The 117,089-nt window shown below is 44.2% G+C and overlaps 3 protein-coding genes across 13 annotated transcripts; 2 read left to right on the plus strand and 1 right to left on the minus strand.

Moving 5' to 3' along the window:
* Window positions 1–12,803: 12,803 nt before the first annotated feature.
* Window positions 12,804–30,493, plus strand: GSS (glutathione synthetase). 5 transcript variants are annotated; one of them, XM_036417489.2, is made up of 13 exons: window positions 12,804–12,925; window positions 14,451–14,585; window positions 18,304–18,449; window positions 20,486–20,561; window positions 20,850–20,989; window positions 21,654–21,770; window positions 22,481–22,561; window positions 22,663–22,740; window positions 24,526–24,592; window positions 26,836–27,030; window positions 27,471–27,552; window positions 28,795–28,984; window positions 29,960–30,493. In XM_036417489.2, exons 2-13 carry the CDS (start codon window positions 14,457–14,459, stop codon window positions 30,081–30,083), a joined length of 1,425 nt encoding a protein of 474 aa, XP_036273382.1. In that variant the 5' UTR covers window positions 12,804–12,925; window positions 14,451–14,456; the 3' UTR covers window positions 30,084–30,493. The 5 variants fall into 5 exon arrangements, with proteins under 5 accessions (XP_036273382.1, XP_045430677.1, XP_045430675.1 ...); XM_045574721.1 differs by having other exon boundaries at window positions 12,812–12,929; XM_045574719.1 differs by lacking the exon at window positions 12,804–12,925 and adding an exon at window positions 13,033–13,147.
* On the minus strand, window positions 18,325–82,749 carry ACSS2 (acyl-CoA synthetase short chain family member 2). 4 transcript variants are annotated; one of them, XM_036417480.2, is made up of 19 exons: window positions 82,490–82,748; window positions 72,562–72,757; window positions 44,796–44,887; window positions 44,484–44,587; window positions 44,055–44,127; window positions 43,069–43,144; window positions 42,794–42,908; window positions 42,271–42,309; window positions 37,566–37,703; window positions 36,193–36,363; window positions 35,770–35,903; window positions 35,433–35,565; window positions 35,294–35,350; window positions 35,024–35,104; window positions 34,161–34,269; window positions 33,037–33,105; window positions 32,528–32,704; window positions 31,893–31,967; window positions 30,946–31,749 (listed from the first exon to the last, which is right to left on the minus strand). In XM_036417480.2, exons 1-19 carry the CDS (start codon window positions 82,665–82,667, stop codon window positions 31,622–31,624), a joined length of 2,145 nt encoding a protein of 714 aa, XP_036273373.1. In that variant the 5' UTR covers window positions 82,668–82,748; the 3' UTR covers window positions 30,946–31,621. The 4 variants fall into 4 exon arrangements, with proteins under 4 accessions (XP_036273376.1, XP_036273373.1, XP_036273375.1 ...); XM_036417482.2 differs by lacking the exon at window positions 32,528–32,704 and having other exon boundaries at window positions 82,490–82,749; XM_036417481.2 differs by lacking the exon at window positions 42,271–42,309 and having other exon boundaries at window positions 82,490–82,746.
* A 3,358-nt stretch (window positions 82,750–86,107) lies between these two features.
* GGT7 (gamma-glutamyltransferase 7) lies at window positions 86,108–110,861 on the plus strand. Of its 4 annotated transcripts, none has more exons than XM_036418899.2 (15): window positions 86,108–86,335; window positions 94,414–94,649; window positions 94,969–95,120; window positions 96,287–96,404; window positions 97,281–97,348; window positions 97,572–97,645; window positions 97,910–98,106; window positions 99,886–99,973; window positions 101,693–101,820; window positions 101,995–102,083; window positions 103,897–104,046; window positions 104,154–104,271; window positions 104,968–105,105; window positions 106,226–106,318; window positions 110,112–110,861. In XM_036418899.2, exons 1-15 carry the CDS (start codon window positions 86,167–86,169, stop codon window positions 110,172–110,174), a joined length of 1,881 nt encoding a protein of 626 aa, XP_036274792.1. In that variant the 5' UTR covers window positions 86,108–86,166; the 3' UTR covers window positions 110,175–110,861. The 4 variants fall into 4 exon arrangements, with proteins under 4 accessions (XP_036274792.1, XP_045430425.1, XP_036274790.1 ...); XM_036418897.2 differs by having other exon boundaries at window positions 86,109–86,335; window positions 106,226–106,325; XM_036418898.2 differs by lacking the exon at window positions 86,108–86,335 and adding an exon at window positions 94,105–94,256 and having other exon boundaries at window positions 106,226–106,325.
* Window positions 110,862–117,089: the final 6,228 nt, after the last annotated feature.

Below are 117,089 nucleotides of genomic sequence, written 5' to 3' on the forward strand. Positions count from 1 at the left end.
GATTAGGATTTGGTGCTTTATCCTGCAGGAGTTGGGGAGCCATCAAAGGCATTTTTATGTTTTTCATCAAAGAGTTCTGAGCAAGGGCATCTGACCATGTGGTCAGATTTATGTGTTCACAAGATCCCTGTGGCAGCTGGTGTGGAGGATGGACTGAAGGGGCGAGACCGGTGGCAGGAAGACTGACTTAGGAGGCGGCTGCCATAACGGTCCACCTGTGAGGTGGGGAGGCCCAACGAGGGGCCCTCTACCCTTGCACCCTGGGGGTGGTGGGGGCCCTGCTTGTTCAAGGCTTGTCCCCCTCCTGAGGCCCTGGGCAGCTGCAGAGGGCCTGAGTGGGCCTCAGCTCTGATACTTCAAGCAGAAATAGGATGAGGGCAGCCAAAAGGCATCAGGACTGTTTATCCGGAGGAGCGATGCCTCAGCATGGATTTATGGCTGAAAGGTTACTAGAGGGAGGGGGTGGGGAACCAGCTGTCCCCCATCCTCACGAAGGGCAAATAAAGGAGGGGACTGTGGACTCAGCTGCAGCAAGAGGGAGGGAGGTTAGACACAGGAGGGGAAATATCAGGGCAAGCATCAGAGGATGAAAGGGCCTTTCAGTGATCACGCAAACCAATTCTCTCGTTAAATAGTTGGGGAAACTGAGCACAGGGGAAGAGACAGGTCCTTGCCTAAGATCACAGAGAACTAAAGCTATGACTAGACCCAGCAGCACCTCTCCCTTTCAAAGACTCAGGGCCTCCCAGAACACTCCCAAGAATACCTCCTAAGACTGCCCAGAAGAAACCGGGATCTGACTGCCGCACAGAGAAATGCCCACATGCAGCCCTCCTGGAGATGGAGGAGTGAGCGAAAGACCTTTGCTGGATTGAACTGTTCTGGGCCTCTGATTTGCTGAATCTGAGTTCATCCTTAGTCTTAGGCTATCACTGTCTCCATAGCTGTGTAGACTAACCCCAACCAATCTCAGCATTTTGTGTATTTGGTGGGAGTATCTTTTATCTCTTAACCTGTTAACCGGGGAGTTCCCTTTTTAATTACGCAAAGTACAATGGGCGCATACTCTTTCACTAGGACGTGTCAGTACATCATGCCCAGCGGACATAATTTTATATTATTTTTTTTATTTATACTTAATTAAAATAAATGAAATATATTTTTTCATTTATTTATATATAAAGCACAAAGAAAAATACAAAATTACAAACAAATAGAAAAGAATACAAAAAAAAATGGAAACATTGAATTAAAAAATTATAGCCGAAACTGGTTTGGCTCAGTGGATAGAGCATCGGCCTATGGACTGAAAGGTCCCAGTCAGAGGCATGTACCTTGGTTGCAGGCGCATCCCCAGTAGGGGGTGTGCAAGAGGCAGCTGATCGATGATTCTCTCTCATCGATGTTTCTAACTCTCTATCCCTCTCTCTTCCTCTCTGTAAAATATCAATAAAATATAGAAAATTATAAATTTTACAAACAATTATAAAGATTACAAAAAATATATACCGTCCCTCGCAGGGCGCAACATATATTTCAAGGACGTATTCATATGTCCTACCCGATCATGATAGTGTTTATGTTTGACGTATTTATAGGTCCCTCTCGGTTAACAGGTTAAGGGTGTTGATTTTTCTCTGTCCACCCAATCTCTCTGCCCTGTGAGATCTATATTTATTTGTCTTGGCCTCTGACTCAGTCTCTCTAGAGCTGAGCTGGGCCAACCTCCCACCCCTAGTGGGCCCTCACTGGTAGAGCGCCCCCATGTAGACAATGCTCAGGCCCAGTGCCCACGCTAGAACAGGTGACAGCAGCTGTGGATCTATCTATAGCTCTGTTGCCCTTCAATTGTTCCTAACTTCAAACAATGATTGGGTCCTGGATTAGAAACACCCCCCACTGGGCCCGCTGAAATGGATCCCAGGGGGCAGGGGTGAGGTTCATGAGGCCCACACCATGATCTCTTGTGTCTACCTCTGTCTGGACCTCCATGTTCCCACCTATAGCGGTGGGATCAAAGGCTGTCAACTCAGGGGCTGTGTGAGGAAAGGACCAGTGGACAAAGGAACAGGGTGTGTGCGAACAGCAGACCTGTATATGCACATGTGAGTATGGGATGTGTGGGTTTCCCTCCTGCCTTGGTTGACAGGTAGTCGTGGGCAGTAGGATGCTAATTCCATGAGGGCGGAGATCTAGTCCTTCGTATTCTCTGCTGAACCCCAGCCTGAGCCTGGCCCTGGCAAGTATTCAATATACATTTACCTTGACCTTAAGAAGAGTAAGAGGGTGCTTTGTAATAACAGGAATCACCTATGAGTAGCAGTATTGAGTAGTGACAAAGAACACCTTATCTAAAGTCAGACTGCCTGTGACTGAATCCAGGCTCTGTCAATTACCAGCTGTGAAATCAAAGAAAATTACCTTCTCAACAATGGATATTCATAAAGAGCAACTAACACATAGGATTCTGATGACATTATAAGAGTCAAAACATCTGAAGTGCTTAGAATAGTGCCTGGTACATAATGGACATTCAATAAGTTACTATTGCTATTTCCAAGATATTTCATTAAGTAGAAAAGGTGAGATATATAAAAATATATGTGTGGAATATATTAAATATCAAAGAATAGTTGTTTATTTATGTGCTTACCTATGAAGGGACCATCTTTGGAAGATAGTAACAAAAAGTTGGTGAAGTCCTAGCTGGTTTGGCTCAATGGATAGAGCGTTGGCCTGCTGACTGAAAGGTCCCGGGTTCAATTCCTGTCAAGGGCATGTGCCAGGATTAAGGGTTCAAACCCCAGTAGGGGGCATGCAGGAAGCAGCCATTTCTCTCTCTCTATCCCTCTCTGAAATCAATAAACATATATATTTTTTAAAAAGTTGGTGAGAGTGATTGTCTCTGCAGAAGGGAATAGATGGCTGGGGGTTAGGAACAGGAGACTGATTTTTTCCTTTGCATACGCTTTTATACCTTTGAATTTTGAATCATGTATGTATTACCTATTTCTTAAGTATTTGCTAAATGAATAAGGGTCACTTCCAACATGATGCTTGAAAAAGCAAGGCCACACTTCGTGTCAGTGGGGTGAGCCTGGTAAGGGCCGGTCCTCAAGTTGTGGGCTCATTGCCCTCAGCCCTGGATCCGAGTCCCCAGGAAACCTTCTTTCTCCCAGCCCAATAGCTGACAAGATGTGTCCATGAAAACCATCCAAATGGTAAGCCACATGGAGACTTCCTAGTTTCTAGGCCAACCAGCAAGAATGGAGAGGGCGGTTAAAATAGGTTCCTGCCCTCTTCCCTGGCCCCAGCCCCCAACTCTTCAGTCCAAGCTATTCTTAGAGCCCAGATAATGCCAGCAGTTGCTACTGCTCATATCAGCTTCCAGAGCCACCCATCCCTGAGAGGCCCAGATCTCCCCCACCCTCTGGCGTGCTGGCCTCCCTGCCAGATATGGGCATCCTGCTGGCTAGCTCTTCCTCTGCACTGCACGGGACACACACATTCTGTCCACAGCAGGTAGGTCGGGGGACTGGGTGGTCAACCCCTCCAAGACTCCCCTTGCCAGGCAGTTGGCTGGAAGGGCTGAAGGACATCCTAGAGTATGAGGTGTCCCCCTAGGGGCCACCATCCAGATATTCTGTCCCAACCCCAGGCTCCAAACTATGCTCAGAATATGAATGAAAGGGGTGGGGGCCATGGGCATGGAAGAAGCCAGGAGAGAGCTGTGGCTCCCTCCGCCCCTACCGCCCCTCACCCCGGAAGCTGAAAAGGGCCATCAGTCGCCTGCCAGTAGGGAGGGGGCTGGGCAGGCCAGTGTATGGAGGAGGGAGGAAGCCAAAAATAGGAAGTCTGGGGAAGAGATGGCAGAAGAGGGTCTGATAGCACTGGCTCCAGAGTCAGACTGTCTAGTTTTGTCCCTGGCTTGCTCTGTATTTCTCTTGAAGCTTTAATTTCCATCATAAAATGGGCATAACCATGTTTCATGTGGAGTCAATGTATATATACGCTCGTGTGTGTGTGTGTGTGTGTGTGTGTGTAGGTTCCACAATTTTATCACCTGTGTAGGTTTGTGGAGCCACCACCACAGTCAAGATACTGAATAGTTCCAATGACATCCCATCCTTTACATTTGGCAACCTCTAATCTGTCCTCCACTTCTAAACTTGTCTATCAAAAAATGTTATATAGCCGAAACCAGTTTGGCTCAGTGGATAGAGCGTCAGCCTGTGGACTGAAGGGTCCCAGGTTCGATTCCAGTCAAGGGCATGTAACTTGGTTGTGGGCACATCCCCAGTGGGGGGTATGCAGGAGGCAGCTGATCGATGACTCTCTCATCGATGTTTCTTTTTTTTTTAATTTTTTGAATTAAATTATTATCTTTGTACATATACCATTTCATCGATGTTTCTAACTCTCTGCCTCCCTCTCTGTGAAAATCAATAAAATATATATATTTTTAAATGTTATATAAATGAAATCATACAGTAGGTGATCTTCTGAGATTGGCTTTTCTTACTCAGCATAACTCCCTGGAGATTGGTCCAAGTGTTTTGCTTGTATCTATAGCTTGTTCCATTTGTAGTTCTCCAAATTATGGCTGTACCATAGTTTGTTTAACCCTTTACCTACTGAAGGACACAATTGAGGTGTGTCTTGGGAGTGCCCATACCTTCCTAATTCTTATTCTACCTGTCTAGAGACAAATGCCAAGAACTGTTCCCACCCACTCTGAACCTTAGACACTGGATAAGGTTCACTTCTTTCTCAGACCTGGTATTAGGATTCAGTCACTCCCAAGTATGCCAACACCCAATCCTTAGGCATAAGACTCTAGAGCTTAAACTTGTAAACTATAGATCCATCTGTTGATCCTGCCCTAAAGGCCCTGCCAACTCCCCAGCCTCATCTCAGGCAGCTCCACCCTTTCATTTATTCTACTCCAGACATACCAGCCTTCTGTGAGTTTATAAACGGCACCAAACTCTTTTCTGCCTTAGGGACTTTGCCTCTACTGTTCCCACCACCCACAATATTCCTTCCCTAAGCTAGGGCATGCTGCCTCCTTCTTGTCCTTCACATCTCAGCCCAAATGTCACTTCCTCAAAGAGGCCTCTTTGACTACACTAGCTAAATTAGGTCCCTTCCATAAATGTTCTCTCTTCCCCCATTGGTATCACATATTCCTAGTTTTAAATTTATTACCTTTATTGGTGGGTCTGCTTATTTATCATCTGTATTCCACTACCCCCAAGAATAGGTCTTTCTTGACACCCAAGAACAGACAGATCCCACTCTGCGTTCCCAGCAGCTAGAGAACTTGGCACAGAAGAGGTCCCCCTGGATGCCTGCTGAATGGGGATATCCACTGGGGTTGGGACACCTGCCTCTCAAAAACCATCTTTCCCAGGGGCCTCTCACTCCGCTCCCAGCTGCCCAGTGGGTATTGTGTTGTCCACTCACCCAAGCCTGGAAAAACCTCTCCTTTCTTTGCATCCCTGGGTTTAGCTGAGCCAGCCTAACAATACAGTACAGTGCTTAATAGTTCTGGGGTCAGTGGATAGAGCGTCGGCCTGTGAACTGAAAGGTCCTGGGTTCAATTCCGGTTGAGGGCATGTACCTTGGTTGCAGGCACATCCCCAGTAGGGGGTGTGCAAGAGGCAGCTGATCGATGATTCTCTCTCATTGATGTTTCTAACTCTCTATCCCTCTCTCTTCCTCTCTGTGAAAAATCAATAAAATATATTTAAAAAAAAAAGAGTTCTGGGGTCAGACTGCTTGAGTGCAGTCCCTCGGTTACTCTATTCCACATCTCTAAAGCATGATTAATAAAGCACCTACTCCAGGGACTTACATGAGATAATATGTAGAAAAAGAAAAAACACAATGCCTCGCACATAAGTGCTCAATACATGATCATTACTGTTCTTTGGCTTATTAGCATTTTCACCCCAAACTCAGTAGAATAAACAAGGGAAATACCAACAATACAGAGTCCATGATAAACCCTTCCCCCCACCCAAAAGGGTCCTTCCTAAGACGATGGGACCCTATTTTCATCCTTACACAATTCCCTCCTGGCTTCTCTCTCTCTGGTCCCCTCCCTTCGTGGTGAAAGTATGAGGATATGGAAGGGCAGGAGGACTATAGCTTTTCCCCGGGGAAAGGTTCCCATCACTAGTTTCCAGGGGACAACTTTCTTCTCCCACATATAGAGTTCTCAGTCTTGCCCAACACTTCCCAGCTCCAGGGTCTCCCTACACACAGCAACACTGTAGACCCAGAGCTCTGCCTTCCTCTAGCCACAGGCGGAGTACAGAGTCATCTCATCAAAGAGCTGCATCCATTCTGGTTTTATGCATGCATCCACCCATCCATGCATATATTTACTGGAAAGTAAACTTTGCTATTAATGTGGAAAATCCCAGTGGGATATCATGTCACACCCACCAGACTGGCAAAAACAAACAAGCCTGACAATACTGAGTCTTGGTGAGGATGCAGAACAGGGAAATTCTAATACACTGCTGGGAGGAGTGCAAATCTGCAAAACCACTGAGGAGAGACATTTTGTGTCTTCTGGTAAATCTGAATATGTTCATGACCTTCTACACACTGCACGAGAAGGCACATAGATTGTTTATCATTGGCAACAGCAAAGTACTAAAGAAAACCCAAAGGACCTTCACAGAGGGAAAGATAAATGAAATGTGGTATTTTTATGCAATGAAAGCTATGGCACAATGGAAACAAATGAACTAGTTACTCTTATCAACATGGGTGACTTTTCAACATAAGATTGAATGAGAAAAGCAAGCTGTTCAAGAATACATACATTACCATTTAAAGATCAAAACAACAGGAAAAATAGTATCATATATTGTTTAAAAACACATACCTAGTAAAAGGGTTAAAAATGCATAGGACCTACCTCATACCATACGGAAATATTAACTAAAAATTAATAAGAAACTAAATGTAAAAGCGAAGACTATAAAACTCTTAGAAAACACAAGTGTAAATCTTCAGGATCTTGGATTTGGCAATGGTTTCTTAGATATGACACTCAAAGCACAAGCAATCAAAGGAAAAAAATAGATGAATTGGACTTCATCAAAACATCTGTGCTGCCCTAGCCAGTTTGGCTCAGTGGATAGAGCATCAGCTTGTGGACTGAAGGGTTCCAGGTTTAATTCCAGTCAAGGGCACATGCCCGGTTGCAGCTCAATCCCTAGTAGAGGGTGTGCAGAAGGCAGCCAATCAATGATTCTCTCTCATCATTGATGTTTCTATCTCTCTCTCCTGCCTTCCTCTCTGAAATCAATAACAATATATATTTTTAAAAATCTCTGCTTCAAAGGACACTATCAAGAAACCAGGAAGATGATCCATAAAATGGGAGAAACAATTTGTAAATCCTATATCTGATAAGAGTCTGGTATCCAGAATATACAAAAAATTCTGATAACTCAACAATAAAAAGACAATTAGTCCATTTTTTTAAAACTGAATAAACATTCCTCCAAAGGTGAAAATAAATGGCCAAAAAGCACATGAAAAGATACTCAACATCACTAGTCATTAGGAAAATGCAAATTGAAATAGAATGAGGATACCACCACTAGGAATGCCATAATCAGACAATAACAAGTGTTAGTGAGAATGTAAAACTTGGAACTCTCATAAATTGTTGGTGGGGATGTAAAATAGTATTGCCACTTTGGAATACAGTCTGGCAGTTCCTCAAAAACTTAAACAGTTACCATATGACCCAGCAACTCCACTGATAGGTATATACCCAAGAGAATCCAAAACATATATCCACACAAAAACTTGTATATTAATGTTCACAGTAGCATTACTTATAATAGCCCCAAGCGGAAACAACTCAATTGTCCATCAACTTCTGGATGGAGAACAAACTGGAAAACTATTCAGGCATAAAAAGGAATGAAATAATGGTAAGTGCTACAAGATGGGTGAGCCCTGAAAACACTATGGTAAGTGGCAGAAACCAGACACAAAAGGCCACAAATGGGATTCCATTTATACTAAATATCCAGATAGGCAAGTTCTTAGATATAAAAAGCAGTTAAGTAGTGATTGTCAGGGGCTGGAGAGAGGGAGGAATGGGGGATTACTAATGGGTATGTGATTTCTTTTGGGGTGATGAAAATGTTCTGGAATTAGATAGTGGTGATGGTTGCACAATCTTGTGAATGTAGTAAAATCTGATTTGTAAATGTTAAATTTAAAATGTTAAATTTTATGGTATATTAATATCTCAGTAAAAAGTTGCACAGGAATAGTCAACAGCATATTCAGGAGTCTTTACCTGGGGGGTATACTTCAGAGGACCTTCAGCTTAATTGGCAATGTTTCATTTCACAAGCTGGATGGTGAGTATAAGGGTGATTGTTACACTAATCTTCATACCTTTCTCGATGTTTTCATAATAAATAATATTTAAAGGTAGTGCCCTGTCCGGTGGCTCAGTTGGAGCATCATCCCATACACCCAAAAGGTTGCAGGTTTGATCCTTAGTCAGGGCGTGTATGGGTGGCAACCAATCAATGTTTCTCTCTCCCCCTGCCTCTCTCTTTAAATTCAATAAAAAGATATTTTTGGGTGAAGATTTTTAAAAAAAATTTTTTTTAAGTATTTACTGAGTGCTGACCTAAACCAGGCACTGGGCTACCTGCCTGGTATGATGGTGATAAAAGCAGATCCCATCCTGCCCATAAGAGGGTAAAAATAAACAAAAGAGGCTGTAAGTCCTCTATCCTTTCTGGGCTCGTTTCCTCACGGATAAAATGAGAGCTGGAGAAGAAGCCTGTTAGTAGAAAGTCTCTGAGGACCTTGGGGTTTGAGAAATGTCTCTCTGTTAACAGCCACGGCTTTAAGAGTGCGTGCACGACGGGAGTACAGGCCCTGGAGTCAGTCCAGGTGCCATCAATCATTGCAAGCTGGCCTAAGGCGAAGCCCAACTGAGTCTCTGTTTCTTCTCAGTAACACGGGGACAGTACCTTCTCCCTCCCAGGATTACTCTGGGGGTGTAAATGAGATAACACATATAAAGTATCTGGGACAGGCCTGGCACACAGTAAATCCTCAACACATGGGAACGGCCTCACTTTGATTCCACAGGCATTCCGGAGCAGCACCGCAGGCCTGCGCTAAGGGCTGGAAGACAGAGGAATTCCACTCTGCATGGCCAAGCAGTGGACCTCAGCCAAAGGGGGAAACAGCCTCATAAACAACATACCAAGCGGTGTGATGTCATTGCTAAAGAGAGACAGCAGCCACGTGCACCTTGCAGACCGCGTACAAAGCAGACCCTGGGGTGGCAGAGATGCCCCACTCAAGAGGTCCAGGCTTGAAAAGAAGCAAAGTCTTGAGACTAGAGAGACCTCGGGCAAGTTCTCTAATTCTGGGTCCCTTGACTTGGAATCCCTGAGTGGGCCTGGGACATACGGTCAGCAAACCGCAGCTCGCGAGCCCCTTGAGTGTGGCTCTTCCACAAAATTCTACATGTGAGCACGCATATACAGTGCGATTGAAACTTTGTGGCCCATGCGCAGAAGTCAGTTTTTGGCTTGGGCAAGTCTATTTTGAAGAAGGGGCGTTAGAACACTCAAGGGGCCAAAGAGCCGTGTGTGGCTCCTGAGCCACGGTTTGCTGACCACTCGCCTAGGAGGTCTGTGAATACCTCTTCTTGGTGCGCAAAAAGTTTGTCTAATGGAGATTCTTAAAAATGTCTATGGCCACAAAACTAATAAACCACTGAGTTGACCTAACTTAGCATACCTTCTTATCCACCCTATGGAGATACAGTATAATAAGTCCTCACTTAATGTCGTTGATAAGATTGTGCTACTCTAAGCAGAACAATGGATAACAAAACCAATTTTATCATAGGCTAATTGGTATAAACAGGAGTTAAGTTCCTACAATTCTAAAGAAACAATGTTGAACAAAATGAAGTTGAGGACCTTCTGTACCTATCTTGAAAGACTGTGATATTAAATGAGGTAGTTTATGAGAAGCACCTGAAGCATCCTCAGCTTTCATGCAATGTTGGTTTCCTTCCCTTTCTCCCTCCCCAGCTGATTTCCATCATTCAGGAAGTACTGAGCATCTACTCTGTGGCAGGCACCATTACAGGTGTTGGGTGTACTAGTCAAGTGGTGTACAAGACAGGTATTGTCCCCAATTTCATGGAGCTCACATTTTAATGCAGGGAAAGACCAGATACATAAAATTAATAATTTCAGACACTAATAGGGGCTATTAAGAAAAAACATAGGATAATGTGCTACAGACAGATGGGATGAAGAGGAAACATCTGAATAACAAGTAGAAGCCAGTCATAGCAAGATTTGGGAGCAAAGCATCTGGGCAGATGGAGCAGGAAGGGCAAAATCTCGCTGGGTAGACCCTTGGCCAAGAGCCCCTCACTCCCAGTTCTACCACAAACTGGGTGCCGGTGGGTGAATAAGTCACATAACTTCTGAGGCTAAGTGGCCACATATATAAAATGGGAATAAAAGCACCATACAATGTGAGGAGACTCAACCAAAAGGCTTTTAAGGTCTGGCATCCTCCCCAAATCTCACCAATAGACACCTAATATATCATTTGGCACCCATCTTGGAGGAGGGGGACCTGCATAGAAAATCCTGGGTCATGATTTTTATTTTTATGCTGAACTAGAAATAGCTTTCTTTGTTCCTGGTTAACACAGCAGGCTTGTCCTGCCACCTGGGGCCTAGTATAGTAACTGCTGCTTCATACTCTTCCTCAGGTGTGAAAGGAGATCAAGGAAAGACCCCGTGGAAACACTGCTGAAACAGCCAGACTGCTATCCCTTCCCTCCCCCAGCACGATGGCAGGGCTCAGTCTGTAGACAGAGAATGTAAATACTTTAAGAAGTCAAATAACTTCTTAAATAAAGCATCCTGGCCCCTTGGTGGGACCACTGATTTATAATCAGTCATAGTACTCTCTCCTCGTATCTCTAATCTGTCCCCTTCTCTCCATCCCTCAGCCACTGCTTCGTCATCTCACAGCTTCGTGGGAGCTCGCTCTCTCTGGCCTTAGCTAAGACTTCCAAACCATTTGCCACACTGTAACCAACATCAAACACATAAAAGACCACATTTCTCCCTTGCTTAAAAGTCTTAAGACTGCTCCCCACTGCTCAATGGATAAATACCAAACTCCTTAACCTGGCATCCAAGGCTCCCCCTCCAAGGCTGAGTTCCTTCTTACTAAGGTGACCAGTCGTCCCGCTTTTGGCGGGACAGTCCCAATTTTTAAAAATCGGGACTTGAAAAATTTTTTTAAAATGCCACGGGGACGCAGGACAAATTGTTAAAAATCGGGAATGTCCCGCCAAAAGTGGGACATCTGCCGAAACCGGTTTGGCTCAGTGGATAGAGCATCGGCCTGCAGACTGAGAGGTCCAGGGTTCGATTCCAGTCAAGGGTATGTACCTTGGTTACAGTCACATCCCTGGTGGGGGGTGTGCAGGAGGCAGCTGATCAATGTTTCTCTCTCATCGATGTTTCTAGCTCTCTCTCTCCCTTCTTCTCTGTAAAAAATCAATTAAAAATATATATATATATTTGAAAAAAAAAAAAAAGCGGGACGTCTGGTCACCTTACTTCTAACAGCCTGTTCCAACTCCCAGACCCTTCTCAGTATCCACATCACACTCCCAATTGTCTCTAAATCAGACTTAGCCACTTAGAATGACTTGCCTTTGCTGTTTCTGCTCATGCTGCTTGGCACACTGTCCCCATGCCTGCCTCTCACTGCCATCCCTACTTTCTGAACTGCCTACCCATTTGTACCCATCCAATACCCTTATCGCCTTCCCTGACTCCCCCAAAAAGCACAGTTTACAAGTCTACCTTCCTAATCAGATGTGAAAGCAGAGGCTGTGTCTTATTCATGGCTAATTCCCCAGAGCCTGGACTGAAATTCGGTTTTAACTAAAATTCCTCTCAGGTGCTTCGCATTGAGAAGAATCCTATCACAAACCAGAAAGAAGGAAAGCCATCGAGGAGTGAGGTGGGGGTAGGTAAGAAGAATCTGCATTAAAACAAACAAAAAAGCCAAAACCGGTTTGGCTCAGTGGATAGAGTCAGCCTGAGGTCTGAAAGGTTCCGGATTCGATTCCAGTAGGGAGTGTGCAAGAGGCAGCTCATTGATGTTTCTCTCTCATGATGTTTCTAGCTCGCTCTCTATCTCTCTCCCTTCCTCTCTGTAAAATATCAATAAAATATATTAAAAACAAAAACAAAAAAAAACTGCTCCAGACCCTGACGGCAGTGAGACTGGGCATTTTGAGAAACACCGGTCACCATCACCAGCTCCTAACTTTAACATCACTGGGAAGGTGTGAAAGCGCCGTCCTCTCGCCTCTCTCGGACTTTTCCTGCGGCTGTCCCGGGACTAGAGAAACCAGGTGGGCCTTTCTGGGACTGAGTGGGAAACCGCCCTCTGGGCCTCCGTCACCACACCGTGCCCGCCAGCTGCGAGTCCCTAGGTAGCTACGGCGGCCCCATTCTGGGTGGGTGTCCCCGTTGTACATTGGACGTCACCAGCTCGGACGCCCTACGAGCGGTGCAAACCCGCAGCGCGACTCCTCCTTCCTTCCCAGAGTCCGGTCCGCCTGGATCAGGCCGGCGCACCCCTATGACCAAGGATGCCTCACACGGCCGGCCCTTCCCGGGCGCCGTCCGTCTCTCAAGCACCGCCTCCTCCCCGCCTCGCTCCTCGGCCCGGCCTCGCTCCTCAGGCCCCGCCTCAGGGGCGGTCCGCGCAGGCGCTCTGGAGCCCACGGAGGCCCCGCCCCCAGGACCGCGGGTAACGGCGCGAGAGACCTGAGTACGCTGCGCGGCGGGATCACACACAAGTAGGTTGGGGACGAGGCAACGGCGGCCGGCGAGGGTCAGGTTTCCTCCGGAGGCATGACGCAAGGGAGGGCACCGGCCCACGTTTGGAACCCTGGAGGCCAGTGATCTTGCAGATCCAAGTCATTGCCTGGAACCAGGAAACGTATCCAGTGAGGGGGTTGGGCTCAGATTTCCCAGGTCTCTTGACTTCAGATGCGGGCGCGGTCGGGAACATGGTGCGGGTGAGACTAGAGCCCGCGTGGTCTTTTTTTCTTAAAGTGGGAGCGAGTAGGACCAAACTTTGTCCAGCCTGAGAGCGATCAAGCCTATAAAGGGAGGCTTGCCTGGGCCGGAGACCGTGTGGTTGCCCCGGGCTCCGCACAGGCACTGGCCCCGCCCTCGGGATGAAGTCCAACCGGGTTTCCTGTGGGCGTTTTGAGGCTTCGGGTCATTCATTCATTTTACATTCCTTGACTACCATGGTAGGCGCTGGAGGTGATCTAGACGGACACGGTGCAGGGAGATGTAATGGCTGTAGAAACCCTGGGTGGAGGAGAACAGGAGTGGCTTCTAAAACGAAGTCATGGACCTGGTTGGGAGTGGTGGGAAGTGTTCCAAACTACCCCACGTGCCCGGACCTGGAAGGAGAAGAGCTGATGTATTCTGGTCATTGAAGATCTCTCACCCTGATCCCTGGGTCTTGGGTTTAATGCTAGGCTCCTGACAGTGGAGATGGAGGGAAATCAAGGAATTCCAAGGACTGTATCTTTAGACAGACTGCACAGGATTTGGGGAGAATATGGTATACCAGAAGTATACACAAGGTGTGGGTGCCTGGGCAGGTTAATCAGAGGAGATTTGTGTGGAGACAACAAATTCTACTCTGGTTCTGTGAAGACTCCAAGTAAGCAGTTGGATATTCTGGTTTGAAGGTCAGCAAAGCACTCCCATGTAATTTATTTGAGATCTAGGTTTTAGGGGTTAGGAGGAAAATTATTATCTTTTGCAGTGGTCCCATCCCAGGAAAACTTGTTTAAAAAATACAGTTTCAGTCCCTCCCTTCCCCCAGACTTCTTGAATCAGAATTCCTGAATGGGGTTTAGGAATCTGTATTACCTCTCAAACCCTACCCCCACCCCCAAACTATTCATCCAGTTTTAGAGACCATTGGTCTCCCCCACCCTCCTTTGTTTCACACAGGCAGAGAGTCTGCAGCTTGGGATTGGAAGGAACTTGCTCCAATAACATAAGGCAATAGTGCCTCTTTCTACAACGAAAAGCATTGAGCCGAGAGTCCAGAGACATGGGTTCAAGTCCATGTCTACCAGTTCATTACCTTGAGGAAAGTAGTTTCACCCTTCAGAACCTCTGCTTCCTTACTATGAGAATAATAATCATTCTAGGAATCAAAAGAGAGCGTGGCAGTGGAATTGCTTGTCAAGCTTTCTGTTTTGTGCTCATGAAGCTGCCCTGTATCATACCACCCGTTTCAGTGGTTGCTGGCCCCTGGCTATCTGTCACCAAGCCCCTCTTCTTCTGTTGCAGGTTGGAATGGCCAGTAGCTGGGGGAGTTTCTTGCAGGGTGAGCAGCAGCTGGAGGAGCTGGCCCGGCAGGCGGTGGACCGGGCCTTGGCTGAGGGAGTGTTGCTGAGGACCACAAAGGAGCAGTCCAGCTCAGATGTAAGCCCTGGCTCCTCCACATGGCACTGATTATACGTCCTGTTCTGTGGCCTTCTGCCCATCATCTGGCCCCTGTCAGGCCCGAGGCAACTCCTTTGGGTCAGAGATCACATTTTTGCTTTTTTTTTCTTTAAGAACTAACATTGACCTTTAGAATTATGTAAAGTGAAAAGCACCATGCCAGAATAATCAAATTTAAGTCTGGGATTTGAAGTGTGACTTAGGCAAGTTACTTAACTCTCTCAGCTGCAAGTTCTTCAAATATTAAAAAAAGGATAATAATGGGGCCTACCTCATCAAATTGGTAAGAGAGAAGATAATTCATGGGAAGCACTTTGCCCAGTTAGCTATTATTTTTTAGGACCCCCTAATCACACTTCCTTCTCTGTAGTTGGTTTGTAGCACATCCTTCCAGGTCTTTCTCTGTGCACTTATACACATGTATATGTTTATAAAGAAATATATAGGGTTGTGTTTTTTTAAGACAGTTTTTTTTTTTATTGTTGATGCTATTGCAGATGTCCTCCATTTCCCACCCCTGCCCCCTTTGCCCACCTCCACCCAGGCCCCGCCCCCCCCCCGTATAATTTGTTTTTTTAAGACTTTTTATTGATCTTTAGAGGGAAAGAAAGAGAAACATCTATGTGAGAAGGAAACATCAATCAGCTGCCTCTTGCATGCTCTCTACCCGGGATCGAGCCCTGGCCAGGAATCAAACTGTCACCCTCTCAGTGCATGAGCCACATGGGCCAAACCTGTATAATGTTGGTTTGGTTTGTTTTTTTTGTGGTTTTTTTTTTTTACAAATAAGATGGATTATACACATTGCTCTGTTTTTGTTTTTCATTTAGCAATCTGTTTTGGAACTCTTTCCAACTTCCTCCATTAGGATCAGCTTCATTCTAATGTACAGTATTAGGTGTGGATGAATCACAGTTTAACTTTTTTCTACTGGTGACTATTTAGGTGATCTCCAATGTTTTATGACTACAAATAGCAGTACTGGGACCATCCCCATAGATGCCTGTTTGGGCACCTGTATGAGTGTTTCTCTATGGTTGATATATAAGAGTAGAATTGCTGAGTCCAAATCACATCTTTTTAAAAAATCTCATCCTTAAAAAATAAAAAACCTTTTCATTTTGTGTCCAGGTAAGATATTTTCATGCTTCAAAATATAAAGGAGTTCTGGCTGGTGTGGCTCAGTTGTGTTGGGAGTTGCTGGTTCAATTCCTGGTCAGGGCACATTGGGCTTAATCCCCCGTAGTGGGTGTGCAAGGAGGTAGCTAATTGATGGTTCTCCTTCATCAATATTTTTCTCTCTGCCTCTTCCTCTTTCTTTAAAATCAATTAAAAAAACTCCATATATTTTAAAAAATAAATTAAAAAAGCTTTTAAGACTATAAGAGTTTACAGTTTAACTCTTCCTTCCATATTCCCTAACTGCCCAATTCTCCTGCCCTAATGGTAACCTATGTTTTATAAACAAAACATTTATTCTTGTTTATTTTTTTCAGATAGCTTATTCATAAAGAGATAAATGTATATATTCCTTTTCCCAACTTTTTGTACAAAGCATACTAGACAAGCTCTTGTGTACTTTACTTTTTTACTTAACGGTATACTTATGACTATTCAGATTAGTAACTGAAGAGCTGCCATCATCATTTTTACCAAGACACTCTTGTCTGTCTGTGTCCGGAACCTAGATAGAGGGCTGGTGGGAGTTCAAACTCAATAAGTGTTTGCTGTTTGGGCACCTATCTGAGTGTTTCTCTATGGTTGATGTAGAAAAGACCCGAGCCAGTTAGAATGGCTGTCAGTAAAGGTAGGCTGATACTGTGGAGGTGTGCCTCTGGCTTTAAGAATATCATTGCTTGGTTTGTGAATCTGAGATTTTGTGAACTATTTGAATCCAGAATGTAGTACTTCTCTTCCAAGATTTTATTTCTTCTGTTAATCAACAAGTATTGTGTGAAAGTCCAACACTTGGTCTTTCTGGAAGTTAATGGAACCTAGAAAAGGCACAGTCCTCAATTTCCCAATCCAGAGAAAAAGATAGGAAGTATCTTTTTCACTTTGGAATCATTGATTCATTTAATCCTCACCACAACTGAGATGAGGAATCCAAGGCCCACCGAGGTTAAGTAACTTGCTCCAAGTCATTAAATGGTGGTGTAATTGACAGAGCCAGAATCAAACCCCAGAGTTTGCCTCCTGAGCCCATGCTCTGAACTTGCATGCTTTACTGCCTCTCCTAGGATACTGTAGAGGCCACCTGTAGGAGGGAGCAATTCATTAGTGGCACTTGAACTAGATCCTAAAAGACAAATGGAAGACGACACTTCCAGGGATCATTTCTATAGTTTGTTAAAAGACAAATATGGGAATGGAACAGCATAGCAGAGGCCCCAATGCAGGGAAAGGCAAAAAATAAATAAATAAAAAAGTTTCAGTGAATGCAGGGCACGTAAGTGGATAGAATGGGAAAGAAGGCAGGCCAAAGTCAGCTAGCCAAGGGGCTTTGCATACTGAGTGGAAGAAGTCGGGACTTTGTAGATCAGAGTCACAAACCAGTTGTGTGCAGATTGAATAGTTGGCTCCTGTAGTGTTTAGGGAGTTAATTAATTTTTAAAAAGTACACTTGAACAGGGTACAAAGTCCAAAAGGATATTTAGTATAGAATGTTTTCTCTAGCTACTGTTTCACTGCCCAGGGGCAAGCATTATTTAGTGTGTGTGTGTGTGTGTGTGTGTGTTTTTACCAGAGTGTCTTTGAAAAGTTAGAGCCAACATTTTTTTAAATCATGAAGTTTTTTTAAAAATCTAGATACCCAGCTTGTCTTGAAAAATCAGATCAGCTGTTAACCCTGGCCCACTTTCCTACATAACAACAATTGATTAGAGTTCTGACAGCCCCTTTATTTTTTATCATGTTTTTTTTATTGATTTCAGAGAGGAAGAGAGAGATAGAAATATCAATGATGAGAGAGAATCATTGATCGGCTACTTCTTGCATGCCCCACACCTGAATCAAACCCAGGACCCCTCGGTCTGCAGGCCAATGCTCTATCTGCTGAGCCAAACCAGCTAGGGCCCGACAGCTCCGTCAGAGAGGGGACTTCTTACTTCTTCCCATCATTCTCTGTTGTTTCCCTCACTGTGAAGCAGAGTGTTTCCTGTATGTGCTATAGCTTTTCTAATAGTAGAAAAATATTACTCTATGTCTGGGGTTCTATCAAAAGAATAAAGACTGTGTCCTGGCTGGTGTGGCTCATTTGGTTGGGTGTGTCCCTGGCACCCAAAGATTGCTGGTTCAGTTTCTGGTCAGGGCATATGCCCGAGTTTCTGGCTTGATGTCTGGTGGGCGGCTTGCAGAAGGCAGCCAATTGATGTTCTACTCTCACATTGATGTTTCTCTCGCTTTCTCTCCCTCTGTCTTCCTCTATCTCTAAAAATCAATTTAAAAATTGGGAAAAAAATGTATGAAGATAGTGTTTCAGCTGTTAGCCTATGGACAACGAAGAATAGCTATATACCATTGATTTCAAATTCAAGTGGGCATGAGACCTGGGGACAGAGGCAGAGGGAAGTCTCAGCAGAAAAACTTTTGGGGAGTTTTTCAGGCCAAGTGGGATTTGTTGGGAGAGGCAGAATTCTACGTATCAATGTCAAGGAAATACCCTCATAGTCATCACACATGCACTCTCCTCCATCAGGTGGTGAGCTATGCCCCGTTCACGCTCTTCCCCTCACCAGTCCCCAGTGCTCTGCTGGAGCAGGCCTATGCTGTGCAGATGGACTTCAACCAGCTGGTGGATGCCGTCAGCCAGAACGCTGCCTTTCTGGAGAAAACTCTTTCTAGGTACTAGGTGGTGGGACACTGGGGGACCAGGGACTGCTAGAGGGGACTGGGAGACTGGAAAGCCATGAGGTGTTGCTGGCATCTGACTTGGTAACTTGGTAGAGTGGGATGCAAGCACCCCCCAGGAGAAACAGAATGTAGTAGCAGTCAGGAGATCTGGCTTCTAATCCTGGCTCTCCATTTATTTAAAAACATGGCCTCAAGCAAGTCCCTTTGTTTCTCCATCTGTAGAATGAGGAGGTTGGTCCTTTCAACCCTGACATTCTGTGATTCTCTGATCTGTGATCCCCTTCTTGGAAGAGACTGAAATTTAGAAAAAACAGAGGGCAAGTGAGGATATTGGGCTCAAAGTCAGATCTACTTCTCCTGAGTGACCCTCATTGCGTCCTGGCCTCTCTGGGTGGATGAGGCACAGACTGGGCAACAAAGCTACAGAACACCTGAAATGACTTACTCCATCCACCCCTTTCTGTCTCTTTCCTTTTGATTTATTTTCCTCCAGGACCTTGGGCAAGGGAAATTACTTTAGAATTACATTCTTTATTTTAGAATTAAGTATATATAAATGTGTGTGTGTGCGCATAGAGAGAGAAGACATATGTAGTGGCATGTCTGATTAAATTTTCAAAAATGTATACATTGGTGTGAGGGTGAATCTGACAAAGGATCATAGTGGTAAAAGAAGCTTGGAAACCATTGACTTGGAGCTAAAAACACAATGAATCATGAATGTGTAAACCCTACCACCTCTGATTCTGATTGTGGGAAATGTGACTGGTCTGATTTATGATCTTTACCCTAAAGATGCTATTATGTGGGAGACCTTCTCTGCAGCCTGTCTCTGAAGTCTCAGTTCCCTTCTCCTCTGAAATACACACAAACCCTAGCTTGTAAGAAAGAGGAGCCCCAGGAACATGTGAGCTAGCTGCTTAGGGTCTAAGTTTGAAGGGAAGCACCTCCTTGGAAGAAGGAAAATGTGTCTCAACTTTCCAGGAGGCTGAGGCCCAGCTGGGAAACCCTGTGAGAGAGCTGGCTGGGGAGCAGAGGAACCTCGGGGCGGGCCTGAGCTGCTAGGCTCAGCGGGTCGCTGTAACAAGGTGAGCCTGCGAATCAGGGTTGAGCAGGCATGCAGAGACCACCCTGAATCTTGAGGGACAACAGGTGTGGCGTTAGTTAGTTACCTGTGGATTGCGTCCCCCCTGACACTCCAGAAAACCATACTGGATGGGCTCCCACCATGTGTCACATGGCATGCTGGGCCATGATCATGAGCCAGCAGACACAGTCTCTATCCTTATGTGGTTTATAGGCAAATAGGAAAAACATCGCTAATCATCACACAGATAAAGTGGAAATTTGCAGCTGCAATCAGTGCTATACAGGAGAGGTCCACAGAACTATGAAAGCACCTAGGAGGGGGAGCTGACCGCGACAGGGAAGGAATCACAGCCCAGGAGGACAGGTCCAAGAGAAAAACAGGATACGTGGCTTGCATCAGAAAACTCCTATTGGGGCATGCGGCATAACTGCTGTCTTCCAGGCTCTGAGGACTGCATGGAAGAGGAATAGAAGACTTGTCTGGGAGGTCCCAAGGTGTAGGGGAAACTACAGAGAGTGAATGTGAAGTTAGCGTATAGTCATCAGAGCCACTTAAGTACAGAATGGTTATATCATATGCCATTTTCTGGTTCTTGGGACCAGATTCTGTGTTTAGTTCTATACATGTAATATCTTCTCTACGTTTCACCACAACTGTGACGTAAATATAATTGTTTTCCTCTTCATTTTACAGTTAAGCAAACAGTCACAGAGAGGTAAAATGATTCTCTAAGGTTGTGCACTAGTAAGTGATAGAGCTGGGATTTGAACCCAGGTCATCTGGCTCTGGAGCTGGGTTCTAAACCACTATATTCTGGTTGGTGTTCAGGTTTGGGCCAATACAACCCAGAGAGGATTCAAGAGTCAATGGACGGGGTGGAACTCCTTGACCTTTAAGATACAGTGTAAGCTAGAAAATGTTTTGTTTCCTCCTCCAGCACCATCAAAAGGGACACCTTTACTGCTCGTCTCTTTGATATCTACAAGCAAGTCCTGAAAGAGGGCATTGCCCAGGTATACATTCTCTACTCCACCCCAGGCTGGGACCTGACCCTCTTTATTTTAACCAAAGAAATTGTTCCAGGCCCTAAACTCATGGAAATCTGCCTCTCTTTGTCCCCACTGGATGTGTACATCACTGGCCAACCCTGGGATGACCAGAACAATGACTCCGCTGTGTTTGGGAGTGTTAGCCAGTGCCTCTAATCTCTGTGTAGTGCTGGTGGTACCTATCGGCTCCGTGGCTGGGCCCTCAGAGTCAGCCCCTGGGCAACTGTCCTCAGCCTTCAGTTTTCCCCACAGACTGTGTTCCTGGGCCTGAATCGCTCAGACTACATGTTCCAGCGCAACGCAGATGGCTCCCCAGCCCTGAAACAGATTGAAATCAACACCATCTCTGCCAGTTTTGGAGGCCTGGCCTCCCGGACCCCAGCTGTGCACCGGTGGGTCCCGTGGCAGCCCTGGGCACACCAGTAGGTGACAGCCTGATGAGCCTACAGTCACAGGCAAGGACAGGGATTTCCACTTCTCCAACTCTGACTATGCCTTCCTGGGCCCTGGGTCATGTGTCATCCCTCCCCACAGGCACAGTTTCCATTGTAATTAAGTCTTGGCATTTCAGGTAAAGAAGGGACCTCTCAGTTCATCTAGTCCTACCCTCTTATTGTACAAGTTAGTGTTTGAGGCAGGGAGAACAGGATCTTCCTGTTCGGAGGCCTGAAAGGAAGCCAGAACCCAAGGCAGAGACAGACACAGAGGTTTCCCACCTGAGGGCTGGCATCTAATTCTAGCCAGCAGTGATGCTCCAGGTTGCTGTACTTCCAGAGGGTCTACAGCAGGGATCCAGACAGTTCCTGGGGCTCAGGGAAAGGGGTTCCAGCTCATTGGGAACTCACAGGGTTTCAGGGCTTCTCTGTGCATATGCACCAGGAGCTAGGGTTAAGGTAGCCCGCATATTCTAGCCTAGGTGGATCCTACAGGAATGTGATGGTAAGGTGCTCTTTAATGCTCAGCTGATTCTCAAAGTGATGTTCCTTTAAGTGTATCTCAGGCAGAGGCGTCTTTCAAATCCATTCAATTACTAAACAGACATCTCTCCTCCAACAGACACGTTCTCAATGTCCTGAATAAGACCAAAGATGCGGCCAGGATCCTCTCCAATAATCCCAGCCAGGGGCTGGCCCTGGGGATCGCCAAAGCCTGGGAGCTCTACGGCTCAGACAGGTAAGGGGGAGGAAAAGTGGCAGAAGAATCCCGCTTTAGATTCAGCGTTCATGGGTACAGCAACCTCTTTGCCTGACGTCATTAGGGAATGAGTAAATTGTCCTAGGAATAGAAAAGCTTAACACTTGAAAAGCCAAAATAATTTTGGGCATTCTTCCCAAATAAAAGATGCTAACTATAATTTAATCTTTCCGTGTAGGCTCGAGGTCATCATTATGATTGTCAGTGAGGTGCTGCCGAGAGTTATAAAGGCTGTGAGGCTGTTTGCCTGCACTAATGGCCCAACACTTAGGCTCTAAGCTCTCCTTCTTTTCCTTCATAGTTTTTCTGTCTGTCTCAGCCCCAGCATTGTTCTGTATAAAACATTCTTTACTACTCTTACCTGTTTATTCTTCAGAAAGATTTTAGGATTACGTAACGTTTTAAGAAAAAGTTCTCTTGGGTTTTTAAATGTGAATTTTAATTTGCACAAAAATTGCACATCATTGTAATATTTCACCTGCCTATTAGAGAAGGGGCATAGACATCTTTACTTTTTCAAGTTTCCTATTTTCAGGAAATAATATGTTGTAGCCTCGGGTGTCTATGCGGGAGGTAGTCCTGAGTGGAGAGAACATCTGGTTCAGGGAAGCTGTGCTCTCCTTCCCGCTCCTGAAGGGGGTGGTGTGGAGGGAGGACAAGCAGATGGGCCACCTGTGCTCTCTCTCCAGAGCTCTGGTGCTACTGGTTGCTCAGGAGAAGGAAAGGAACGTTTTTGACCAGCGTGCCATAGAGAATGAGCTACTGGCCAGGTAAGGGAAGGCGGGGAAGACCTCCAAATACAGCCCCGAGATTGGGGTGAGCACTCAGACCAGAGCATCTACTCCCCATGACCCTTGCCCATCTCTCCCAGGAACATCCATGTCATCCGGCGAAGATTTGAAGATGTCGCTGAAAAGGGATCTTTGGACCAAGACCGAAAGCTGTTTTTGTAAGTGTTCAGGGTGCATTCCCCAAGGATCCAGTAGAGAACTGGTTATGGAAACTCGTCCTTTCACCCGCTTCTCCCAAATGATCCTCTCTTCTGGGAGAACTGATAGCTTACTTCCTTCCTTCTAAATTTCAGGGGTGAACTCTGAAATATCCCATCGTTCCAGGAAATTTTGGAGAAGGCTAGCCAAATTCTGCTTCTAAAGGGGTACATTAGAGCTGCTGACATTCTAGATAAGGGCCTTCTTAAAATAACCTTGGTTTTCATATACCCTTAGGCTCCCAATTTTTTTCTTTATTTTTTTTAAATTAATTTCAGAGAGGAAGGGAGAAGGAGAAAGAGAAATATCAATTATGAAAGAAAATCATTGAGTGGCTGCCTCCTGCACGCCCCCTATGGGGAGTGAGCCTGCACCTGGCATGTGCAACTTACCAGAATCCAGCTTGGGACCCTTTAAATCTGCAGGCCGACGCTCTATCCACCTAGCAAAACTGGCTAGGGCATCCCAAAATTTTCTTGTCCCTCTTGGTGGCTAGTTAAGTCAGGCCTCCGCAGTTGGGCTGGACAATCAGGGAGGAAGATGAGAAGCTGTCTTATTCTGTGATTGGTCTGGGACCTGCTCATAGCACAGGAAGACCTCAAGGGGCTGGGTCTGTACTCTAAGCCACCGCCCGATGACTTTAGTAGCACATTTTTGTTCAGTAATGCTTATAGCACACATATTTAGATCTGGGACTTTGTAATTCTTAAAATTTAAGAACCTTCATGGAATTTCACAATACCATTTACTACTTTCAAAATGTACTTTTGTCATAACAAGATGAAGTCATTAATTTACTTTCCAGATAAATCAGAAATTAACAAAAATTTTATTGATTGATTGATTTTTATTTAAAAAAATATAATTTATTGATTTTTTACAGAGAGGAAGGGAGAGGGAGAGAGAGTTAGAAACATCGATGAGAGAGAAACATCAGTCGGCTGCCTCCTGCACACCCCTACTGGGGATGTGCCTGCAACTAAGATTCATGCCCTTGATTGGTATTGAACCTGGGACCCTTGAGTCCACAGGCCGACGCTCTATCCACTGAGGCAAACTGGTTAGGGCTATTGATTGATTTTTAGACAGAGGGGAAGAGAGAATAAATAGTAATTCCACTTATTTATGCATTCATTGGTTGACTGTTGTATGTGTCCTAACTGGGGATCAAACCAGCAACCTTGGTATATTACAAAGCTGCTCCAAACAGCTGAGCTACCCGGCCAGGGCATAACCAGAAAATACTAATAAACCAAAGAAAGGTTCAAAAGACAGTCTGTGTCTTAACTAGATCCATAATATTGCATCTCTCTACCATCACTCCCACTATTTAAAAAAAAATCTCATCCTGTTTTCAACTTCTTTACACAGTAAATACAAGTGCATTACTGCTGTTCAGTAATTTTAAGCCCAATTTCTAAAAATTTACCTAATTTGATTCTAGTTTCCTTCTGGCCTTCCTAGAATGATTCGAGATGTGGAATATTCTAATGCATTATTTTCTGGACACCTTCACGTTTGTGTGTGCTTGTTTGGTTTTAACCCCTCCGTGTTTTTAGTTTTTAGAAGCAATGGAGGTGTGGGTATTTACTCTCACCGGTTCCAATGAACCCCTGTCTAGGCTGCCCCTGTGGGCTTTCAAAGTAGCCAAACTCATTTTGATGTGCCCTGAAATAGATCAAACTACTGTACTGAAAACTTCAGTTACAATTTAACCCAACAGCTTTCTCCACCCTGTGTTCTAGGGATGGCCAGGAAATTGCTGTGGTTTACTTCCGGGATGGCTACATGCCGAGTCAGTACAATCAACAGGTTGGTATTTTCTGTTCAACTATTCTTCGCCTCTGGGACCTACGGTCGCTCCTCAGAGACCCAACTCAGGTGTCACCACAAACCGGGTTTTCACTGAGCGCTGGACTCAGTACTTCCTCAGGGAACTTGCTGCTGGAATCTCCAATCCTATAAGCTTTTTGCTATCTCTCACTCTCTATAAACACTGAATTCTAGAATCTGAGTGCTCAGGAATCCACAGAGCTTTAGCCATTCACACTGTTTCTGGGGATATGCTGGTAGTGTTTAACAATCATCTTTCTGAAGGGAAAGTCCCAATTTGTAGCATTTGCTGATTTGTATTGTGTAAATTTTCCCCATCATGGCCAATTTCAAGCTACCCAATTTAACATCTCTAAACACAGGAAGACATGGGTAAGTCAGCTCTTACAAGCTGATGCAAACCAGTTTTACCACACCACTGACCATTTCCTTCCTGCCAACTCTTCCCACTCTTTTATCTGCCTCAGATAGTTTTTATCACCTCCCCATTCATGTTAATGATAGTTAATAAGGTTAATAATATCACCTTATCTTGTTATCCCTACCATGTAGTTTCAAAATTACTTTCCACATCCATTATTTCAGTGAATCCTCACATCCACCTGTGAGGTATATAAGTATTCCCATTATACAAAAGGAGAAACCAAGGTTTGGGGAGATGCAAGGCTTGCCAAAGGTCCCTCTGGGGATTCCCAGGCTTTGTGACTCTCAGTCCAGTGGCATTCCCAGTATATCATTCCCCCGCCCCTAATCTTCAGCACAGAAAAGCTTGAGCATGGGACTAGAGTGGGCATGACCGTCTGCTGTTTCCCTGCCTCTCACACCCTAAACTTCTGGCACACTGGACTTTTCGTCCTGTGATTTCCCACCTATAGGCCTTTGCTCATATTATTCTGTTAATCTGAGTACAGCAGGTCCTTGAATAATGTTGTCTCATTATAATGTTAATGAGAGGGGACAGAAATGATCCGGGCTGGGGCCACTATCTCTGGAGTTTGCATGTTCTCCCCATGCCTGCATGCTACTCCGGTTTCCTCCCACATCCCAAAGATGTGCACATTATGTGAACTGGCATGTCTAAATTGTCCCAGTCTAAGTGTGTGTGTGGGGGGGGCGGGGGGGAGGAAATTGTATCATGTTCAGGCGTGGTTCCTGCCTGGCACCCAGAGCTGCTGGAATAGGCTTCTCTACCCGCAACCCTGGGTTGGACTAAGTGGTTAGAAAGTCATTATTTTGTTTTTATTAATCTTTCTTAAATGTATGTATAGTTCACTTTTATTTTGGTTTTTAATAATAGAAGAGTTTGGGTCTTTATTTAGAATTTTGGTGATGTTTTTGTGACCAGAAATATGCCATAGGAACTTAACTCTTTTTTATATCAATTAGCTTGTGGTAAAATTGTTTTGCTTAGTTGCAGTTTCTAAGAATCTATCAACAGTGTTGAGGACTTACTGTACTTCTTCTCTATTAAGTCTCACCTGTCTAATTCTACCTGTCACTCAGATTTCATCTTATTAAACAACAATAACAAATACGTATTGAGAACCTACAAAGTGCCAGGCAGGAAACTGTGTTAAACACTGAGGATACGGCAGGAAACAGAGACAAAAAGGGATCAGTCATCATGGAGCTCACAATCTGGTCAGGCAGATGGACACCAGAAAGTAAACAAAAACAGAAAAAAATGTTTTTCTTCTAATTGGGGGATATTCTTTTAATTAAACAAGAGGGTGAAAAAGTAGAGAATTATGGGGAAATACACATTAAATAGGGCGATTTGCGAAGATGACTTTAAGGCCAGGTTTAAGAATAAGAAGGATTCAATCATCCTTTGGAAAAGAATTCCAGGGAGAGAGTCCTGGCTGGTGTTGCTCAATGCGCACCAAAGGGTCTCGGGTTTGACTCCTGGTCAAGGGCACGTACCTTGGTTGCTGGTTTGATCCCCGGGCCCAGTCAGGCATGTGCAAGAGGCAGCCAATTGAAGTGATCAATATGTCTCTCTCACATTAATGTTTTCCGTTTTCATCATAGTCATGTATCATTGAGCTAGACTGGGAGCTTCCTGAGGGCAAGAATTCTGCAGATTGGGAGGGGACACACCTGCCTCACAAGGATGTTGCAGTGACCCTGGGGATAATGAATGAGAATAGAAAGTACCATACCTGGCACTTGATGGACAGCTGATGTGAAATAAGGTATAATTCCTCTTGTTTTCTCTGCAGAACTGGGAAGCACGCCTGCTGATGGAGAGGTCATGTGCGGTCAAGTGCCCAGATATTGCCACCCAGCTGGCTGGGACTAAGAAGGTGCAGCAGGAGCTGAGCAGAGTGGGCGTGCTGGAGATGTTGCTCCCTGACCAGCCTGAGGCTGTGGCCCGCCTCCGTGCCACCTTTGCTGGCCAGTACTCACTAGATCTGGTGTGTAAACAGCCCATTTCTCCCACCGCTGGCCTCTTAGGTGGCAGGGACCCATAGCCCAATGTGTCAGGGAGGATAGAGCTGACACTGGACTAGGCTTGGGTCAGTGATGCTCTGTTGTAGGGAGGGGAGCAAGAATCCACTGTAAACTCTCAGCAAAGGTGGAGATGGGGATGGCAACCAGAGGAAAGGCGGAGGCAGACAGCAAGGGTGAGGGAATACCTATACCCAGTTTCCAGGTCTTCTGCTGCAGACCCTGAATTATTGCCAGAGAACTTATTCTCCTGTACTTGCTGCTGCAGGAGTCTTCTTAAGGGGTCACATGCATCCAGTCTAAAGAGGCTTACCGCTCTCCCTGATGCTCTGCCTAACCAGCAGGACCTCACCTCCTGCCCCTTTGGCCTAAGACTGCCAGTGACTGCTTTCTTACCTCCTACCAGGGTGAAGAAGGGGACCAGGCCCTTGCTGAGGCCCTTGCTGCTCCTAGCCGGTTTGTGTTAAAGCCCCAGAGAGAAGGTGGAGGTATGTGGGTCCCCCTTTGCTGGGCTGCTCAGGGGAAAGGGGCTAGCAGACTGTCACCAGTGCTGCCCAGCACTTGCTGTGAACACAGGCTTTCACCGTGGACAGTGTGCCAGGAGACACTGTGACAAGTGCTGTGAGCACAGGGGAATCTGATTCACCAGCATTGAGGGTTTGGACAGTTTAGTCTGAGGTGCCTGTGGGTGGATTGTGGGAAGTGGGACGGGGACATAGCAGGACTTTAGATGTTTTCCTGCCTAGTGTGAACTTCTTGAAGGCAGGGATCATTTCTGCCTTACAGAACGAGAGGAAATGGTTTTTTATCTTAATTTTAGGAGATAGGTAGGAGTTTACCAGGTGGAAAATGGGGAAGAGGATACCATACAGAAGGAGCAACTTTAAGCAAAAGCACTGGTCCACCAGTGTTTGGAGAGTAATAAGTTATGGTGAGGCTGGAGTACAGCATGGGAAATAAAAGGAGGCAGTGTTTTGAGCTGGTAAAGATGGTTCGGGACATAATTATAAAGGACATTGACTATATTCAGGAAATTGGATTTTATTCTAAGGGTAGTGGGACATCATAAGAGTTTTAAGATCAGAGAGGAGGCTGGCATAGGTGTCCAGAAGAGCAATGTAGAGGTTTGGGCTAGCACTGTGACATTGTGGGGTGCAGACTGAAGAGACATGTCTTAATGGAGAGGAAGGAGTTAAATATGACTCAGGAATATCTTTTGCCTGATGGGGAGTAGGAAGGTCCAAGATGGGCAGGTTTCGGCAGAAGTAATGTATTCTGTTTAGACATGTTGAGTTTGTTTTCGGGACCCAGTGGATATTCATGTGATGTCTAGAGCAGGGATCTTGAGTTAACAAGTTGTAGAATATAGATGGAGTTTTGGAAGAAATCTCCCTTTTTAAAAAAAAAGTGTGTACATGGAGGAGAGAATAATTCCTTGGAAATCCCAACATTTAATGGGGGCAGGAGCCAGTCAGATAGGCTGAAAAGTAAAAGCCATAGACAGGTAGGAGGAGAACCAGGGCAGGATGGTGTGGGGAGGGTGTGTTCATTGTATGAGTCAAGACTCTTGTTAAGGTGCCCTTTCCTTCTTGGGAGCCAGGCCTGTTCTGGCTTCAGTGAGCTAGTGTCAGGAACTGAGGCTGCCAACTGCCCAGATGGCCCCAGAAGTGGGGAAATGGGGTGGAAAAGGTGGACACAGGGTCCATGGTGACTGGCCAGTGGAATTGCAGGTAACAACCTTTATGGGGAGGAGATGGTGCAGGCCCTGAGGCAGCTGAAAGACAGCGAGGAGAGAGCCTCCTACATTCTCATGGAGAAGATTGAGCCTGAGCCTTTTGGAAATTGCCTACTACGGCCTGGATGCCCTGTCCGAGTGGTCCCGTGTATCTCAGAGCTGGGCATCTTCGGAGTCTATGTCAGGTGAGCCAGTCCGGAGGGGCTTTCTTGCCAGAGGCCCAAACAAGAAAACCGGGAGGGAAGCACTGGACAGGTCACAGCTGTACCCATCCTTAGCTACATTTCCTTATTTAATAAATAAAACCAAGGGACCTGCCCACCTAACAGGGCTCTAACAGGGCTATCAAATGAAGCCCAGATAAGAAGTATTTTGTAACTATAAAGGAAATTTCAAGTAGTAGCCATATGGATGAGAAAATAACCCTGGACTAGGAGGAGACCAAGGAAGAAGAGTTTAGGTCCAGTCCCAGTCTTCTGGGGTCGGGAAAGGTGGGATGGGCCAGCTAGAGGATTCTCAGTGGCTTTGAAAATCTGAGCTGCCTCTGGATTTGTATTTGAGCACTAAAGAATCAAGAATAGAGAAAGACTTGGTATTTATAAGAAACAGATCCTGGTCCCTCATACTGCTTCCTACAAAATACTCCAAGGTCAGGGCAAGGTAGGAATACCAGATCCTGCCATGCTCCTACCAGAGCCTGCCCTCTCTATAATCATCCCCTCTAACACTTACAGCATCTCTGCCTGCCACTCCCAACCCCTCCCCACCACCTCACACCTTCCCCATCACCATAGCCATCTTGAGAGGGAGGTAGGGAAGGGGATTTATAATTATAGAACATGCAATGTGAGACTAGCATCATGTTATGTGCTTTTCCTGCTTTATTTAATCCTCATGACTGTCTTTCAAAGTGAGAGGTATTATCCCCACTTAGAATTGAAAAAATTGATATTAAGAAAGGCTCAGTGATTTGCTCAAAGACACAGAGCTAGTATTTTCCAAGCTAGGATGCAAACCCAAATCTGTTTCTAAAAATCCTAGCACTTTCTTGGGTGTAGTCAGTGACCCATGTACTGCTCAGCTGGAACCAAGGAAGGTCATGTGTTTGAAGACTGAGTTTAGGTGACAGAGTTGTGTGGCTCCTGTTCCCATTTCTATAGGCAGGGAAAGACACTTGTGATGAACAAGCACGTGGGACACCTGCTTCGAACCAAAGCCAACGAACATGCAGATGGTGGTGTGGTAGCAGGAGTGGCAGTTCTGGACAACCCATTCCCTGTGTGAAGGCACAACCGGGCCAGCCCAGACTTCGCTCAAGAGACCTTCTATCCCTCATACTTGTCATCCCTCTCCTAATCCTCTTGAGAGGTGCTTTTCTCCTCCTATCTTTGGAGGGCTAGTCTCTTCTAGAGAAGGGTGAATTCTGAGTTTGTCCCATTTGAAGACCAGAAAAGCTGTGTTTCCCTTAGGTGAGATCTAGAAGCCCCTAAATCCTGGGGGTATGGGTACAACTGAAAGGAAGCTGATCAGAGGTAAGAGTCCAATACCCTGCACCTTCCTGTCAGCCCCTCAGCCTTTTTAGCAGGTCCCAGTGTCTGACTTGGGATAGAACTTAGGGGTAGGAGGCGGGGGATGGAAGGGCATAGCCTTTCCCTACCTCTGCCTTAAATAAAACTACATTTCTGATTCTGTGACTCATTAGTTTGTGCAATTAGGGGAAGTAGGAGCTTTAATCTGGGTCAACTCATTTAAGGTGGATTAGAGCAGGGGAAGTGACTTGGCTCTAATCAGTCACCCTAGCTCCAGACCCTTTGAATAGGGCCCTGAAGTTCCAGTCTTTAGTCACTCACTAGTGCTCCCAAGGGGTCATAGGGAGAGGAGAGGGGCCCTAGCAGGAGCTGGAGGGAAGGCAGCTATGATGGGACATCACAGTTATGAACTGGCTTCATTTGTTTTCCCGTTTAGCTCAGTAATTTGTCAAAGGGCCTATGAGTGTAGACCTGCCTAGTTTGCCCAAACCAAAAGTTTTAGAAGGATATTGGGGTATTCCTGGGAAAAGCTACTCCTCTTAACATTCTCATGCAGATAAGAGCAGCTAGCAAGTATACAGACTATAAGATAGCTAAGAAAACAAGTCACCACCTTCTTGAGGTCACAGACTTTATTCCAACAACCACAGGGCTTGAGCAGAACCAAGGCAAGAAAAGAGTTTCATTTGAGAGTGACTGTCATGGGCACAACTGTGTTCAGATGAGGGTGGGAACAGAGGACAAGGAAGACAAGTTCCTCTGGCCCTAGGAACAAAACACATTTACTCTTGCAAACCATCTGGAAACAGCCTGCTTGCACAGCCCCTGGAGCAAATGGGCAGGCAAGCACGGCCTTCTGGCACAAAGACCAAGAGCAGAAGAAGCAAAGTGTTTTTAAAAGTAATAATTATTCTAGGTCTCATAACCGGGTGTTTATAAGGGTAAGTGCATGCCCAAGGTAAGAACTGGTGCTTCCTGAGAGTTGACAGGATTATAGAGCTGCCTACCTGCTTCTTCAGTCTAGGCCTCACTTGCACTCATTTTGGTTTGGGGACATGACCTCCATGTCCCTATTCTGGGCTCCAAGAGCACTTTGCAAGCACTGCAGCCTGATACTGACCTGGGTCCTGTCTTGTTTTCCTGGCAATACAGAAAGTTGCCTCCACCCAGGGGTAAAGCTGGTCCTCTGTGTGGGTCAGCCCTGGCCCTTAGCACTCCTGGATGGGGACAGGGATTGTGGGCAAAATTTTGGAAAGCCAAGCAGGGGGAGTCCATGATAAAAGGCAGTCTTGTTCACTGGACGGTCAAGCAGCGGTGGCTGAAGAGCTGGCTGATGACTGATGGGTCAGCCACAGTAGATGTGTCTCCCAGGTCATGGTCATTCTGAGCGATCTTCCGAAGCACCCGCCTCATGATTTTCCCTGGGGGACCACAGGCTTCAGGTTATTTGGTGACTATAATGACCCATTCCAACACTGCCACAGGCTTCCATCCACACATTCCACCACTATTGGGCCTCAATCAGCCTCAATCTCAATCCAATCCCTCCAGCCTCTGAACATACCTGAGCGGGTTTTAGGCAAGCTGGGTGCATTCTGGATGTAATCCGGTGTGGCAATAGGACCAATCTTTTCTCTAACTGTAACAACAAATCATTAGGCATTTCTTCAGTACCATTAGCCAGGCTTCCCAAAACCAAAGTAAAGATAGCTTTGTTCCCCACTTAGTTCCTCGTCAAGCCCTGCGCACAGTCATTCTCATGCTCGCTGCCTGCCTGTCTCTTTTTAGCACACTGTCTCTACTATCTCATTTATCTTAATCCACCGCCAGGCTCTAGAATCAGCTTGCTAGAGTTGAAATCCCACTTTTCTAGCAGTGTGGCCCTGGGCAAGTGATCTAACTTCTCTGAGCCTCCATTTCTTCATCTTTATTCGGAGGGTAACAATTGGATCAATTTTGGGGGTGATTATATGCATTTAAAGCACTTAGCACAGTGATGGTACAGAGAAAAAATTCTGTAAATGCTGGCCATTATCTTAGTGGAGAGATTAGTGAAGACTGAATGGAAAGAGGGCAGTCAGCCCCCTGGAGCCTGTTTGTGGTTTGGGGAGCAGCTTACTCCAGCCTTCTTCAACAACCTACTGTGATAACCGGGACATCAGGACAAACCCACAGTGTCTGCCCAGGAAGGCTCCTTACTCTGCTTCTTGAGCTCCTCGGTGAGAGTGGAGCTGAAGGTATAGCCATCACACAGGGTGACAAAGCAGTAGAGGCATTCGCCCTTCACAGGGTGAGGGTGGCTGACCACGGCTGCTTCTGCAATAGCCTTATGTTCCACAAGTGCTGACTCCACCTCTGCCGTGCTCAGCAGGTGTCCTTGTCAAGAGAAAGGAAATGCATGAGAGAGATCCCGGCCACTGCCTCTACCGCTGTTCCATCTATGCTAATGGGACAGACCTGGTCTGGTCAGATGGGAAAAGCCCTTCATTCTTTCCTCACATGGCATGCTTCAGTTGCCCTATTACTCCAGTTTCCTCCTCTAGGCACATTCCAGTGTTTCACTCTTCCTCCAAAACCTGGGCCCAGAACTGAATGCTTCACCCCAAACACAATTTGGCCAAAGGACATCCTGGTTCTCAAAAGGCTTTAGCTGGGACTTGCTGAGAGATCAGGGCTAATGAGAAAGGAAAGTGGTCCCTGGCCCTCACCAGATACATTCAGCATGTCATCAATCCTGCCAGTGATCCAATAATAGCCATCCTGGTCTCGCCGACAACCTGGGAAGAGAAGAAATGCACAATGTATTGTAATAAATACCCACAGGAGGGTATATGATCCACATTACCGACCCACCACACCCGCTGCACTAGCTTCATAGAAGTCTTCCTGCTTCAGTCTCCTGTGGCAGCCAGGCTCCACAGTGATCACCCTGATCTCCACCTCCTGGCATTCATACCCCTGTGCAGTCCTTTCTCACTGCACTGGGGTTGGTCTGTGTGGTCAATATAATTCGGCAGAAGTGATGAGATGTCATTTCTGCAATTAGATTATAGAAGACACTGTGGCTTCTATCTTGGTTGTGTTCTCTCAGATTATTTGCTCTGGGGGAAGCCAGCTGCCATGTCATGAGTGGCTTATAGAGAGGCCAGTGGCAAGGAGCTGAGGGTTCACACCAACAGCCACACAGGTGAGCTTGGAAGTGGGTCCTCCAGACCTTCAGAACAACAGCTTGACTGTAACCCATGAGACTGAACAAGAACCGCCAGCTAAGCCACTCTGTGTTGCTGATCCTCTGAAATTTTAAGAGATAATATAGTATTTGTTTAGGTTTTATTTGTTTTTTTTTCTCACCTGGGGGTATTCTCTCCACCAATTCTTCAGAAAGGGGGACGGGAGACAAAAACATTTATGTGAAAACTGGGAATGGAACCTTCAACCCAGGCACATGCCCTTGACTGAGAATCAAACCCAAGACCTTTGGTGTGCAGGCCAACACTTATCCATTGAAATAAACCAGTCAGGGCTATTTGTTGTCTTAAGCTGCCAAGTTTGGGGTAATTTGCTCCACAACAAGAGATAACTAGTATACCCGTCCAAAGTTTATTCTCCAATTGTCTAAATCCTTCCTCATACATCAAATCTCAGATGGCACCATGCTGAGACCATCCTGCAGTACTCTTACAGGCTCTGTAGCTCTGCCTCAATATTAGACACTGACACATAGGACACATTTCTCTCCCTCTGTTTCTTCACCCTTTGCCAATTCTTCTTGAAAATGAAAGGGAAAAGTACATGTCTTGATAGGAAGAGGTAGGGAAAAGCCAAGGCTCACCATCTCCTGTCACGTAGTACCCAGGGAACTTCTTAAAGTAGGTGGTTTCAAAGCGTTCATGATTCCCATAGACGGTGCGCATGATCCCTGGCCAGGGCTGCTTGAACACCTGGGGAGAGAGGAAGGCACAGCGATCACATCTGTTACACTGTCTCACTGAAAAACAATCAAAACTTTGCCAAATCTAAGGAGAAATGGCCTGAATGCCATTCCAGACATGTAGTACAAAGTACAGGCTTTAGAGATATAGATAATTCAGGCTTGGAATCCCAACTATGCCACCTACTAGCTGTGTGACCTTGGGTAAGTAATTTTACCTATCTGAGCTTCAGGATCCTCATCTGTAAATCAGAGAAAATAATCTAAAGATTAAGTTGATATCAGGTAGTATATGCTTAGCACAATGTTCCATTTATAATAAGCACTTAATAAATTTGATGTCCTTTTGGGTAATCCCTCAGGAAAAACAGGTTCAGCTTGACGCTAATGAAAACAGCTGTATAAAAATGTGGGACCCACATATGAGTAAATAGTTGCCCCAATCAATAACATCCTGTGGCAGCAGATGGATGAGATGATGGCTAAAAGGCAAAAAGCTGGGATTCGAGTGCTGCCCAAAAGGGCACCATTAGGATCTGAACAGAGCCCTTAGAGTCTCATGGGCCAAAAGGCAGAGAGGCAGGCAAAGCATCCAGAATGACTCCCTGCAGGGTCTCTACAAGGATAAACCTTCAAGTATGGAACTTTAATTACAGCAGCTGCCAGGAGAGATTAGGTTCTAAATCTGAAGCAAAGTAAAATACCCCTTGGTGGACCCTTTCCCCCCACTCCTCCTCAGAGACCACAAAGGGCCAGGGCCTCACCAGATAGCCTTCTGCTTCACCTTCCAACTCTTCCCCAGACTCATTCAGGATTGCAGGAGCTACGCCAAAAAATGGGAAGGACTGGAAGCAAACAGGAGACAGCACCCAAGGAAAGAAATGAAGCAACTGTGACTCAACTCTACCTCCTGGGGAGAGGCAGAGTCCCAAATTCATCACACATCTCAGTCCAATCCTCCACCCTCTACCTAGGCCAAATGCCCCAAAATTCTACCCCTGTCTAGCCCAGGACAGCAAAGGAGCCTCACTCACAGCAGAACCAGGCTTCATGGGTGTTGCACCAGGGAGGGGGGTCAGCATATGGCCACCCTGTAGAAGTCAAGAGATCAGGGGTTTGAGTAAGTCTTCCCATATTATCCCTGGGCCCCAACCTTCTGGACCCTTTACTCACTGTCTCTGTCTGCCAGAAGGTGTCCACAATAGGGCAGCGTTGGGCGCCTACTACCTGGTAGTACCACAACCAGGCCTCAGGGTTAATGGGTTCTCCTACTGTGCCTAATACCTGTAAGGATGCCCGGCTATGCCTTGGGCAGGGAAGTGGGGAGAGAGTTAGGCTCTAAGTACCACTGGGAATCAGGAAGACATGCCCATGTTCTTCTGTCCTCCCCCCACCCAACCCCCATTCCAGATCAGAGAGCTGGAACAGTGGCAAGGAAAAGACTATGTACAAAGGCCAGTACCCAACTCTGAGGGACAGCCATGGGGCAGCAGCTGGGGAGGGGTCTCACTTGGTGACAGGCTTGTCTCCAAACTTCATGAGCAGGCGGATAGCTGTAGGTGCTGTGTAAAACTTGGTCACCTTGTACTTGTCCACAATACTCCACATGCGGCTCACGTCCGGGTACGTGGGGATCCCCTCAAACTAACCCCAGTGAAGACTGGTCATTCCTGGTCCTTCCCAATAGTCCCCCACCCAAGTACCATACCTCAGACTCAGTAGTTTGCCCTTTCTGACAAACATGTACCTTCACTCTTTTATCAGATAAGCCAAGAGAACTTCCCACTTATGATTCATAATCCCCACAGAACTGAGTAAGAGCTCTGTAAGTCCTCTTCCTCTAGACCAAGTATCCATTGGAGGCAGTTACCCAGGATCATCTTGTCCACCCCCAAGTAGGCCAAGTAGCCATGGGTCCCAGCTCCCCTCTCACCAAAACACTGGTGGCACCGTTGGCCATTGGTCCGTAGGTGACATAGGAATGGCCAGTGATCCAGCCAATGTCTGCTGTGCACCAGAACACATCCTCTGCATGGAAGTCAAACACGTACTTGAAGGTTGTGGCCACATAGAGCATGTAGCCTCCAACTGTGTGTACCACACCCTGAGGGGAGAATAGGGCCTCAGGACGGGGCGTGGGTTCACCCCCACTGATCACCAAATATAGGCTGGGCAGAGCTAGAGGAATATCCTCCTCAAAGATTTTGGCTCTGCCAGCACCCCTTTCACAACATCCATCTCTTCCATCCTCTTTTCTCCATGTTCCCATATCACACCTCACCTACATGTACAGTCAGTCCATCATTCACACCCACACCCTAAGATGGTATTTCTGAACTACCCACATCACTCAGACACATGAACACTTTGGGTACACAATAGTGTCTCTGTTATGCATTTGTACACACACACTCAATTTACCCATTGACAAAATCTAAGTGGGGAGGGTGGGGAAGAAACAATATTATTTTCTCAATCAATATCCCATCCCTAGGAAAGAGAGGCCAAAACTGTGTTTCTAAAGGCCCATTAAGGGATATTCCAAAGAATATGGAGAAAAGAATTTAGGGATGGGATAGGTGGAAGGCAGAGTAATATATCTTTCAAGTCAATGGAACAGAGTTTTAAGTATTTTTTTGCTCTTACTGTGCTCTAGGAGGAACTAGATGTTAAAGAGTGGTATGTTGAAGAAACTGAACTCTAAGAGCTGTAGTCTAGGAGCCCAAGAGGGATCCCTGTACCCACCTGTGACCTTGAGTAGAAGAGGTATCTCTCCTTCAACAAAACCATGTAGGCATGGGCAAGAAACAACAATATAAATCACATGGACTGACCCTTTTCTCCTCTTCTTGGCATTATGAAAGCCCCCACTCGAATTATCTCACCCTAGGCCTCACAATTTAGTGTCTTAATTTGATTTAGAAAAGGTAATGTGAGCCCGGCCGGCGTGGCTCAGTGCTTGAGCATCGACCTATGAATAAGGAGGTCACAGTTCGATTCTTGGTCAGGGTACATGCCCAGGTTGTAGGCATAATCCCCAGTATGGGGCATGCAGGAGGCAGCCAATCAATGATTCTCTCTCACCATTGCTGTATGTGTGTGTGTGTGTGTGTGTGTGTGTGTGTGTGTGTGTGTATGTATATATATATATATATATATATATATATATATATCCCTTCCTCTCTGAAATCAATAAAAATATATTCTTAAAAAAAGATAATGTGACATTTCTGAAATTTGGGGTTGTAGAGTAAAATTCATGTCATTACATCACACACACACACACACACACACACACACACTTGCCTTGGGTTTGCCTGTGGAGCCACTGGTGTACAGGATGAAGAGCGGGTCCTCGGCATCACACCACTCAGGCTCACACACATCCTCTGCCTCGTGTATGAGTTCATGCCACCACAAGTCAACCCCCTCATTCCAGGAGATCTGTAGAAGGTAGACACGAAAGAACCAGAAAGAACTGTGAACAGCGTCAAATGGGGACAGGAGATAAATGCACCTGAAAAAGCCAGAGTGGGACTGGCAGGTGGGGTGCTGGGAAGGAAGAAGGGCCCTTGAGGGTGGAATGGAGCAGAGACAGGCTTTTCCTGAACAGTATCTGATAGATTTCCACTTCCATCATCACCCCCTGCCAGTATTCTTTATCACAGAACCATATTTCTTTCCCACACAGCACATATTTCTAGTTATTTTATTTAGTTGTTTGCTTGATTACAGTAGTGACCTCTATGAATGCAGTGACATGTCTCCTTTTTTTTTTTCCCCATGTCCCCAACACCTAGCAAAATGCCTGGTTCTCAAAAGGCACTCAATAAATTTTTGTTGGATGAATATGCACACACAGACCTGCATACACACATATGTATTTATGGGAATAGTATTTCATCGGCAGGGATGCGAACACCACACAATTTAGAAATGCAAAATTAGTGAGAGCCTACAGATGAGGCAGGCATCTGGTTCTGTTAGTAGTGAAAGAGGTCAATAGATCTTGGTCCAAGTATCTTTTCCTGCATGTCCAGACTTCGTTCTCCACCTGGAGAACTTTGCTCTGCCCCTGCCTTTATATCACTGCTTTATATCAAAACCAACAAGTTTTCCATAAAGTCATTTGTTTGAGGTTCCATTCATCAAGAAGCCTTGCTTTAAGTTGGAGGAGAAGGACCAAGGTGGACTTCTATTATAGTAGAGGGATGTCCTCCTATACTGGAGTGCCTTTGAGAACTATTTCTGGATCTGTCATCCTTAAATTTTTCTAAACTCCGCTTGAAACTGCTTTACTTTCCTGATTATATCACTTATTTGAACAACTAGTTTTCTGAGTCTGTTCTTTGCTGAGAGAAGTTGGATTCCCTGAATTTGTCCAATAATTGCATTGGATTTCAATTCCAGTTCTGCCACTTCTAGCTATATATGACCTTAGACAAGTCACTTTACCTTGTCACTCCTTTATAAAGTGAAGATAGTTGCCCTCGCCGATTTGGTTCAATAGATAGAGCTCAGACTGAATGTCCTGGGTTCAATTCCAATCAAGGGTACGTACCTCGGTTGCAAGCTCAATCCCAGGCCCTAGGGTGCATGCAGGAGGTGACCAATTGATCTATTTCTCTCACATTGATATTTCTTTGTCTCTCCCCCTCCCTTCTACTCTCTAAAAGTCAATGGAAAATATCCTTGGGTGAGAATAAATAAAAATAAAAATAAAATGAAGATAGTCATTCTTGCCCCAATGGTCTCTCATGATGTGGGGAACGTCAAGAGAGAAAGGTATTATCTAGTAAACATCAACCCTTGGTTTATCCTAGGGGGTGGGGAAGACTGATTAATGTCAGGAAAAAGAGAAGTTAGTTCAGTTCCACTGACCTCCTCTGGAAGATGAATTTAAGGGTATGATGATGGGAACTGTTTAGGGTTTGCTTTAGTTGTCACAAAGCCTTTTCATATTCATTAGCCTCTAGTATGTTCAATGGCCCTGGCTGGCAGGTAGACATAATACTGTAAGAGAAACACCTTACTCCAGTTTTATGTTTATATGATAATATGTGGTGTGCATATCCTATATAATAAAGAGCTAATATGTTAATTAGACCTAACAGCAGAACGACCATCTGGACAAAGCCAGGGCTGCAAGGGGCTGTGAGGTCCAAGCCCCTTGCACGAATTTTGCGCATCAAGCCTCTAGTTCTGTTTAAAAAACCCCAAAGTGTTAGACATACTTCGATGAATTATAAAATGAATCTCCAATCACTCCCTTACTATGCCCCTTAGTTTACAGAAATTGAAGTTTCTGGCACATAAGTATCATAAGAATGACAAGTTCAGGCCAAATGAGGCACCATTAAAATTTTAAGAAGAAAAAGAGGAGAGAAAAGCTACCAATGAGCTAAAAAACACACCCTATTTTTTAATTTTTGTTAATCCTCATCTGAGGATAGTTTTCCATTGATTTTTAGGGAGGGTTGGAAGAGAGAGAGAAAGACAGAGAGATACATCAATGTGAGAGAGACACATCGACTGGCTGCCTCCTGCACAATCCCTGTCCAGGGCCCAGGCTAGGGAGGACCCTGCAACCAAGGTACATACCCTTGACCAGAACTGAACCCAGGACCTTTTGGCCTGCAGGCCAACGCTCTATCCACTGAGTCAAACTGGTAAGGCAATAGCCTTACCCAGAAGTTTTGGCTTCAGGTTAAAGACATTAGTATATTATTAAAATGTTTTTTAAGTGTTTTTCCCTAAGGCAGTAGTCAGCAAACTCATTAGTCAACAGAGTGGCAAATCACATGTGGATTGTGAGCCGCATTTGCCGACCACTGGGCTAGGGCAACATACTCTATGTTTTAGTGGAATAGCAATATGGGCCTACACATACCTTGTCACATGAACATTTTTTTTTCAAACAATCTACTTTAGATGAGGTCATTAATGTATTTAAGCAGAAGTGTGTCAATAGTGCTTTGGCAAATGGTACTGATCTACAACACTGGTGTGAATTGTCAGAAAAAAGGCACTAGGTACATGTAAGGGAATGTTACACTGTGGCAATGAGAGGACTTATAATCTTATAAAACTATTTCCTTTGTGAATATGTGAGTAAGAAGGTGAGGGAGGCATGCTTCAAATGTGGAGCTGATAATCTGCACCAGGATGTAGGGTGAGTTCAATTAGTGCTGCAGACATTGAAGATAGTTGCCATAGGCACACACCTAAAACACAGGCTCTGTTTTAGGTGTGTGCCTAGAAGGGGCCCAGAGCTTTGAACCAGGAAAAAGTTTGAATTTTCTGCAATACAAATTGAGGAGTTAGTTGGCCTTTGAACTTGGGCCAGGGTAGTTTCAGGGAGGGAAGCTGCCAGGTGTGAGAGAAACATGAGGAAGCTTGAAGGTGACACAGTTGAGGAGGGCACATACAAATTGTGCAGGCCCTCCCTTGAAGGGGGTTGAAGCTCTGCCAAGAATTCTGCAGTTTTGCAGTTCTCAGGCCAACAAACCTGGACTTTGTAAGCCCATTTTTATGGTGTGTGGTAACTGGTTGTCTTCACCTCCAAGAAACAAAAATCTGTGGCCTGAAGGTCTCTGGTATTAAAAATTATAAGAGTTTATATCTTTTCTGGTTTCCCTTTTAGAAATGCCACTGTATTTACTTTCAAAGCAATAAAAGCTAACATTTACAAAGTAGTTACTATGTCCTGAATACCTTTACTGATGGGGAAACTGAGGCAAGAGAGCTTATATAACTTGCCCAAGCTCCCATAACAGGTGATAGAACCAAGATTTGAACCCAAGTAGTCTGTCTCCAAAGCCTATACTCTAATCACCAAGTATGTTATCTTCTTCAAGAGAAAAAGTCTTACAGTAGGTCTCTGCCTGAGTGTTATTTTTTTTTGTGTGTGTGGTGTTTGTTTGTTTGTTTTAATTTATTTCAGAAAGGAAGGGAGAGGGAGACAGAAACATCAATGATGAGAGAGAATTATTGATGGGCTGCCTCCTACATGACCCCTACTAGGTGCCCAGGCATGTGATGTATCCTGAACAGAAAGTGAACCAGGATCTCCTGGTTCAAAGGAAGATGTTCAACCTCTGAGCCACACTGGCAGAGCTCTGCCTGATGGGTCTCCACCATGCTAAGAATAGAGAAAAGGGGGATTATCTTTACCATTAGCCTAAGAAGTTATAATCATAGCAGATTTAGAGTAAGATACCCTATGAGGATGGTAAAACTCAGAAGAATTGTGGGTTTTCTCCTTTGTTTTATTAAGGTAAGTTGTTTCCTTTTAAGCATGTACTATCATCTTTCCATTCCTTATGAGCGAACTGAACCCCAGAGAGCAGAGGCAACTTATTCAAGGTCATACTGCTAGAAATTGGTCTCTGGACTCAAATCCACTCTCTCTCCTCTATACTAATCTGCTTTGACTCCCTACATAGGGATTTCCCTTCATAGAACTACCTACAATGTAACTTTTGTTCAATTTAGTACTTAATTACATCAGGATATATGTGCAATTTGTAAATCCCAAAGTAGTATATAAACAAATTTAGGAATCTCCTCTGCTGTCCTATAAAAAACTTAGGCTTTTACTTGTAATACATATCAAATTTCCAGATTGATGGTGAAGTCCCAAGGTTAAGATCTATACCTCCTCTACCTGCTTCTCCTCCTGTCTTTTTCTGGCTCCGCCCCAACTAAATGCACAGTATAACTTTCTGACAGGTTACTTGGTCCTTTCTCCCACAAAAGTCCTGAGCAGCAGGAGAAAAATGAGTTGATGTTGTTACTTTCCTGAGATCCATGCTCTATGTCAGTTCAGAGAGGTAGCAACAGACATTTGGTTTTACAACACTTCCAGGTGACTTAAATATCAAAGGACCCAGGGATTTGAGAAAAGGGTTAGGTCTGGCAGACACCTCAATGGGGCAAACAGGCAAAAAGCATTCGACATACAGACAAGCACGCAGGAAAGCAGTGCCCAAGGCAGTGCATAGGTGGATACCTGGGGCCAGATGCACTTGGGTTTTTTGTTCAGCTTACCCTGTTAAGAGCCCATGGAAAGCATAGTGAGCAGGGTATAGTGAAGTGAGAGAAAAGGCTTTCAGAGGACTGCCTCCTCTTCTAATAAGAGCTATATCTTGAGAGCCAGATCTTGATCCTTCCATAGTGGGACCCCACAGGAACCCAACCCAAGCCACAGACTAGTAATCACGATAATTATATTTAGTCACCCAAGTCAGCCCATTTCTAACCCAAGTCCAAGCCCTGAGGATCCCTCATGCCATCCAGCATGGAAGTCTCCCTCACAATATCTCATGCTAAGGTCCCAAATTGCAAAGGGCTCCCTAACTACTTTCAAGTTCAAAGTCCTCGGCTCCCAACTAGCCCCGCCAAGGATGCATTTCTAGGATGACTCTCAGATGCAAGCATTATAATGAGGAAGCAAAGGAGGACATCAAGAACTTCATGGGCAGGAAAAGAGAGCCATTGGAGTCCATGAGAGGGCACAGCAATACCAAACTCACCTGCACATCCGGACATGGCCTCTTAATTGGCGGGGGCTGACTGAGAGAGTCACCTGTTCCTAGCTCTGACCTCCTCAGGTGCTTGACCACAATGCAGCATCTCACAGGGAAACCCCTGGAGAAAAGAAAAGCCTGAAGTGGTAGGATGGTAGGCTCAAAAGGGAATTTGGTAGGGCCCGCCCATGTCCATCAGGGTAGGAGAGACAAAGGAAACATAGCACTGGGGAAAATCCAAATTGACCCAAAGTAATAGCCAGCTGGCCAAACACACTTACTTCTCCCGACACTTCTCCAGGGCCTCATCAGCCAGATCCTTCAGTTTCACAAGTTTTTCCCCTCTGTAGAAGGCGTCTTTGGGGAGCAACAGACATTCCAGGCCTTAGGAAGGCACCATACTCCTCGCCCCTTCCCCATAGTGAGCACAATGTTCACAGAGTCCTTCCTGAGTGGCCTTTTAACTCTGGCTCTTCCAGCTGATTTGAGCTGACAGAGGGTTGGCTGAGGTAGAACCAAGAGCTAAAGAGTAGGCAGTCCCTCCCATCCACACCAAGCACATAAAACTCGCGGCCCACAGGCTGCATGTGGCCCACAACGAATATTTTTGCGACCCAGCCAATATAATGTTTTTGTATGTAAGAAATATTTTAATAAAAATTTCATAACTTAATTTTTATAATATCCAGTTATACATAATTATTAATAACAAACTATATGTTCACTGACTGGTTACTATAATTATGTTGTATTCATTTCCCTTACATGCCTTACATGCAGACACACCATTTCTCTCTACTAATACTAGCAGCAAATATTATAGCAGCTGATTGCCACATAATTAGTCTTTGACTGACTTGTTTGGTGTGCGCAACAGGAAATATTTTGCTTTCAGAGGACAGAAAAATAGGTTTATTTGCATTACTCTTATTAATTTGTGCTGTTATTCAGTGTCTGGTAAGTTAATGTTCAAAAAAAAGTATTATTTTTTTATTAAAATGTTCTATTATTTTATGTTAACGATGACTCATTTATTTCATCCCTTTGTATTCAGCATGTCTCTATCAAAATAAACCTAAGTTTCTATGAAAATTGAAGCTTTTATTTTTTGGGGGGCCCACATAAACTTAAATCTTGTTTATTTGGCCCGTGTGAGCCTTTGAATTTGACATGCTTGCTCTACGTTGAGCAGTCCAAAACTCAACTAACTGATTAGAACAATGACTTGGGGTATAGGGCTTCTGGGGAAGGGGTGAAAATTAGTCACCTGCAGTGATGAGAAGGCTGCAACTGGAATCCAGGATCCGCTCACATAGAGACTCTGCAGAAAAGCCTGCAAACTAGGGAAGGGAAGAAAGACTGAGGGAGAGGGGATCCAGGGATAAGTGAACAAGGAAAGGAGTCATTCATAAAAACTTTAGAGTCCTGACACAAAACTCTTGGGAGGGAGGGTATGTATGGGGGAGAGGCCCAATGTTAAAATATGTACACAGATAATAATTTTTTAAAAAAACTAAAAAACCCCAAAACTTTAGGGTCCTAAGTCAGGATCCTAGAAGAAATTGGATAACTGATAAGGAAACTATAACAAAAACATTTTAAACTCCTTAGTCTGGTTCTTAAGATCCTCCATCATCCAGGCCCAACCTACAGAGCCCATCCCCAACCAGGCCCCCTTTCCAGCACAAATTCCTACCACAATGGAGTGGAGAGCTCCAATGCGAGCACATGCCAGCATTGCTACCACAAGCTTTGGTATCATGGGCATGTAGATGGCCACTCGGTCACCCTTCTGAATGCCTGCAGGAAAAGGACAAAGACCATGGACCATGGACCTTTCTTGCTGCTACTCACTCCCTCTCATCCAGCCACCACTACCACCACCACCCCAGATGACTTCTTCTATTCCCATTACCAGATTCTTCCCATCCCTTTATCTACTTCCCCCAAGTCCTCAAATACCCCAAGGCCAAGCCCTCTACTCCCTTCCCCCCACCTTCCCACTCACCCTGTTTTCGGAGAACATTGCTGAATTGACACACTTGGACCAGAAGTTCATGATATGTGATTTGGGTAGTCTCCTCTGGCTCATTGCCCTCCCTGAGATAAATCAGAAAGAACCAGTCATTAGGGAGTATATTCTCTTTCGCAAACAAAAAATGGAAACATTAAATTCATTCAGTAACACTTAGCCTGTGAATGTCCTATGAGGGTGAGCCATCTACAATTTTATCTTGAACTGACTGGTCAGATACTTTGCCCTTTCAAAGTATACTTTATACACAAGCTGTGTCATTCGAAAAATGTATTGTTAATCTCTCAGCCTCATTTGATAAAATGGGATGATTGTCCTTTATCTTCTATCCTAGGGGTGTATTAATGAGAAATTATATCACAGATGTAAAGTGGGGTCTCCAGATCACTTGCACCCAAGTCACCTAGGGAAACGTGTTAAAATGTAGATATACATGTATAGAAATAAGGCACTGATGAACAAGAGAAGCAAGATCCCTGACAACAGGGAGCTTATATTCCAATGATAGTGGAAGAAATACACAAGTAGCCCTCACCAGTTTGGCTCAGTGGATAGAGTGTAAACCTGCAAACTCAAGGGTCCCAGGTTTGATTCCGGTCAAGGGCATGTACCTTGGTTGCGGGCACATCCCCAGTAGGGGGTGTGCAGGAGGCAGCTGATTGATGTTTCTAACTCTCTATCCCTCTCCATAAAAAAAAATCAATAAAATATATATATTTTAAAAAGAAATACATAAGTAACAAATACAACCAAGATAATTTCAGATTATGATAACCATTACTTGAGAAGAAATACTTTTTAAAAAGATATTTAAAGAGCCGAAACCGGTTTGGCTCAATGGATAGAGTGTCAGCCCGTGGACTGAAAGGTCCCAGGTTCGATTCTGGTCAAGGGCATGTACCTTGGTTGCGGGCACATCCCCAGTAGGGGGTGTGCAGAAGGCAGCTAATTGATGTTTCTCTCTCATCAATGTTTCTAGCTCTCTATCCTTCTTTCTTCCTCTCTGTAAAAATTCAATAAAATATTTTTTTAAAAATAAATAAAAGATATTTAAAGAACTTTCATGATTATATGTGAATATTTAGCTCTAAGAATATTCCTCCTCAGTGGTTTTTCTTTTTTTAAATATATTTTATTGATTTTTTACAGAGAGGAAGGGAGAGAGACAGAGAGTTAGAAACATCAATCAGCTGCCTCCTGTACACCCCCCACTGGGATGTGCCTGCAACCAAGGTACATGCCCTTGACCGGAATCAAACCTGGGACCTCCCAGTCCATAGGCTGATGCTCTATCCACTGAGCCAAACCGACCTCGGCTAGTTTTTCTTTTTCAATTTTACTTTTTAAGTAAGTAATAAATGCAAATGTTACTGCATAAAAAGATATATGATGAGAAATTCCCTCCCCCAACCCCCAATCACCCTGCCTACTAGCAACAACTGTTATCCTATGTTGTATAAGTTTCCAGAAATATTACAATAGTCAATATGCAGACAAGGCCATTCCTTGTAGGATGGAAAGTACAGATAGAGAAACTGAATTAATGTGGCATGACCAAGATAATCACTTTGGAAGAAGTCTACACTTTTAGCATCTTTCATAGTCTTTGGGATATCACTGAAGATGGAAATTTTAAAAGTTTAAAAAACTGACTTTTAATTCTGTTCAAAAGTAAGTACTCTCTAGATCCCAACTATGCACAGTCTGGGTAGAAGTGGGAATGAGCTGCTATAACCACAGGGCAGGCCTATCAGACAAACATAAAAGCCTTATACTAGAAGCTCAGTGCACGAAATTTGTGCATGGCGGGGGTGAGGGGGGGGTCCCCTCAGCCCAGCCTGCACCCTCTCCAATCTGGGACCCCTCAGGTGGTGTCCGACTGCCAGTTTGGGCCCGATCCTTCTCATAATCTGGGTCTTCCTGCTCTAAACCACTACCCTGCCTGATTGCCCCTAACCATTTCTGCCTGCCAGCCTGATCACTCCCTAACTGCGCCCCTGCCGACCTGATCGACACTTAACTGCTCTCCTGCTAACCCAATCACCCCCAACTGCCATCCCCTGCTGGCCATCTTGTGATGACATGGGGGTGGCATCTTATGATGATGTGAGGGTCAATTTGCATATCACCTCTTTATTATATAGGATTGTTACTGTTTTTTATACAATGATAGCATACAGAACATATTTTCTGAGTCTTGTTTTTATGAGTACACTATAAATCCAATAAATCTTAAGTATAGAGCTCAATAATCTTGCTTTTTGAAAAACTTAATTTACATTGATATTAAGACTTATTGTGCTGTTTCATTTTCTTTCTCATCTGCATAATATTCTATTTTTTAAATAAATCTTTATTGTTCAGATTATTACAATTGTTCCTTTTCCCCTCATAGCTCCCCTCCATTTGATTCGTGCCCCTCATGCCCTTATCCCCACCACTGCCCTCATCCATAAGTATACAATTTTTGTCCAATCTCTTCCCACACCCCTCAGACCCCTTTCTCCCCGAAAATGGTCATTCCACTACCTTTCTATAGCCCTAATTCTATTATATTCACCAATTTATTCTGTTCATCAGATTTTTTATTCACTTGATTTTTAGATTCACTTGATATGTATTTGTCGTTCATAATTTTTATTTTTACCTTTTTCTTCTTCGTCCTCTTTTTAAAAATATATATATTTTATTGATATTTTACAGAGAGGAAGAGAGAGGGACAGAAAGTTAGAAACATTGATGAGAGAGAATCACCGATCAGCTGCCTCTTGCACACCCCCTACTGGGAATTTGCCCGCAATCAAGGTACGTGCCCTTGACCGAAATTGAACCTGGGACATTTCAGTCCACAGGCCAACGCTCTATTCACTGAGCCAAACTGGTTTCGGCTCTTCATCCTCTTCTTAAAGAATACCTTTCAGCATTTCATATAATACCAGTTTGGTGGTGATGAACTCCTTTAGCTTTTTCTTGTCTGCGAAGTTCTTTATCTGACCTTCAGTTCTGAATGATAACTTTGCTGGGTAGAGTAATCTTGGTTGTAGGTTTTTGCTGTTCATTACTTTGAATATTTCTTGTCACTCTCTTCTGGCCTGCATAGTTTCTGTTGAGAAATCTGCTGACAGTAGTATGGATGCTTCCTTATAGGTAACTGTTTTTCTCTTGCTGCTTTCAAGATTCTCTCTTTGTCTTTTGTCCTTGGCATTTTAATTATGATGTGTCTTGGTGTGATCCTCTTTGGTTTGTTTGGGGTTCTGTACGCTTCCTGGACTTGTAAGTCTATTTCTTTCACCAGGTGGGGGGAAGTTTTCTGTCATTATTTCTTCAAATAGGTTTTCAGTACCTTTCTCTCTCTCTTCTTCTGGCACCCCCATAATTTGGATGTTGGTATGCTTGAAGCTGTCCCAGAGGCTCCTTATACTATCTTCATTTTTTTTTAATTCTTTTTTCTTTTTGTTTTTCTGATTGGTTATTTTTTGCTTCCTATTTCAAATCTTTGGTTTGATTCTTGGGGTCCTCTAGTATACTGCTGTATTTCTATATATTATTCTTTATTTCAGACAGTGTATGTTTAATTTATGACTGGTCCTTTTTTTTTTTTTTTTTTTTTTTTTTTTTTTTTGGCATTCTCATTAAGATCCTTGAAAGTCTCACTATATTCCTCAGAGGTCTCACTAAATTTCTAGACAGTTTCTAGAAGATTCTTAAGTAACCTTTTAACTGTGGTTTTGAACTCTATATCCAGTAGTTTGCTTTCCTCCATTTATTTCATTCGTGACATGTTTCTTTGCTCCACATTTTGGCTGATTCCCTGTGTTGATGGAGTGGCTTTGTGTGGTAGGTGACCTACTGGGCCCAGTGGCTCAGCCTCCCCAATTACCTGAGGTGGACACTCTTGGTGCACCTCTTTGTAGACTGTATGCATAGTCTTGTTGTAGTTGAGCCTTGATTGCCATTAGTACACTGGGAGGAATTGATCTCCAGGCCAATTGGCTGTGAAGATCAGCTGTGTCTATAATGGAAGAACTGCTGTGCTGGAGACACTCTTATGGGGCAGGACTTGCTTTAGTGGAGCTTTGGTGCTCATTGAGTCTGCCTCTTGAGTGTGTCGCTTATGGATGTGAAGAGTTGAAATCTGGTGTTGTCTCACACTGACCACTGGGTACACTGGCTCCTAAATCTTCAAAGAGGTGCAAGTCAGTCTCTGTCTGAGGCCACCCAGCAGAAACTACAGCGAGATATGAACATTTCTCCTTTTTGTTTGGGGTTTGGAAGTTTTAGAGCTGTCTGACCCAGCTGCAAATTTGTTAGGTTAAGCTGCAAAAGGGAAGGCCGTTCATATGCAAAAGCCCGCTGCACACAACTCGGGTGGGTTTGTAAATTGAACAGGATGGGGTCTCAGGGAATCACTAGGGTGTGGCAAATAGTGATGGCTGCCAGTCAGCTTTCTCTGCATCTCTGCATTTCCATAACCCATGGTCCCAGGTCCCAGTGCAATAAACAGTGATTCCTGCGTGCACCTCCGCTATAAAGCCACCCTCACTTTCTGACCCAATTCCAGACAGTCCAGTTTCTCCCCGTAGGAGTCTGGGTCCCCAGAGTCTTGCTGAAAACTGGAGTTCAGAGCAGTCAGAGCTTGTGTCTCCCTCCCACTTAAAAAATACAATGCATACAGTTGCCAGCCCTCTCCACGCATGCCTCTGTACCTCTGCTTTTCAACAGTTCTGCAGGTCCTATACAGTCTCAATGCGCTTTTTTTCTTTCCTTCTAGTTGTAGAACTTACACTAAGCCAGCTTTCCCATGGTTCTGGGTGATAGTCATTTTGTCCTTTAGTTGTAGTTTTGGTGTGATTGTGAAAGGCAGCATGTATAGGTGTATATCTTACTCTGCCATCTTGGTTTCTGATTGTATGTACCATAATATTCTACTGTTTGTATGTGCCATAATTTAACAAATAAATTCTTCAATCAGTATCTTTATTAATACGTTATTTTATTCACTTACAAATATATATGTAGGGTGAATTACTATAAGTAAAATTGTTGGGTAAAAGGATATGTGCATTTTACTTTAAATATATTTTATTGACTTTTTACAGAGAGGAAGGGAGAGGGATAGAAATTCAGAAACATCAATGGGAGAGAAACATCAATCAGCTGCCCACTGCACACCTCCTACTGGGGATGTGCCCACAACTAAGGTTCATGCCCACCAGAATCAAACCCGGGACACCTTAGTCCACAGGCTGATGCTCCAACCACTGAGCCTAACCAGTTAGACCTATGTGCATTTTAAATATTGATAAACATTAGAGGATGATACTCTAAATAAGATGGTTAAGGAAGACCTCTACCCGAGGAGGTGATATTTAATCTAAGACCTAAGTAATGAGAAATAGTCAACTATGTGAATTATTGGGAAGAGTACCCAGGCAGAAAGAACATTGAAATTTGGAAAGGCACTGAGGTAGTAAAGAGCTTGGCCATTTCAGAGAACAGAAAGAAGCCAGTTTGCTGAAGTATAGGGAACAAGGAGGGTAAGAATGAGAAGACAGCAGCCAGATCATGCAGGGCCTCGTAGGCAATGGTAAGAAGTTTGAATTTTATTCTAAGTGGGTTTCTCTTGGCTTCCCTTAAACACACACAAAAGCCCACCTCCACACTTTTGATCATACCATTGTCCCTGCTCAGAATACCTTCCCTCTTCCTTCAGGCACCAGCACCACATCGCTCTCCCTAAACACTATGCTACCCAGAGTACTTATGAAGGTAACTGAAACCCAGAGAGATGTAATAGCTTGGCCAAGGTCACACAATCATAAATGGCAGAGCCAAGAATAGATCCTCAGGTCTTCTGATTTCAAGACCAGACTCTTTCCCCCCATAATGTAAAGGAGAGGGGCTAACAGAGAAGCCAGACCTTTAGAGGTTACACAGAAGATTATTAGCCTCTTTCAACTTCCTGGCTTAATGAGTAAGTTACTCTCCTTTCCGTGGCTTAGCCCCCCTAGGGCTGAGAGGAGCCAGGCAGAGAGAGCTTTCTAATATGGGAAGAAACAAGGAGAGAGGAAGCTGGCAAATGGCCCTGAATTCCAAAGACAAAAAAGACATTTCCTTAACTGGCCCACTGACGTGCCTTAGAAACTTCAAAACATCTCCAGTTAAGGCTAAATGCAGGATATACTACATACCCATACACACATGTTTCCACATGCATACCAATATACCAGCTCACTGTATACACTGAAATTCATAATATTACATGTAACATACAAAATATTATAGGCATAAAAGCTGCCCATTTACATACATAGGTACAAATAAGCATAAATATATGGACCCAGGAGTCAAACATGGGACCTTTTGCAAGTACACATATCACATTTATAAACCCACCTATGTGCACAGCTTGCCCCTCCAGAAACTATCAAATCATTGTTTCATTTTTTTTTCATGGACTTCCCATTATTTGAAGTTATCTCATGTATTTTATTTACTTGTATATTATCTGTGTCTTTCACTAGAATATAAACTCCATTACAACAGAGACCTTGTCTGTCTTGCTCATTGCTAACCCCTAGCACCTAAAATAGAGCCTGGTACATAGAAAATACACAGGAATAGATAAGCACAAACCTATACAAGAACAGCTTATTTGAGCCCACTTCTAATTACACACACACACACACACACACACACACACACACACACACCAGTGTACATTCGTCTCCCTGGCTCTGGATTCAAGTTATACATTATTAATATAGGCACCTTACTCCTTCCAGTGTCTTCTTTCTTTGATATACATACCGGGCTGGGCTCCCCGGCTGTTTGGGAGGGGGAAGGTACAGAGTATTGACATACTGCAAGACCTCAAACCCTCTAAGATGTTAGAATTTTTCAAAGAACATCCAATTTAGTCTCCTAACTGGAAAGAGATCCAAGAGGCCACTTTTTGAGCTCGAGGTCACATGGTAGACTGAGGCAGAATAGGCACCAGGACTCAGGGTCCAGTCCTCTTTCCTCTACATTGGGAGTTGCAAACTCAAAAATCAACAGGATCCAGGCAGGTGACATAAATGAGTGAAGTGGACCATATAAAAAAATCTTGATAGATACAAGAAATAGTTAACTTTCCTTTTCTTTTCATTCATTTTTAAAAAGAATGATTTATTGATTTTTAGGAAGGGAGAAAAGAGAAACATTGGCTGCCTCCTGCACTCCCCCTACTGGGGATTGAACCTACAACCGGGGCATGTGCCCTCACTGGAAATTGATTGATGCCCAACGAACTGAGCCACACCTGCCAGGGCTCCTCTTAACTCTTCTATAGGAAAACAGCAATGCATGTGAAATGACACAGTCTACATTTTTTGAGAGGAGAGGGGAAATAAGACTAGAAAAAGGAGACATTTAAGTACATAAACTTAGCTCCTATCAACTTTTGCACTTCAGGTATAAAAGCTCAATTTTGCTTCTCCCCCCCTCCCCCCTTTAAGGGAGGCCTGGAATCTATTTCTGAAATTTTAAGTGTTGACAACTAAATTTTAAAAGTTTAAAACACTGTGGTCAAACAAAACTATTAATAAGATTCAGCTGGTGGGTTGCCAGTTGGGAACCCTTGCTATAGACCAAACTAACTTCCCCTTTACCTGGAGGCTATATGGTATGGGACAATCCAAGGTATACAGTCATCTCATCTTCATACTCCAGGGATATTTCTCTACCTAACTTACCCTTCCACTCTCCAAATTTACTTTAATCCATTTTAATTCAAAATATATTTAGAATTAGGATTACTTCTCTTCATAAATATTTGTACCATCCTAGACCAAAATCACCATTAGGTAAGTCAGATCATGTCACTCCTCTACTCATAATGTTCAGATATCTTCCCATACCATTTTGAGTAAAACTAACAATTGCCAACTAGTTCCTATATGATCTAATCTAGCGGTCACCAACCTTTTGGATCTCACAGACCACCAGTTGGCAACTGCTGATCTAGACCCTCATTACCTTTCTGTCCTTACATATACTCCCATTCTCTCTTCCTCTCTCTGTCAATCTGCTCCAGCCACATGGTCTCCTGTTTGGCAGAAACACTAAGCACACTTAACCTCGGAACTTTTGCCCTCTATTTGGAGCATTCTTACCCGAGATAGCCACATGATTTATTCCCTATTTTTGAGCTATTGCTCAAATGTTGGCTTCTCAGTGAGGTCATCCTTGAACACTTCATATAAAAAAGTATTCCTTGTCCCCAACTCTCACAAGCCCCAGATGTTCCAAATTAACATGTTTCATGAAGCCTTCCCTATGTTCTCTTTTTCCGCACCCACCCCAAAGCTGATACAGTTCTTTCTTCTTCCCAAGGCCCTTTATCTCACTTTCCTGGTGATCTATCAGTTCTACCTTGTATTACATTTACTGAGGCTTTATCTTTCCCATTATACACTGGGCTTTCCCAGGGGAGGGATCATCAAGTCTTCTTATACTCTGCTTCCTCCAAGTGCAGTTTTGCACAATAAGTATTTAAAGTTCATAGTCAAATGATTGAAAACTGATAATTTATTAATGACAGAAGACTAGGACTCCCCCTCTGTATATGAGATGGATAGTCACTGGATTGGAAATTTTAGTTCCCTAGACTAACAGAAAAGTAAAGCACAGGATAGAAGGAAAGAGCTGAGGGAAAAAAATGCAGAGAAAACAGTCCTTCACAAAAGCTTTGAGGGCAGTATCTAACTGGTAAGATATACCTGTCAGAGGAGAAACACCCAGATGAGAAGAGGAGTCAAACTTGTTCACTTGTTTGTGTAAATCATACACATTTATTCCTACCATCATATGCCTCTTGCTAGCCTTACCCAAAACAAGTTTGACTCCTCTTCTCATCTGGGTGTTTCTCCTCTGACAGGTATATCTTACCAGTTTCAAGCCACCCTCATCTTTTTTAAAAAATATATATTTTTTTATTGATTTCAGAGAGAGAGAGGAAGAGATAAAAACATCAATGATGAGACATGACTGGTTTTGCTCAGTGGATAGAGCATTGGCCTGCAAAATCAAGGGTCCCAGGTTCGATGTACCTTGGTTGCAGGCCCATTCCCAGTAGGGGGTGTGAAGGAGGCAGCTGATTGATGTTTCTCACTCTGTCCCTCTCCCCTCCTCTCTGTAAAAATCAATAAAATATATATTTTTAAAAAACCATCAATGATGAGAAAGAATCATTGATCAGCTGCCTCCTGCATGCTCCCTCCTCCCCACCCCCCACCCCCGGGGATTGAGCCCACATCGTGGGCATGAGCCCTGGATCGGATAGAACCCAGCACCCTTCAGTCTGCAGGCCGACGCTCTATCCACTGAGCAAAACCAGCCAGGGTACCCTCACATTTTGCCTAGATAATCACAATGCCCCAAACTGGTCTCCCATTTCACTCTTACTCCCTCTTCCAATCCATATATCATCCAGAATGGTTTATAAAATAAATAAAACAAACTACATCACCTCTTGCTTAAAATCCTATGGCTTCCATTACATATGGAAGAAAAATCTAAACTTTTACTATGCCTTGTACCCCTCCAATTCATCTTCTGTTATTGTTCTATTCTGCTTAATAGGCTCCAAACACATTAGTCTTCCTATTGATAGAACACATCATATTCTTTTACTAGCTTTCCCCAACTCTGAGTGATTTGCTCTATCTCATATTTCAGATGTTTAAATGTCACCTCCCTTTTATTTGTTTGTTTTGGTTTTAGTTTATTTATTTTATTGTATTGTTTAAAGCATTACAAATAGTAGTACATGTCTCCTTTTTACCCCCATTGACCTCCCTAATGAGGCTTTCCCCAACCACCATAAGGCCACCAGCCCTTCCTGTTATTCTTCATCACAAAACTCTGTTTATTCTTACTTTGGTTAATTCTCACCTGTGAATATTTTTTTCCATTGCTTTTCAATGGAAGGGAAGAGAGAGTGGCAAGGAAGGAGTGGGGAATGGGGAAAGAAACATCGATGTGAGGGAGACACATGGACTGGTTACCTCCCACACATACCCCAACCCTGACCAGGAAGCGAACCTGAAACCCAGGTCTGTGCCATTGACCTGGAACCGAACTCTCAACCCTGCAGTGTGTGGGCTGATACTCTAACCACTGAGAAATGCCAGCCAGGACATTCTATTTTTTTTTAATAGAATTTTTCTCAAGCTATAATTTTTTTATTTACTTTTTTCCCCCTAATCGTTTGTCTCCCCTACAAGACAATAAGCTTTCTAAAGGCAGAGACCAAGTTGGTCTTGTTTACTACTGAATGCCTCGTGCATTGCAAAGAACCTTGTATATTCTCTAGTATATATAATAGAAGCTCAATAAATATTTGCTGAATAAATGAATGAACCTGAAAGATTATTATGGGAAAGAATCAAAAGAGTGTTTTGTAACTATAAATAGAGATCTAAATCAAATAGGAGAGTTCAATATAAGAAAAGCCTTTCTGTCAGAGCAGTCCAATGATAGAAGATACTCCTTCAGGAGCTCACTAACTCTGGAGATAACATGTATTATAGAATCTGGGATTTGCAGGAATACTAAAAAACAGACTTCATACTGTGGTTGGGACCAAGCAAGACCAGTATGTATTAATTTGTGGTCAGACAGTGTTAATAACACAAATTTCAAGGCCCAGCACCACATAGCTGCAGAACAGGATACCTACTAGATCATTCTCCAGGGAGTGGGGTCCTTGGAATTTCAATTTTTATAAGTAACACAAGTGATTCATATTTGCTGAAGTTTGAGACGACCTTTAAGACCCTTCCAACTTAGAGATTCTTTGATTCTGTAAAATAAAGAAATAATGTGTTCTATGATCCATAAATCACTGAACAAATGTGAGGCACTCAGATGTAAGTACACCCCCAAGTCACTTTCCCTTTCACCAAGGGAGCAAAGAGTGGGAACAACATAACTTGACCAATTAGTAGCTTAATGTTCCCTCTGGGTACTCCTGTCAGTAGCCAGGAGAGGAGGGAGAAGAGGTTGGAGGAAGAAGTGGGAGAAAGCACACTCCAAAGATTTAGAAAGCAGAGGAGGATGGCTGTGCTTTTGGTGTCCACCGTTTTTATTTACAGATGAGAAAGCTAATGCACAGAAGGGAAATAATGGCTTGGAGGTTACTTAGCGCATTAGTAGCAGCATTATTCTGAAGCACTGCTATCCAACATGGCAGCCACAAGCCACGTACAGCTATTGAACACTTGAAATGTAACAGAGGAACTTCATTTTTAATTTTAATTATTTTAAATATTAAAAGTTCTAGACTCTAGATATCTCTAGGTCATGGCATTCTACTTCTAAATGACATTGGAGAAATGGAAGAAGCCCCTGGTCTGAGGTTCAGAAGCCCCTGCTTTGCAATGTGGGCTATTACTGTACCCTGTCCTTCTGCCAACTATTTTCAGGCCTTGATCCAGGGACTTTGTGCCTGTCACCCTTGGCCAAGGTGGTTTCGGTGCCAGTTGGATTCTGTACCTATTCTCTGTTGAGAAGGCAGACCTGGGCTAGTACAGAAGGGAAATCATATACTTTTCCCACTGCATTCATACCTATTCCAGGAGCACATTTATTCCTACCATCATATGCCCTTTGCTAGCCTTACCCAAAACAAGTGAGTAAAGGCAACCCTCTCAGATCCTTTATTATCACAGCATTTGGAATGCTGCCTAAAACAAAGTATGCTTGGAACAGAAAAAGAAAGTGGGAAGAAAGCCAGGGATACCATGTACATACACACTAAAAATATTCATTACAATAGTTCTTTGTTATTTAGATAGGTAGCATAGTTTACATCATTGTTTTCTAACTAGGATATTCTATTCCTGTGGGTACATGAGCTGGAAAAGTTTTAAGAGAATAAGGAACCAGATTCCCAAAATCCATATGTAATCTTTCCTAACATCCATCTGCCTTAGTTGGGTCTCCTTTCCCACTTTCTCTTTCACAAACACCCTTCTCCCAGTTTATAAAAAAAATTCTCTCAGCCCTAACTGGTTTGGCTCAGTGTATGCAGACTGAAGGGTCCCAGGTTCGATCCAGCCCAGAGCATGTACCTTGGTTGTGGGTACATCTCCAGTAGGGGAAGTATAGGAGGCAGCTGATCAATGTTTCTAACTCTCTATCCCTCTCCCTTCCTCTGTAAAAAAAAAAAAGTCAATAAAATATATAGTAGTTTTAAAAATCTGTCTCTTTTTCTCTCTTTTTCCCCAAACCTTATTATTCCTGTACAATGCTGAGTTACAAAACAGATAAATAAATAAAAAACCTCCAAAGTGCCAAACAAAGGGATGATTTGAGAATGTATAACTGGACAGAGAAAGCCCCAAGAAGACAAATCATAGAGCTTCTGTAAGAAATCAGTATTGAAAGAAGTGACATCTTGCCGAAACCGGTTTGGCTCAGTGGATAGAGCATCGGCCTGTAGACTGAAGGGTCCTGGGTTCGATTCCTGTCAAGGGCATGTACTTTGGTTGCCGGCACATCCTCAGTAGAGGGTGTGCAAGAGGCAGCTGGTCGACGATTCTCCCTCATCGACGTTTCTAACTCTCGATCCCTCTCTTCCTCTCTGTAAAAAATCAATAAAAAATATATATATTAAAAAAAAAGGAAAGAAATGACATCTTAATTCATTCAGGTGACATACTCGTGACAAGACAACTTGCCTTAATAGAATTATAATTCAGACATTAAATAGAATTCACAGGGTCACATATTTATTTTAACTGAAAAAGAAGTTATTTTCTAACAGAAAGTAAATCTGATTTGGTTGATTATATTGACAATAAGAACTGGTATGTAAATTAGGTTATATGGTGGGCATTTTCTATAAAGTATATGAGCTAAACTTGCAGTTCCAAGGTTTTGAAAAAGATATATAAAATATAAAACACATTGCACATTGCAATTATTTAGCATTATGATAAAACGACCTTTGTGCACTGGGGGAGAGGGGCGGGGGGGAGCGCAGAATCCCTCAGCATGCGACCCCTCAGGGGATGTCTGCCTGCTGGCCTAGGCCTGCTCTGGCAGGTAGACATCTCCGAGGTGTCCTTAGCATTGTCACGGAGGTGAGAGAGATTCCCACCACGCTTGCCAACCATTAACCCAGCTTCTGGTTGAATGGCACTCCCCCTGTGGAAGCACAATGACCACCGGCAGTTCCTGCATTGAGCGTCGGCACCCTGGTGGTCAGTGCATGTCACAGTGATTGGTCATTCTGCAGTTCAGTCTATTTGCATGTTAGCCTTTTACTATATAGGATGTTTAAGTATAAAGTTTAAAATGTGTGAAGAGTTACATAATTTATCAAAATTCTTTTCTAAAAATATATTTTTATTGATTTCAGAGAGGAAGGGAGAGGGAGAGAGAGAAACATCAATGATGAGAGAGGATCATTGATTGGCTGCCTCCTGCATGCCCCCTACTGGGGATCAGATTCACAACCCGGGCATGTGCCCTTGACTGGAATTGAACTCAGAAGGCAAACCAGCTAGGGCCAGAAATTCTTTTAAGTGTAAAATGTTTAAAGTTTAAGGCTATTGATCAAAGCTAAGCACATGGGTGTTTGTAAGTCTTATCTCATAAGGATGTACCCAGCACAGAAGTTCTCCCAGTGAACACACAGCTGATCCTCACAGCCAATTGGCCTAGAGGTCAATTCCTCCAGTGATACCAACAGCAATCAAGGCTTAACTACAACAAGACTGTGCACACACACACAAAGGGGTGCAACAAGAGTGTCCACCTCAGGAGATTGGGGAGGCTGAGCCACTGGGCCCTATATGTCACCTACCACATAAAGCCACTCCATCAACTCAGGGAAGCAACCAAAATGCGGAGACAAAGAAACATGTCACAAATGAAAGAAATGGAGGGGAAAAAATGACTGGATATAGAGATCAAAACCATGGTTATAAGGTTTTTTAAGAATTTTCTAGAAAAGGGCGATAAATTTAGTAAGACCCTCGAGGATATGACCTCTACCATTATCTTCAATATCGTATATTTTCTGAACTATCGTCAGTGCCTCCTTCCTGGTTCCCTTGCTATTGTCCTGTGTGCCCACCCACTATTCTCAAGGTAGGATACAGACGATATATAATAGTCAGTAAAAAATAAAAATAAAAAAATAAAAAAATAAAAAGTTTAATGAATATATGAATGAGAATATCTCAACTAAGGAAAATGCTATTTCTTTGAGATTTTCTCTTAAATGTTTTTGGGTTGTTTTTTTTTAACTCTCAGCCAAGGATATTTTCTCCGTTGATTTCTAGAAGGGAGGGAGGAACTGGGGAGAGAGACACACATACGCATTGGTTGGCTGCCTCCCACACATGCCCCCACTGGGGCCTCTTGGTCTGTGGGCCAATGCTCTGTCTAAACATTGAGAAAACTGGCCAGGGCTCTTAAATATTTTTAGTCTTATAAATTATCATTATAAAGTGTAGTTGACATTTCTAAAGCCAGCCCAAATCCTCTTTAAGGGTGTCGAACTCAATCAGAGAAGGGGCCAAAATCTAAAATCCAGCCTAAATCGCGGGCCGAATGGTTTACTGAACAGTCATAAACTGTCATTGTGATGGAAACGCAGCGGAGTGCAGTGATGACAGCACGGTGCGGGCCACATTGCAAGGCCTGGAGGGACGGATTTGGCCCGAGGGCCTTGTGTTTGACACATGTGCTCTAAGTAAACTACTAGCTAGACAAATGACAAATTGTTAAAGAATGCTGTGAGTTGAAGCATAGTGTCTACAACAAAGCATGTAGGTGTTTTTCTGTCAAGAACAAGTTACATCAGCTATGTGACTCTAGCTAAGTCACATCAATTCTCAAAACTTCAAGTTCCTCAAGTTGCCCTGGCGGGTATGGCTCAGTTGTTTGCAGCAGCATCCCATACACCAAAAGGGGGCAAGTTTGATTCCCAGTCAGAGCACATACCCAGGTTGGCGGTTTGATCCTTGGTCCAGTCAGGTGTGTGCAGGAGGCAACCAATTAAACTGAATGGTAGAGTGTGACTGTCAACAGGGCTAATGTAATCTTAGATATGTAAATTCAGTGCAAAAACAGTAATAGTTCCCCTTCCAAGACAAACCACAGCTAGAATACTTAACGAGATATTGGCCAACCAGAGTATGTCCAGAGGAGACTGACATGGATGATGAAAGAGTTGTTAAAACAAGAAAACTGGACTAGATCACGGGTTTTCAAACTAGCTTTGCAAATCCCTAGAGGTTCCACACACATACCTCCCAGGGGCCCAGTGACAAGTGAAGAAACAGTAGACTGGGGCTCTGGTTCTCCCACCCATGCTTCAACCAGGATCAGCTCTGCTCTTACCTGTTTTAGGTGTGGGCCTTGGCACAGTGATAAAAGTAGCTAACACACTGCCAAGCACTAAACCCTTTACACAGATTACTGCAATTATTCCTCACAACAATATGTTTTAGGAACTGTTACATCCTCATCTTCAGATGGAAAACTGAGATTAAAAGAGGTAAGGCCACTTGCCCAACCAGTAAATTTAAGGATTGAATCCCAAGTAGAGTCCAAAGTCTGTTCCTGTTAATCACTATATATTGTTGTATTATATCAATATATCATATATATTAATTTGAATAAAAGGAATATAATGCTTAAAAATGAAAATTATATGGGGGGGCAATGTTAAAATATGTACACAGATAATAATTTAATAAAAAAATAAAATAAATAAAAATAAAAATGAAAATTACTAGATGATCTTCAAGGTGTCTTCTATATTTGAATTACTATAATTCTACACCATCAGCCTGGCAAAAGGATATAACTTCCCTCAAATACCTGAAGGAATGTCTATGGGGCTGGAGGGAATAGGATTATTTATGTGGCACCAGGATACAGAACTAAGACCAAGAGTAGAGTACAGAATGGGGAGAAAGTTATGAAGAGGAAATCTAATAAAGAGCAAGACTCCATAATGGGTAACAACCAGGTCATTAGCATATTAGCTGGGACGTTGCTCCAGTGACCGGTGGAAGCAGGGAGGTGCCAGGAGGAGGCAGGACCATCCTGTGCCATGGAGGGCAGGGGTGAGAGCCCATAGCGCCTCCCTTACCAGTCCTACACCACCCACTGCTTGCACTCTGAGTGCCCCGTGGCCCACCTGCCAGAAGAAGCACAGCACAGCAGGCAGGAGGCTTCCATGCTCTCCTTTGGTGTCATGATGGGGCGGAGCCACTATGTTGCTCCTGAGATGGGGTGGAAGCCAGGAGGCACCCAGAGAAGGTGGGGCCAGCCCGAGGCAACTGGAGGGACTGAGGTCCTTGCATGAAGTGGCCAGAGAAGGCCAAAGGGTTTGGGGGCTGGGCCAGGTGCGCTGGAGCTCTGCGTGGACAGGTGCAGATGTCAAGGGGCTGCAGGTGGGTGGGCAGCGCCGTGCAATATTGTGGGCTGGGCTCCTAGAATATCTATAAGCACCTTGTAACAGAACTGCCTAACAGTTAATGGGTCAGGTAGTGAGCAAACTCTGTGGCCTTGATAGTGGCCCAGAACAGGATGATCACTTGCGGGGATTGTTGGTGGATAGAGATAGTTTGGACTACAATTCCTGTTTAGTATAGGAAGTGAACTAAATGACTCAAAAGACAGAAACCGAGAATCTCAAATTCTCAGTGGATCAAGGTATCAGACACTGGAGATCATTACCAGGGCCCAGTCTCTCCCACACCAAGTCCAGGAAGTCCCCAGCTCCAGGCCTTCTGTATTTACTGTTGTGTACGTGAATCTGCCCTAAGGCAAGAACCAATAGTTCTACCTGTTTACCTGCTATCTTCAAAGATCAGGAGCCCAGCCCAGCCAGTGCGACTCAGTGGCTGAGTATCATCTATGAACCAGGAGGTCATGGTTTGATTCCTGGTCAGAATACATATCTGGGTTTCGGCTTAATCCCCAGTAAGGGGCATGCAGGAGGCAGCTGATCAATGACTCTCTCTCATCATTGATGTTTTTATCTCTCTCTCCCTCTCCCTTCCTCTCTGAAATCAACTTTAAAAATATTTTTAAAGCCGAAACCGGTTTGGCTCAGTGGTAGAGCATTGCTCTGTGGACTGAAAGGTCCCAGGTTCGATTCCAGTCAAAGGGCATGTACGCTGGTTTCGGGCACATCCCCAGTAGGGGGTGTGCAAGAGGCAGCTGGTCAATGTTTCTCTCTCATTGACGTTTTTAGCTCTCTATCTCTCTCCCTTCCTCTCTGTAAAAAATCAATAAAATATATATATTTTTTAAAAGCCTGCAAAAAAAATCAATAAAATATATTATAAAAAAATAATAATATTTTTAAAGAAAGGCAGGAGTCCAATACTGGGTTCCTCCCCTTCCTCCAGCATCTCCACTACAGTTCTCTACATTTGTGACAGAAATTCTGAAAGGCAGTGCCAGAAATAACTTGAGAAAGTATCTGTTCTCACACACACATGCACACAGAATTTATAGGTGGGAAAAAGAGCATTATCTGAAGTCATTCTCCTCATTAAATTTTACTGAACACACCGATATAAAAAATCAGATTGGACACAAACTCAGGTAGCTGACATGGAGCTCACAACACTGAATCAAGTCTCAAGTCTGTCTTCATTTATTATACATGTATTATTACAAATGTTGGTGTATATATAAAACATGTAAGATATTATTATTATTACTATATATTTATTACTTATATCCCACCAAATTCTAAAATGTGATTATTCATTTGGTTAGCACAACCTACTTATCTCATTTTTATTACTTTAGGGAGGGGTTCTTTAAGGTGTCAAAGGTCATGAAGCTCAGGGAGAAGTGAGAGAAGCAGATTAGAGATGCATCTTAAACATGAAATCATCCAGTCCTCTTCCACAATCTGCCCACCTGGTTCAAGTGGAAAAAGACCGTTCCCAGTTACAGTTATTTCCCCACCTAGTATCTCCCAATAGCTTAAAATGCGTATGCTACCAGCAACAGCATTGCCCCAGGAAAAGAGATGAGACTCTCTTTCTAACCTCCCTTTCTTTCACTATTTCAACAGAAGCCCGGCCTGCCTACTGAGTCACCATAGAGTCACTACTGGTTGCAACAGAATTTCTACAGCTACTTCCTCTTCAGAAACAATCATAGAAGTCTGAAATATAAGAGCTGGAAGGAACTTTGAAGTGTATCCATAGTTCATTTCCTACCACTCCCACAAAAGGAAGGCTCAGAAAGGGAAAGAGAATGGTCTGATTTGACCATTCAAATGGTCAGCCACGGGCAACTTCCTTACCAAGTATATTTTAATCAATAAATACACTGTTGTGAAACCATTGAAGATATAGATGGAGGACAAAATGAACTTCAGGATAGACCTAGATAATTAAGAGAGTGCTTGTATATGAATGCTAGGACAATATACTCTAGGACTCTGGATTTCTATGCTACCTTGACAATCTACTCCTTGTCAGAACATGGGTTTCACTCACTTTCCCAACCATCTTCACATTCTCAAATACACACACTTACACATACCCCACAGGAATCTGGAGTTTTAAATATCACACTCAGGAATTCAAGGTCAGGAGCACACAGAGATCCTACGAGCAGAGCTTATATCATAAGGTCACTTGTAAGGTCACCTGCTTCACAGAAGCTCCAGTTTCTAAGGAAGGTTTGCATAATATTCAGAACTGTGGAGAAACTGCAACCATTTCAGTTGAGGATGAAGGGTGAGATGGTGCAAAGATAATAACAGCCACAGGCAACTGAAAGCAAACAATGAAAAGAATGAACTATACTAAATTTTTGGGCTTTGGAGATGAGAGTCCTCTCCTGGAAAAACCTAGATATTGAGCAGCTATTAAAATCATCAAAATAATAGTCATTAACCCTTCTTTTCACCTTCTCCCCATAAATCCTTTCATTAATCCCTCAACTCCCTACCGTACACTGGTTTCCCATTAACTAGCCAGCCCCCACTCCTTAAGCTACCCATGATATCCTTCACTGACTATCTCCCCTTGGATGACTAATTCCAATAACTTTTTTCACAGATCACCTTCTCATACATATACACATAAATCCCCACTAACACCTCTACCTGCCATACTAGGAAGAAGAAAGTGAAAGTTTGAAATCAAAATCTTGTTTGGAGGTCAAATTTAGCCCTTGAATCAGATAAATGTGTGCCTTTGAAAAAGGTAAAGTGTTATATAGACTAAAGGGATCCTTGACTTTTCTCTCCTTTTCTCCTCCTTTCTTCTCACTATCTACACATCCAGTTACTTATATTGGTTTCTTTCCTCTAAATTATTCTAAAATTTCATCTTTCCATTCCACTCCCACCACCAATATCCCAGTTTAGGCAATCTACCCTGAATAACAAACTCCCAGTTCTCTGACTTCACACTCCCACTTCCCATGTATCCAGATTAATCTTCATAAGCCCAACTGTGACCACATCATTACCTGTATAAAATCTTTTCAGAGGTCTCCAATAATAGTCAAGATCTCCCATTCCTGGACCTCATCCACTGTTGAAAACAACCTTGATTCATTCCTCTCTCTCTCTCACTCCCCACACCCAATCTAAGCAGATTCCATAGGTTCTTCACTCAAAATAGACACAGATTTTTACTAATAACCTTCAAGCTACTACTATGATAGTTTAAATCACCATCACTGCCCACCTTGATTTTTATAGTAGCACCCTAATTGGTCTCCCTGCTTCTACTCTTGTCCTATTCTCAACACAGTACATATATTATTGCCCTTTTAGTCTCAACACAGTCTATTCTCAACATAAAAGACAGATTCTAAATATAATTCAAATTATTGCCTCATCTATACTCAAGATTGTCCAGTGGTCCCCATTTTGAATAAAACCCCAAAATCTATATTGACTTTCAAGATTCTACTGATCTAGTGTCCTGCTGACCTCAACCCCTACTCTCTTTTTGACTAGCTCACACGTCCTCAGCTACACGAACTTCCCAGGTAACTCCTCAAAAATACCAGGCAGCAGCATACTCCCACCTCTGAACCTTTACACTTGCTCTTCTGTGTTGCTGAAATATTTCTCCTTTCCAATCCAACTATCTGCATAGCACACTTCATTTCCTTCAGATCCCTGCTCAAAGGTCACCTTTATCAGAGTTCTTCCCTTATCAATCCCTATTCTTCATCCTCATTCTCTTTTTCCTTATGCTACTCTGTTTTTCTATAGCATTTATCACTACCTGCCATTTATTGGTTTATTGTTTGTCTTCTCAAACTGGAATATAACTTTCATGAGGGCAGGAACTTTATTGGTTTGCTCAGAATGGTGCCTGGTACAGAGTAAGTTCTCAAGTATTTATTGAATGAATAAGTTATTCCCTGAATAAATCCTTTACTCCAGAGAGATTAGGACTTCTCACTGTTCCAATAATAATAATGTAGCTAATTTTATTGAGTGCTTTCAATGTACCAGGAGACAGACACATGAGCTTGTTTGTTTTTATCCTATTCAATTGACAACTCAATGAGATGAAAACAAACAAACAAAAAACACACAAAAAAACACCACACCTATTATATTTTTATCCACATTTCAAGTTGAGAAAACTGAGACTTGAAAAGGTTAAGAAACTTGTACACAATCATACAGTTAGTGGCAGAATAGATTCAAATTAAGTTAGTTTGACACCAAAATCCATCCTCCTAATTTTTGTTATATTGCTTGCCTACATGCTTTCTCCCTTCTGTGAATTACTCATAAGTGACTTTTTACAGTTTGGCCCATAATTGCTTCAGGCTGTTTTATATAGGCCTATTCTTCTAAAACAGAATTCCATTAAACCAGGGTCTGAGCCATTTAAACCTGATAACACATTTTCTCTGATATTTTTTATATATATTTTTATTGATTTTTTTTTTTATAGAGAGGAAGGGAGAGGGATAGAGAGTTAGAAACATCAATGAAAGAGAAACATCGATCAGCTGCCTCTTGCACACCCCCCACTTGGGATGTGCCCACAACCAAGGTACATGCCCATGACCAGATCAAATCTGGGACCTTCCAATCCACAGGCTGATGCTCTATACCACATGTGTCAAACACAAGGCCCGAGGGCCAAATCCGTCCCTCCAGGCCTTGCAATGTGGCCCGCACCGCGCTGTCATCACTGCACTCCGCTGCGTTTCCATCACAATGACAGTTTATGACTGTTCAGTAAACCATTCGGCCCGCGATTTAGGCTGGATTTTAGAATTTGGCCCCTTCTCTGATTGAGTTCGACACCCCTACTCTATACACTGAGCCAAACCAGTTAGGGCTTCTCTGATATTTTTAAGAAAGTTAATTTAAATTGAATTTATGTCTAACATGACTAGTTCCTCTTTTCATTGTCAAAGCCAAGTGTTGAACAACTAGAATAAGGAAGTACAATAGTATCATATGGTGAATAGTTGACTAAGATTAAGAATATCTGATTAGCCGAAGTCGGTTCGGCTCAGTGGTAGAGCATCGGTCTGCGGACTGAAAGGTCCCAGGTTCGATTCCGGTCAAGGGCATGTACCTTGGTTGCGGGCACATCCCCAGTAGGGGGTGTGCAAGAGGCAACTGGTCGATGTTTCTCTCTCATCGAGGTTTCTAGCTCTCTATCTCTCTCCCTTTCTCTCTATTAAAAATCAATAAAATATATTTTTTTTAAAAAGAATATCTGATCAGTCTCAGCTTCATCTCTAAGCAATATATAATCCTTAAGCAAATCACTTAGCCTTTCTGACCTTAGTCTACCCATCTATAAAGAGAGTTGGCTTAGATGAATTCTAAACTGCTTCAAGTTCTAATACCATTATTCCATGAATATTTACAATGTATCAAGCTAAAAGTAAAAGGCCAAATTCTTCATTAACATGGTTCTATTTTGGCCTATTAGAGTAGTTTCCTAAGAGCACTACTTCCTTTTGAGGGTATTTCAGTATACTAGTACGTATGAGACAGGCCCCTAAACAAGGAACAAACTACAAATGTGGTTTTCTAATGGCACTACAACTATCTAAATGACACAGTATAGGTTTAAAATAAAGTCATACTATGGCTCATAGAAGTATATCAACTGGAGCAAATCATTAAAATACTGACATTGTAAAAAACATTAATGAAAATTAGGGCAGGTAGAAGGTGGGCTCCAAGGCAAAGAACTTTGGAGGAAAAGAAAGGCTTCCTAGAATATAAAGGATATGATAGAGCATTTGAAAAATATTGAGTATATGATAAAGGCAAGTTGTGCAAGAAAAATGGCAGGCAATTTTTAACTTCAGAAAAAAAAACAAAAATTTGTACATAAAAGTAAATGCAATCATAATATTACTCTTCTGTAAACACTGATTTTTAAATTAACTTAAAAACAGAGCTATAATTATATTAGAAAATGAAAGGAGAAGTATACAAGAATTAAGTTCTCATCTACTATAATAGGAAGTCAACACTTTCTAGGAACCAAGATGGTGGCATATGTAAACACTGGCACTCACTGTCTCCCACAACCACATCAAAATTACAACTAAAATACAAAACAACCATCATTCAGCACCACCCGAAAACTGGCTAAATGGAAGTCCTACAATTAGAGAAATAAAGAAGAAAGTGCACTGAGACTGGTAGGAGGAGTGAAGGTGAGGAACAGACTGGTCCAACACGCATATATGGCATTTCTTTAATTGGGAGGGATAACTCCAAGGCCGCCTGTGAGAAGCAAGGGGTCCCAGCCCCACACCAAACCCCAATCCCAGAGTTCCAGAGCTAGGATGAGAAGTCCTTGTAACTTCAGGCTATAAAAACCAACAGCGATTGTGGAAGAATGACTCGAAGGCTGCAGGAGTCCCAGGTGTTCCTCTTAAAGAGCCAGCACACAAACTTACATGGTCACAATTCCTCTGAGCTTCAGCACCAGGTGGCAGCTTTGGAGAAATCCAGGGACATATAGAGAAGAACTGGACTGTCTGGCATCAGGATAGGAACTTGGGGGCGGCTTTCTCCCAAAGAGGGGTGGTTTCAGGGATCATTATTCCTGTGTTTGAACCTCCCCCATTGCAGAGCTGATTGGAAGCCATATCAGAGTTCCCATCAGCATGGCCCACACTGTTGGCTCTACTCTGGTGATTCCCTGAGACCCAACCCCATCCAATTTTCAGCCCTACTCAAGCTATTTGTAGCTACTTTTCCATATGAATGGCCTGTACTGGTTCATGCTTCAGACTTTGCTAGAACCTCTTAAACAAGCTGGAGTTAGAATACTTCAAAACTATCAATAAAAGCCTACAACCCAGCACTAGTGCCAGCCTGCCTTGCCTCACAACTGGGCCTTGCCTGGGAACTTCCAATCCAATACAAATAGTAGCAATCTGCAGAGATCTCCCTATAGTTCCTTCTGGGTGGCACCAGGCAGTGGCTGACTTTGCACCTCCCAGGAGGGCCCAGAGCCAGTGACCTTGTTAGACAGCTTTCAGACCATACCAGATTACAACTCTACATGTCCACAAACAACACACTCAAAGGGTAGGCTCAATGAGCACCAAAGCCCCACTAAAGCAAGTCCTGCTACACAGTGGTATCTCCTGCATAGCAGCTCTTCCATTGTAGATGCAGCTGGTCCTCACAGCCAATTGGTCTGGAGGCCAATTCCTCCAAGTGACACCAATCAAGGCTCAACTATAGCAAAACTGTGCACACAGCCCATACAAGGGTGCACCTAGATAAAGATAAAATCTTAAAAGCCACAAGAGAAAAGCCGTTAGTTACCTGCAAGGGAATGTTCATATGACTATCAGCTGATTTCTCAACAGAAACTTTGTAGGACAGAAGGGAGTGGCAAGAAATATTCAAAGTGATGAATAGCAAGGACCTACAGCAAAGATTACTCTACCCATCAAAACTATCATTGAGGCCCTGGTTGGTTTGGCTAAGTGGACAAAGTGTCAGCCTTCGGACCAGAAGGTCCGGGGTTCAATTCCAGTCAAGGGAACATGCACAGGTTGTGGGCTCGATCACAGCAGGGGCCATGCAGGAGGCAGCCAATTGATGATTCTCTCTCATCACTGATGTTTCTATCTAACTCTCCCTCTTCCTTCCTCTCTGAAATCAATAAAATATATTTTTTAAACTATCATTTAGCATTGAAGGCCAGATAAAGAACTTCACAGACAAGAAAAAGATAAAGGAGTTCATCACCACCAAACCAGTAATACATAAAATGTTGAAGTGTATTCTAGAAGAAGGAGGAGGACGAGGAGGAGGAGGAGGAGAAGGAGGAGGGGGAGGAGGAGGAGGAGGAAGATGAAAATATATATGCACCGAAACCGGTTTGGCTCAGTGGTAGAGCCTCGATCTGCGGACTGAAAGGTCCCAGGTTCGATTCTGGTCAAGGGCATGTACCTTGGTTTTGGGCACATCCCCAGTAGGGGGTGTGCAAGAGGCAGCTGGTCAATGTTTCTCTCTCATCAACGTTTCTAACTCTCTCTCCCTCTCCCTTCCTCTCTGTAAAAAATCAATAAAATTTATTTTAAAAAAAAAAGAAAAAGAAAATATATATGAACAATAAAATGGCATTAAATACATATCTATCAATAACTGAATCTAAAAATAAAAATATACGAACAAGAAATCTAATGAACAAAATAAACTGATGAATAAGATAGAATCAGAGGCATGGAAAAATTGGACAGACAGATAAATCTCAGAGGAAGGGAGTGGGATTTAAAATCTGTAAATTTTGAAGATTTAAAATAAGAAAATACTTTCTAAAGAAATAGATGAAGATATGGCAATATAGCATGTTGTATAAAAATATGGAGTTAACAAAGGGAAGTAACCACATATCTTGCATATTTGTACTTCACTTTCTTATAACAAATGTGATTTATTTACTGTGAACATAAAAAAATCCTACATAATAAAAGGCTAATATGCAAATTGACGAAATGGTGGAATGACTGGTTACTATGATGAACAATGACCACCAGGAGGCAAAAGTTTGATGCAGGAGCTGTCCCCTGGTGATCAGAGTGCTCCCACATGAGGAGCACAGCTTAGCCAGAAGCCAGCCTCAAAGCTGGTGAGTGCAGCCGAAATCGGTTTTGGCTCAGTGGATAGAGCGTCGGCTTGGGGACTGAAAGGTCCCGGGTTTGATTCTGGTCAAGGGCATGTACATTGGTTGCGGGCACATCTCCAGTAGGGGGTGTGCAAGAGGCAGCTGATCAATGATTCTCTCTCATAGATGTTTCTAACTATCTGTCCCTCTCTCTTCCTCTCTGTAAAAAAATCAATGAAATATAAAAAATAAATAAATAAAATTTATTTTTTTTTTTTAAAAAAAGCTGGTGAGTGCAGTGGTGGTGGTGGGAGCCTCTCACACCTCCGTGGCAGTCAGACATCCCCCAAGGGCTCCTAGACTGCAAGAGGCTGCAGGCTGGGCTGAGGGGCACCCCCCCACCCCACCCCGAGTGCATAAATTTCGTGCACTGGGCCTCTAGTTGAATAATAATGGCCCATGTGGAACTTGTGTCCCATTCTTCTACTCCTGTATCCATAACACCTACATAGGGCTAAGTACCCAATGACTTTAACAATTCTGTTGGTTGAATGACCATTGTAAAAATGGAGTGAGGATGTCTTGTTATGGAGTTGCAGAATTTTGCACTTAAATTAGATATTATCTAATCCAGTACTTCTAAATTGGTGTTCCATGAAATATTTCTTCTTCTTTTTTTAAATATATATTTATTTCAGAGAGAGGAAGGGATAGGGAGAGTTAGAAACATTAATGATGCAAAAGAATCATTGACCAGCTGCCTGCTTGCATGCTCCCTGCTGGGATTAAGCCTGCAACCTGGGCATGTACCCTGACTAGGAATTGAACCGTGACCTCCTTGTTCATGGGTCAATACTCAGTCACTGAGCCACACTTGCTGGGCAGTATTTCTTGTTATGTTAATAGCATGCTGCATTAAGTGTTGGGGGCTCATATAAATGTGGGAATCTCATGTTAACCAAGTTAATCAGATGTGCTTACTGTAGGGCTTCTTGGAGACTTTACTATATCTCTAGTAATCAGTGGTTTCTGGAGCATTCTTTGGAAAACACTGATCTAGTCTCTCTCCTAATCTTACAAATAGGGAAAGAGAGGCTCTCTGGAGCCTGTTCACGTATGGATGGTGAGAAACTAGAAAGAAGGACCTCAGGATTCTGGAATACCATGCACTTGAATTATTTAAAACTGAGGCAAGGGGTCATACATAAGCATCTCCTGTGCAGATCTTTAAAGGTTTCCTGATCCTTAAGGAACTTAAGAGGTGGGCTCAAGTGTTGGCAGGAGCTAAAGAAAACTTAAACAAATGCAAAACATGAGTTTCAGTGGCATGGTGATTCCAAATTGAGCAATAGCAATATGATTATACACTCATTCACATTTGTACATTGTTTTCTAATAAATAAGTGTTTTCAGCTTGTCTTATTTGGTTTTCATAACTATCTAAGGAGAAAGATAAGGATGGGATTATTATTTCCATTTTATGAAAGAGGAAATTGACTCTTAGAGAATTCCCTGTACTTACACAGCAGGTGAATGGCAGAGTTAGAATGAGGAGAATCTAAATTTCCTGACTCTCAGGTTAGGGCTTTTCTCACTATATCATATAAACTGGGAAAATTTTGACCAAGTACAAATTTAATTCTTTAATGACACATTCAGTCTGCTACATATGGCTCAATTAAAAATAGGATCAGTTCTCAGAGTGCTCATAGATGATGGCAGAAGCAACATCCCAATTACTAGCACTTTACGGTCATATTTGGGTTCAGTATATTAGTACTTCTTGTTGAGTTATGTTGCCAGTAAGAGGGGCTGATAGAAAATTCCTGCTGGGGAGGCAGCATGGCCTATTTTTTATAAGCAAGAAGTCAGACAGACTTGGTTTTTAATCCTGGCTTCTATCACTTATTCTATGATCTTATTCACTGTGTAACCCTTCTGTGCTTCATTTCTTCACCTGTAAAATGGAGGTAACAATATATATTTTGGAAAGCTGTTGAGAGACTAATGTAAGGAATTAGAGGGATAGTGTAGTGTCATGGTCAAATGTGTAAGCTCTGGAATTATACTACCTGGGATTGAATCTCAGCCCACTTCTTGCTAGCTGTATAACTTTGGATAAGTCTCTTATTAATGTCTCAGAATTTTAGTTTTCACATATGTGAAATGAGGAAAATAAATAGTGTATTCTTGGTTGTTGTGAGCATCAAATGAGATATTTAAGAACTTGAGCACAGTGCTGGTGGTAGTGGAAAATCTAATACCAATTTCTCTCCCAAAGCAAAAATGAGAAAGAAAGTTTCTTAGTCCTATTCTTTTCCATTTACTCTCTTCCTTCTTTTCTCTCCAACTAGAAGTTGGAGAGGAAATAACACCAGACTAGAAATCAAACACTTTGCTTTGTATATCAGTTCTGTCACATGCTATTTATGTGATTTTAATAACTTCCTTGAGGTATTTTTCCTCACCTGAGATATTAAATTAGTTATAGTTTGCTAACTGTACCAGGTTGTTGTAATGAATTCATGGATTTTTAAAGCACTTCATGAACTATGGAACACTATATAATGTGAAGGATGACTTTTATCTACCATAGATTATAAGATAGATGTTTTTACCAGTAAAAGGCAATTTTGTCACCAAGTTTTTTCTCATGGACAATTCGATCCAGTACGTTGTAACAGATGTTGGTAGTTGCTCCTTTCATCCACTCAATGAATATTTTTCCTTTAGTCACATCAAAGTTGTACTTGAGGAATGGGCCAGGACATGGGGTTTTCCAGTAAAATTCCTTGGCAATGTCTCCCCAAAACTCTGCAACAGAAAGAAAAGCCTAACATCACTAAGCTTCTCAGATATATTTATCCTCAGATGTCTTACCAGTCTATGCACAGGACCAAATCACAGCTTCCATCTATTCCCATGAGCTGAATCTTGACTCAAATTTCTTTCTTCTCTCCTCAAAATTTGCACTTCACTTTTTGCAAACTATTCCAATTGTAGCCACCCAGAGCTTATCACAATGCCTAGCACAGGGTAGGCAATTTTTTAATGAATTAGTGAAAGAAAGAAATCATTTACCCACAGAGACTCCCATGACGATGTTATTGTCTTAATTTGTTCACTCACTCTCAGCAGTTATTTAGTGAGCAGCTTTAAACGAAAACATATGTTTATTGATTTCAGAGGAAGATGGAGGGAGAGAGAGATAGAAACATCGATGAGAGATAATCATTGATTGACTCTCTCCTGCACACCCCACATGGATTGAGCCTGAAACCTGGGCACATGCCCCAACCGGGAATCAAACTGGGACCTCCTGATTCATAGGTCAACACTCAACCACTGAACCATGACAGCCGGGTTGCTCTTTAGTCTATTATTACTTGCCCAATTGTTAACCTGTTCTGTGCCAGATGTTCCTCTAAGTTTTTTATATTTTTCCATTTAGTCCTTACCATAGTCCTAGGAGATAGGTCTTATTTTCATTATCCTTTTATTGATTTAAAAATTTCTCAAGGTGCCCTAGCCAGTTTGGCTCAGTGGATAGAGCGTCAGACTGTGGACTGACAGGTTCCTGGTTCAATTCCAGACAAGAGCACATGCCTGGGCTTAATCCCCAGTGTATGGTGTGCAGGAGGTAGCTGATCAGTGATTCTCTCTCATCATTGATGTTTCTATCTTTCTCTCCCTCTGAAATTAATTAAAATATATATACATATATTTTTAAAAGTTGCCCAAGGTTATAGTTACTAAGCCAAAACTAGAACTTCCCTAAGGAAGATAATTTTGCTAAAATCTGAAAGATAAATAGAAGTTTTTCTTTACTCCCCCATTAGGAAAGCGAGTATTAAGGGATGGAAAGGAACCAGTGGTATATGTTAAGAAGAACTCCTTGCAGAAACCAGTTTGGCTCAGTGGTAGAGCGTTGGTCTGCGGACTGAAAGGTCCCAGGTTCGATTCCGGTCAAGGGCATGTACATTGGTTGTGGGCACATCCCCAGTAGGGAGTGTGCAAGAGGCAGCTGGTCGATGTTTCTCTCTCATCAACGTTTCTAGCTCTCTATCCCTCTTTTCTCCTCTCTGTAAAAAAAAGAAAAAAGAAAAAAAAAAAAAGAACTCCTTAAGGCTGAAGCACTGAGAATCAGAGAAAGACTAGCAGGAAATGATGCATAAACTGAGCAGATTATACAATCTTTCTGGGCATGATAAGGAACTTGGTATTTATCCTAAGAGCAATGGAAAGTCATTGTAGAATTTAGCAGAAGAGGGACATGATAAGATTTTCAATCTTAAAATATTTGTCTGAACCTCTGGAGAAAATGCAATCAACAGGTAAAATATATAATTGCAGAGCACTTGTGATATTCTCAGTATGGGATCAGGATCTAGAGAAGAGAAAGACACCTAGAACCATAACAATGGAAGGAATTTTAGAGAGTATCATCCCTTCATTTTAGTGTTAAGAAACCAAATTCAGCCCTGGCTGGTATGCCCAGTGGTTAGAGTGTCAGCCATGCACCAAAGGATATTGGGTTCGAATCCGGATCTGGGGCATATACCTTAGTTGCAGGTTTGATCCCCTGTGTCAGTAGGAGTGTGTGTGAGGCAACCAATCTATGTGTCTCTCTCACATCTCTCTCTCTCCCTCTTCCTTTCCCCCGCTCCCTTCCTAAAAAATCAATGGGGGAGAGGGGTAACATCTTCAGGTGAGGATTAACAGAAAAAAATAAACCAAATTCATAGATGTAAAGTGACTGGCTTAAGGTTATGTGATTCAGTTTATACAATGTACATAGTTGGTTTTGAATGTACAAGACAATGTAATTGATTGCATGGTGTACCATTTGCAACCAATTAAAGAAATTCAAATTAGATCATTCTAAGTGCCATTATCTATATTAGGGGTGTCGAACTCAATCAGAGAAGGAGCCAAAATCTAAAATCCAGCCTAAATCGCGGGCCGAATGGTTTACTGAACCGTCATAAACTGTCATTGTGATGGAAACGCAGCTGAGTGCAGTGATGACAGCACGGTGTGGGCCACATTGCAAGGCCTGGCGGGATGGATTTGGCCCAGGGGCCTTGTGTTTGACACATGTGATCTATATATATAAAACCTTAAGGAACCAGTCAACCGGTAGCTATGACACACACTGACCACCAGGGAGCAGACGCTCAATGCAGGAGTGCTGCTCAGCCAGAAGTTGGGCTCATGGCTGGTGAGCCCTAGCTGGGTTCCTCCCTGGCTGCTGGTCGCTTCAACAATGCTACATCCTCTGAGAGATCCCAGACTGTGAGAGGGTGCAGGCCAGATTGAGGGACCCCACCAGTGCATGAATCCATGCACCGGGCCTCTAGTATACCTATAAAAACTAGCAAAGATTTTTAAAAATTAAATATAATACCTGAGTGGCCTTAGGAAACAGATAATCTTTTTTTTTTTTAAATATATTTTAGTGATTTTCTACAGAGAGGAAGGGAGAGATACAGAGAGCTAGAAACGTCGATGAGAGAGAAACATCGGCCAGCTGCCTCTTGCACACCTCCTACCAGGGATGTGCCCACAACCTATGTACATGCCCCTGACTGGAATCGAACCTGGGACCCTTCAGTCCGCAGACCGTTGCTCTACCACTGAGCCAAACTGGCTTCGGCAGGAAACAGAAAATCTTATATGATAATTGCATTGTAAGAAATCAGTACTGGAGCTCCAGTGGCGCAATCGGTTAGCGCGCGGTACTTATACAGAAATCAGTACAATCTTAGTGGATGACAGGTAAATGCCTGATAATAGCCATAAAAATCTGTATACCTTTTCATCTGAGAATTCAACTTCGGGGAATACACTCCAAGAAAATAATCCCAAAGGAAAAAAGTGATTAGTAAAGAGATATTTATAGACCATTATTTATACTAGTAAAACTGGAAACAACCCAAAAAACTAATAATGAAAAAAAAACTAGTGAAAATTAGTAATAATATAATAGACTACTAAATGACCATTAAGAAGAAAGTGAATGAGAACTGGACTTTTAGTGAATGCCATCCATGTACCAGGGACTGGGCTTATCTCATTTAATCTTACATGGTCCTATGAAATAATCAATAATTATCCTAATTTTTTAAAAATATATTTTATTGATTTTTCACAGAGAGAAAGAGAGAGAGATAGAGAGTTAGAAACATCGATGAGAGAGAATCATCGATCAGCTGCCTCTTGCACACCCTCCACCGGGGATGTGCCCGCAACCAAGGTACATGCCCTTGCCCGGAATCGAACCCAGGACCTTTCAGTCCGCAGGCCGATGCTCTATCCACTGAGCCAAACCGGTCCCGGCTATCCTAATTTTATAGATGAAAAAACTTAAGCTCAGGAAACACAGGAAAGTCTCCCAAGGACCACAAAGCTAGAAACCAAAATACAAAATCAGATCTGACTCTAAAGTTCATCTGTTACATATACATTGAGCACATATGTAGACTCAAAAAATTTTTTAAATATATTTTATTGATTTTTTTACCGAGAGGAAGAGAGGGATAAAGAGTTAGAAACATTGATGAGAGAGAAATATTGATCAGCTGCCTCTTGCACACCCCCTACTGGGGATGTGCCCGCAACCAAGGCACATGCCCTTGACCAGAATCGAAGCTGGGACCTTTCAGTCTGCAGGCTGACACTCTATTCACTGAGCCAAACCGGTTTTGGCTCAAAAATGTTTTAAGTGATAATAGTAGACACAGAGAATGTAAAACTACTTATGAACTGAATTTGTGTCCATCAACAAGTGAAGAAAACTGAGTTTTATCATCACTTAGTTTTGTTTTTCAGTTGTTTTGGTTTTCTTCTTGGGTGAGAGATGCAGAAATTTGGATGTTTCATTGGTACACATTTTAAGTACTGACGAAATTCAGAAGAGAAAAGGATGAGCACAGACTCAGATGATCAGGGAATGTTTTGTGGAATTGGTGGGGTTTGACTACAGGAACTGAAGGAAATGGGAAAAAGCAAGGAGGTGAGAAAAGGATTTTTGGGTATTTAGTATATCAACGAGAATGACTTGTCTAGAATAAGGAGTGTGGTAGGGAATAGTGGGAAATAAGGATAGAGGGGTAGAATGGGGTTAGTTATCCAGAGACCTTAAAATAAAAGCAGAATTTTAATTTGAAACTGTAGGAAATAGGAAACTATTAAAGTTTTTGAAGTGACATAAGAAGGCAATGTTCCAGAATATTGATCTAATAGTGTCTAGATAAATACATTACAAATTGAAGGTGGGTGAGACCAGGAGAGAGAGAGAGAACCAATTAGGAGGCTGCTTCCTTGAACTAAAAGCATCTATGGAAATGGAAATAAAGGTAATCTCAGAGGCATTTTGAAATAATATTTGACAGAATTTGAAGAAAGACAGATTGTGGAGTCAGGGAAGAGAAATAGCATAGCTCTTAGGAATATGGGTTCTTCAGGCAAGACTATCATGGTCACAAGGATGTAGAAGACCTGTACATAGAAAATTATGACACTAGCCAAAACCGGTTTGGCTCAGTGGTAAGAGTGTCGGTCTGTGGGCTGAAAGGTCCCAGGTTCGATTCCGATCAAGGGCATGTACATTGGTTGCGGGCACATCCCCGGTAGGGGGTGTGCAAGAGGCAGCTGGTCGATGTTTCTCTCTCATCGATGTTTCTGGCTCTCTATCTCTCTCCCTTCCTCTCTGTAAAAAATCAATAGAATATATATATTTTTTTTAAAAAAAGAGAAAATTATGACACTGAAGAAAGAAATTGAAGAAGATACAAATAACTGAAAGCATATACTATGTTCGTGTATAAGAAGAATTAACATAATTAAAATGTCCATACTACCCAAGCAATCTATAGATTCAATGTAATTTCTGTTAAGATACCATTAGTGTATTTCACAGAACTAGAAAAAATATTCCAAATATTTATATGGAACCACAAAAGACCCAAATAGCCACAACAATCTTGAGAAAGAAAAGCATAGTTGGAGGAATCTCACTATCTGATATCAAACATAATTTCAAAGCCAAAGTAATCAAAACAGCCTGGTACTGGCATAAAAACAGATATCTAGATTAATGAAATAGAAGCCCAGAAATAAACCCACACCTTTATGGCCAACTAATATTTGACAAAAAAAGGCAAGAACATAAATAGGGTAAAGATAGCCTGTTCAATAAATGGTGTTTGGAAAAATGAACAGATATGTGCAAAAAAAAAAAAATGAAACTAGACTACCTCCTTACATCATACACAAGAATAAACTCAAAATGGATGAAAGACTTAAATGTTAGACTCGAATCATAAAAATCCTAGATGAAAGCATAGACAGTAAAATCTTGGATATTTCTCATAGCAATATATTTTCTGATATATCTCCTTGGGCAATGGAAACAAAAGAAAATATAAGCAAATGGGACTACATCAGACTAAAAAGTTTTGCACAGTAAGGGAACAAATCAACAAAATGAAAAGACAGCCCATTGCAAGGAAAAACATATTCACCAATAATTCATCTGATTAGGGGTTAATATCCAAAATTTATAAAGAACTTAATGTCATCAATCATCAGAGAAATGCAAATTAAAACCACAATAAACCCTGCCTGGTATGGCTCAGCTGGCTGAAGCACTATCCCATACACTAGAAGATGGCTGGTTTGATTCCCAGTCAGAGCACATACCCAGGTTACAGGTTTGATCCATGGTTGAGGCACATGAGGCAGCAACGGATTGATGTTTTTCTCTCACACTGATGTTTTTCTCTCTCTCTCAAAAATCAATTTTTAAAAACCCACAATGAGATATCACCGCACACCTGTCAGAATGGCTATTATTAATAAACTTGTGCACGGGTAGAGTCCTTAGCGGCTACCAGCCAGAGCCTCCCTTCCCCGGCTGCCTGCTTCCACCACCCTTAGCACCAGCCTTGGCCTTGCCCCACCCGCTCAACTGCTCCACCAACCCACTGCAGTGCCCAGGGCCCATCAGGGCAGCAGTGCCTCATCATCAACGCCTGCCATGTTCCGTACTGCCCCCTGGTGGTCAGCGCATGTTGAACTCTCAATCTGTGGAAACCCCCCCACCCCAGTAAGAACAATTTGCATATTAGCCTTTTATTATCCAGGATCAACAAACAACAATTGTTGGCAAAGGTGTGAACAAAAGGGAACCCTTGTGCACTGTTGGTAGGAATTCAGACTGGTGCAGCCACTGTGGAAAGCAGTATGGAGTTACCTCAAAAAATTAAAAGTGGGCCGAGACCGGTTTGGCTCTGTGGATAGAGCGTCAGCCTGAGAACTCAATTCCGTCAAGGGCATGTACCTTGGTTGCAGACACATCCCCAGTAGGGGGTGTGCAAGAGGCAGCTGATGGATGATTCTCTCTCATCGATGTTTCTGACTCTCTATCCCTCTCTCTTCCTCTCTTGTGAAAAATCAATAAAATATATTAAAAAAAAGATTTAAAAAAAAATTAAAAGTGGAACTGCCTTATGGCCCAGCAATTCTACTTCTGGGAATCTACCTGAAGAAACTTGAAACATTAATTCAAAAAGAATATATGCACCCATGTGTTCACTGCAGCATTATTTATAATAGCCAATATTTGAAAGCAACCCAAGCACCCATCAGTAAATGAGTGGATAAGAAAGCTGTGGTACATTTATGAAGAAGAAGAAAGAAGAAAGAAGAAAGAAGGAGGAGGAAGAGGAGGAGGAGGAGGAGGAGGAGGAGGAGGAGGAGGAGGAGGAAGGAAGAAGGAGGAGGAGGAAGAAGAAAGAAGAAAGAAGGAAGGAAGGAAGGAAGGAAGGGAGGGAGGGAGGGAGGGAGGGAGGGAGGGAGGAGGGAGGGAGGAGAGGAAGGAGAAGGAGGAAGGGAAGAGGAGGAGGAGGAGGAGGAGGAGGAGGAGGAGGAGGAGGAGGAGGAAGGAGGAAGGAGGAAGAAGGAAGAGGAGGAGGAGGAAGAAGAGAATCCTACTTTTTGCCACAGCATGGATAGACCTGGAGAGTATTATGCTAAGTGAAATCAGCCAGTCAGAAAAAGACAAATACCATATGCTTTCACTTATATGTGGAATCTAATGAACAAAACAAACCAACAAACAAAATAAAAAGATTTGTAGATATGGAGAATAGACTGACAGCTGTCAAAGGGGAAGGAGTTGAGGGACAAGGTGGAAAAGGTAAAGGGAATAAGCAAACCACAAATAAACTCATAAACTAGGGGTGTCGAACTCAATCAGAGAAGGGGCCAAAATCTAAAATCCAGCCTAAATCGCGGGCCGAATGGTTTACTGAACAGTCATAAACTGTCATTGTGATGGAAACGCAGCGGAGTGCAGTGATGACAGCGCGGTGCGGGCCACATTGCAAGGCCTGGCGGGACGGATTTGTCCCGCGGGCCGTGTGTTTGACACATGTGTCATAAACAGACAACAGTATGGTGATATCCAGAGGGAAAGGGGATAAAAGAGGGATAAATGGTGATGGAAGGAGACTTGAGATGGTGAACACAAAATATAATATACAGATGATGTATTATAGAATAGCACCTCTTAAGCCTACATACTTTTATTAATCAATATCACCCCAATAAATTCAATAAAAAAAGACTACAGTGGTTCAAATCCCAACTCTACAACTAAGTAGCTTTGTCACCTTGTCCAAGTTAGTTATCCTCTCTAAGTTTCAGTTTCCTTCTCTGTGAAATGTGTTTGAGTAACCGTCTCTTACATCAAATCAAACATGATTTCTGATAAGCAGTAAGAACACTATAAATAAGATATGTAAATAGACCTTATTAGGGGAGAGGATGATGAGAGATTTAAAGTTTGTGATAGAGACACTGGCAGAGATTAGAAAATTAGGTAGGTGTGCGGGTTTGGGGGTGGAAATTGGTAAATCCAAGTCTCAGTTATTGTATATTGAATATGTATGATTAAAATGGTCTATGGAGTTATAAATTTGGAGCCAGATCATCAGTGAGATCCTGGGTACAGAGATAAATGTATAGAATAGGAGTTATTATTGTGGCAGTTATAGCTCACCCCTGGGAAACAGATACAATCACAATGGGATAAAATATAGAGAGGACGAGAAGTGAAAAGAGGTCTAAAGACTCAAACTTGGACACTGTCTGCAGCAATCAATGGCTCTACACTTGATTCAATCCTGTCTTGCATTATTCAGTAATGGCTTTATCTATGTCGCTTTTATTATCAAACCAACAATCATTTATTGACTATCTATGTGCACCAGATATTCTATAATGCACACTTCACTTATTACCCACTTTTGTCATCATACAAAACTATGAAACAAGCATTATTATCCCTAACTTACAGATAAAGAAAAGGAATATCAGAAAGACTTTAAAAATCTGCTAAGGGGACTCTCCCTCCTCCCCACGTGAGAGTCTGTGCTGTGGGACTCTTGTCCCTCCCCACGTGGGAGTCTGTGCTTGTTTCTCAATACATTTCCACCTTAAATAAATATATATATCTTAAAAATCTGCCTAAGACCATCCAGTAAATGAGTGGTAAAGCCAGAATCTAAATCTAGATTTTTCTGGGTTGGATTCCTGGCTTGTGCCAGTGCCAAACACCATGCTGCCTTCAACAGTGTTGATGCCTTCCTCAGGCTGAGGGACAAGGCCAGGCAACTTTGCTCACACGTTCTTAAAGACATGCACTTGCCTATCAGAATTTCTGAGTTATTTCCAGCCCCGCTCATGGGACACACACACACACACACACACACACACACACACACACAAAAAAAAAAAAAAAAAAAAAAAAAAAAAAAAAAAAAAAAAAACCACCTTGACTGAAATGTGACTTGTTCAGTCTTGAATTGGGATAATTTAAATATTTCTGAAATATTAAAAATAGATCTGGGACTTAATTACCAATTGTGGGAACCCCAGGACAGGAAACAGACCAGTTCCTGCCGCCCCTCAGCAGCGGAGACGAACTCACTCGCTCCGGTGTCGGGAGGCAGCAGCCGGGCTGGTGTGAGCCGGGCGGGCAAGGCATGCTCCCCTCGGGGCCTCCTCTCCTCAAGGTGCCCCCTCGCCCCTGGGAACCCCACTTTCCCCCTTAGGAGTCTCCCTCTTCTCGTGAAACTTTCACTCGCCTCACAGGACCCCCACATCTCAGGAAACCCCCACAAGTCGCCAGGAAAGCCCTCCAACGCCTAGGGAGCCCTCACCTCCTCCCACAACGGAACCCCCCTTTCTCAGAGAATCCCCGTCTCCCCCCCCGCCCCCAACCCCTGGTCCATCTCCTCCCGAACCCCTAGTCCATCTGCTCCGCAACTCTCCTCACCCACAACCTGCATCTCCTCACGGACCCCTCCACTTCCCGAGGGGGGTTCCCCAACGCCTCTAGGAAACCCCATCTCCTCTCGGAACCCCGTTCCCCCACCCCGACCCCTCACGGAGCGCGCCCAACCCCTCCCTTCCCGGGGAGCCGTTCCCCTCCCCGCTGACGTGTCCCCCCCGCCCCGGGGCGCGCGGGCGCGGCCTCACCTCGCGGCTCCTCCACGGAGCGCCGGTGCAGCTCGCGGTAGCGCGGCAGCGAGGCGACGTGCGCGGCGCGGCGGAGCTCGGGCGGCGGCGACCAGCTCCGCGGCCGGCTGGGCGCGCCAGCCTCCTCCCGGGCCCCGCCGCCGCCGCCGCTCCGGCCCCGCTCCTCAGGAAGCCCCATAGCGCCCAGCTCCGAGCGCACTAACCGTTTTTGCGGTTGTCGGGGGCGAAAAACAGGCCGCCCGGGGTGGGGCCTTGGGATGGGGGGCGGGGACTGTGTGGGCGGGGCCTGTGTGGGCGGGGAGGGGCGGGGCTGCCCGGAGGGCCGGGGCCACGCCTTCTGGGAGCCGGACCAGGTCGGCGGAGGCAGGAATAGGGGAACTGGGAGCACGGCTCAGGTACTGGGGGAGGTGCTCTCCGCATAAGGGGTGGGGCCGTAGCTTAAAAGGAGAAGGGGCGAGGCCGGGTGTGGCAGGAGAGGGGGTGGGGGAGGATTTTGTATTGACAGAGGGGTGGCAGGCGTGACAGGAGAGGAGGCGGGCACATGCAGTGGCCGGGATGGGGTGGGGCTTGGGGCTGGCAGATGACAGGTTGGGTTAAGGCGGGGCTTGAGCGGGAAAAAGCTTGACTAACAGAGAGAGTCAAGTTCAAGGTGGAGTCTCCCCGAGGTCTGATTGCACAAGCCTGTCGCCCACAGAGTTGAAAAGCCTGGTGGAGTAGGGTGTGGCTTTTTTTTTTTTTTTTTTTTTTTTTTTTTTTTGTATCTTCTGGGATCACTTTCCCTCAAAGTAAACTCTTCCCCTCCGCGTCCTCAAGGGGAAAAAAAAAAAAATCCTCCCACGAACGCGTAGGGCATGGCCCCTCTCTGTTACCGTTTGTGCTAGCTCAGATTTTCTCACACCCCTGAGGATATATCTTCACTCTCCCTGGCTCCACAAAGTCCCATTCAGCTCTAACGTACAAGATTCATTGAAGATTAGGAGGTGTGTTCAGGTCTTTGCTAATAAACCTACCTCCTCATTGCACAAATGGTATAGTTGGGAAAAAGGAATGTGTGCAAGGTCACAGAGCAAAACAACGACCAAGTTAGGGCCAAACCTTAGTTTCTTGACTCCAAGTCTTTTTAACCTCCTCACAAGCCAAGGCTTGTGAAATCCTGTACCAAAGGCTGTGCAAATAGGAGAAATCACTCATATCCTTCTTTCCTTCCCGGTCTCTTGACTTTACCAAGCGACCACGCCCGCCTGCCACACCTGGGCTCAATTACCACTAGCTTCTCTCTATCTGTTCCACTCCAGAAAGGAGGGGCCAGGCAGGACCCTCAGTCTCCCACCTGCACTAACCACCAAGAAAAGCCCACTCCATCCATCCGTTCACAAAGTGGTTGTCAAGGCAAGAAGGAACCTTAAATATTTAGCTCTAAGAGTGATTTTGAGGCCCAAAGCTGACAACCCCCATCTCCTGAAGCCTACACAGGGTTTGTGACAACAGGCCCATCCTCCTTTCCCACCTGTTCCCTTGTTCTCTGCCCAGCTAACGACAAACCCGGCACACCTTAAACAGAAAATAATATGTCCACGTTCAAACCTATGATCCAGAGCCTACCCAGTCCTGAGGGGAGGGTCTCAGATCTCATGGGGTGAGCATGGACCCCACAGAGAAGACAGACACTTTATTGAAGAGACATTACACTCAGCAGACACACATTTCACTGAAGGTACATGGACTCCACGAAGGGAGCACAGATCTTGCTGGGGGGAGGGGAGGTCTCAGTTCTCACCAAAGGGCTATGGACCCTGCTAATAAAACTTTAATGGATTATAGAGGTCACTTACCCTACTGAGGGGACATGGATTTCCTTCTAGGAGATACTAAAGATATAGATTTTACTAAAAATATATTGACCCCACTGAAGGAGGGAATGGACATCAATGACGGGACACAGACCTCATTTAGTTAAGACATGCCCTACAGGGGGGATAATATTTTACTGAAGCATAATAACCCTTATGGACTTCACTGAGAAGATACTAGCTTCTCTGTGGGGAGAAAAGCACCAGCAATGGGCACGCAGTTCCAGGTGTGGACAGTCACAGCTTTGGGCAGCCCTCTTCCTTTCCCCTCTCCAAACCTTCTCCCAAGTCCTAGAGCTGTTCCCAACCCATTACTGCCCCCTTCTGTCTACAGGTATCAATGCATGTTCGGGGCCCATAATAGATCCCCCCACCTTCCCCTCCAACCCCACTTCCCCTTACCCCTATCCCCAGTAGATTTTCAAACTGTCCTGGAGTGAAAGAGGGGATGCATGCCCAGGGGCTTGACCAGCCCCCTCCCTCTCCCTCCCTGTGAACTGCATGAAGGAAGTTTGGACAAGAAGCCTAATAAAGACTGAACCCCTAATCCTTGGAGATGGGAAAGTAATGCAAGCTATCGTGTAATCGGAATTCCTAAGAGTAGAATGAGATGAGAATCCACAAGATTAAAGACATGCAAATGGTAATAATGGCATTTATTGAGTAGGGCCAAGACCTACACTAAAAGCTTTCTCCCTGTTACTTAATCCTCACAACAACCCCCTGAGATTTTATTATTAATCTCTCCAGTTTTCAGATGAGGAAACTGATACTGAAGAAGATAAGTGTCTTGCCCAAGACCTCACAGTTTGTAAGTAGTAGTACAGGAAATAGAACACAAACACCTAGACTACATTGACCCGCGCCCCCACTCCTGCCATACCTTCATGACCATTGTTCCTTTCTTACAGCACTCTTTCCAGAACCACTTCAAAAACTCTTAAAATTATAGTAAATATTCAGGTTCCAGAGACACACACACCCCCACACACCCTCACACCCCCACCCCACCCCCGTCTCAGAGTCCTGAATCCTGCTCTCCAGAGTGGAATCTGGGCGTTGGCTCTTAGGGATCCTAATACACACTGAGTTTAGGTCAGAGGTACCAGAAGGGGCTGGGCTTGGAAGAGGCGTCTGAGAAACGTGGGGGGTCCAGTGAGGGATCTGACGCCTGAGATGAGAAAGGATGTCCAAAGGAGGGACGCAGTCTGAGGATGAAGCAGGTGCTGGAGGGGGGCAGGGGCAAGGGGCGGGGTAAGGTCGAAAGAAGAATCTGGGGGAGGAGGAGGAGGAAAAGGAAGAGGAGGACGAAGAGGAGGAGGAGGAGGAGGAGAAGAAGGAGGAGGAGGAGGAAGAGGAGTCTGACATCGGAGGAAAAGGACCTTGGAATCCACGAAAGGGTCTGGGATCTGGGGAGTCTGGGATCAGAGGAAGAACCGGGGTCGAGGAGAGGTTTACGGCCCGTGGAAGAGACCGAGGTCTCAAAGGGGGATTCTAACTGGAAGAGGGGATCTGGCCCCCGGGGCTGCATAAAGTGTCCTGGATCACTGAGATCGCGCTTGCAACGTGCTCTTCTCCCCTCTCTCCCACTTCGCCACCCGGAACTGCCCTCCGGCCTCTGCAAACACAACCCGCTCTCCACCTGCGCGCCTGCTGCGAGCTGGCAGCGCCGAGCGGGGCGGGAGCGAGGCAGACCCGACAGGCGCTAGGGTGGGGGTGAGGCGCCCCCTCCCGGCGACCCGGGAGCGCAGGCCCCTCCCACCCCCCGCACCCCACCCCCCGCACCACTTCCGGCAGGCGCTGCGCTGCTGGGGGGCGCGGGTGAGGATGGCGGCGGAGAACCAGGCCAGTCAGGAGAGCGCTCTGGGCGCCTACTCGCCGGTGGACTACATGAGCATCACCAGCTTCCCGCGGCTGCCGGAGGATGAGCCGGCTCCCGCGGCCCCTCTAAGGGGCCGCAAGGACGAGGACGCCTTCTTGGGAGACCCCGATACAGGTGAGGCCCGCTGCCCTCATCCCCCCGCACCCCCACCCTCATCCCTGCCCCCTGGGATGCCCCTGGTCCTTCATCCGCACCGAGCATCACCTCCCAGGCTCCATCTCCCGAATGTATTCCCTTCCTCCTGGACCTTTCTCTTCTCCTTTTTTTTCTGTTAATTATCTGATGGGGCTGGGAGCGCATCTCTGCCTTTGGAGTCCTAGGATGCGACAAGGGAGAGGGATGCCAGAGACTGCAGTAGGAGGGATGGGGGTTGCCTTTTGGGAAGAACCAAAGGACAAGGAAGGAATGTTGGAGGGGAGATCCTGAGGCACAGCTGTCATCACCCAGAAGAGGCTTTTCTCCAGTCACAGAGAACAGGATAGAAGAAACCAAGTCAGAGATTACAGCAGGATGAATAGAGGCTAGGTCTTAAGAACTTCCCACAGCCAGGGATTGTGGGAAGGAGGGACCATGGGGGAGAAGCTGAGGCTGTCTTCATGGCCAGGGAGGGATAGAGAGAACATGATTCTGCCTGTGTGTGTGTGCTGGGTGTTGGGAGACAGGGGGGTGAACTGAATGACCTCTCAAAGTCCTTGGGGACCAGAGTGCCTTTGCTGCCCTGTGGTTTCCCTCACCCCCACCAGAGCCATGGATCAGGCCGGGATGTTAGGAAGGTGCCCTAGAAGCAGGCTCCAGAATTTTACTGTGTTCTCTTCAGCCCTCTGCAGAGACTGCAGGGGTGGGAGTAGGGAGGGAGGAGACAGTGCTTGGGGGAGACCTGAGGGCCAAAAGCTCTCGGAGCATGTCTTCCCTAAGTGCTCTCTCCGCTGTCCATGTGGCCCAGCTGTTCTTCATCCCCCACCCTCCATCCCCCACCCTTCTTTCCCTCAACGTCACTTCCTGGCATTAGAGCATCCTTCTGCTTCACTCTCTCTTCCTCCCAGTGCCTGCACTTGAGTCTTAGCCCTTACCAGCCCGGCAGGCCTCGCTTCTCTGGTTCAGCCCTCACTAGCCTGGCTCTTCTATAGTTACTCCCACTCTGACAGCCCCAAATTCTTTCCCCTTCCACAACTTCCTGGTTATCTGGCCCTGACCACCAGCCCCTGCCAACCTAATTAGACCACACCGCGCCTGGAGGGGGTGAGAGGGGACAATAGGAAGCCTTATGGGCATCAAAAGTCAAAGCTGCAAATTAAAATAATTTTTTCCAGAGGGAGTAGCCCTGGAATCAGGAGGTATCAGGGAGAGGGTTGGGAAGATGTGTCCTGGTAGTTTCCAGTCTGAACCAGGTTCATTATTCAGGGTCAGGAGTGCCAGTTCTGTCCCAGCATTGCCCTGATTCACTGTGTGACCATGGGCACACTTACCCTGGGCTTCCCCTTCCAGCTCAGCTGGGAATGCCTGTCTCTCCCAACCTAGAGATTGGAAGCCCCTGTTTTCTCCTGGCCCCATATAAATGCATTTATCAAAACCTGTGTTATTTATTTGTGTGATCTGTGATTACTCAATGTCTGTAAACCCTATGAGGGTGGGATCATGACTGTTTTGTTCACCATTCAACATAGTGCTAAGCACTCAGTAAAAATTGTTGAATGGATAAACAAATAAGGAAGAAGATCTCAGGGTGAAAGAATGGCAGCAGAGGGAGTTCTCAACTCAGGGAGTACTGCGGTGAGTTAATACAGACCCTGCCCTAATCTGTACAAAATTCCAGATGAGTCCCCGGTCACCTGCATTGCTGGGAACCTATACTATATGCCAAGCTTGTGCACTAAGGTTCCAAGGAACTTGCCATCGTACCTGTGTGGTCATTTCAATGCCATGTCTCCAAGCACTGCTTCAAAGCACGAGTCCTTTGGCCCAGCTGGGCCAGCCTGCTGTCTAACGTGGCCTCCTATGTTCTCAACCTGGTAGTGCTACCTTGTGGCATTGCCCCATCATCCTCTTATCCAGAACCGTGGCTGTGTCCAGCTAGCTTCTAGCCTGCCACACCCTAGAATCAAGTGTTGGGCACCCCACAGCAAATCCTGTGGAAAACAGATATATTTACCTGGCCAACGTGACTCAGTGGTTGAGTGTTGATAAATGAACCAGGAGGTAACAGTTCAATTCCGGTCAGGGCACATACCTGGGTTGCGGGCTTGATCTCCATTGTGGGGCATGCAGGAGGCAGGTGATCAATGATTTTCTCTCACCATTGATGTTTTCTTTTGTACTTTTAAATATATTTTACTGATTTTTTTTTACAGAGAGGAAGGGAGAGGGATAGAGAGTTAGAAACATCGATGAGAGAGAAACATCTACCAGCCGCCTCCTGCACACCCCCCACCGGGGATGTGCCCACAACCAAGGTACATGCCCCTGACCAGGATCGAACCTGGGACCCTTCATTCTGCAGGCTGACACTCTATCCACTGAGCCAAACCGGTTTTGGCACCATTGATGTTTCTAACTCCCTTTCCCTTCCTCTCTGAAATCAACAAATATATACCCACAAAACTGGGAGATAACCACTCCAAGTTTGGAGTAATAGAGTAATACTGTCTTTTCTCTCTTCTGAGCTCCAGGCCCAGGTGTTCCTCTCTATTCCAGACATTTGCTTCCAGATAGATGTCCTGCAAGGACTTCACCTTCAGCATTTTCTATGCTGAACTCATCATCTCTTCTCCATCTGCCTGCTCTCCTCCCAATGTCATTCTCCAAGAATAGTACTGCCTTTCATCCAGTCTCCAAGGTAGAAGCTCAGGAGCTACCCATCACCTCCCCCTCTTCCTCTTACTTCCAAATGGTGATCAAATGTTTTATGTCCCCCCTCCTAAGTATCTTTCAAATTCCATCACACAATTCCTGTCAGCACCACTGTAGACTAAGCCTTTATTCTTTCTTATCTGTATTACCCATAGGCTTCTACCGTGTTTCCCCGAAAATAAGACCTAGCGCATAGAAAGATAAGACATCCCCTGAAAATAAGACCTAGCACAACTTTGGAAGAAAAAAATTAATATAAGACACTGTCTTATTTTCGGGGAAACAGAGTAGCTCTTCTTCCTGTCTCTGCCTCCCACTCAATCCCAATCCATGCACTTCATATACATAATATAGATACATATATATGTTATTTTTATTGATTTCAGAGAGAAAGGGAGAGGGAAAGATGGAAACATCAATGATGAGAATCATAGATAGGCTGCCTCCTGAATGCCCCCCACTAGGGATCAAGCCTGAAACCTGGGCATGTGCCCTGACAGGGAATTGAGCCATAACCTCTTGGTTCATAGGTCAACACTCAACCACTGAGCCATGCTGGCCGGGCACACCCTGCACTTCTGATCGTGTCACTCCTGGGGAGGGTTCAATAATCTTTAGTGATTCTCCCCTTCAGGGAACAATCAAGCCAGAAAGGACCTCAATCTCCAGCCAAGATCTCTCTCGTTAGCTCTAGATTTGTCAAGTCAACTCTATTCGGGGTTCTTTTGTCATAAACTTGGCTAAAACTGAGCTACATCTAAAATGAGAATTTTATTAGGTAGCATAACTGAAAAGTTCAGGGGTATGGGGCTTTAGCCATAGCTGTATGGAGGTGCCTAAAAAGGAATGGGCTTTACTCCTTTTTTTTTTTTTTTTTTTTTTTTTTTTGCTTTGCTTTGCTTTGCTTTGCTTTACTTTTTATGGGCTTCTTCTTCAGAAAGCTTTCCATTTTTATCAGGACAAGTTGCCCCCAGCAACAACAGGCTTACATCTTATTACCTTAGTAACCTAGATAGAAAGACAGCTTTCCCAATAGTTCCAGCATAAAAACAAAGATTGAACCTAATTGGCCTGGCACTGGTCATATGCCTTTCCCTGAACCAATCACTGTATAGAAATGCCTGTTCTGATTGGCTAGGCCTAGGTCATATACTTATTCTAGTCTATAATGAGGGAATGAGGCATGATAAAGGAAGTAATATTATTTAAAAGAAAATGGAATGGGGAATGGTATCTAAGCAGAAAAATTTAGATGGCTACTAGGTCTGCTGCCTTCAGACAATTCTTGCTGGTTTTTTTTTCACAAATTCAGAATAACTAAAATTAAACTCATCTTTCTCCCAAAAGATTTGTTTATTTGGGTCCCAAAACTAACCTTTTCACAGTGTCCTGCTGTTGCTTTATATATATATATATATATGTGTGTGTGTGTGTGTGTGTGTGTGTGTTGTGTATATATATGTGTGTGTGTGTGTATATATACACACACACACACACATATATATATACACACACACACACACACACACACACACACACATATATATATATATATATATATATATATATATATATATATATTTGATTTTTTACAGAGAGGAAAAGAGAGGGATAGAGAGTTAGAAACATCGATGAGAGAGAATCATCGATCAGCTGCCTCTTGCACACCTTCTACTGGGGATGTGCCTGCATCCAAGGTACATGCTCTTGACCGGAATCAAACCTGGGACCTTTCAGTCCACAGGCCAACTCTCTATCCACTGAGCCAAACCGGTTTCAGCCTGCTGTTGCTCTTACATATCAGTAAAATCAATGCTATTATTGCCTCAGTACTTACACAATAGGGTACTCAATAAATACTTCTGTTGAATAAATCAGTAACTTAATAATTGGTGAAATTAAAGAAAAAAATCTCAAGTAGCTCCATCTCTGATATCACCTTTATCTCCTGGTTTCTCATACCTAACTGGAGATAACAGATTTAAGGGCAAGTACCTGGAAATATCAAACTAAAATTGCTTTGTAAGGTTGGTTTTTGAGGGGGGAAATGGCTCCTGATGACATGTGGAGCAATGAAAAGGAGGTTTTTGAGTTACACAAACTCTTGGTTCCACCATTTATTTATTTATAACCTTAAGCAGGCAGTATCACCTGTCTCGGCCCCAGTTTCCTCATCTTTAAAATGGAAAGAATGGGTCTATCTTATAAAGTTATGGGAACACTTCCATGAGGAAATGTATGTAAAGTGCCTGCAAATGCAGTCAGTCTCAATAAATATAAGTTCCAAACCTTTTCCTGAGTTCTTTTGAAACCTCTAGGTGCCAAAGAGAGTTCTGTGCCCAGAATAGGTGTTTAACATCTGTTCAATGAATTCCAATTTTATTTACAGATCCTAGTACTGAGCATTAGACACAAGCATGATCAACTGAAACAGGCTTCCGGAAGACCATCTTCCTTTTTAAATAAAAATTTAAAAATAGCCGAAACCGGTTTGGCTCAATGGATAGAGCGTCGGCTTGGGGACTGAAGGGTCCCGGGTTTGATTCCGGTCAAAGGCATGTACCTTGGTTGCAGGCATATCCCCAGTAGGGGGTGTGCAAGAGACAGCTGATCGATGACTCTCTCTCATCGATGTTTCTAACTCTCTACCTCTCTCCCTTCCTCTCTGTACAAAATCAATAAAATATATTTAAAAAAATTTTTAAAAATAAATTACATGTTCATGGCAAAAATAAATAAACAAACAAATGAATAAACAAGGAATAGTGAGGAAAAGTTCCCTTCTCCACTGTTGTCTTCCTATAATTTTTCCTTTTTATTTAAAGATATATGTATTAATTAAAAATATATAAATAGTAAAAATTTCAAACCAAATATTCTCCCACCCCACCTTTAGGATCTTTTCCCAAAAGTAATGATCATAAATAATTTACATAACAGAAGAGTGTGGATTATGAAGGGCCTTGACCAACAGGTTAAGGAGTTTAGACTTTTATCATGTTGGCATTGGTGAACCAATTTTAGGTAGGAAATATAACAGTCAATTTTTTTTCTTTTTTTTTTTTTTAATATATTTTATTGATTTTGTACAGAGAGGAATGGAGAGAGATAGAGTTAGAAACATCGATGAGAGAGAGTCATCGATCAGCTGCCTCTTGCACACCCCCTACTGGGGATATGCCCGCAACCAAGGTACATGCCCTTGACAGGAATCGAACCCGGGAACCTTCAGTCCCCAAGCCGATGCTCTATCCATTGAGCCAAACCGGTCTCGGCATAACAGTCAATTTTTAATATTATCCCACAGACTTTTAAAAAGGTTATACTCCTAGTATATAGTAGCAGATGCTTAAAAATATATTTATTGAATGAATGCACTTTTATTTTAAATATATTTTTATTGTTGATATTATTGCAAATATTTCCCATTTCTTCTCCCCTTTCCCCCCTCCTCCCAGCTCCTATATCCTCCCCTCAGCTCTTTACCACCCTATTGCCCATGTCCATGGGAAGAATGCACTTTTAAAAAACACATTGTGAGTACAGCAAGGTATTAAGGTACCAAGCTAAGGACCTTTAGGACATTTAAAAGCCTGGGTTCAAGGCCATTAGCACCCAGGAGAGGGAACTATGGGATAGAAGAGGGTCTCTCTCAGTGTTGCTCAAGGTTGCAAAAGAATGGAAATAACTTTGAGTGAGCACTTATGGGGTGCTTGGTATACATCACTTCATGAACTCCCTGTACCACCCAGCCGGTTAGGGATTAGTTCCATTATTAGGACGCAGAAAGTGAAACTTATCATTTGAAATGACTTATCCATAGTTACTCAGCAAGTGAAGTGGCTTTTAAGTCTTTCTGCCTCCACGCCTACATCCTCAGATCCATTCTCCAGATAGCAGCCAGAGGGATGGTTTTTTGTTTGTTTGTTTTTTTAAATGTGTTTTTATTGATTTTTAGAGAGGAATACAAACAACTTCCTACACACTGTTATGAACAGAAGACGCTCGAGAATATTGTCCCTCAACTATGTTATAGAGTTTAATGCTACATTACAGTGAAGTCTAAGTCTTTCCAAAGCTGCTTAATGTGTTTATTTCTCTATTTCAAGGATATTCTGCCTTGTATGACACACATTTACCATTCTAGGCTCTTTTAAGTAAATAACATAGGATTCATATATTGTTTAAGAGAGAGAGAGAGAAAAAAAAACAAACTATAAATCGGCTGCCACCTGCACATCCTTACTGAGAATTGAGCCCAAAAACCTGGCCATGTGCCCTTGACTGGGAATCGGACGGGTGACCTCTTGGTGCATGGGAGGACACTCAACCTACCGAGCGACAATGACCAGGGCCAGAGGGGTCTTTTTAAAGCATAAAACAGATAGCTTCACATTCTCGCTTAAAACTCTTCAATGGCCTCCCATGCCATTAGGGTAAAATTCAAGCTTTTCACTAAGCCAAGGCCCAGTGATCTGCCCCGGCCTCCACCCCACAGCTCACTACACTAGAACCACACAGGCGTGGTTATTTTTTCTTCTTATGTGCCATTTCATTCCTACCTTAGGGCCTTTGCACCTGCTGTTCCTTCTTTCTGGAACACTAAGTACTCACCACTTGCCCTACATATGGGTGGCTCCTGCTCATCTTTTAGTTCTTAGCTTAACAGTCACTTCTAAGCTAAGAGGCGGCTGAGAGGCTGGGGCTGATTTCCCCAGCTAAGCAGACCCCAACACAAACCACTGTTGTCTTATTTCGTCCTTTTTATTTACTTGTAATTATGTGCTCATCTGTTTACTTCTTTATTGCCTTCTTTCCCCATTGATCTGAGAACCCCAGAGGGTTTCCCCTAGCATCTAGCATAGGGCCCGAAACATAGCAGATCCTCCATATTTGTTGAATGAATGAATGAATGAATGAATGAAGCAAGGTTGGAAGCCAAGGCCTATCCACTCAGTGTAAGTTAACTGCTTCCTTGCATAGAAGGTTGGGCCCAGCTCTGGGAGTATCTGGTTTCCAGGGAGGGTCCAACTCCCGCCTCTCCAGGAAGTGTTCTCAGTTGTGGGTCCTGGGTGCTCAGGGAATTTGGCCTAGGGACAGTAAGCCAGCTGCCCAGCCTCCCTGCTGGTGCTCCCTGTCTCTTCCCAGCCCGGCCTGCCCCCCTCACCCGGCCCTGGGGTGCATGGGGGTGGATAGACGCTGGTGATCTATATTGGGGTTTGTTTGAACGGGAGTGCGGGGAGGGGGGGATAATACCCCGACTGGAGTGCTGCAGGGCGGGTAAGAGACTGACACCACCTCCCCTGCGACCGCTCACTCCCACCTCCGCTCCTCGCCGCCCGCAGACCCGGACTCCTTCCTGAAGTCCGCGCGCCTGCAGCGGCTGCCCTCGTCCTCCTCGGAGATGGGGAGCCAGGACGGGTCGCCTTTGCGCGAGACCCGCAAAGACCCGTTCTCCGCCGCGGCCGCCGAGTGCTCCTGCCGCCAGGATGGGCTCACGGTCATCGTTACGGCCTGCCTCACCTTTGCCACGGGCGTCACCGTGGCGCTCATCATGCAGATCTACTTCGGGGACCCTCAGGTGAGAGGACGGTGGGCATTGGCTGGCTGAGTGGTGGAAGCGGGCCGGGCATTGGAAACGAGGGAGGAAGGTCCCAGGGGGAGGGGGGTGGCTCGAGGCTTGAGGGGAGACAGGCTTGAGGGGGGACGGAGCAAGGAAGGGATTGATCAGAGAGATAGTGAGGGAAAGGAAGGTAAATGGGGTGAATCCAGGGGGCAAGAGGACAGGGCTTGCACCAGCACCCCACCCCTCACCCCCGTGGAGGTTCTGGGGTTAGTGGGGGTACCCTAGGGAAGCAGGGGGCTCCTCCTGTCCCCAACCAGCCCCTTCCCTCTCCCAGATCTTCCACCAGGGCGCCGTGGTGACTGATGCTGCCCGTTGTACCTCACTGGGCATCGAGGTGCTCAGTAAACAGGGATCTTCTGTGGACGCAGCTGTGGCAGCGGCCCTGTGTTTGGGAATCGTGGCTCCTCACAGTTCTGGCCTGGGCGGGTAAGGAGTGCCCCACGGTTGGGGTCCCCCAGGTCTCACTCCCTGTCCTGGTCTGTAGACCTCATGGCGGGGAGGGTCTCCAAGTTTGAGCAGAGAAACAGGTGGGCCCCAACTCCTTGCATTTGCTCTTTCTACACACACAGTTTCATCCCTTTTTTCTTCCATAATGTCAGAGGAGGCGTTTTCAAAAGCCTTTTTTTTTTTTATTTTTTTTGGAAAATGATGCTGTCCATTGTAACGTGAGGTGCACAGGTAATTAATTACGGCAGCAAAACTTAACCTTTCGAGCCCACAAATCCGTGAGTCTGATGAAAGCTATGGACTCTCTAAGCTCCAAAAAATACACCCCCCCACCCCCACCCCCACCCCCACTAAGAATTCTTAAAACAGAGTTGACACATTGGCCACCCAGGGGCCATCCCCAGCGGACACGTTTGGTTTGCAGACTTAGATTTTTTTTAAAAATGTGTTTCCTATTGTTAAAAAGTTGAGAATTTCCAACATCTCTTGAGCCTGAAGAGACCTGGTAACACAGTTCCCTATGACTGCAACGATCTGGACCTGAGTAGAAGCCGCTTCCCCCTTCTGTGCCTCCCACTTTGCCACAGTGCTACCACTCCTTAGTTGCTGGGCTGCAGGCCACCATCTCAGATGCTACCACCGTCTCAAATGGAAACACGCCACAGAAAAGGGACAAGCTGACCAAGTCCGTGTCTTGGTTCCTGTAAGGCCAGTCTTCCAGACCCTACCAAAGAAATCCCTTTTGTTTTTGCACAGTCTGTTCTTACGTAATTGAGTCCTGGGAGCGGGAGTGGAGGCATACCAAGGAGGCAGGTGCAGGAAGCTGGCAGGGGTCCAGCCATGGTCTGGGGCGGGGGGAGAACATCCTGCTCTCCCAGTCTCTGTTTTTTTTGTTGTTGTTGTTGTTGTTTTAAATCAGGGATTAAAGTCTCCAGTGACAGGCTGAAATCCTTGAACTCTGGATCCCTGCCTTGTGGGGCGGCTGAATCTCTGAATCCCTATTTGGGAGGGGGCTCAAACACTTGCCTCCTGATGACAAACTACGCCTACAGCCATCACCATTGGGAGTTGAAGGGTGGCAGGTTAACTGTTCAGAGAGGTAGCGTCTTTTCATCACCACCCGCCCCCTTCTGTGTCTGTTCTAGCGGGGGTGTGATGCTGGTACATGACATCCGACGCAACGAGAGCCACCTAATTGATTTCCGGGAGTCTGCACCAGGGGCCCTCCGGGAAGAGGCCCTGCAGAGATCCTGGGAAACCAAGGTGGGGACCCTGGCGAGAAGAAATTATGGGGGTGGGGGTCTCCCTTCACTGCCCTTCTTCTAACCCAAGCATTACTTTGCTGAGTATTTGCTATGGAGGTGAAGAAACGAGCTGAGCAGGATGCTCTTAGGTTATGAGGGAGACAGGCAACTCCCCAAGTAAGATAGTGAACAAAAAATTCTGGATGGTGAATATCAGGCAATGCAGCAACATCTTAACTTCTGTGGCAGCCTTGCCTATCTGGCACAGAGAAGAAAGAAAGAAGGCCACTGAGCAGCCGGAGACCTCCAAGTGGCTGCACTATCACTCACACGTCCCACTCTGAGCCTGTGGACTGTAACTTCCCCAGCCCACCACATGCTGGGAGGTTAGAAAGAAACTGCTAGAGCAAAACCCACGGTCCATAGAGAGCAAAGGCAGAGATAGAACAACTTGGAAAAATATAGATTTAGTGAAGAGGTAAAAGCCAAATACACAACACAGCTCATAGTAATGGTGGTATGATAATGAAAAGGTAAAATGAAGGTCTCTTGCCCACTATTTTTAAAAGCAGAAACAGGTATAACCCAATGAAGACAGGCTCCCATCTAAATTGGTTATGTCCTAGCTCTTAAAAGGGTTTGCTTAATTTATAAGTCCCTCAATTATGACAGCTAAAGAAGGCCTTTCTGCATTTACTGGAAGGAAGTCAGGGAGATGGGAGGGAGGATGCCTGCTGGGACAGCTTGTCCCTCCTCTAGGGCACTTGGCCTTTGTCTCTCCCCTGTGCCGCCCCCCCCCCCCCATCCCTGGCTTGGGGCTCTGCAGAGTTCAGCCCAGCCCCCCCCCTTCCAGTGACCTGGTCTCCTCTCTCCCTCGCCTGCCCGCCTTGCCCAGCCTGGGCTCTTGGTGGGGGTTCCCGGAATGGTGAAGGGGCTACATGAAGCTCACCAGCTCTATGGCAGGTAAAGACCTCCCCCTGGGGACCAGGGGCCCCTGCCTGCACTGCTCCTTTGGTGCCCTCCTACCTTCCTGGATGATTTCCTTGCAAACTCCCCCTCCCAATATCCCATTCCCTTGCCAGGACTCTCCTTCCCCAGAACCCTTTCCTCTCCTCCCCACCACCCATCCCTCCTCATCTCCCCAGGACCTCCTCCACCCCCTTCTCTCTGACCCCCCACTTCCCAGGCTGCCATGGTACCAAGTCCTGGCCTTTGCAGCAGCTGTGGCCCAAGATGGCTTCAACGTAACCCATGATCTAGGTCAGTGGGACTTGGGGGTCAGGGGTAAGGCATGCGGTTGGTGGAGGGGGGAGATACATCTCTGAGATTTGGGGCCCAAACTGGAAAGCACCTCTCTTCCAGTTTGCTCCTCAGATCTCTCCCACCCTTATCAGGAGGCAGACTCAAATGAGAAGATCTAGAGAGGCCCCTATATACCCTACCTCCCCCGTAACTGGCTCCTTGGGGGCTGGAGCTTAGGGCCAGACACTCAATCCCTGCCCAGCCTCTTGTCCCTGCCCATAGCACGTGCCCTGTCAGAACAGCTGCCGCCCGATGCATCTGAGCACTTTCATGAGACGTTCCTGCCATCGGGCCGCCCACCACTACCTGGCTCACTGATGCAACGGCCTGACCTGGCCATGGTGCTGGATGTACTTGGCACCTACGGCCCCGCTGCCTTCTATGCTGGTGGTAACCTCACGCTGGAGATGGTTGCCGAGGTGAGCACAGGGAGAGCCCGTATGCCCCAACGGACTCTCCTGCAGGGACATACATCCTCCCCTTCCTTCCCTGGATTTCTCTCTACATATATTTACTTGAAATTCTAGGATAAGCAAAACTAACCTCTGGTGATAGGAATCAGATCAGTGGCTGTTGGAGTGGGAGGGCTTGACAGGAATGCGGGAGGAAGTACCTACTGGGCCGATGGGAATGTATTGTCTTGATGGAGAGAGGTAACTTTGGGCTTCCCAGGGCTGGCGCCAACCTGTGCAGAGGCCTGTCCTGCCCCTCCCAGGCTTGGTGGAGAACCGGGATCAGCCTCAGCCTCCCTGAGCCCACAACCTCACCCTGCCCTTAGGTTTTTCTAAGGATTGAGCAAAGGGCCTCCTTCATTGGAACTGGGGGGATTAGCATAAGGGCTTACCAACTAACCCCAAAGAGTCTTAGTCTGAGGCAGTAATTGGTTTTAGAACTGTTGTCCATAGTTTAAAATTCCCGATGGGAAATTATGTTCAAGATAAGGATACACGGACCAACTCAGTGGTTCTTTCATCTGGGCAATAGGGTGGTTATATCTATCCCTGCCATACAGTAGTGGGAACTGAGTAGGTCTATCGCTTATTCTTCATCACAAAGCGCCTGCTCTGTGCCAGGTCCTGTGCTGAGCACTGGAGAGATGGATGTGGTGATAGATGGACTTAACTGGAAAGTCCCACAGAGAACTGGCTTTAGGTCGGCTGGATCCAGACCCAGGGGTTCCATCCCCATTGTCAAGACTTGATCTGTCTCTCTTTCTGTCTCATAACTCTACTTTCCTCTGCTTGAACTCACTCTCAGTCAGATCCTTTCCACACCTGCTCCCGGCAGCCATCCTTCCAGTAAGCCATCCCAAGGAAAGAGCATTTCTCATTCCAGTAATTCAAGCAAAAGCCTCAAGGTTATGTCTCATTCCCAAGCCAATCACTGCGCCATGAAAACAAATGCTCTGATTAACCAGACCTGCATTGTGTATCCTCTCCTAGAGGTAGAGAAGGGGATCAAGAAAGTCCATCAGAGCTTTAAATTTAAAAAAACAACAACACACAAACACAAAGTTGTCAAACAAAGGAGCACACACCAGCCAAGCAATTCAATGTATAGTTCACTGAGGGTGGATTAAAAGTCAGAGGTTTCAAATACTGGGGGGGGGCGGGGGGGGGGGCGGAGGACATTCCTATTGTTATGCTAATTTAGGGTTGAAAATGAGCATGCTGGGTAGTATGAAATGAGCCCATTGGTTTGTACAAGATTAGTTCACTGTCATTCCTACCAGGGCCATGGTTTTGTAGTGGCTTTAGTTATTTGTAGTGAAATGCAGGATTCAGTTTGATATCTCTCAAGCATGTGCTGCTGTAAGTGAAAAATCTTCCTTTCTCATAGGCAGAGAGGGCAGTATACACAAAAACATAGAGTCATAAGTTCAGGAACTGCAGGTCACCCAGAGCTCACTGGGGAATAGCAGGACATGAGGCAGAGATGAGGGCAGGGGCCAGATCACAAGGAGCCTTAAATACTGACCTAAGAAGGTCATTCATAGAATGTACCCAACACAATGTCTTGTACATAGTAGGTGCTCAATGTTAGTGCTTTTTCCTCTTCCTGATGGGAATTGCAGAAGGCACAAATGTTATAAGCATCTGATCTGTCTGTGATCCAAACATATACCACAGGCCAAATCCACATGCTCACTGCGTGGTGTGTGGCTCAAAGTGTTGGTGGGGGCATTCTCTCCCTTCCAGGCTCAGCATGCAGGGGGTGTCATAACTGAGGAGGACTTCAGCAACTACAGTGCCCTCGTGGAGAAGCCTGTGTGTGGCGTGTACAGAGGTGACTTCCCTCCCAGCTCCCAGGGTCCCCACTCAGGAGAATCGTCCCGGTCCATGGCTGTATGCTTTTGGCCTAGAGACTCCTTCCCATTTAACAGGAGAGAAACTTAGGCAGTGGGCTGCCTAGACAGCTAACTAATGAAGCAAGCCAGAGTCAGCCTACCTTCTGAAGTAATTTTGGATTCAATTATCCCAAGCATTTAGGCTATGGGGAGGGAGGTCTGGTCAAAGGTTCAGGCCTAGAAGTTGGGGTTCTATCCATATGTTTTCTTGATTTGGACTCTGTTGTCTTGTCCCATTCCTGGTCCCCCTCTCAATGCCCTACACATCATAAGAACTCATAAGACTAAAGTCCATCTAAGCTTCTGGTTATAACAAAATTTTCAAGACAGTCATAGACCTCCCTCTAATTGTGCCAAAAGAAAACAGGGCCCACGGAAGGAAAAGAACTTAACTTGTCAAATTCAAAAAAGTGATAAACCCATGAATTCAAATTTATGACATAGATGATGTCCATGTTTGTTGAACCCAAAGTGGTAGGCTTCTAGGTCCCTAGGAAGGCTCATAAGTTGTCTTTCCTCTAGGTCAGTGGTTGGCAAACTCATTAGTCAGCAGAGCCAAATATCAACAGTACAAGGATTGAAATTTCTTTGAGAGCCAAATTTTTTAAACTTAAACTTCTAATGCCACTTCAAAATAGACTCGCCCCGGCCGTGGTATTTTGTGGAAGAGGGGCCAAAGAGCCGCATGTGGCTCATGAGCTGCAGTTTGCCGACCACGGCTCTAAAAGGCCCAGATTACTTCAAGCCCCAGAAGAGACTGCCTCTGAGTTCAAGTTTCCAGACCTTAATCTCCAGCCCAATTCCTCTACCAGAGGCAATGTCATATGGAACAGAGAAAGAGCATAGCTAGGGAACCAGGAAGACCTGCCATTCACTTTGAACAAATCACTTCCCACTCTGAGCCATGGCTCCCTTCTTAAAATGGAGATAATAGTGCCTACCTCACAGGGTGGCTATGAGGATTTGATGAGATGATGTTGAAAGTTGCCCTGATCAGAATGGGCATTGTATATGTATTTGATTTTCCATTTCCCCTCCAAGCCTGTATTCTCTTGGCGATGCCAGAACCTTGAGTACTCTAGGTTCCACTTGTATCCTGTAGCCTTGGGCCAGCTGCCTCTCTGTGCCTCAGTTTTCTCACCTGTAAAATGGGAATGGTAAAAGTACCCTTTGTGAGGATTAAGGGAGTTAATTAGTTATGGTTTGTGTTATATCAGATATTATTATTCCTTTGTGTCCAAACATCTAATAACTAGAGCCTTGTATAGGAAGGGGAGGTTGCTGCTCCCAGGAAGTTTCAGGGGTGGGACCCTCAGGGGCCCTGAATAGTATCCTGCCCCACGGTGGGCCAGGAATCTGAACATCTGGACATCTGTCCCTGCTGTGCCAATGGCCTTCATTGAAATTTTGGGCAAATGACAGTCCTCTCAGCCTTAGTTTCCTCATATGGAAGAGGAAACTGGAGACCAGTGTTCCGAGTTGGAGTCCTGGCCCTGTCCCTTGACACGCCATGTGAACTTGGCGTGTGTCCCTTTGCCTGTCACCACTTTCCCCCTATCTGATGAGGGAGGTCAGTGCTGCGGTCCCAGTCTATGTGACGGTGGGATGTGGAGGTGCCTTGACTGTCCCTGCCATCTGGTCATTTCCTGTCCTTTCAGGCCACCTGGTTCTCAGCCCCCCACCCCCGCACACAGGCCCTGCCCTCATCAGCGCTCTCAACATCCTCGAGGGCTTCAACCTCACCAGCCTGGTCTCCCGGGAGCAGGCTCTTCACTGGGTGGCAGAGGTAAGGCCACTCCCTCCATTCGACCCTGTGCTGGGGGACACTGAGTGTGGGGGGATGGGGTACTGCCATGGGACAAGACTAAATCCCCTCCAGGTTTTCTCACACACAAGAATTCTGGGTGTGGGTGCTGGGAGAAGTCTGGCTGCCTCTGCCATACCTCTGCTCTGTTTTCAGACCCTGAAGATTGCACTAGCCCTGGCCAGCAGACTGGGAGACCCCATCTATGATTCTACCATCATTGAGAGCATGGATGACATGCTAAGGTGGGTCCCGTGGCAGGACTGTGGGGACTGGACAGATGGCCGTGGTGTAGGGAAAGGATCAGGTGTAAAGCTGCTGATAGAAAAATAGGCCTGCCGAACCGGTTTGGCTCAGTGGATAGATCGTCGGCCTGAGGACTGAAAGGTCCCAGGTTCGATTCCAGTCAAGGGCATGTACCTTGGTTGCGGGCACATCCCCAGTAGGGGGTGTGCAAGAGGCAGCTGATCGATGATTCTCTCTCATCGATGTTTCTAACTCTCTATCCCCTCTCTCTTCCTCTCTGTAAAAAAATCAATTAAAATATATTTTTAAAAGAAATAGGCCTGAGATCCCATATCAATTCCAGCTCAACCCTAACTCACAATGTGGCACTGATTGTTTCTCCTTGCACCTCAGTGTTCCCATCTGTACAATGAGCTGTTCTACTTCAGATGGCTCTCAGGGCACATAAATGGGCCCATCTGGTCCTCCTTTAGTGGACAAAGAAAGCCTATTAACAATGAAAAGAGTCTCCAAGAAAATATTGGAGGTGGTGGAGATTTTTATTAAAATATATCTATATTAGCAGGATAATATAATAGTAAAACTGTGGGCTCTTGTCAGACTGACTCAGTTCAAATCCCAGATTCTCAGCCTATGCAGCCTTATCCTCTCTAAATCTGTTTCTATAAGGGGGCCTGACAATAATAGTGCCAATCACATGGTTAATTGTAAAGACCAGGCAAGGTTACTCATACAAAGCATTGAGCATGTTGTCTAATACATAATAAATATTCAACAAATATCATCATTAGTTTTTTTTTTGTTTGTTTGTTTTTTTATCATCATTAGTTTTAATTGGCAATAGGGGTAAGCAGGGTTACCTTTTAACTGCTACTATAATTGACTTAAAGGCTGGCTGAGGGAAAATCAGAAACCAAAAATACAGTTAATGTAAATTTGTATTTTCATGATTTCATAAATTTGCTTTTAAGATCAATACATATTTAGCTCTAAAACACACGCACATACCTATATTAAATCCATTCATTCAATAAATTTTTTAAAAAATACATTTTTATTGATTTAAGAGAGGAAGAGAGAGGGAGAGAGAGATAGAAACATCAATGATGAAAGAGAATCATTCATCGGCTGCCTCCTGCATGCCCCCTACTGGGGATCAAACTCGAAACCTGGGCATGTGTCCTGACCAGAAATGGAACCATGACTTCCTGGTTTATAGGTCAACGTTCAACCACTGAGCCACTCTGTCCAGGCCATCCAATAAATATTCATAAGGGCTTACTATGTGACAAGTCTTTCTGTGTCTTCAAAAAAAATTCTAATAGCAAGTAAAGATTCTTGTATACAAACCTCCCACCACAACCACTTCCTTCCCACACACACACACACACACACAATAAATTCTTAATGAAACTTAATTTTGGGATTACAAACATCAGGTTAAGTGAATTCAGTTTGTTCATGTCAAAACAAATATCTTCTGAGCATTCACTATACCCTATAGGTACTTTCATAGAAAGGATTAAATGAGTGAAGTCAAGTAATTAAAAGACTCTTGATTGAGGCACTGAATAAATTAAAAATCGGCTCTAGAAGAGAATCTGAATAACACCTAACTAAATTCATTCAGTTCAACAACTATTTCCTGAATATTTCCTATATGCTAGGAATATGTAATCTGTTCTCTGGAACAGACCAAAACGGGAGGCAGATATTAATCAAATAATCACACAAACAGACATCACAAAGAGTGGTAGGTGGGATGGAATGAGAACTTGCTGTGTGTTCATCTCCTACCCCATGTCTTTTCAGCAAGGTAGAGGCTGCCTACCTGCGGGGCCACATCAATGACTCCCAGGCAGCCCCTGCCCCCCTCCTGCCTGTTTACGAGCTGGATGGGGCTCCCACGGCTGCCCAGGTGCTGGTCATGGGCCCTGACGACTTCATTGTGGCCATGGTCAGGTAGGCAAGCTCAGACTCCACTTGGCACAAGAGATCATCATCTAGGTGGGGGCTGGGCAGGAGTGAGAGTGGGCTCAGGGTTCACCTGGCCCCAATCTCGGTCCCAGCTCCCTGAACCGGCCCTTTGGCAGTGGCCTCATCACCCCCTCGGGGATCCTACTCAACAGCCAGATGCTGGACTTCTCCTGGCCCAACAGGACTGCTAACCACTCTGCACCCAGCCTGGTAGGGTCTTGCTTCCCTCTTACCCTTCAGACTCCAAGGCTGGGGAGGATGTGTTACAGTGTGGCTGCTCCTCCCTCCCTATTTCCGCTAGGAACTTCTATTATAAAGAAAAGGAGCCCAGACACGGTGCTTACTTCATCCCAGCCTAAGTCTGGGGCTTGGGAGCCTGGTGGATCCAAAGAAACCTTGTCCCCTCTCTGGGCCTCAGTTTCTTCTCACCTGTATAGGGAGGATAGTGTGCTCTAGGTACTTTTTAGTACTAATTGTCTGTGGCTGTGTAAGGCTGAGCTGATGGGGTTCAGCCCTATTGCTGGGCACCAAAGGAGAAAGGAAATAGGAATTATTGTGTAGTTGGAGGTCAGCACCTTTACATCCTTCAAGCTGGGGTCCCGCAGGACGAAGACAGATGACCAGGGTGGGGATTATTCTGTTCATCCCCATAGTCATCTTTCTTGGCTTGGCCCTTTCCCTGCCTCAAAACTTAGTGGGTTCACTATCCACCCCAGTTATCCAAGGACCCTGACCATTTCACATATAGCAAACTGTGGCCTGGGGAGAGACCGGTCTCCAATGAAAACTGGGCCTGTGGAAGATGTAGGGGAGGGAGGGAGGAAGGTTGGAAGAGTGATGGAGTAGTCCTTATCCTATCTCACCCCACCTCTCGCCTCCCTTGTGGCCTTGGTCCTCTGCCAACAGGAGAATTCGGTGCAGCCGGGGAAGCGGCCACTGTCTTTTCTGCTGCCCACTGTGGTCCGGCCAGCAGAGGGGCTCTGTGGGACCTACCTCGCCCTGGGGGCCAATGGAGCTGCCCGGGGCCTCAGCGGCCTCACCCAGGTGAGGCGTCCTCCTCGGCAGGCCTTTTGTGGCCAGGAGCCAAGTGGTGGCCTGCAGATGCCTTCATGTCTCTTGCTTATTTTCATCTGTTACTCACAGCAAACGAGGGCTGGAACTGCTTTGCGGCAGGCCCCCCTGGACACCAAGGAGATGGGCTGTGTGACTGTCTGAGTGGAAATGTAGCCCTGAAGCTCCCTGTCTTCCCAGGTTGCAGGAGAAACTACAGGGCCAGTGGGATTGAGAGGTGATATGGCATCTGGGATGCCTGAATTCTCTCAATCTCAAGTTCCATGCTGTACTCAGCATCTGAATAGAGAAGCAGCCTTTTTTTTAGGATTTTGAAAGCAAGGGTCTGCTACACTCCAAAATGCCTCACAACAATTCCACAAATGTATATGTGCCAGGTACATAATTTGACAGGTGGCGAGTTAACTAACCTGAGCTTTGGAATCACACCCCCGTGAGTCCCAGGCCAAGTGCTGCGGATTTCCAGTTATGTGATGTTGGAGAATTCACTTAACCTCTCTGAACCTGTCTCCTCATCTGTAAAATAGAGATAAAAATAGCTAACATATACAGAGTTATTACTAAGTACTGGGCATGGTGTTAGGTGTGTTAACTCCTTTAACCTTCTCAACTTTGGAAGGAATCCTTATTTCTATTTCATATATAAAAAACGGAGGCCAAGAATGGTTAAAAATTTAGGTCCAGTTTAGTAAGAATGGGCAGGCATCGGTTCCAGAGCCTATCCACACTGCAAACCAGCAAGCTCAAGGTATCCACATTGTGACCTAGACTATGCCCAGCCATTAACTCTGTCCTGGCCAGGGACAAGGGAGGTCAGCTGGGCTGGGAGACTGGATGCTAGCAGTGCCTCTTCCCTGGCTCTCTCTAAATTCTGGAGTGAATCACTTTTCTTCTCTGGCCCTCATTTACCCATCTGTGAAATAGGGATAGTCATCAAAGGTCTGCCTGTCTTCTGGGACTGTTGAGAAGCTCAAATGACACTCCTGGTGCAAGGAATCTAAAGACTAAGGAGTCTGGACCAGGAGGAAGGACCATAGAGTCCTAAACCCCATCTCTGGGGTAGCCCTGACTTCTGCCCTTTGGCTGTCTGCAGGTTCTGCTGAATGTCCTGACCTTGAACCGGAACCTGAGTGACAGCCTGGCCCATGGTCGCCTACACCCGGACCTGCAGTCCAACCTCCTACAGGTGGACAGTGAGTGTCCCCATGGAGTGGGCACTGGGCATGGTAGAGAAAGAGGTTCTTCCCAAGGGTGCCCCTGCCTCAACCAGCACCAGCTCCCTGCCATTGAAAGTTTGGTTTCCTCCAACTAATTCCTAACAGTACAAGATCTGGGGGGTTAGGACCATCCTGCCATTTCCTGGCTGAGTGACCTTGGGAAATTTATGGCTCCACTCTGAGCCTCAGTGTTCTCATTTATAAAACAAGATGCAGTTGTTTATTCTGCAAACCATTAATTCAGCAGTTTGTATTGAGTATCAACAGTGTGCTAGGCATTATCTTAGATGCCAGGGATACTGCATTTACAGGCAGACAGGAAAATAAATTAACAATAATAATAGTAAGAGGAAGCAAAATAAATGCCCTACAGAGCATTGAATTAGGATAATGTATGTATAGGGCTGACTCGATGATTGAGGGAGGCCTCTCTTTGGGAACATTTAAGCTGTGATCTGAAGAATGAGAAAAAACCCACCGTGCAAAGAACTGGGACTCTGTATGCCAAGGGAACAAATGCAAAGAATTCAGGGCAAGAATAAGGGAACAAATGCAAGAATTCAGGGCTTGGTGTGTTTTAGGAGTAGAAAGGAAACAAGAGTGAGTGAGGATGAGATGAGATCAGAGAGGCAGCAGGGGCCAGGTCATGGACCTTATAAGTTATGGTGAGGAGATTACTTTTCTTAAAAAAAATACATATATATATATATATATATATATATATATATATATATATATATATAATAATTGATTTTTTACAGAGAGGAAGAGAGAAGATAGGGAGTTAGAAACATCAATGAGAGAGATTCATCGATCAGCTGCCTCTTGCACACCCCCTACTGGGGATGTGTCCGCAACCAAGGTACATGCCCTTGACCGGAATCGAACCTGGGACCATTCAGTCCACAGGCTGACACTCTATCCACTGAGCCAAACCAGTTTTGGCTGACTTTCCTTTAAGAAGGACAGATACTTAATTTTGTAAATGGGGAAGTATGTGCACCTTTGGGGAGTTTTTATTGCAATAGGCAATGTATTATACAAGTCAAAAGGGGATATATATTGAATGAGACATGGTCCTTGCTGCTCAGAGTCATTATCCCCATTTTATGGAGAAAGAAACTGATACCCATAAACTAGTCAATGATCAGCTAGTAAGTGGCAGAACTGAGAGAACACCTGGCTGACACCAAAGGCTCGGTTCTTGACTGCGTGGCTCTAGTATCTCCTGGACTGAAGCACATTAGAAGCCACACACCTACATCCTCAGCAGTCACAGCCTATAGTTGACTGATGACACTTTGGATCCCAACTGATGGATTCCTTGAAAATGAATTCTGCTCAACTAATATCTTCTGGTTTCTATCAAATGCGAGGCTTTCTTTCTATGTTACGTGGAGTGAGGGGGCTCTTCCTAGCCCTGCCGAATGGGCTTCAGTCCTCGACATGGGCATGAAGAGTGGAGGCTAGGTGAAGGGAAAGTTCATCCACCCGAGGACTCTGGGAGGCTTTACAGCAACAACTGGTTGAACCTTAAGTATGAGCAGGAATTTGGCATGTGGAGGTAAAGAACATTGTGAACAGCCCTGACCGGTTTGGCTCAGTGGATGGAGCGTCGGCCTGCGGACTCAATGGTACCAGGTTCGGTTCTGATCAAGGGCATGTACCTTGGTTGCAGGCACATACTCAGTGGGGAGTGTGCAGGAGGCAGCTGATTGATGTTTCTCTCTCACTGATGTTTCCGGCTCTCTATCCCTCTCCCTTCCTCTCTGTAAAAAATCAATAGAATATATTTAAAAAGAAGAAGAAGAACAACAACAACAACAACATTGTGAATAGGGGAACTGCCTGTGCAAAAGCCAGAAAGAATGGGTCAGAGAGCAGCCAAGAGATAGTTGGACTAAATACCCAAATTTCAGAATTTATCCATCACTTTCATGACTTTTGGCACATTTATACATCTTCTAAACCATTATTTACACAATGTGTCTATAAACACATTTAACCTAAATGTATTTTTAAAGTAAATCTTATATCATAATCTCAAATGGAAAAATGGCATTATATGCCACAAATAGATAATAAGTAGCTATAAAAATAAAATATTTTTATGTTTTAGTTAGATATTGTTCCCCAGAGAAGGCTCTCAGGGCTGCTCTTTCTGTTACAGAAAATTATTTTGTCCCATTTGGTAAAATAAGACAATATTTTTGTTGAGGAATAGGGGGAGGTGAAGTTATAGGGCTTATCATGGAGTTCCTTGTTAAGAACGTGGACGTTATTCAGTTGAGTAGGGGAGGGATATGACCTGATTCATTCCATATAGGGTAGGTGTACTGTAGGGAGGAGAATTTAAGTTGGGGAAGTATAAGAAGCACCCTGAATAATGGACCAGCAAGAGATGAAGACCGGAAATTATGCAAGAGGGCAAGGACTTATTAATTTATCCAGGAAAGAATTGGCTTAACATTTACTATGTCCTCACCCAGTTGTAGGCTCTGGGGATCAATAATGAACAAGAAAACACCTCTGCCTTTAAAAAACTCATAATATAGTGGAGGGAGACACAGTAAATAAATAAACAAATACAGGTAGCATTAAGTACTGTGAAAGAAAACAAAGCAAGGTAAAGATAACATGGGCTGATATTTTAGATAGTGATGAGAGAAGTTCTTGAAGATTGGAATGAAGTGAGGGAGGCAGTTTTGTGACTCTCTAGGAAGAAACATTCCAAGCAGAGAGAAAGCAGGTGCAAAGCCCATGAGACAGGACCATGTTTGGCTTCTTTGATGAAGGAGGTTAGAGCAGAGTTTAGGAAGAGAGTGGAAGGAAGTGAAGAGAGGAGTTTAGAGAGAGAGTGAGGACCCAGTTGATGGTGGGTCTTAGAGGCCTTGGTTAGGACTTTAGATTTTATTCTAAGAGTCATCAAAGCTTTTAGAGGGGTCCAGCTGGCTCAGTTGTTGAACGTTGACTTGTGAACTAGGAGGTCCTGGTTCAATTCCCGGCCAGGGCACATGCCAGGGTTGCTGGCTCAATCCGCAGTAGGGTCATCTAGGAGGCAGCTGATTAATGATTCTGTCATCATTGATAGAGGGTTTTGAGTGGGGGAGTGATATGGTCTAATGCAGTGTTTCCCAAATTTTTGACATATGTGTACCCCTGCTATAATTTTCGTAACGCTGAGTACCCCTCGTACTCATGAAAACGTAGAATTAGGCACAGCTAAGCTCCGTGCGTACCCCCACCAAACTCTTCCCGTACCCCTGGGGGTATGTGTACCACACTTTGGGAAACACTGGACTCTAATGGTTTAAAAGGACTCTTTGACTACTGTGCGAATAGGCTATAAGGAAGGCAAGACTGAAAGCAGAAACACCAGTTAGTGGGCTATGCAGCAATCCTAGCAAGATATGATGGCAGCTTGGCCTATGCAGGTGGAGATAAGACCCCAAAATCCCTTTTCCAATATTAAGAATGACTGTATATTTTGGATCACTTACTGTATGCAAGGCTCTGAACTCAATGCTTTCCGTGTATTATATCCTTTAATCCCTGCAACAACTTTATATATTGTAGTAGGTTCTCGTATGATCCCTATTTTATGTATGAAGAGACTGAGACTCAGAGAGGTCAAGCAATTTGACCAAGGTCATACCCCTCCTCAGGGGAGCTTCCAGGACCAGGACTCAGGTCTGACCATAGGACTCCTGAGCTAGTGCTCTGAAAACTCTGAATGTGTGTATGTTGTGGGGTGGTTTTCAGGTGAGTTCACAGAGGAAGAGATTGAGTTCCTGGAAGCGAGGGGTCACCACGTGGAGAAGGTAGATGTCTTATCCTGGGTCCATGGCAGCCGGAGAACCAACAACTTCATCATCGGTGTGAAGGACCCTCGGAGTCCAGACGCAGCTGGAGCCACCATCCTGTAGAGCAGCAGGGTGGGGTGGGGGTCTCTGCTCCCCTCACCTTTGCATGTTCCTTCTCCCAAGTTTGGTCTTAGGAGGACCCCAGGGATGCCCCAGATCAGGGGCCAGAGGGGATGCTTATCAAACCCTTCCCCAGAGTAACTGGAAAATTCTCCATCCAGAGGCCTTGGTGGTGATGGTGGTGGTGGTGGTGGTGGTGGTGGTGAGTGTCAGTGTTCATATCAGGCAGACAGGACCTCGAGGAGTCAGATTATCTGTCTGTCTCCTTTCCCTCAGCCATGCTGGCCTTGAGCTTAGGGATGTGCTTGCAAACCCTTCTCAAGGGTTCTCACAACCCCAAAATCTCCAATCCGGCCTTACCTGGGCCTTGTCTTCCAGCTCCCTTCTCTTGTCCTCAGCCTCATTTCTTAAAAGACTAGGATTTTTTTTTTTTAATGGACCATCCTGGGAGGTTCCTCTCTTCCTCCCACCAGGTTGAGGCAGGCGCATTGTATCTGTGGTCCAGGGTATGGAATCCCTAGGGGTGGGGGTGGGAACCAGCTCAGGGGCTTCCATTTGCAAGGGGAATTAAAGAAAGAATATTACTTAACCATGGCTCTGGCTTGATTTATGTTTGGCTGTTTTGGGAGTTGAGTGAGAGACCTTGGTTCACCTTGTCCCAGGAGCCCTGACTCCAGGGCAAACTAATAGAGTCGATCTTATGGGGGTCATATATCTGCCATCTATCTAAGACTTGTATTATAAAAATTATAAAGTAATTAATAACTGCTAGTATAATTATAGATGGCATCTATTGAATGCTTTATGTGTGCCAGGCCCTAGGCTAATTTTATTTGGTCGTCTTTACAAATCTCATGAGGTAGGTACTATGCCCACTTTACAGGTGGGAAGCTGACAAAAAGAGGTTAAGGGACTTGTGTAAGGGTCCTCGTATGAAATGGAAGAACTGGGATTCAATCTCAGGATGTCTAACTCTTAATTTGTGCTCATAACCATTTGTACATCTAGTAGGTGAGCTACTTGTTATAACATATGTTGGTATACAATATATATAAGACAATAAGTACCTTTTATACATTATGGCATTCATGCATGCATGTATCCATGCATTATAGTCCAGACACTTTGTTAGGCACAGAAGATTCGGTATTGAACAAGAATATTTTTTAAGCCGTAACTGGTTTGGCTCAGTGGTAGAGCTTTGGTCTGCAGACTGAAAGGTCCCGGGTTCAATTCCGGTCAGGGGCATGTACATTGGTTGCAGGCACATCCCCAGTAGGGGGCATGCAAGAGGCAGCTGGCCGATGCTTCTCTCTCATCAACGTTTCTAGCTTTCTATCTCTCTCCCTTCCTCTCTGTAAAAAATCAATAAAATTTATATTTTTTAAAAGAATATTTTTTAAAATATATTTGTATTAATTTCAGAGAGAACAAGAGAGGGAGAGAGATAGAAACATCAATGATGAGAGAAAATCATTGATTGCTGCCTCCTGCACACTACACACCGGGGATCAAGCCTGCAACCTGTGTGCCCTGACCCTGGAATCAAACCTTGACCTCCTGGCTCATAGGTCGATGCTCAACCACTGAGCCTCGCCGAGCAGGCTAACAAGAATATTTTTTATGGGTTTGCAGTATACAGGGAGAATAAAACATTTAAGAAATAAGGACACAGATAATTAGGGTAATTGCCATCACAAGAAGCTCTATGAGGGATGCAATGAGAATGGATACCAGGAAAGTTAATCTAATTCGGGGGTGGGATGGGACCGGCAAAATCTCCTCAAGGAGATGATTACGGTGAGTAGGATCAAAAGGAAAGGATTAGATGTGAGATGTGAGAATGTAATTTTAGGCAAAGGGATCAGTGTGTGCAAAGGTCGTTAGGGATGTGCTTACAAAGAATGTGACATGTTAAAGGAGGTGGAAGAAAGCCAATATATTCTTCCTACAGCAACAAATGGGTTAGTCCACAAATGTTTTCTGCCAAGGGCCAGACAATAAATACTTCACGCTTTGAGGTTGAATGATCCCTGTAGTAACTACTCAACCTTACTGTTGTCAGAAAAAGCAATCATAGACATTATGTAAACAACTGGCTATATTCCCATGAAACTTTATTTTATAAAAACAGGGCCTAATTTAGCCTAAAGAGTGGTTTGCTGACCCCTATGTTATAGCATACTGACAGAAGATGATGGCATGAGACACTCCTATGAGGCATGTATTAATCTCCCCATTTTATGGATGAGGAAATTGTGACTCCAAGACATGAAGTGACTTGCCCAGGGTCATGCAGCTGGTAGTTGGCAGATCTGTGATTCAAAAGCAGTCTTTTTTACTCCAAAGATCATGTCCCTCTCCTCTCTTAAAAAGCATTTATCTGGTTACAGATGTCTTATTTGAATATCAAAAAATCCATAAATATATGATGTAGATGATCCATGCCCTAAAAATCTCAACTTTCCAAAAACCCAATCTTTTAATATACATACCCCAACTCCTTTTTTGTAAATATAACATATTATTTTATTTAAAAATAAAAGTGGGATTATATCATTCACACTGTCTACAACTTCCATTTTTTCTACTTACCAATATAACATGAGCATTTTTCCATGTCAATATAAATACATATATATCTAGCTATTCATTTACAACAATGCATCATAGTTCATTGTAGGGTTTAACCAGTTTCCTATTGAATATTTGGGTAGTTTCCAATGCAACTTAGAATATCTTTGTAATTTACCAACTCTCCTAGGATGTCTTTCAAGTGATGGAATTATAGGACTTTCCATGCAGCATGTTTTTCAGGGGCCATGTGGGTCTCTTAGGTCATTTTCTTTCTTAAATATACGAATGGCATCCCTAGCTGGTGTCCCTCAGTTGGTTGGGTGTTTTCCAATGGATTCCTGGTGAGGGCACATGCCAGGATGTGGCTCGGTCCCCGGGAGGGGGCATGCAGGAAGCAGCTGATCGATGTTTACACACTCCCATGGATGTTTCTCTCTCCCTATCCTTTTCCCTCTCTCTCTCTAAAAAAAAAAAAAAAAAAATCAATAAACTGACCTAACTGGATTGGCTCCGTGGATATAGCATGGGCATGCAGACTGAATGGTCCCGGGTTCGATCCCAGTCAAGGGCTTCTCCCTCACCCCGGAGCCCTGGTCAGTGTACCTGCAGGAGGCAAACAATATTTCTCTCATATTGATGTTTCTTTGTCTTTCCCTCTTCTACTTTCTAAAAATCAATGGAAAAATATCAGGTGATGATTTAAAAAATAATAATAAATAATTAAAGATAAATAAAAATATATATTAAAATTTTTTTAAATCAACAAACTAGCCCTACCCGGTTGCTCAGTGGTCAGAGCGTTGGCCCTCAGACTGAGGAGTCGTGGGCTCGATTCCCGTCAAGGACACATACCTCGCTTACAGGTTTGATCCCTTGCCCTGGTCAGAGCCTTCTGGCAGCCAATCGATGTGTCCTTCTCACATTGGTTTCTTTTTCTCTCTCCCTCCCTTCCACTCTCTCTAAAAAAAATCATTACGGAAAATATCCTCGGGTGAGGATTAACAAAACTATTGTTTTTGTTTTTTTTATATGTTTTTATTGATTTTAGAGAGAGGAAAGGAGATAGAAAGAGAGAATCGTCAATTGGCTACCTCCTACTGAGGATTTAGTCTACAACCTAGGCTAAATCTAACAGGCGACCTCTTGGTGCACTGAATAATGCTCCAACTGAGTCACCCCGGCCAGGGCAATAAGCTATTTTAATAAAATAAAAATAAAAAAATACAAATGACAGCCCTGGCCAGGTTGCTCAGTTGATTAGAGGGTCGTTCTGATGAGCCAAGGTTGTGAATTCAATCCCCTAGTCAGAGCACATACAAAAATCAACCAATGAATGCATAGATAGGTGGAAGAACAAATCAATGTTTCTCTTTCTCCTCTCTCTCATGCAAATCAACCAATAAAACAAACAAATACACACACACACACACACACACACACACACACACACACACGATAGGCTTGAATAAAAAATATTTACTGGAACAATTCTTATTTTTAGAACAAAATTCTGATATCTTAGAAAATCTGTTTTTTAAAAAGTTTTTTTTATTGATTTCAAAGAAGAAGGGAAAAAGGGAGATAGAAACATCAATAATGAGAGAGAATCATTGATTGGCTGTCTCCTGCATGCCCCTACTGGGGATTAAGCCTGAAACCTGGGCATGTGCCCTTGACTGTAATCGAACCCGGGACCCTTCAGTCTGCAGGCCGATGCTCTATCCACTGAACCAAACTGGCCAGGACAGAAAGTCCTTTTTAATCACTTATAATATGAAATATATTATTCCATGACTATCTTCTTAAGTATCTACTCTTTGCCATGCACTGTCTAAGGCATTTGGGATACTGGTGAACAAGAGAGACGTGGTCCTTGCTTTCCTAGAATTTGTATTTTTAATCCCAATTATTTTATTTAGACTGTACTATCTTGATCTACCATAGAAAACATAAAATCTACTTCAGTATTGAGAACTGAATTTTTGCTGGCTATGAATTGAAGAGATGAATGCTTGGAAATTTCAAAAGTTTTTCTGATATTATATTCTCTCAGGCCTCAAATAGCTCCAACATACAACACCTTACTTCTTAAATAGGATATTTTGCTATTCCTTTTATATCTTGTTTAAGAGATAAAGCTTCCTAATTTCAAAACTTACTACAAAGTTACTACGAAATATTGTGGTACTAGCATAAGGATAAAAATATCAATGAAATAGAATCAAAAGTCCAGAAATAAACCTATATATCTATGATCTATTGAGATTTTTTTTAATCCCCCCTGGAGGATATTTTTTTCCACTGATTTTTAGAGAGAGTGAAAGCGGGGAAAGAGAAGGAGAGAAACATCAATGTGAGAGAGACACATTGATTGGTTGCCTCCCACACACACTCTGACCAGGCCAAGGGATGGAACCTGCAACCCAGGTATGTGCTGTTGACTGGGAATCGAACCTGTCTCCCTTCAGTGCCAGGCTGACACTCTAACCACTAAGCAACATCGCCAGGGCTATGGTTAACTATTCTTTGACAAGAGTGCAAAGATCATTCACAGAGAAAGAATAGTCTCTTCCACAAATGGTGCTGCTACAACTGGATATCCACATACAAAAGAATGAGGTTTGACTCTTACTTCACATCACAAAGAGCAATTCACAATGGATCAAGGTCCTAAATATAAGAGCTAAAACTATAAAACTCTTAGAAATATACAGGTTTGTTTGTCACAACCTTGACTTTGACAGTGGTTTTTTGTTTTGTTTTTTAATATATTTTATTGATTTTTTACAGAGAGGAGGAGAGAGGGACAGAGAGTTAGAAGCATTGATGGGAGAGAAACATTCAACAGCTGCCTCCTGCACACCTCCCACTGGGGATGTGCACGCAACCAAGGTACATGCCCTTGACCAGAATCGAACTTGGGACCCTTCAGTCTGCAGGACCACGCTCTATCCATTGAGTCAAACTGATCTCAGCAGCAGTGGTTTTTTAAAATATATATTTTTTATTGATTTTTTTACAGAGAGGAAAAGAGAGTTAGAAACATCGATCAGCTGCCTCCTGCACACCTCTGATTGGGGATGTGCCCGCAATCAAGGTACATGCCCTTGATCAGAATTGAACCCAGGACCTTTTAGTCAGTAGGCCAACACTCTATCCACTGAGCCAAACTGGTTAGGGCTTTGGCAGTGGTTTTTATAGCACCAAGACCAAATGCACAAACAGCAACAACAACAAAAATAAATTGGACTGCATAAAAATTAAAAATTTTTGTGCAACAAAGGACATGAAGACAGCCCAACTGGTGTGGCTGAATGGTTGAACATCAACCCATGAACCAGGATGACACATGCCCTGGTTGTGGGCTGGCTCCCCATTGGTGGAGCATGCAGGAGGCAGTGATCAATGATTCTCTCTCATCACTGATGTTTCTATCTCTTTCTCCCCTCTCTCTTCCTCTATCAAGTCAATAAAATAAAACAAAAAAAATTCAAAAGACATTAAGACAGCGAAAAGACAATCCCTCAAACTGAGAAAAATATTTGCAATCACAAATCTGAAAAGGGTCTAATATCCAGAATATATAAAGAACTTAAGTTCAGCTAAAACCTGTTTGGCTCAGTGGATAGAGCGTCCACTTGCGGACTGAAGGGTCCCAGGTTCGATTCTGATCAAGGGCATGTACCTTGGTTGCAGGCACTTCCCCAGTGTGGGGGCTGCAGGAGGCAGCTGATAGATGTTTCTCTCTCATCGATGTTTCTGGCTCTCTGAGCCTCTCTCTTCCTCTGTAAAAAATCAATAAAATATATATATATTTTTTAAAAGAACTTAAGTTCAACAATACCAATTAAAAGATGAGCAAAGGACTTGAATAGATATTTCTCCAAAGAATATACACAAGTCAATAAGTTTATGACAAGATAATCAATATAAGTCACTAGAAAAACAGAACAAAAACCACATTTTGATATGACTACATTTAAAAAAAATAGTTTTTAAGAAAGAAATGAGTATGGAAAAGGTGTGAAGAAATTTGAACCCTCATACATTGCTAGTGGAAATGTAAAATGGTGTGCATTTGGAAAAATTTGGCATTTCTTTCATAAGATAAACAGAATTACCATTTGACCCAGCAATTCCATTTCTAGATATATACTACAAAGAATTGAAAACAGGTGACAAAACAAAAAGTTGTACATGAATAGCAGCACTATTCACAAAAGCCAAAAGGTGAAAACAA

The sequence above is a fragment of the Pipistrellus kuhlii genome, unplaced genomic scaffold (genome assembly GCF_014108245.1).
Source record: "Pipistrellus kuhlii isolate mPipKuh1 unplaced genomic scaffold, mPipKuh1.p scaffold_m20_p_6, whole genome shotgun sequence".
In the NCBI taxonomy this organism is placed as follows: Eukaryota; Metazoa; Chordata; class Mammalia; order Chiroptera; family Vespertilionidae; genus Pipistrellus; species Pipistrellus kuhlii.

Excerpts from the sequence above, each read along its gene's own strand:
- ACSS2 (XM_036417480.2), bottom strand. The coding sequence starts at position 82,667 with ATGGGGCTTCCTGAGGAGCGGGGCCGGAGCGGCGGCGGCGGCGGGGCC. Across the intron at positions 35,351-35,432 it reads CCTTCTGGCAGACAGAGACA|GGTGGCCATATGCTGACCCC; the intron begins GTGAGTAAAGGG and ends TGACTTCTACAG. Across the intron at positions 31,968-32,527 it reads CGAGGAGCTCAAGAAGCAGA|TTAGAGAAAAGATTGGTCCT; the intron begins GTAAGGAGCCTT and ends TTGTTGTTACAG.
- GGT7 (XM_036418897.2), top strand. The coding sequence starts at position 86,167 with ATGGCGGCGGAGAACCAGGCCAGTCAGGAGAGCGCTCTGGGCGCCTAC. Across the intron at positions 94,650-94,968 it reads TCTACTTCGGGGACCCTCAG|ATCTTCCACCAGGGCGCCGT; the intron begins GTGAGAGGACGG and ends TCCCTCTCCCAG. Across the intron at positions 105,106-106,225 it reads GCCTCAGCGGCCTCACCCAG|GTTCTGCTGAATGTCCTGAC; the intron begins GTGAGGCGTCCT and ends GGCTGTCTGCAG.
- GSS (XM_045574719.1), top strand. Across the intron at positions 21,771-22,480 it reads GAGCTCTACGGCTCAGACAG|AGCTCTGGTGCTACTGGTTG; the intron begins GTAAGGGGGAGG and ends CTCTCTCTCCAG. Across the intron at positions 22,741-24,525 it reads CAAGACCGAAAGCTGTTTTT|GGATGGCCAGGAAATTGCTG; the intron begins GTAAGTGTTCAG and ends CCTGTGTTCTAG.